The 131,704-nt window shown below is 39.2% G+C and overlaps 5 protein-coding genes across 15 annotated transcripts in view; 2 read left to right on the top strand and 3 right to left on the bottom strand.

The window, feature by feature from the left end:
- Positions 1-10,311: 10,311 nt before the first annotated feature.
- Positions 10,312-28,392, top strand: LOC133648432 (sphingosine-1-phosphate phosphatase 1-like). Its single transcript, XM_062044515.1, has 3 exons — positions 10,312-11,215; positions 21,500-21,589; positions 27,029-28,392. Exons 1-3 carry the CDS (start codon positions 10,595-10,597, stop codon positions 27,578-27,580), a joined length of 1,263 nt encoding a protein of 420 aa, XP_061900499.1. The 5' UTR covers positions 10,312-10,594; the 3' UTR covers positions 27,581-28,392.
- Positions 28,393-28,498: 106 nt separating this feature from the next.
- On the top strand, positions 28,499-48,539 carry abcd4 (ATP-binding cassette, sub-family D (ALD), member 4). 5 transcript variants are annotated; one of them, XM_062043481.1, is made up of 21 exons: positions 28,527-28,586; positions 28,758-28,820; positions 28,908-29,026; positions 30,496-30,556; positions 32,619-32,741; positions 34,153-34,292; positions 36,715-36,831; positions 37,094-37,219; positions 39,648-39,698; positions 40,372-40,466; positions 40,553-40,674; positions 41,389-41,480; positions 41,571-41,660; positions 44,447-44,652; positions 44,729-44,820; positions 44,902-44,938; positions 45,033-45,082; positions 47,217-47,269; positions 47,343-47,419; positions 47,505-47,620; positions 48,152-48,539. In XM_062043481.1, exons 4-21 carry the CDS (start codon positions 30,524-30,526, stop codon positions 48,245-48,247), a joined length of 1,716 nt encoding a protein of 571 aa, XP_061899465.1. In that variant the 5' UTR covers positions 28,527-28,586; positions 28,758-28,820; positions 28,908-29,026; positions 30,496-30,523; the 3' UTR covers positions 48,248-48,539. The 5 variants fall into 5 exon arrangements, with proteins under 5 accessions (XP_061899464.1, XP_061899463.1, XP_061899465.1 ...); XM_062043480.1 differs by lacking the exon at positions 30,496-30,556 and having other exon boundaries at positions 28,499-28,586; positions 28,772-28,820; positions 32,614-32,741; positions 48,152-48,538; XM_062043482.1 differs by lacking the exon at positions 30,496-30,556.
- A 1,986-nt stretch (positions 48,540-50,525) lies between these two features.
- acss1 (acyl-CoA synthetase short chain family member 1) lies at positions 50,526-87,820 on the bottom strand. Of its 2 annotated transcripts, XM_062044509.1 has the most exons (14): positions 87,364-87,820; positions 87,180-87,276; positions 86,906-87,105; positions 73,153-73,328; positions 72,928-73,080; positions 70,955-71,102; positions 70,664-70,801; positions 64,673-64,765; positions 54,072-54,184; positions 53,715-53,841; positions 53,524-53,651; positions 51,599-51,662; positions 51,425-51,540; positions 50,529-51,358 (listed from the first exon to the last, which is right to left on the bottom strand). In XM_062044509.1, exons 1-14 carry the CDS (start codon positions 87,659-87,661, stop codon positions 51,188-51,190), a joined length of 2,022 nt encoding a protein of 673 aa, XP_061900493.1. In that variant the 5' UTR covers positions 87,662-87,820; the 3' UTR covers positions 50,529-51,187. The 2 variants fall into 2 exon arrangements, with proteins under 2 accessions (XP_061900494.1, XP_061900493.1); XM_062044510.1 differs by lacking the exon at positions 64,673-64,765 and having other exon boundaries at positions 50,526-51,358.
- Positions 87,821-87,852: 32 nt separating this feature from the next.
- LOC133648431 (visual system homeobox 2-like) lies at positions 87,853-121,052 on the bottom strand. 4 transcript variants are annotated; one of them, XM_062044513.1, is made up of 8 exons: positions 118,764-121,052; positions 114,774-114,850; positions 113,403-113,558; positions 102,159-107,336; positions 101,704-101,794; positions 100,766-100,889; positions 99,355-99,535; positions 87,853-88,426 (listed from the first exon to the last, which is right to left on the bottom strand). In XM_062044513.1, the coding sequence occupies exons 4-8, from the start codon at positions 102,583-102,585 to the stop codon at positions 88,137-88,139; spliced, it is 1,113 nt and encodes a 370-aa protein (XP_061900497.1). In that variant the 5' UTR covers positions 102,586-107,336; positions 113,403-113,558; positions 114,774-114,850; positions 118,764-121,052; the 3' UTR covers positions 87,853-88,136. The 4 variants fall into 4 exon arrangements, with proteins under 4 accessions (XP_061900497.1, XP_061900498.1, XP_061900495.1 ...); XM_062044514.1 differs by lacking the exon at positions 118,764-121,052 and adding an exon at positions 114,958-115,905; XM_062044511.1 differs by lacking the exon at positions 113,403-113,558.
- A 6,822-nt stretch (positions 121,053-127,874) lies between these two features.
- LOC133648422 (uncharacterized) overlaps positions 127,875-131,704 on the bottom strand; it is a 15,582-nt gene continuing 11,752 nt past the window's right edge. For all 3 annotated transcript variants that reach the window (XM_062044490.1, XM_062044489.1, XM_062044491.1), the window contains one exon: positions 127,875-131,704. This exon is cut by the window's right edge and continues 1,818 nt beyond it. In XM_062044490.1, coding sequence (XP_061900474.1) covers positions 127,979-131,704 — 3,726 coding nt within the window. In that variant the 3' untranslated portion in view covers positions 127,875-127,978.

The raw sequence follows: 131,704 nt of genomic DNA, 5'->3' as shown, positions 1-131,704 counted from the left end.
GAGCAGGCCAGGAAGAGGACAAGGCAGCTCTCTAATGGGCCTCGCTTCATCCACTTCATCAGGGCAGTTGAAAGCGCAGAAGCAGGAGGGAGGAACAAAGGAGTTCTGGCCACGGCAAATGACTGGGAGATGCGGGCCGACCTGAATAAGCAGCTCAAATTCCCAGAGGAGATAGCCCACACTACCCTGAGACCTGATATTGTTCTGTGGTCTAGAGGAACCAAACAGGTGGTGCTTATCGAGCTGACAGTACCCTGGGAAGAGAGGATGGAGGAGGCAAGCACCAGTGTTGGGTTAGTTACTGAAAACCAGTAACTAGTTACAATTACTAGTTACTTAATTTCAAAAGTAACTCAGTTACTAACTCAGTTACTTAAATCAAAAAGTAATGCGTTACTGTGAAAAGTAACTATTTAGTTACTTCTTTTTTTCTTCTTTTTTTTTAATGCTCCCATTAATGCCCTTTAGCCTTCATTACAATACTGTTATTGCACTGGAGAATAATACAATCAGTTGATCAACTTGACATGCATTTTTATTTTCATTTTAACATAGTTAATGAAAAACAGTGCAACATAAAAAGGCATTTCTCCTTTCTTTAAACTTGGACCAATGACCATTAATAAAAAACAACTTAAAGTGCAACATAAGAAGGCACATCATCTTCCTTGAAACATAGATAGTGAAATAAAGCCTGACATTTGGAGTGATGCTGCTGTCTTCCACACTTGGAGCCATGGATTGTGCAATCCTTGTTTTCAGTGGCAGGATCATTGACACAGATGGTGAAGTTTCAGTGCTCAGTAGAGATGTAACACTTTTGAGGGGTTTAAGCACCTGGAGGACCTCCTCTGCCACTCTCACATCATCATCAGCAGGTTGATGATGTCTTTGACAGTTTTCTTCAGGGTGTTGTGGGTCAATGCAGAGTATATAGCTGCCTGGAGTTCCACTTTGTTTGGACATCATGTATGAGCTTTATGAGTAGGCAGTTTTAGCATTTCTTGCTTTGTCTTAAGTACATGAGCAGCTGTTGTGCTAGGAAACCTCCTTCCTGATCCATCCTATTGACTGATATGTGATGCCAAATTCACTACATGTGCAAAGCACCTATCTGTGGTCCCAGTCCTGCCTCATTCACTGCATTTATGTGATTTTTGGCATTATCACTTGTGACTGGGATATCTTTATCTTCCATTCCTCCACTGCTTGTGTCAGTACCTGCGCAAGGTGACTCTCGTAGAGGGGGCGTGTCTGCTCATCTGCCAGTCTGCTGTGATAAAGTGAGCGCTTATCATCACATAGTTTCCCTGGACGTCCACCAGTCTGCCGTGAGCGCAACAGATGATGCTCTGGATAGTTCATCCACAACTTTTTTCTTCTCCTGCTCATAAAGATCTGGCACAATCTTATCGCTGAAGTGGGTGCGCGACGGGATGTCATAACGTGGCTCAAGCACGTTCAGCATGTGTTTAAAACCCTCGTCTTGCACAACTGAGTCTGCTCCTATAAACACACCGATTAAATGGAACCCAGACACACACACACGCCTCTTTTCTTCTCTCCGGCGTGTGACAGAGGAAGATTCAGAAGAAAGACACCGCAGCGCTTCTGTTTCTAGCCGATACTACATAAAAAATAACGTAAAATAACGCAGTAACGCATCATGTAGTAACGGTAACTGAGTTACTGAATATTAAAAAATAATGCGTTAGATTACTAGTTACCGCCGAAACTAACGGCGTTACAGTAACGTGTTACTTTGTAACGCGTTAGTCCCAACACTGGCAAGCACAAGAAGTACCAAACCCTCATCCTCGAGAGCCAGCAAAATGGATGGAAGGCCTGGAACCTACCGGTGGAGGTGGGCTGTAGAGGCTTTGCGGGGCGGTCGCTCTGGAGAGCCCTCGGACTGCTAGGGATTGAGGGGCTGGCTAGGAAGCGGCTGGTAGCCAACACCACTAAAAGGGCAGAGGAAGCATCACAATGGATTTGGATACAAAGAAAGGTACGGTGGCAGAGCCGACCTACTGAAGTACTAGGGACAGAGTTGGGTGGCATTCAGCAGGGGTAGAGCCAGGACGCTGGATCTGCCGTCGAGCCCCTCCGAAGCGTCATGGGCTTAATTTGAGGAAACGTTAATGACAGGCGGTGCCCATTTGAGAACCTACTGGTGCCAACCAACTCATGGCCAGTTGAGGTATGCGGTCAAGCTTAGTATTGGCTCAGGGAGGAGGACGTCCCTGCCATGCAGAGTCCCGCCGGTGCCTTGATGGAAGGAGAGAATCAAAAAACACAGGACGAGATGTTGAACAGTCCCTTGTGCCAAATGTGGAGAGTACTCACTCGAGATGTCCTTGTTGTTGAGAATAGTAGACAGACAACGTGGGGGTGTGGGGGTGGGGTGTTCTTGTGAGTTGTATGGGATATGAGACTTGGTCAGGGTTAAATTCCAGGACAATTGGACAAGCGACACATCTTCAGTAGTGTGCCCTTGCATCATTGGGTGATTCGGCCTTCAAACACTATACACCAGGGGTGTCAAAGTCAAATGGACGGAGGGCCAAATAAAAAATTTAGCTACAAGCCGAGGGCCGGACTGTTCGAATGTTCATTGAAAAATTTTTAAATGACGCATATAGTCTAGTGAACCTAATTGAACCTACTGAAAACCTAACAAATATATTCCAATATGATCAGATAAATAAAGCAATATTTTCTTATGGCTCTGTCAGTAATCTTTAATTTTCAACAGACACAAAAGACAAATTTCCTTTATATAAAAATCCCCATAACATGAACATTAAATGAAAGAAACCGGTATTCAAGGCACCATCAGTAGCCTATATTTTCTATTTTAGCAAAAGTGGGCTAAATTTACTTCAAAGAAAAAAACAATAATAGCAATTTTCTATCATCCACTCAACTGAAATATTTTTAAAATATAATTAAATTGAAATACAATAAAATAAAGTGCAAAAATCTATAAATCAAAAACAACACTTTGTTTAAGGAGAAGTAACATGCAGTGAAAACAAATATTAAACTTTAACTTTTAAACTTGAATTGAGTAAAAACTCTAAATATGTGATTGCACAGTAATGTTCACATTAAACCCCCCTCCTCCCTCCGTGGGAGGGAGGCGAGTTGGGTGCCCGAAACCCCCCGCTGGTTTCGGCCCGCCCCTTGGCGCGCGTGGCACGGCGGGCTCCGCGACCCGACGGCTGGCCCTCGTGGCTTGACGGCGGGCGCGTCCCGACCAGCCGCGCGTAGGGGTCAAACGCAGAAGTCTCAGGGCCTCGTGGTGAGGGGGTGGCCTGCGGGTTTCGGCCCGCTTGACCCCCCCGCTCCGCTTGGCGCGCGCGGCACATGACGGGTTCCGCCACCGACGCTCGGGCTGCAGCCCGACGGTGGTGCGGGCCCGGCGGTGACGCGCGGTTTGGGGAAACAAAGCAGAAGTCTCAGGGCCTAGGGGCCGGGTTTCGGCCCGCCCCCTTGGCGCGCGTGGCACGGCGGGCTCCGCGACTGACGGCCGGGCTGCAGCCCTTCGGCCGGCAGGCGCGTCCCGGCGGGCCGCTCGCCCCCTTTCGGAACCTTGGACCGGCATCCGCTTGGTGCGTGTAAAAGATCTGCGGTCTGCGGGCCGGTTCTAATAATAAATCAAGATCATCCCAAGGGCCGTAAAAAACCTTCTCGCGGGCCGGATATGGCCCGCGGGCCTTGACTCTGACACATGTGCTATACACCCTCCACAAAGGTGGCCCGCCGAAGGATGATCAGTCCTCAGCTTGTGTCCCGTGCTCAACTGTTCCCGAAATTCACCCTGTTACACTGCTGTTTTTGGGGCCCAACCGGGGTCCTTCCGCTTGAGCCAAATCCACTGGCTGCTTCTTTCGGCTGCCTCTGAGACTGCTCTGATAGTCCTCCGCAGAGCCTGACCGTGGCTGCCGAGTTCCCTCAGCAGTCTGATGGTAGACGACGCCACAAATCCTCTGCATCCCACTTCTACTGGATAGACTTTGGTGTTCCAGCCACGCTGCCTCGCTTCTTCTGCTAGCTCTGAGTAGCGCAGCTTCTTACGTTCATAGGCCTCCTCCACAGAGTTCTCCCATGGGACTGTGAGCTCTATGACGTAAGCAGTCTTTACCGAAGGGGACCAGAGCCCCAAGTCTGGCCTGAGGTAGGTAGAGGCAATCTCAGGTGGGAAAACTAGCTGTTTGCCGATGTCTGCCAGCATCTTCCAGTCGCGGGCCCTGTATAGGTGTCCTGCTTCTGGTTTGGTGGAAAGCTGTTTGGGTGTTTTCCCGCCCTCTCGGACAAACATTGTTGTCTTCATGGGATTAGATATTCTTGGTGGCAAGGAGTTGACGGCACCACGCATGCTCTCCAGGGCTGATGCCAAGCTCTTGAGGACCTGGTTGTGCCGCCAGGTGTATCTCCCCTGCGTGAGGCTCGTCTTACATCCTGTCATGATGTGTCTGAGGGTTGCTGGAATTGGGCAGAGGGCACAGATTGGATCCTCGCCATACCACTGATGGAGATTCTTTGGTGATGGGAGCACATCATACGTTGCTCTGATGATAAAGCGGATTTTACTTGCTTCCATCTGCCATAGCTCCTTCCAGCTTATCTTTCTCCTCTCCACTCCTTCCCACTGCATCCATTGCCCCTGTTTGGCGAGAGAGACAGCCTTCGCACTCCTTAAGACCTCCTCCTGGCGACGCACCTCCTCCACCACCGGCGTCCTCCGCTCTGATGTTGTAGCATTTTTCCAGGATGGTTCTCTTGCAGTCAGGCCAAAGCCTCCTCTTCCCTGTTGGACCTTTCCCACGATGTCTCTGTGCCTCAGGGCTGCTGTAGCTTGCTGCACCGCATCAGAGATGAAGAGAGCGAGGCCACAGGCTCACAGATGGTGCAGGGGCGAGTACCTGTAAAGGTGAGCCAGTTGCGATACCCTTATCGTATTTTGCATATATAAGTAGTATGGAGGGCCAAATGAGACAAAAATAAATAAATAAATAAATATCTGAATAGTAACTAAAATCTGTCATTAAATATTTAGTGTAATTAATAATGAAATTAATATCAATGAAGTCGTGAAATAATTAATTAATTAATTAAATAATTTGTTAAATCATGAAATAATGAAATGAGTAATTATATATTAAAATAACTAACTTAAATTTTACATTAAATTAATGACACATTTAATAACACAATTATGAATGTATTCCATCCATCCATCCATTTTCTACCGCTTATTCCCTTCGGGGTCGCGGGGGACGCTGGAGCCTATCTCAGCTACAATCGGGCGGAAGGTGGGGTACACCCTGGACAAGTCGCCACCTCATCGCAGGGCCATGAATGTATTCCAATTATAATTAATTAAAGACACATCTAAATAATTATTTAAAGATGTATTTATTTATTTAGTTAAAGTTGTGCATTTGGCCCTCCATAAAGTAGCACCTGTGTCCTGATCGGGCTTTTTCAAAATAAGAGAATGTTGCATTCATGCGTATCGTTGGAAAAAAGTCAACTATTGTGAGAACACTTTCCAGCCTTTGTTGTGATTGTGTTATTAAAAACAAGATGCCACTCACTGGCCACTACATTAGGTACACGTGCAAAAATAAAAATTTGTAGGAAAACATTTTATTTTAAACTCTTACAATACCGATTTTTTGTGTATCGCTTTATGGGGAGAAATACACGTTTCGTGTGGAGTAAAATTAATTGGAAACAAAAAAGGTAAATAGATGATGTGGTCCTGATGGCTTCATCTGGCCAGGATCTTCAGCTCTCACTGGATCGGTACGCAGCCGAGTGTGAAGCGACTGGGATGAGAATCAGCACCTCCAAGTCCGAGTCCATGGTTCTCGCCCGGAAAAGGGTGGAGTGTCATCTCCGGGTTGGGGAGGAGACCCTGCCCCAAGTGGAGGAGTTCAAGTACCTCGGAGTCTTGTTCATGAGTGAGGGAAGAGTGGATCGTGAGATCAACAGGCGGATCGGTGCGGCGTCTTCAGTAATGCGGATGCTGTATCGATCTGTTGTGGTGAAGAAGGAGCTGAGCCGGAAGGCAAAGCTCTCAATTTACCGGTCGATCTACGTTCCCATCCTCACCTATGGTCATGAGCTTTGGGTTATGACCGAAAGGACAAGATCACGGGTACAAGCGGCCGAAAAGAGTTTCCTCCGCCGGGTGGCGAGGCTCTCCCTTAGAGATAGGGCGAGAAGCTCTCTCATCCGGGAGGAGCTCAAAGTAAACCCGCTGCTCCTCCATATCGAGAGGAGCCAGATAAGGTGGTTCGGGCATGTGGTCAGGATGCCACCCGAACGCCTCCCTAGGGAGGTGTTTTGGGCACGTCCGACCGGTAGGAGGCCACGGGGAAGACCCAGGACACGTGGGGTAGACTATGTCTCCCGGCTGGCCTGGGAACGGCTCTGGATTCCCCGGGAAGAGCTGGACGAAGTGGCTGGGGAGAGGAAAGTCTGGGCTTCCCTGCTTCGGCTGCTGCCCCCGCGACCGACCTCGGATAAGCGGAAGAAGATGGATGGATGGATGGATGAAAGGTAAATAGATTTGATAGTTTAAGTGTGCTTATAATTATGTCTTGCCGTTTGGTATGTTTTCTTTTCAGTCACGTTAACGGTCTTTGATACAAAAGTAGCTACAACACGCAAATTGTTAAGCTAGTCGTAATTTGATTTGATTTGATGCATTTATAACATATTTTAATAGATAGATAGATAGTACTTTATTGATTCCTTTGGGAGAGTTCCCTCAGGAAAATTAAAATTCCAGCAGCAGTGTACAAAATTGAGATCGAATTTAAAAAGTACAAAGTAAATAATGGGGGTATAAATGGAAACAAAATAGAAAAATATTACAATAGAATAAAAATAAAAAGCAACAATGTGAATAAAAATATAACAGTAAAATAAGAATATAACAAGAGAAACTAGGCAGTAGTGACCATGTTATGAAAAAGTATTGCACTGTTATTGTTTTGCATCCCCTGTCATCCTAGTACCCCCCTTCATCCCAAGAGAGGAGTTGTACAGTCTAATGGCGTGTGGGACAAAGAAGTTTTTTAGTCTATTAATGTCTAAAATGCTCCAATACCACAGGTTTTTTGCTTGTCTTAATCGGTTTGGTTAAACCAGGGGTCACCAACGCGGTGCCCGCGGGCACCAGGTCGCCCGTAAGGACCAGATGAGTCGCCCGCGGGCCTGTTCTAAAAAAAAATAAATAAATAAATAAATAAATATTTTTTTTAAATTTAAATCTACATAGAAAAAACACAAGACACACTTTCAATCAGTGCATCAACCCAAACAACCTCCCCCATGCACACTCATCCACACCCACTCACACAAAAGGGGTTATTTCTTTCTGCTACCAATATTCTGGTTCCCACAACATAGACAACACATCTGCAAGGGACACAGTCCCTGAAGCACACATGATTGTATAGGCTGCTGGTCCACTAACATTTTCATTAATTACTATTTTTTATGTAATTATTTTTATATTGTTTTACTTTCTTTTTTTTCCAAGAAAATGTTTTTTATTTATTTATCTTATTTTATTTTATTTTTTAAAAAAAGGGCCTTATCTTCAACAGACCAGGTTGTCAATGAAATTAGATTTGTTTAAAGGGTTTTTTAAACCAGGCCCAGTCCAGATAATGTCCAAGTCGGACTCAGCAACACACACCTTCATTCATGTACACAGAAAAAAATTAGGGAACACAACAGATTGCATATAATTTATAAACAAAATTACATTTTCAAAATAAGCATTTATGTACAGTCCAGATTATGTCCAGGTCACTCAAATTAGGGAACACAACAACAGATATCATATAATCTATAAACATAATTATACTTTCAAAATAAGCCTTTGAGGACTTCTCATCTTTTTTTTAAAATGTTTTTTGGCATCATTATCGTTTTCAACCATGTAACTTTCTAAAATTAGAAAATACTGAATAAATGTTTTAAAGAAAGTAATACTAAGTGAATATCTGTTTTTGGCCTTAAAAATAAACATTTTACCGAGTACTATAATTAAATTGACTAAATCATGATTGTCAATGAACTCTCCTAAAATAACAGAAACCACATTAAGCTTCATAAACAAACCAATCCTTAAACACATTTTTTCAACTTCCACCCAAAACAAAGACACAATATGACAATACCAAAACAAATGCAGGGTGGATTCAGGCTCCTGACAACAAAATCGGCAATCATCTGACTCTGTCATATTCCATAATTTTAACATTTTCCCTGTGGGTAAGAAGTTATAAATAATTTTAATTTGAAAATAACGATTTTGCACATCGATAGTGGTTTTATAGATTAGTTTGAATATGGCATCCCATGGCAACGGGCAGTCAAAAAAGTCCTCCCATTTTCCATTTGTGTTGTATGAGGCAGCCTTCAAAGATTTCTTTATTAAATAAAAATTATATATTTTTCTATTTATTTTAGTTCCTTTTTGCCAACTAGAATTTCTTATTAGAGGTTTACAAACTAATAATTTAGTAGTTCCATAATTAATTATTTGTTTCCATCTTTTCCCAATTACTCCAGTTAGTTGATAAAACGAAAAGCTTGAGCAAGCATCACCATACATAGCTCTAAATTCATCATACTTCATAATTTTACCATTCTCATTGATAATATCATTGACAAAAATGATTCCTCTTTCAAACATATTTTTCCAAAAGAAAGGCTTTCCATCTATTACAATATTAGAGTTCATCCATATTAACTGCTGCAAAATATCGTCTCTTTTTTCTGGCACATAAAATTGAAAACACCACTATGAGTGGATTGTTTCCTTTATGAACCCCGCCATGTTTCCCAGCAGACTCTCTGGGAGGGGATCACTTGTAAAAAAGGATACAATTTCTTTTGATACAGTACATGTTTTTTGTCCAACAGGACATTTGTGTACCACTCAATGTTTAAATACATCTTTGGAACAATTGATGCTTTTAAAGACAGACACACAGCTTCAAGGTTGAGAAGTTTCAGGCCCCCATATTCATACTCTTTGTACAAAACCTTTCTTTTAATCTTTTCTGGTTTGCCGTTCCAGACAAAATCGAAGACCCTCCGCTCATAAATCTTAAAAAAGTTTTGTGATGGAGCTGGTAATGACAAAAACTAATAAATAAATTGAGGAATAATTAACGAGTTGGCAATAGACATTTTACCATACAAGGTTAGGGATTTCCCTTTCCATAATTGCATAATTTTGTCCAGCTTTCTTAGTCGATTATCATAATTTACTGAGCCTAGATCTTCCAGATTTTCTGGGACAACAACACCAAGTATGTTAACTGGTCCATCTGTCCACAAAACAGGCACTTTGCATTCCATTCGAAAGGACGTTCCCTTTAGATTTCCGATCCTTAACATTTTACATTCATCATAATTAAGCTTAAGGCCAGATTGCTGTGAAAATATGTCCAAAAGATCAAGAAGGTTCCGCAAACAATGAGGAAAAATCTTATCTTTGTGAATCAGCCTTTTCTGACATGAACTTCATCAAGAACAAACACAGAACACGCCTCACTGATGCACATCTGCAAGACTCACTCAGAGTTGCAGTGTCAAGTTACACACCAGAGTACAACACACTAGTTAACAGCATGCAATGCCAGGCTTCCCACTAACTGACAAAGAAACAGATAACAGATTTGGTGTCCAGTTCAAAGTGTGACATGATTTAAAAATTGGAGAGTTTACTTTTGTATTTTACATGAGTTATTATTTGTACAAACATGGTGCAAAGTAATTCATGATTTGTTAAAAAATGTTAGTGGCTAGCTAGTTAAAATGGGATATTGTGATTTCACAAGACTGTCTTAGAAGTGATCATTTGAAAATGTTCAATTTGAAAAATGTGCACTTAGAGAAAATATATAAATAAAGTGTTGCATATTGATATTTATCTGTTTCTATATATATTTATTGTGAGAAATCATTAAGATGATCAGTGTTTCCACAAAGATACATATCATTAATTATTAATAATAACAGAGTTAAAGGTAAATTGAGCAAATTGGCTACTTCTGGCAATTTATTTAAGTGTGTATCTAACTGGTAGCCCTTCGCATTAATCAGTACCCAAGAAGTAGCCCTTGGTTTCAAAAAGGTTGGTGACCCCTGGGTTAAACATTCTATCTCGATCACTTCCACTCCTATTACTTGCAATGCTTAGTTTGTCCAGCAGAGAGCGCTCAGCACTCAACACAACCAATGGAGCGCGCAGCGAAGAACCGGTGTGGGCCATCGAAGAAGAAGTGGACTCAAAGCTGGGATCATAACGGCCTGAGAGAGCGGCGACTTGACGCAGTTAGCGGCGGCCTTCGTGAACCTGCCCGCACTCCGTGATGTAATACTTCGCTCCAACGGACTTTGTATGCTGCTCCTCCAAATCTTTCGGTCGACAAGGTCGCTGTTTGTGAGTTCGGCGAGATAGTCTGCAAAACGCCCCGTAATTATTATTATTTTGACTAACGGGGAGATCATGAGCGCGGCGGAGTAATCCCACGTAAAGTATTATTTTGACACAATGGCGACGGACGCCATCAAGACGTTTGTGGAGACGTGTCATTGTCTCCAGGACCCGCGTTTGGTGGCCAAGTTCCAGCACTTGTGTGGCGTCCGGGGGACGTTTCCGGAAAAACCCAACGACGACGGCGCGTCCACGCGGGGCTGCCCCGGGTTGAGGCAGAGGATCCCGCGGGACGACGTCAGCAACGGGGCGAGCGTGCACGCCAACGGGGTGAAAGGTGACTCTAGGCCCGACGAGACCGCTCGGGCTAAGCCCCTCCGCAGGAACTCTCTCACCGGAGACGTGGGCCAGGAGTTTCTGATCCACAACAAGTTCCTCTTCTATCTGTTCACGTTCGGCACGGAGCTGGGCAACGAGATGTTCTTCATCGTCTTCTTCCCCTTCCTCTTCTGGAACGTCGACGCCCTGGTCAGCCGCAGGCTCATCGTGGTGTGGGCCTGGAATCTGTTCGTGGGACAGTCCACCAAGGACATGGTCCGCTGGTCCCGGCCGGCCTCCCCTCCTGTGGTGAAGGTGGAGGTGTTCTACAACTCGGAGTACAGCATGCCGTCCACGCACGCCATGACTGGGACTGCCATACCCTTCTGTCTCTTCATGCTCACCTATGGACGCTGGCAGGTACTCAAATAACACATTTACCATCATCTTCTAAATCAGGGGTGTCAAACTCTGGCCCGCGGGCCAAATTTGGCCCGCCGTGTAATTTCACTTGGCCCTTGAGGCGATATCAAATTAACACAAGAGCTGGCACGCTGATTATATACAGCGGCGGTGCCGCGGTAACACCGCATTCACCGCTAATTATACTACTAATACTTGCCAACCCTCCCGGGAGACTCCCGTTTATCAGTGCCCCTCCCGAAAATCGTTACGTCCCATTTTCGTCCAGTCCGAGTGCTGGCCCAGTCATATAATATGTGCGGCCTTTGCACGCACACACAAGTGAATGCAACGCATACTTGATCTTCATTGATACAGGTTACACCGAGGGTGTCCATATAAAAAAAACTTTAAAGGCCTACTGAAACCCACTACTACCGACCACGCAGTCTGATAGTTTATATATCAATGATGAAATCTTAACATTGCAACACATGCCAATACGGCTGGGTTAGATTAGTAAAGTGCAATTTTAAATTTCCCGCGAAATATTCTGCTGAAAACGTCTCGGTATGATGACGTTTGCGCGTGACGTCACGGATTGTGCGGACATATTGGGTCAGCATTGTGGCCAGCTATTAAGTCGTCTGTTTTCATCACAAAATTGCACAGTATTCTGGACATCTGTGTTGGTGAACCTTTTGCTATTTGTTTAATGAACAATGAAGACAGCAAAGAAGAAAGCTGTAGGTGGGATCGGTGTATTAGCGGCTGGCTACAGCAACACAACCAGGAGGACTCTGAGTTGGATAGCAGACGCGGTACCGTGAGTACAGTTTTGGCTTCCAAACATTTGATCGCTTGCCCGTACGTTTGTGCCGCTATGTGCATGTCACGTACGTAACTTTGGGGAAATATATGTGCTGTATGAACTTTACGGAGGTGAACGGTACTTTGGGCTGTGGGATTGAGTGTGTTGTGCGTAAGGCTGCAGCTAACGATTATTTTTCTATCTAATAATCTATAGGTTATTTTTTCGATTAATCGGTTAATCTATAGATTATTTTTCGATTAATCTATAGATTATTTTTCCTTTTACCGATTATTTTTTTTATTCAAAATGAAGATGAAAAAATAAATGTAGGCCAGTTTTTTCAAAAGGCATGGCTTTTATTTACAAAAAAAAAAGAAGTATGGCCACTCAGTCAACATTGACAACAACATGACTAAATATTCTGTAACAATGTAAACATTTAAAACTTTTAACATTTAACAAAATTAAAAGTAGCTATTTGCTTTTTAATGTGCAAATATAAAAGTCAACATCCAGTGCAAATCTTAATATTCTGCAATAGTATAAGCATTTCAAAAGTAAAAGTATTGCTTATTTTGCTTTAAAATGTGCAAAAATAAAGATAAACATCCAATACAAAAAAGTGCAAAACGAAATATTCTGTAACAACAGTGTAAACATTTCAACAAAAGTGAAAGTATTGCTTATTTGCTAAAATGTGCAAAAATAAAGATAAACATCCAATACAAAAAAGTGCCCATCTAAATATTCTGGAGCACTGTAAACATTAAGTATTGCTTTTAAAATGTGCAAAATAAACATCCAGTCCAACACAGTACACAATAACCAATTCTACTCATTCCAGTGAGTGTCTAACAGTTGTAATGAAGAAAGGTTAGCATGTCTACATGCTCTGGTTCTTTTCTTGTTTACAATATTCCCAGAGCTGAAAATAGGCGCTCAGAAGGGGTCGATGTGGCTGGAACTGAGAGGTAATTAACCTTCACCTCAAGCCAGGACTGCGAGTGAGCTGAGCTCCAGTTTATATTTCTAGAAGGTCAACGGGCTCATAGTGATGTTACTAGTAGTTGACTGGGAGGTGTTTATTATCATTTGGGGAGAGTCCGCTGCCTGATGCTCACCTGCTAAACACCTATCTGCTCGACGCTGAAGCGCTGACTACATGCGCTCTGAATACGCACTACTGATTGGCTGGTAACGCTCTGAATACGCACTGCTGATTGGCTGATAATGCTTTGTGTGTACCAATCAGATGGTTGTGTGGGTGGGACAATGCTGGGTGCTGAGACAGAGGCAGAAGGAGCAAAGCAGCTTGTTAACACTTTAGCTTAGAAACTCGTTCGGTACACCCCCGTACCGAACCGAAAGCCCCGTACCGAAACGGTTCAATACAAAACACGTACCGTTACACCCCTAGCAGATACAAATGACACATTCATGTTTTTGTGTAATGATGACAACATATACTCGCGCGGACGATTGACTAGTTGATGGTTGATGGTTTTCTTTTCAAATGTTCGTTCATAGCCGTTGTGCTGCTATGATAGGCCATTTCCGCTCGACACAGTGTGCATACAACAACATTATTAGGCCGTTTATTGAAATACTCCCACACTTTTGACGAATTTTGGCGTGCTTTTCCCCCCTTGCTCGCACCGCTCGCATCGTCTGCTTTGATCGTCTGCTTTGCGTTTCGCCATGACGGTAGTGTGACGTAAATATGCGACGCGTCGACGCACAAAAACGGCGTCAACGTATTTACGTAACCGATGACATCGACTACGTCGACGCGTCGTTTCAGCCTTAGTTGTGCGGGTGTTTGATTTATAATGGTGGTTATATGGACGGGAGGGGGGAGGTGTTTGTTATGCAAATTTTTGTTGCATATTAAATATAAGCCTGGTTGTGTTGTGGCTAATAGAGTATATATATGTCTTGTGTTTATTTACTGTTTTAGTCATTCCCAGCTGAATATCAGGTTTCACCCGCCTCTCACAGCATCTTCCCTATCTGAATCGCTTCCACTGCCCTCTAATCCTTCACTCTCACTTTCCTCATCCACAAATCTTTGATCCTCGCTCAAATTAATGGGGTAATCGTCGCTTTCTCTGTCCGAATTGCTCTCGCTGCTGCTGGACATGGTTGTAAACAATGTGCAAATGTAAGGCGCTCCACAACCTGTGACGTCACGCTACTTCCGGTACAGGTAAGGCTTTTTTTATCAGCGACCAAAAGTTGGGAACTTTATCGTCGATGTTCTCTACTAAATCCTTTCAGCTAAAATATGGTAATATCGCGAAATGATCAAGTATGACACACAGAAGGGACCTGCTATACCCGTTTAAAGGCCTACTGAAACCCACTACTACCGACCACGCAGTCTGATAGTTTATATATTAATGATGAAATCTTAACATTGCAACACATGCCAATACGGCCGGGTTAACTTATAAAGTGTAATTTTAAACTTCCCAGGAAACTTCCGCTTGAAAACGTCGCTGTATGATGACGTATGCGCGTGACGTCACAAGGTCTAGGGAAGTGTTTGGACCCAATTCAAATACCTCTGTTTTCTTTGACAAAATTCCACAGTATTCTGGACATCTGTGTTGGTGAATCTTTTGCAATTTGTTTAATGGACAATGGAGACTGCAAATAAGAAAGTTGTAGGTGCGATCGGTGGAGCGGCGGACTACAGCAACACCAACACCAGGAGGTTGTGTTGTGTTTTGAGCAGGATAGCAGACGCACTACAGTAAGTAAGCCCGCCGCTGCATCTAAGTTAGCTTCTGTTTTTTTAGCTTCGCCAAGCTGAATATTATTAATCGTGTATTTACATGTTCATGGTTTAATAGTATTTTTGATCTTATTTCTATCCATCCAGTCAGGGTTTTTTTTAATTTAGTTTCTATCTGCATTTGAGACTGCTATGCTATCACATTGGCTACGTAGCTAGGTTAGCTTCTATTTTTTTAGCTTCGAAAAGCTGAATATTATTAATCGTGTATTTACATGTTCATGGTTTAATAGTATTTTTGATCTTCTGTCTATCCATCCAGTCAGGGTTTTTTTTTATTTAGTTTCTATCTGCATTTGAGACTGCTATGCGCACGTTGGCTACGTAGCTAGGTTAGCTTCTATTTTTTTTAGCTTCGAAAAGCTGAATATTATTAATCGTGTATTTACATGTTCATGGTTTAATAGTATTTTTGATCTTCTGTCTATCCATCCAGTCAGGGTTTTTTTTATTTAGTTTCTATCTGCATTTGAGACTGCTATGCTATCACGTTGGCTACGTAGATAGGTTAGCTTCTATTTTTTTAGCTTCGCAAAGCTGAATATTATTAATCGTGTATTTACATGTTCATGGTTTAATAGTATTTTTGATCTTCTGTCTATCCATCCAGTCAGGGTTTTTTTTAATTTAGTTTCTATCTGCATTTGAGACTGCTATGCTATCACGTTGGCTACTTTGCTAGGTTAGCTTCTATTTTTTTAGCTTCGCAAAGCTGAATATTATTAATCGTGTATTTACATGTTCAGTCACTGTGAATGTCCATTTCGCGTTCTCGACTCTCATTTTCAAGAGGATATAGTATCTGAGGTGGTTTAAAATACAAATCTGTGATCTACAATAGAAAAAGAAGAGAGTGTGGAATCCAATGAGCCAGCTTGTACCTAAGTTACGGTCAGAGCGAAAAAAGATACGTCCATCACTGCCTCTCAAGTCCTTCACTGTAACGTTCCTCATATACGAATCTTTCATCCTCGCTCAAATTAATGGGGTAATCGTCACTTTCTCGGTCCGAATCTCTCTCGCTCCATTGTAAACAATGGGGAATTGTGAGGAATACTAGCTCCTGTGACGTCACGCTACTTCCGGTACAGGCAAGGCTTTTTTTATCAGCGAGCAAAAGTTGCGAACTTTATCTTCGATTTTCTCTACTAAATCCTTTCAGCAAAAATATGGCAATATCGCGAAATGATCAAGTATGACACATAGAATTGATCTGCTATTCCCGTTTAAATTAAAAAAATTCATTTCAGTAGGCCTTTAAATAAGAACATTTCATTTCAGTAGGCCTTTAATACTGTTAGAAATATACGCCACACTGTGAACCCACACCAAGCAAGAATGACAAACACATTTCGGGCATTTTGTAGCGTCCTGGAAAGTTAGTGCTGCAAAGGGTTCTGGGTATTTGTTCTGTTGTGTTTATGTTGTGTTACGGTGCGGATGTTCTCCCGAAATGTGTTTGTCATTCTTGTTTGGTGTGGGTTCACAGTGTGGCGTATATTTCTAACAATGTTAAAGTTGCTTATACGGTCACTCTCAGTGTAAACTGTATCGCTGTTGATGAAGTATGCGTTGCATTCACGTGTGTGTGGTACAGAAGCCACTCATATCTTGTGACTGGGCGGGCACGTTGTTAGAAGGGATGAAAAGCGGATGTGACGACGGCTCGTAGAGAACGTTAAAAGCAGTGCCTGTAAGGCACGCCCCCAAGACTGTAGAATACGAGATATAATGAGTGATGAACACCTTCGTTCGATAATGAAGGTTGCCTCAGCTCAAAGCCTGAGCCCCGACATTAATGAACTAGCATCCAAGAAAAGATGCCAGGTATCTGGCTTGGGCACATCAGATTAGATCAGTGTGTTGCAAACTGAGCAGTTTAAAGTCCTGAATGGTTGGTTTATTCATTGTTATTTTATTTTCAAATGTATTAGCCTGTGGAAAAAGTTAATGTTGATATTTACCTCAGAAGGCTGCAAATAGAAAAGAGGCATTACATTTTTATTTAAATTGTATTTGATATGCCATTGATATTTTATTATTATTTGAAACTCCATCTTGCATGTCACTATAAAGTTATATAAGCTTTGCTTGTTCAATATTTAATGCAAAACTTGTTTGGGTCCCTATTAAAAAGGTTAATTTGTTCAACCTTGCCCCGCGGCTTTGTTCAGTTTTAAATTTTGGCCCACTCTGTATTTGAGTTTGACACTCCTGTTCTAAATGTTAGTGAAGTGTATTTCTGGTCTTGACGTCTGAGACACTTTGCTGGGGCGCTATAGCTCGGTTGGTAAGAGTGGCCGTGCCAGCAACTTGAGGGTTCCAGGTTCGATCCCCGCTTCTGCCAACCTAGTCACTGCCGTTGTGTACTCGGGCAAGACACTTTACCCACCTGCTCCCAGTGCCACCCACACTGGTTTAAAAATGTAACTTAGATATTGGGCTACACAATGTAAAGCGCTTTGAGTCACTAGAGAAAAGCGCTATATAAATATAATTGACTTCACTTCACTGAGCCAAAAGTTGCTTTATTACAAGTGAGTGTCATTTACACAGGACTGCAGTTCCTGGGAGGAGGTCAGGTCAAATATGGAGGACTCCTAACTGGAGAAGCCCAACCATCAGTTTATATATTCCTTCTTTGTCTGTCTGGGTGTGCGCTAAGTCTAAACAGCACCACCTGACCATAAAAGGAGATGTTCGTGTGTAAGTGTCTGGAAAACAAGTGCTTTACGTCATAACTTAAAGGTTGGCGTTTGAACTAGACAGGTAGTCTCTTCTCAAGGATAGGGCTTTTGCACTTTTGCATTCCGAAGTCCCAATTAGGGCCTCCTTTCTAAGAGAAGTGATCCAATTCACCTGTGAATATCAAACTAAGGGGCCTTATCTTATCATGTGCTCAAACTGAAATACCACTATTTACTCAAACTTGAAGGTTTGCTTTCTCCAAGGTGAATATTAGGGCTGGGCGATATGGCCTTTTTTTAATATCTCGATATTTTTAGGCCATATCGCGATACACAATATATCTCGATATTTTGCCCTAGCCTTGAATGAACACTTGATACATATAATCACAACAGTATGATGATTCTATGTGTCTACATTAAAACATTCTTGTCCTTACTGCATTAATATATGCTCATTTTAAACTTTCATGCAGAGAGGGAAATCACAACTAAGTCAATTGACCAACACCGTATTTATTAAACAGTTATAAAGCAGTGGCACAAACATTCATGTCATTTCAAAACAGAAAGTGCAAGATTGTCAGAGACATTTTAAAACAAGCTATGAGTGCACTTTTGTGCATGATGTCCTCAAGATCAAATATTAATCAAAACAACACTAAATTAAAGTGCACTTTTTGTACAGAACGCCACTACAACAGTTTAAAACAAATAAAGTGCACTTCTGTGCATGATGTCACACAAGATATTTCAATAACTGTCAAATAAAAATTAGCTGCATAATAGGAAATCAAATTGTGTACGTCCTTCGCTATGTGGTAGGTTCCGGCGGACGTTATCTCCTTATGTCGTGGACTATTTTTTTCATACGGTGTTGATGTGGAAATGTTTGCCTCTGCATTTTGTTGGTGTGGCAACCGAACGGAGATGTTGACGTGCGGAGTAAGCCCTCTTCATTCTCTAGCAGGTGACTTTTCAAATGATGCCACATATTAGCAGTAATGCTACTTTTTGTAGCAACGCTTTCACCCCACACTTGACAAATTACAGTTGTCTGTTCAACATATTCCCACTTGAAGCCAAATCACTGCCAGACGATGGACCCCGTGCTGTTTTTCTTAGGAATTAATTCTTCCTTCATTTGTTACCAGATTCGCACCTTCTTTCTCTCGTATTACCACTCGCACCACAGCTAACTTTAGCCATGCTTCTACCTCTCTGCTCAGCGAGGGCGTATACGTATGTGACGTATGTAAGAAGGTGCGCTTGTTTATGTCTCTGTGAGAAGGAGAGACAAGAAAGAGTGAGAAGAGCCTGTAATGTAATGCCTGCAGCTAAAAGCAACTGCGTGAGAACGTATACTCAAATATCACGATATAGTAATTTTCTATATCGCACAGACACAAACCCGCGATATATCGAGTATATCGATATATCGCCCAGCCCTAGTGAATATGAACATTCGCCATATGTAGAACATAATATGACTTAATTAATACACTTATTCAGCATAGACGGGTCATTAATGAGTTTTAGAGATTTACAGAAGGGTTGAATAGTGCAAATAATGACCACTATATTACACTCAAAGATGACAATATTAATGTCCACTTTGATTGGCACTGCCCGTGTTTTTAAATTCTTACCAAAGTATATACAATGTAATACAACCATGGAATGTAGTGGCAGATTCTGAGCCCCCCATCCCACCCTAAACCCAACGTCACAGCCCCATAGACACACACACACACTTGGTATGTTTAGACTTAGAGTTCCTTTTACTGTCATTCAAATTTGAACTTTACAGTACAGATAAGAACGAAATTTCGTTGTATTAGCTGGCTTCCTCCCACCTCCAAAGACACGCACCTGGGGATAGGTTGTTTGGCAACACTAAATTGGCCGTAGTGTGTGAATGCGAGTGTGAATGTTGTCTGTCTATCTGTGTTGGCCCAGCAATGAGGTGGCGACTTGTCCAGGGTGTACCCCGCCTTCCGCCCGATTGTAGCTGAGATAGGCTCCAGTGCCCCCCGCAACCCCGAAGGGAATAAGCGGTAGAAAATTGATGGATGGATGGATAGCTCGTTGTAGTGCGGGATAAAAGAGCAATAAGGTGCAGATATAAATAGATTTCTGTACAGATAAATATATTGCACTTTTGCATATGCATCCACGTTTATGGATGTATTGTCTTTATATTCCAGCGAGTTAATCCGTTTTGGGGGGAATTGAGTGGATTATTATGACGCGTTAAAGAGTCTTATGGCCTGAGGGAAGAAGTTGTTACAGAACCTGGAGGTTCTGTTACGAAGGCTGCGGAACCTCTTTCCAGAGTCCAGCAGTGAGAACAGTCCTTGGTGAGAGTGGCAGGAGTCTACAGATTTTCTGAGCCCTGGTCAGGTAGCGGCTTTTTGCGATTTCCTGGATAGGAGGAAGAGGAGTCCTGATGATCTTTTCCGCCGTCCTCACCACTCTCTGCAGAGACTTCCAGTCTGAGGCACTGCATATGCACTAAAACAGGCCTGGGCAATTATTTTGACTATGGGTGCCACATTTAGAGAAAAAAATGTGTCTGGGGGGTATATCTGATTTTTAGAAATAAAGTCTCATTGAAAGCTAAAACGTTATGACAGACCGCCTTAAAAAACAGAATGGAATTTCAGAATGGGATGGAATTAGACACCCAGAATGTACATGAAAATAAAGAATTGGGGATTTACGATATTAACTATGACCAATAAAACACTGAATATTGACAACATATGAACATCACACCCCCTCTCGATCGACGTATTTTACAATTAAGCAAAACGCAACAAAAATGCAACAAACACAGTGAAATATGAACGCGAAGGGTAAAAAAAAACAAAAAAAATACAATCTGATATATTACTACGTTTTAGAACTTTGCTGTAAAAATCTCCTGTCTCTGACACCCGTATTTCAGGCTGACACTGGAAACACTCCCCACCCACACTGCTTGGTGCCTCGTCTGAGCGGCTGTGTACCATTGTAACTAGTACATCATGCAAAAGCGCAGATTCCAACCATTGAAATACTTTGTATAGTTCAATACGTGTAGTCATTTGAAAACATCACTGCACATCATAATGGCAGCTACAGTTTTGATCTTAAAGATCTAAAAAAATATTTTGGGAATGTCAGGCGAGCCAGATTGAAAAGCTCAACGAGCCGCATGCGGCCCCCCGGGCCTTAATTTGCATAGGTCTGCACTAAAAAAAAAAATATTATTGTATGGATTTGGTTGAAACCAGCTTTTTAAAACACATGTAAAAAGCTTAGGCTTGTAAACATCCTTTTTTTAATTTCATAGCTGCCAGATGATTTATGGGCTGATTAAAACAAATTCAATTGATGCGTTCTGGTGTCATTTAATTTTTTTTAAATAAAGTTTGTTTTTTCACATGGGAAATATATTATTAACATATGTCCTATGTGATTAAAACTTCTTAAAGCCACATTTATAAGAAAGGAAAACTGCAACATCTGGTGTACTACGATAACATTTCTCCAGTTACACTGTGATAGTTAACTTTTGTCAGTCAACTTGACCCACTTTTAAAGTCCATCAGGTTTTGAATGTGTGACACATGTTCAAGTCATGAACTTGCTCGATAAGGATCTCGACTGTGCAACAATGGCAGGGGCAGAATACAGAAAAGTTGTTTTTGCCTTTATTTCTGACAATAATAATGCACTTCTGAGCTTGCCGATAAGACAAACCTCTCCATTGAGTGTTCAGCAGCTTTTCACAATGTTCATACACACACACACACACAATGGTGCTGCCACTTCCTGTTTTGTAAAACCAGTGCTGCACATTCTAGTTGGGCTGATGAGGATCTTAAAACCTCATTCATAAAGCAAAATAGTCTAATAGTCATCCTCTTTAGGATTTCACCTGTTCTAAATAAAGATAACATGACAAATGACTCCTATGTGTGGTCAGATAATCTTTCTGATGTTCTTCTGTCACCTAGTACCCTTTCCTCTTTGGTTTTGGTGTGGCCCTCTGCTGGAGCATCCTGGTGTGTGTCAGCAGAGTCTACATGGGAATGCATTCTGTTCTGGTAAGTGTCAGCCATCCTAAAGCTAACCCTTACAAAGGTATTTGGAGTCTAAAGAGCAGCACACAGGCTTGCTATTGACATATTTTAAAGATTAGAGTGTCTGGAAAGTTAAACCAGTTGCTCCAGAATGGGCGCAGTAATCACAATTACTTATCTGATGGACAACATTTTAGCGACGACGGATACTGTATATCACATTTAATACCTGGTAGAGGAGCAAAAAAAAAATCTGCCCTACTGCTACTCATAACTGAATATGTAATCTAATCTACCAGGTTGCAGATAAAACTTTGATTGTGTTGCTTGGAAACAAATCAAATCCAAACATGTTAATCAGTGAAACGTGAGAAAGGGTGACACCTACAGGACACAAAGCAGAAGATGCATACTGTTTTACTTTCTATATCACACTTCTGCATAAACGAAAATGTGTTTTTGTTTCTAATCCCAAGAGGAAATGATCTTTTTGTTTCAAACAAAGTGGGAAGTTAGAACAGAAAGGCAGCTGCACCCGAGGCTCAGAGATAAACCTCTTCACACACTTAAAAAAAACATGAAAAACAAAATAAAAATGTTTTGAAATCCAAATGAACGTTTTCTGCTGCTTCTTTTTGTTTTTGTTTTTTGTATCAGAAGCACAACTAAGCCACATGTGAGGGCTTTTAAAGGAGAACTGCACTTTAAAAAAAAAAGTGCCTACTGGGCAGGGCCGGCCCGTGGCGTAGGCCGTATAGGCAAATGCTAAGGGCGCCGTCCACCAGGGGGCGCCATGCCAGTGCCACAAATGTTGGAGAAAAAAAAAAAAAAAAAAGTTGGTACTATTATTTATAAATACAAAAAATAATCCCACGTTAATTAAAATGCAAAGTAAAGCCTATTTAATAGAAATATTATTTGTTACAACATTACGCCCATCCCCCCGCACGGTGCGCCCCCTACCTTCCCGTATCATGACTCTTACCACATCAAAAAATCAACACAAGATGTCAAAACGGCCAAAACTGTCAGGTGCCCGGGGAAGAAAAAATAGAAAAGAAGAGGAGGAGAAACGAGAAAAAGACAGAGGTAGCAGGTAGGTAACGTTAGCCTACATGAAATAATTTGTCTGTTACAGAATGTGATAGTAACCTGGCTTTTTAGCATTAAGCTAATGTTACATGATTCGGCAATTGCTAATCAATAAATAGCTAGTTCTGTTTTAACGTCGGGTTAATATTGTGGAGGGGGCTAAATTGTTATGGAAAATAATAATGTTAACATTAGGTAATTACAGTACTCCCACCTTACATTCCTCAGGGACATTTATGTATTAGATCTTTTAAGCAGGTGTTTTTTGTTTACATTGTTATTGCCTTCTGGTTAGCTAATGTTTGCCCTGCAGGTAATAGTCACTTTTCCACCCCTTTATATAATAGGTATAGTTGTAAGCCTAGTTGTTAAAGTGCACATCTTTAATGTTAATTAAGCAATATCACATGAGAGGGAATGCTGTTTTTTAATTTGAGCACTGCTGTGATTCGGTTAAAGATCATCATAACATAACATTCTCATATAATATGTTAATTTGCTTTCTTTAAGTAAAAAAAAAAGGTCAAAGACAAAGCTATTCGATTTCTTGTGAGTATATACACTTCACTGCTGATGTGGGGGGGGCGCCACCTAAAATCTTGCCTAGGGCGCCAGATTGGTTAGGGCCAGGCCTGCTACTGGGTATTCATTATGAGAGACAAGAAGACAAAGTAATTTTTTTAATGCATTCTAACTCAAAAAGAAATATCTGCTGACAATGTAATCAATTGGAGGTCCTCTATTTCACCCATAAAGCCGTTTAAAGAACCATCCAAAAAACGCCAACAATACTTGATTTACATTTTGTGACCAGAATATTAACCAAGTATTAGTGATATTGTTATTATAAGCGCTAGCGCAGACACACTATTTATGGTGGTGCCACGATCACACAGAGCTAACTACCTTGTGCTGCTATATTGACATCATCGGCTGGTGAGGTGTCTCCTCACCTTGGAGCTTGTGAATGTTTATTATAGATCATAAATAATGCCTCTCACCTTGATAGTAGAAGGATGAGGACATAATCCGACTATTTGGTCAATTTTGCTGCCAATCCAGAAATGGCGAGCCCCCTTTTTTCTTTGTGAGGATTATGATGGTTCTTCATCTAAACGGGAATATATCAACATCCTATCAATCGGCATCCCAGTGACAGCAGACATTGTACAGTAAGTGTTTTTTAATTGTGTTTGTTGGCTCTCATAAAGTCTGCAGTGAGTAATAATCATCGATGTTGTTGAAGCAAAAAGCGAATGTCGTTATGCGTTTGTGAAATTAATGCACCGCAGTATGCTTAAGATTAGCAAAATATTAAATACATTGTTTATACTTACAGACTGTATATAAAACATTGATGAAGGTGTTTGGATGGTTTTTAAGTGCTTTCCCATAGACTCCATCGTAAGCAGACTTTTGCTCACATTTATTTACCAGTTAGAATGCATAAAAAAAGATAAAACGTGTGCTTGTCTTGCATAAGGATTGTAAATGAAAGGCAACTTTTTTTTTTTTAAAGCGCAGTTCGCCTTTAAATGGAATTAGTAGCCCACAGCAGCCCCGTTGAGAAGAGTGCTCTCATGTTAGTTTCTAAAAGTGCCCAATAAGACCAGGAAAAGTTGCTATATTTGTTGTTTGGCGTTTTAAAAAAAAGACTAGTCCCCCAGAGTGGTCTGAATGCCTGCTAAATATAGCGACAAAGTGTGTAAAGTGTGTATAAGAAGTAGAGTTATGCCATCTACTGTGCGGCGTTGTAATGACAGGTTATCACAGACTCATTATAATGTGTTCATGAGCAAGGGCTAACAGGTAGCGCCAAATCTTTCTGTGACAATCCAAATGTATTCATGGCGGGCCGCAACAACTGTGGGGAAAACAGTAATATATCTACAAGTGCAAAGAGGCAGAAAATGTCAGCTAAACTTCTCACGGAAATGTACTAATTTGTTGTTTCGTTATTTGGGCGTTTCCTATTGGAATTGATTCAATTGTTTTCTTTTTTTCCTGTTTATTATGAAAAGTCCTTTTTTAAGGTAGTATTTTTTTCACAGAATAACCTCATGATTCGATTCAGAGCTACGATTCGATTACAAATCGATTATTGATGCATCTTTTATGTACAAAACCCGAAACCAGTGAAGTTGCCACGTTGTGTAATTCGTAAATAAAAACAGAATACAATGATTTGCAAATCCTTTTCAACTCATATTCAATTAATATACTACAAAGACAAGATATTTAATGTTCGAACTAAGAAATTTATTTTTTATTTTGCAAATAATCAACTTAGACAGGCAGCAACACATTGCAAAAAAGTTGTCAGACGCATTTTTACCAATGTATTACATGGCCTTTCCTTTTAACAACACTCCGTAAACGTTTGGGAACTGAGGAGACCAATTTTTTAACCTCTAAATGAGCTTATATTTGCAAAAAATAACATTTTCCCAGTTTGAACATTAAGTATCTTGTCTTTGCAGTCCATTCAATTGAATATAAGTTGAAAAGGATTTGCAAATCATTGTATTCTGTTTTTATTTACCATTTACACAACGTGCCAACTTCACTGGTTTTGAGGTTTGTATATTGATGCAATTTTACATTTCTTTTTTTGTGTCACTAAATAAGCGTTTATCACTTCCAACTTTAAAAAATTGTGCATTTGTCATAAGAAACAGTTAAATTACTTCCCACATTTATTAAATTAATGAAAATGTGTGCAAAACTTGAACATAAATGCCCTATAATAAAGGAGCTGGTCGGATCTCTCAGTGAGATGGCTCGCTGCAGTCAGCCCAATTTTAGAACTGCCTGCTTTACTTTATTTACAATAACTAAATCGATTATTGATGTTTACTAATCAATTGTATAATCGTCCATGTCCGAAATCCGATGCATTTAAAAATCGATTATTTCCCCCACTTCTAGTGTACGTAAAAAAATGTATCAAATGCATAGACAAAATGCAATTGTGTATTAATTACACGAGGGGAATTCTTGTACTTAATATTCACATACTATTCACGGTTACAAGCAGCCCTCTGAGGGCAGTCTCAACTGCTGTGTGGACACCTCCTTTTAGATCAGGTGTGTCAAACTCATTTTCATTGAACGCCAAATCGCAGTTATGGTTGCCCTCAGAGGGCCGTTTATAACAACAAGTAACATATGAATATATATATATGTGTATATATATATATATATATATATATATATATATATATATATATAGTTTTTATTTTTTTATTTTTTTTATTTTTATTTTAAAAAACTTTTTTTTTTTTTACATATGCTGAAGAAAAAAAATATTTAAATTTTACATCAAAAACTGGGAGTTCAGTTACCAGAATGTTACAGTAAAAGCAGTAGGTTTTTTTAACAGCATATAAAAAAAAACTTAATAAATGGAATGGAAAAACAATACCCCTGTTTTTGGCTGTAAAATTCAAGCAACAGAGCTGCCATGTGGTTTTTTTTTTATCGTAAAATCTTGTTTTAATGTTTTGTTTTTTTATGTTTTAGTGTCTTACTCTATATGGAAAAAAAACGGTACCAAAGTTGATTTTACCTCAGTCGGCGGAATTTACCGGTAAAATCTATTGTAAATTTTACAGTCTACAATTTGATTGATAATTTGTTTTGAAATCATAAGTCAAGCAGATATTTAAGTATAGTATTTATCTTTATTTAAACAAAAAATATTTTTGGAATACATGATAATATAATCTTTAGATTTTGATAACATTTAATTTTAAAAGATATGCAATTGAATGCAGTACATGATTTTTAATATCAAAAGGGAAAGAACAAATATATTTAGTAAGAAAATATTAAGCATTTTATTAAATTATATATTATTTCCAGGCTTTCGCGGGCCACATAAAATAATGTGGTGGGCCAGTTTTGGCCCCCGGGCCTTGAGTTTGACACCTGTGTTCTAGATTAATCCTAATTCAGTATGTTCCTGTAAATTATCATATATTGCTGTTTGTATATCACATACTAACATAGGGAACTGTGACCAGTTGTTTCTTTTTGACAGAAGCCAATATGTCATGTAAAGGTGGATTGAGACTTATTGATATGCTACATTTACCACACAGGGCAACCTCAATTCAGTTTTAATTTTAGGCATATACATTATATCATATTTATATTTTGAGTTATCCTTTATCCAAAAACCTTGTAAATTACTTCAACAAACTTGTTTTATGGTAGTCTCTTCTGGCAGAAAACAAGTAGGACCTGAATTAACTGCACCCTCTGCTGGTTGCCACCAAGAGCACAACCTTGATCCTAACTTTGTTTATATGAAGTTTTACATCCTATGAAATGCGTACGGTTTTAAACTGAATACGTGTACCATTGCAGGAGGTGATCACTGGCTTCCTGTACAGCCTCCTCATTCTGGCCTTCTTTCACCAAGTTTTGGACAAGATTGACGACTTCTATATGGACGGCGCATACGCTCCACTAGTTATCATCTTGTCCCACGTGAGCCTTGGACTCGTGGCCTTCTCCCTGGACTCCTGGAGCACCTCCCGTGGAGACACGGCCCAGGCGCTGGGCACCGGGGCCGGCACCGCCCTGGCCACCTACGCCAACTACCAGTTGGGACTGCTGGCAGACCCCCCGCTGTCATCGCTGCCGTTTGCCTTGCCGCCGCTCGGCGTGGGCTTGGTGGCTCGCTCCCTGCTCCGCTTCGCCATCGGTGTGGGCGTCATTCTGATCACAAGGATGGTCATGAAAGCGGTCACTATCCCTTTCCTCTGTCGACTGTTGGGGCTGCCCGCGGAGGACGTGAGACAAGCAAGGCAGCACATGGAGGTGGAGCTGCCGTACCGTTACATCGTCTACAGTGTTGTTGGTTTTACGTGCGTATGTGTGGTGCCTCTCCTCTTCAGGATCGTGAACCTGGCATGAGTGTTGCATGTAAACAGCCATGCACTGCTGAAAACCAGGGTGAATTCTATCACCTCCACAGAAACTAGAGATATTCTATATTTTCCCATGAAGACCAAAAATTAGGTGACCCAAATACAACAGTTTGCATGAATAGTTTAAGCTAGACCGTTTTCCCCTCTTTAAAGTGCATTATATTTTTTCTGGTTGCTAAAATTTCTTGTAACAATGCTGCAGTTTATGAACAAGCTGCTGGAATTTAAAAATGCACTATTAACTTCCTCTTAACAGTTTTTAAAGGCACAAGCACATGATAACACACTGGAGAAGAAGGAAGGAAGCCAGAAAAATGGCAGATTTTTAATCTTTCATGGAGTATTACAATATATAATTTATCACCTGGAATCAATCAAATGTTTAGTTTTTATTTCCATTTTATATTAATTTCTAAGGGATCTTTTGTATTTGAAACGCCATCCTTGTACTCTGAAAAATGAACCAAACAATCGTGTCAGTGTTATATTAGTTCTTGTTTGATGCTATTAATCTGTGCAAAAGTATATTTTAAGTGTTGTGTAATTGTCAGGGCTCCACGTTCACTGCTCAAGTCTATACTTGAGGCACCGCCATTATTTGTCTGCATTACGCCATGTTAATATATCTCTGCTTCCATTTTCTGTATATTACCCTGGTCTTTGACTGTGAAGTCTTTGAAACTGGCGTACAGTATTTTTGATGGACTCTGCCATCTTGATTAAGATGTAAAAAAAAGTTTATAACAGGACATTTTAAGTTTCTTGCACTAAAGTGTATTAAAATCTTACGCTCCTTTACTATTGTCTTGTTTGTTTCCCGATAGATTTGTCAGTAGGTGGAAACATTGTTTTTGACGCTATAGTTTTATTTTGAAATATCAAAACGTCCGGTTAATGCGGAAGTGAAACGTTTTATTGCGCTTTACTATACTAGTAACCAGAAGAGTCGGAGCGGACAGGAGAAAGTCAACCATGCCAGATTAAACTTGAATGTAAAGACGGTTTGATTGAAAATATTTAAAACGTAATCTTGTATGTGTCTTGGGCACAATATCCCGTCACCTTTCTCGCTAAATGCTGTAAATTCCGTCATTTTAGCTTGCTGCAGTGCGACGCCAAAGTTAGCTCGACTAGCTCAAGTTGCTAATTTTAAATGTTTTAAGGTGTGTTGTTCCAGCACAAATGTCTCGCTTAGAAAAGCCAAACGGTAGAAGAACAACGCAAAGGTAAGAAGTGTTGTTGCATTTCTGTATCAGCACAGTAGACATTTTTGAGAGTCACCCGTTCTTTATGTTTGTCTTACATCAATGAAGACCCAAGTTGGACTGGAGGTTCGTGCAGAGGTTCTACAGCATCCAGAAGGTTCTTTTCCTTTCATGGAGCAACCAGAGTGTTCTCATGTTTGGGACATTGCTTGGAGTCACTTTAGCAGGTAAATGGATTATATTCACACACTGCACATCGGGTAGTGCATGACGTCACAAGTTCACTTTTTTGTGCAACATTTTATTACAAGGGCTGTCCGTGGTAGATAAGTAGAATTATAAATTGAATATTTTCATCATTTTTAGGACATTAAAAAACCTGTTTATGACCTTCTGAATACTGAAGACATGAAATAACACCCACATATGATCATTTAGTCCTTTAGTCCAATATGCTTGAGGCTTAGCCAATCAGTGGCCACGACACTGAATAGCGTGCTCTGATTGGTTAGATCAAGTAGCCAATACTACGGTATTATTGATATTATTAGTTAATTTAGCCATTTCTATACAAAAAAACCAGAGAATACGCTTGATAAAATTCCCCCCAAAAATCTGCAATAAAAAGAAGCTCCAAACTTAGAAGCGCGAAGTGGCGAGAGACGATTTCAGTGGTAAAATTATCAGTTTTATTCTTGTAATACAGTGGAAGCAGGTTAAGTCTGTCCTGCGTATGTCTCCAAGACAGTGCATCTTTATTAAGGAATATTTGGACCACATTGAAAAGGGGGGAAAAAAATACAATGCTCAAGTAAAAGATTATGAAAATATATTTAAAATTTTACTAGAAAAAAGTTGCACTATTAGGATAAAAAATGTTCGTATTATCACAAAAAAATAGATACATTGGCACCTCAACTTATGATCGCATTTTGTTCCACGACTGAACTTGTAACTCAAAACACTCCTATCTCAAATCAGCCCCACCCGTTTTAATGAATTTAAATACATTTAATCCGTCCGTGGCCCTCCCAAAACAGCACAATTTTAACATGTAACATGCCTTTTAAATTATGAACGGTGTTTAAAAAACATTACAATAGCATTTACTACCAACAACTACAGTAGTATTATAAGATAATGTAATAATATCGGGGGGCAGACTTTTGTAGGTGTCTCTTACGGGCTGCTTCTCTCTCACGTAACAATAGGAACTAGGAAATCATTGTTTATGTCGCACACTTACGTCTTTGAGTGATGGACCAGAGGTCAGTGTTGATAGCAAGTTTTTTTTGTGTACCAAAGGTAATGCTGACCGTCTAGTTTGATGAGAGTCTGTAAGAGAAAAAACAAACTGAAAAACATCAAACGAAGCACCGGCAGCTTTTAAAAAATATTTTAATGGTTAAATGTCCATCGTTTGGACATTTGCAGCTGCATGCTGTGGTCACTGGCTGCAGCTTGTGTAATTAAGTCAAAGTTAAAGTACCCATGATTGTCACACACACACTAGGTGTGGCAAAATAATTCTCTGCATTTGACCCATCACCCGAGTCATACCAAAGACTATAAAAATGGGGACCCATGTCCTCCCTGCTTGACACTCAGCATCAAGGGTTGGAATTGGGGGTTGAAAACCAAAAATGATTCCCGGGCGCGGCCACCGCTGCTGCTCACTGCTCCCCTCACCTCCCAGGTGGTGATCTGCGGACCGACTCGCCGGTATGACTGCTCACGGATGGGACATGTTTTTAATGGTTTGTTTCTTTCAATGTCAATCAATCAATCAATGTTTATTTATATAGCCCTGAATCACAGGTGTCTCAAAGGGCTGCACAAGCCACAACGACATCCTCGGTTCAGATCCCACATCAGGGCAAGGAAAAACTCAACCCAATGAGACAATTTGTTAGGTTGTCCGCTTCTTGTCCTTCACACTAACTTTTTCAGTTCTGGCATTTGGAGGGCAGAACTGTGTAATCTCAGGCTGTGGACTGTGAACAATTGCTATTCAACCGGCAGCGGATGGGACCTTTTACCCAGATTATGCTCGCAATTTAACGCATAACAAAAAGCAGAGAAGGAGCTCTTATCTTAAATTACTTTAAATTGCGTTTAGGAGTGTAACGATAAATGATAGATGGCGGAGAGACATTAACGTCTTTCTCCATTGAGAAACCGCATAGCCCAATCGAAGCTTATTAAAAACACACTTCCGTGTGAGCAACTAAGATTTTCAATTATGCACATTAAGCCTACAAGCTGTGCTCTCTTAGCACAAAGTGATCAATCTATACTTCAAGGAATAATGATAACAGGAAGTGAACTTGTCACGTCACATAAGCTGGAGCAAACATTAGTTTTTTCTTTATCATTAAGAAAACACTATGACGTTTGTGAATTAAAACTGAAGATAATGACTCTTAGAAGCCAGAAAAATATTTGTTTCTTCCGCTAAAAATATTTGTTTCTTCCAATTGTTTAATAATTTGTTTCTTCCAATTGTTCAATAATTTTTTTAGAACAAAACTCTGTTAAAATATTTCAGTGTGTGTATAAGTACTTCTTGAGCACATTCAACAATACAGTGGTGATAATAATGATAATCGTGATAATTTTGGTCACAAAAACTGTGATATGAAATGTTCACATCTTTACATCCCTAGTTGAGTTACCACTGTATTATATAGTACAGCTATTAAAATAAATACAAAATAAAATTTTATTAGAATTAAGTCGTAATACAAGAAAAAAAACAGGATATGTCTGAATATATATATTACATACGTATTGATTAACCTTCTTAGTTTTCATTGGAAAATACAACTTTATATTTACAATTGTTCTAAACTAAATATAAACAGTGTATATATCAATTATAATAAATGTGTTTGATATTGTTAGACTGTCATAAAATGTTGGGAATAAAGTTTTAGTATAGCGTGAAAGTCCTAATATTACAGCAAATACGCGATGGTACCTACTTGAATGACATTATAATTTACCAACATCCTTTTAAGAGTTTTATTAGTTAATTTATTCTAGACAATTTGTTTTTACAATGCACCAAACACTTCAGACATTATTCTTATTCAAATATTTATATATGTGCTGTCAAATGATATATTTAAATCAGATTAATCAGACTTTTGAATTTGAATCAAAATCACAGGATATTACCCCCTTTGCATGATTTAAATTAACCTTAAGAAATACCCTAATATTTGGACACAAATGTGTAGCTGAGATAGGCTCCAGCGCCCCCCGCAACCCCGAAGGGAATAAGTGGTAGAAAATGGGTGGATGGATGTAATTTTATTGTCAGCATGTCATACAGGAACATTTTAAAATGTTTTACTTGAATGCACTTAATTTGTTTGTGCACGCAAAACCTGAGTTTTACCTGAAATCCAGTCAGGGTTCGTATTTAAGCAAAATTTGCCAGTGAGCACACCGGTTGGAGTCTCCTCACTCATTTTGCACTGATGTATCACTGATTGTATAGCAACCCATGTGCATGTGCAAACAAAATAAATAGTGTGATTAATCTGCGTTGATACATGACTAATGTGATAATTTTTTGTGCGTGATCACACGACTTAACTCATTTAACATAACTTATTTTGAAAGTAATCATAGCATTAATGCTGCAGCGTCTCTGTTGTCATTGTGCAACTTCACTCCCGATAGAAAAGTGCCATGTCTGCATATGACCTTTAGCTCAATCCATTGCCTAATTTTCACGTGATATTTTCTTATTTTTTTACAAGGTGCTGACATCTTTTTTTTTCTGTCCTCCTCCCCCTCTCACCAGAGCAGCTGATCATTTACCAAGTGGGTGTCCTTCCGAGTCGCTTCTACAATGTACTGGCTGACAAGGACAGCAAAGGCTTCAAGAGCCTGCTGCTCACCGCAATGATGGTCATTGTGCTCAACTCCTTTGTAAGTGTGTGTATTAGTAAATACTGTGCATCCGGAAAGTATTCACAGCGCTTCACTTTTTCCATCCATTCATTTTCTACCGCTTGTCCCTTTCGGTGTCACGGGGGGTGCTGGAGCCTATCTCAGCTGCATTCCGGCGGAAGGAGGGATACACCCTGGACACCACCTCATTGCAGTCACTTTTTCCACATATTCTTATTTTACATCTTTATTCCAAAATGGAATAAATTAATTTTTGTCCTTAAAATTCCACATACAATACTCCATTATGACAATGTTAATTTATAATGATAATTTTTTTATTTAGCGAATTTTTAATACAAATGAAAAAAAATATCAAATCACATTTATATAGGTATTCACAGCCTTTGCTCGATACTTTGTTGATGCACTTTTGGGAGCAAAATGACAGCCTCAAGTCCTTTTGAATACGATACGACAAGTTTGGCACACCTATCTTTGGGCAGATTCGTCCAATTCTCTTTGTCCATTCCTCTTTGCAGCACCTTTCAAGCTCCATCAGGTTGGAAAGGAATCGTTTGTTTTCATCCAGGATGACTTTTTACATTGCTGTATTCATCTTTCCCTCTATCTGGACTAGTCTCCCAGTTCCTGCGGCTGAAAACCACCCCCACAGCATGATGCTGCCACCACTATGCTTCACTGTAGGGATGGTATTGGCCTGGTGATGAGCCGTGGTTGGTTTCCTCCAAACATGACGTTTGGCATTCACGCCAAAGAGTTCAATCTTTTAGTCTCATGACACCCAGATAATTTTGTTTCTCATGGTCTGTGAGTCTTTCAGGTGCATTTTGGCAAACCTTTATTTTTGTTTTTTATTTTTTATTTTTTTACAAAGAAATTGCTTTTGTCTGGCCGCTATACCATTCAGGCCTGATTGGTGGATTGCTGCAGTTGGTTGTCCTTCTGGGAGGTTCTCCTCTTTCCAATGAGGAATGCTTTAGCTCTGACAGAGTGACTGTCAGGTTGTTAATCACCTCCCGAACTAGACTAAGGTGAATGCAGCAATGTACAGATACATCCTGGATGAAAACCAACACTTCCAATTCAACCTGATGAAGCTTTAGAGGTGCTGCAAAGAGTTATGGGCGAAACTGCCCAAAGATAGGTGTGCCAAGTTTGTGGCATCGTATTCTAAAAGACTTGAGGCTGTGATTGCTGCCAAAGGTGCATCAAAAATGTATTGAGCAAAGTTGTGAATACCTATGTAATTGTTTTATTTTTTATTTTTAATACATTTGCAAAAAATTAAATGAATTTATTCCATTTTGGAAAAGGACTGTAACATAACAAAATGTGGAAAAAGTAAAGCGCTGTGAATACTTTCCGGATGCACTGTACAGTACACAGTACCATATACACAGTACAATACAATCAACCTCTTTAACAGTTGAAAAGCTTGGACCAGTACATTTCCAACCTGTTGTACGTCAGTTGGAGGAGGACGCTAACAGAGAACCTACACACGGCTTACTTCCAGGGACGAGTCTACTACACCCTTAACGTGCTGCGAGAGGACATAGACAACCCGTAAGCTCATGCTGTTTACATTCCCAATATTAGTAGTAGGGTTGTTCCGATCAGGGATTTATGCTGCCGATTCCGATACCTATCATCCCTGAGTGAGATCCGCTGTTACCAATACAGATCACATGTATTAACTGTACATTTTTTAAATGTGTTTATTGTGAACGTTATTGACAGTTTAACAATATCAGCACAATAGTTTAATTACTTCCTCATTTTCTTTTATTACATACAATTGTTTGAGCAAAACAAAGTCAAAAGTACACAGTAACTAAACCAAAGTAAAAACTACTGTTTACTACTTTATTCAATCATTTAGGTTTTGCCCTGAAAGTCCTCCTGTGTCCATGAATTGATTCTGTCAATTTGTGAACAAAACAACAAAAAATTATTTAAAAATAAATAAATAAAAAGGATATCGTTGTAATCACTCTAGTATTGATCATATTGACATTACCAATTTATGGATTGATCTGATCTTCGTCTTGCGTGTGGTGTAGTGATTCTGACAATGCTGACACACCAATAGTTGTTATATTATCCTCTTTCTACACTCTTATTAATCTACTTGTTAATTTCTTGTTACGAGCGGTTTACTTTCTGCTGCAACATGGTTCTTTATACACTTCTTAAACTTAACTAAGCACTTATGATGTCTAGCTAGCTTAGCAGCTAGCTTAGCTATTAGCATGCCTGCTCCTGCTTGCTCTCCGTGTGTAACATTTTAGCCTCATCCTAATACTTGAAAATCATTGTTAAAATACTTTGAAATGTAGTTTTATTTGTCGTATTATTATTTTAGGGGTGCGGCTCCACACAGTATATAAAGATTAGAACAATTATCTAGGGATGTCCCGATACAACTTTTTCACTTCCGATACGATACCGATATTGTAGTCTTGAGTATTGGCCGATACCGATATCAATACGATACGATATAGGCACGAATCATACATATATTTATTCCTTATTTTGTTGTGTGGAATGTTAGAAAAGGCTTGATAAAGTGATGTTACTGTTACTGATGTTGTAGTGTTAAAACAGAAAACAACAGTCAGCAAGAGTAGGTATAGGAAAAACTGACCCATTTATTATTAACCAATTGGTTACATAAATTTTAACCTTCAACATAAGAGTATTACCTCAATAAATCCAATAAAAACAAAATGTTATATTTAAAGTGCAAAATAACCACTAATACCAACATAATTATACAATTGAATAGAATAAATTAAAAATAAATTAGAAGACCCTGAAAAATAACCTAAATAAATCCAATTTAAAAAAAAAAAAACGTTTTAAAGTGCAAACAATTCAAGTTCACTTCAGTTATTTTTTTACTGTCAGCATATGTTGGAAACAACTGTGGGCAGGGACAAAAACAACACAATATTGTCCACTGTCCAACTGCTCTAAGTTAAGAGTTCACAGCTCCAGTTTCACTGACTGACTGTGCCCAAAACAATGTAGTAATTACTCTTAGTCTTCACTGAAGAATAGTGTAAACACAATAAACATATCACTCTAATAACAAGAGCATAAAACAAATAATAATCAGTCAGTGCTGACTACCCTTACTACTCCTCCACTTTCTGCAGTCCGAGCATAATGTGGAGATTTTTTTTAAAGAAGATAAGCATTTCGGCATGTTGTGCGGCAATACACTTTTTAACCTCTTCGTGCATCTGGGGTATAGTTTTGTCTACAATGTAGTGGCGGCTAGGAATAATGTAGCGAGGTTCGAGGTGCTCCATTAAGCTTTTAAACCCGACATTACTCACCACCGACAGGGGCTGGTCATCAAGCACAATAAACTGGGCTATCTTTTCTGTATATGGCCATTGCCTTTTTGTTGCATTTAGCGGCAACGTCTTTGTCCGAGTTTACGTTAAAATACTTCCACATAGCCGACATCATGCTGCAAGCACACGCGTTGTCGTTGTTGTGATCACGTGGGCTGTGCATGCTGGATCAGAGACGCTCTTCTTCCGCGGCCGGCACCAACGTTAATTAAGGGGCATTGCCGCTCCCTACTGTGTGGGAGTGTGATCAAACCAGAGTCACCTATTATAGACGTGCTGCAGCGGAAAATGGACAGCTTATATCGGAGCGCTTATATCGGAGTTTTTAGATTCAGTCCGATAAAATCCGATATTCACTTTTTTGGCTAATATCGGACTGATTTCCGATATCAATATCGGATCGGGACATCCCTACAATTATCTGCTAGCATGTCAATTGGGGACTAAAAATTAATTTAGTACGAGTCATAGGGCATCCGTGTTTTTGATCGGCATTGAAAGACATTAATGGCGACCACTTACTTTTTCAATGGAAATTAGCCGATACGGATCGTGGCAAGTCGTGCGGCACTTCCTTGATTAGTAATGTTGCTGACTAAGTGATTCGCTTATTTTACACACAGTGACCAGAGGATCAGTCAAGATGCAGAGAGGCTGTGCAAGCAGATGAGCACCATGGCCAGTCGACTGCTGGTGTCACCCTTCACGCTGACTTACTACACCTACCAATGCTTCTACAGGTATTACTTATACACTTTCCTGTTGGCAACAGTATAGGGAAGTGCCACTTTCGTCTGTTCTCTTGGGAAATATGCTTTTACCTTTGGAATGTTTCTATCCGTATGAGTTTATCTTCCTCTTTAGCATTTAAGTCCCACATTGCACTGATGCTAACACTAATTTACAGTAAAAATCATTCATAATGCTCAGCTTTGGTATGACATGGTCACATATAACTTAAGTGCATTAGCGGATGTCATAACTTATAAAATATACTTGCAGCACAGGTTGGATGGGCCCAGTGAGTATCTTCTGCTACTTTGTGTTGGGGACAGTGGCCAACAAGATCCTCATGGGGCCCATTGTGTCCACACTCTGTGAACAAGAAAAACTGGAGGGAGACTTCAGGTATGTACGTGCACATTGCTGTGCTACTGTGTTTTGATTTTGAGGATGTCTAGCGGCTTAGAGGGCCAGTTAATGTTTTGAATTCACTACACGCCCATTAGACAGGATGCATCTGTGCAATTGTGGCCTTTTAGGAAATAACACAGGATATGGAAGTCTTTTACTGGAAGAAAGCTGTACTTCTACTTAGTTACACATTGGAGAAAGGATTTACTTTATTGTCTTTTAAAAGATTAAAAGGTATGCAATGTGTTTGCTTTTCTAATTGGATATTTTCAATCAGTTGTGTCCAAAATAAAAAGATCACGAAAAAAGTTGGCACAGCATGCAATGCTATATTCAATGCTGCACAAATGTATATATTTTTTTATTGAGCGTTGATTGTATACATGCATTCATACATACATATACATGCAGTACAGTGTATACACATACAGTACATAAAAGGATAGACATACTACAAAAACATTGTGAACAAAACTCACAGGCGAAAGGCCTGTCTCAACACAAACCGAAGAAGCCAGAGGAATAAAGAAAATAAATAAGCAAGTAAAAGGAGAACAAATAATAAAGCGCTACTACAGTGTAAGAATTAATACACAATCATAATATTAATAATACAGTAAATAATCCATCCATTCATCCATTGTCTACCGCATATCTCTTTTGGGGTCACGGGGGGTGCTGGAGCCTGTCTCAGCTGCATTCGGGTACTATGCGGGGGTACACCCTGGACAAGTCGCCACCTCATCACAGGGCCAACACAGAAGACAACATTCACACTCACATTCACACACTAAGGCCAATTTAGTGTTGCCAATCAATAATATTGTATGTAAATAACAACTGTATAACGGAGTTGTGTAGCCTGCTGAATTAGCCAAGTAAACATAATTCAATAATACTGACTGCTTGGTAAAATTAATCAGGCATAGCTTTGAGTCCATTCAATCATTTTAGCACAGGGTTAAAGATAAGATGATAATGTATCCCTAGATCGCTTAAATTAGTGTTTTATTTTTTGTAACTGGATAAAGTGCATCAAATCACTCATCAACAAAGACAATTTTCGTGGTGTCTTGGATTTCCAATGGAGTAATGTTAACTAATGTATAAAAAAACGATAAATCAAATAACTCTGTAATCCTTCATTAAGATGGCAAATTATTGTTATTTACTTAAAGTCCTGAGCATAAAAAGCATCTCAAGTTGTTTTTGTATTTTAAAATTACTAATTTGCCAAATAACTAAACACTTTTAGTTTTAAACATGCACTGTAATATACTTTAGGAGTGAACAGATACAACTTTTTCACGTCCGATTTGAGTATTGACCAAACCAATATTGATCTGATACAATATCAGCACAATTGACACTTTTATTACTTTGTAGTTTTAATCAATTTGAAATTACTAACAAAACAAATAGGAATGAAAACACTAACCTTCCATCCATGCATCCATCAACCTATCATAATATTAACCGCCTGGAATAGACTTATCCTGTCTTTAAAATTAAGTTTAGTGGTATTTTTATTTTTTTGCAGCACCTGTTGACCACCATACAATTGAAGAAAAAAAACACTGCAGGACTGCTTGTATCAGAGTTTATAGTTGAGATTTTACATGCAAGCTGCCATAAACTGACACTTTTTTTTGCTGATATTGGACCGATATCAGATATTCATTTTAGTTCAAGACACCCCTAATGTATATGGTCAGTGTTTTTCCCAAAGGACTGCAATCTATCCGTATTTCAGGGTTACTTTTTTCTCAATGATTTTGTGTCAGAATATTCACATTGTATTTTATTCTCTTCTGTTGAATGCTTAGTCTATATCAGTGGTTCTCAAACTTCTTTCACCAAGTGACACCTCAGAAAACCCTTGGCTCTCCAAGTACCACCATGATGACCAACATTAAAATACAGTAGCGCAGTAGGCCTAAGAATTAATTAAAAACAAGGCAGAGGTTTTATTTGACAATTATATTTAGTATTTTGGCCACTGTAACAATAACACAGAGTTTAACCAGTAACACTGTGTTTGAATATTTAATTAAGTTATTCTTTGGCGTACCTCTTAAAGGAGCCCGCGTACTCACTACTGGTAGAGCTGTGTATAGCGAGAGTATGGATAACTTGGTTTTTAGAATTCAGTCAGTAAGTCCCGTGAGGGGCTTTTGACCAATCAGAGAGAGCATGGCCAGACAATCTCTTAAATGATTGGTCAAAAGCCCCTCACGTGACTACAGGGGACCAGTTTTAGGACCAACTCTGACACAGAGCTGTCCATACTCTCTCTATACACTGCTCTGACTAGTGGTACGCGCACCACAATTTGAGACGCACTGGTCTATATTGATAACCTTGCATAAAACATGTTTTTGATGGTACAATGTGATTTCCCATGCAATATTTTGTGATGCAGATTCAAGCACATGCAGATCCGAGTCAACGCGGAGTCGGCTGCTTTTTACAGGTGAGATATTGTACATATATTATTGTACAGTACATAGAAGCACTTGTAGATCAAACCAAGTCAAACAGTCACACAAAATGTTTTTGACGTCATGCTACCTCACTTTGACCTAAAGCAAGTGATTATGTGCTTTTTTTTAAAACTTTTGTTATGTTGCATGGATTAACTTATTTTTATACTTGTGTGATTATAAAGAATGTAAAAAAAGTGAGATCAACAGTATAGGTTAAGTTGGACACGTTTAACTCATCAAGCCTGAGTTCTAAGTTGTAAAAAAGGTGACGAAAACCTATAGGACATGGTCGACTACTTCTGTCGACAAAATAATACACCTAAAAGAGTTGTTTCTATTTAAAGAAAAAAATATGCCATTTTATGTTGAGATGTGTTGTACAATAGTGAACTTTTTCATTATAGTGTGCGTGCGTTTGTGGTCGCAAGTGCCAACAATAACTATTTTCTTTCATTTAACAACTGCTTATGACCACAGGTTCCACTTGTTTGTACATTTGATCAGTTGACTTATTGTTACACTTGTGTGACATATGTCAACAAGCTGCAGATAATTTGTATTACTTATGTGAATGTTTCAAACTAAGTTCCGTTGCGTTAGTTAGTAGTGACCATGTGTACTTTTTGACGCTTCACTCAAGATTCACTGTGTGTTGTGTAGGGCTGGTAAAGTAGAGCACATGAGGACCAACCGACGTCTGCAGTCACTGCTGCAAACTCAGCAAAGTCTAATAAACAAAGAGCTGTGGCTTTACAGTAAGAACACACATTCACACACAATGTCAATCCCACGCCACCCAAGGCTGGTGGTGACGTTCTATTTCTGTTATTTTCCCCCCCAGTTGGGGTGAATACCTTCGATTACCTCGGCGGCTTCCTCAGCTACATCATTATCGCCATTCCCATTTTCGCCGGGAACTATGACAGCCTGACGCCTGGAGAGCTGAGCGCGCTTATCAGCAGGGTAGGACTTCATCCATTTATGCCAGGGGTGTCCAAACTGTGCACAATTGGCCATGACGCATGTGAGAATAGTTGTAACGACAAGCTGTATTCACAGACATTAAAAGTGTTTATGAGGGTGACCAGGTAACACCAATATTGTATTTCAATTATTAAATGTATAGGAAACATAGTTCAGCTATCTGAACTAAGCATCCACAACTTCGCGTTGTGTTATAGCTGACAGCAAAGTTGTGTAATATGTTAAAATTACAATAAACTTAATTTGTTCCCGGGGGGATGCAATTCAAGGCACGTAGAGCAGCAAATTACTTTAAGCATTTCTAAACACGGACTATAAAAACAAACTGTATATCTCATTAATCTTTTTATTTTAGGACTATAAAGATATTGCTGTCTGCCAAAAATAGCCTCTGGTGACACTTTGGACATTCCTGCTTGATGCTATAGAATGTGTTTCTAAACACTACCTTATTACATCTTAAATTGTAACATATTTGTCTAAAATTGATGTTCTGAATATGAATGAGTTGACGGTTACTGCTGTTAGTGTGAATGCATCCACTAGGTGGCAGCACAAGCTTGCGCTAACAAAGCAATGCATGCAAGTAGAAGTAAACCTTACATCTCAGTGCATGTATGAAATACTACTGTTTTTTGTTTTTTTAATTATTCTAACAGCCATGTCTTCTGTGCTGTGCTTGTTTACATGTAGAATGCCTTTGTGTGCATCTACTTGATAAATGGCTTCACGCAGCTAATAGACCTGTCCACCACGCTGTCAGATGTAGCAGGCTACACCCACAGGTAGCACCCTGCATGCTTAAACTCTCCCACCTACGTCCCTTCCTCCCCCTCCTCTTTAACAACATGCTTGCTCGTGTGTGTTTGTCTCAGGATCGGAGAGCTGAGGGAGGTGATGGATGACATCCTGCGCGAGCAGTGCGACTACGACCCGGCGTCGGGGGAAAGCTATGACTTTGACAGGTTGGTGCGTAATGAGCCGATGAAGGCTTGTGGGATCGTAATGACCATGTACAGCTTGCTGATTTAGAAATAAAATGTATTTTATAGATCATTTAAAGTGGAACTACTGTATAAGGATTTAAACTACATTCAAAACACTTCCTTGTAATTCAGATAATATGTATTGGATAAGTTTTGGAGTAAATTTTGTTTAAATGTTACTCCACAGTCACTTTTATAACCTGTGTTTTGAGTCTGTCTGCAAGATGTTAAATTCTGGAGGTGTTTCCAGATGGGAAGTGAATCCACACCCCTACCCTAAATATCAGGGGTGGGCAATTCATTTTTACCGGGGGCCGCATGAGCAACCCGAGCACTGCTGGAGGGCCACATCGACAATATTTAAATTACATTTTGCTCAATATTATTTTTGATATATACCGTAAGATAAATAATAACAATAATAATAATATTAATACTTTCATTTAACCTAACTTTACTTTATACCAAAAGCACTGCTTTGGAAATCATTTGTACCCCTTTCAGATATCACATTTAGTTCCCCTTAACATGCTCATGTTGCACAATGAAATGTAAGCATAGGATGAAGTGTGCATTCCTGTAACTTTCTCTAGTAACAGCATTCCATGATTAATATAAATAAATTAACATTAATAATAAATTACAGTAAAATAAGCACACGTATGACTGAGGAGTCATAGTGTAACTTTGTGTGGTGTTTGAGTTGTCCGACTTTTTGTGTGGCCATAAACGCACCAGTGGTTTAGTGGTATGCGTGTTGGTGACAGATGACAAGTTGGTTTTGGACTGGTTTGTACGGCAGAAAATGACTAGTTTTTCGAGATAGAAGTGTTTTACTCATGTTTTTGGTGTGGTTATGGCCGAATATAAACAGTTTTGCTCAATAAAGTGATCGATATAATTCCTGGCCTCGAAGCATCTCGATAGACGTTACAATAATTGAACGGTGTTAAATTGAACGGTGTTGACGAACACCGTTAGGGCCGCTTGTTGTCACTGTCACTCAAAGTTGCATTGCAAAATTACATAGAATAAATGTGTTTATTTTGTTTAGAATTCAGATGGGATGTGATTTGGTGCGCGGCATATATTTGCTGTGCGCAGAGGACGCTTGAGCAGTGCTCAATTGCGCAGGTGCGCACCTTGGAGGGAACGTTGCTTGGCAGTCCATGTCTTGTTGAAAACACGCCATTCGTCATCAACTTTTCTCTTTTTAGCGTCTCGGGTGTAAACCGTGCATCACTTGTCGCTGTGCACCTTCACTCACAGGTTACACACGGACATACGCCCATAAATAACACTTTTCAAAATAAAAGCAGCACAGTTGTATTGCGCGCACGACATAGATGTTTTTTCAACTTTATTTTGTAATTTGTTATTGCAGCTGTTCACATTCACTCACAATCACGCACACGCATACGTCCACACGGAAGTAATACAAATAACGCTTTTCAAAACAAAAGCAGCACCATTGTATTACACATTTAACATAGATACTTTTTTAAATTAATTTTGTATTTCATGATTGGCCTCTCGCGGGCCGGACAGGGACGCACAAAGGGCCGGATGTGGCCCGCGGGCCGCAGAATGCCCAGGTCTGCTAAATATGTATAATGGGGAACTCTTTCGACATCTGGTTGAGAGCTTTACTTAATGTCCAAATAAGTACTTCCACCTCACTGTGGTGTCACAACGCAGCCAAATTGCAAAATCCTGTGAAAATAAAGCAATTCGGTAGTAGTTGAAGATAAAGACAAATACATATAGAACGACATTGAAAGAGTAAAATAAACCATTTTGGGGTTTAATAATAGATGAAAATGAACTGAAAACCTCAATATAAAAATTACAACATAAAGTGGCAAGAAATATGTACAAATTGAGTAAAGCAAAATATGTTCTGGACCAAAAATCACTCCGTATTTTCTACTGCTCACCAGTGTTACTTATTGTGCAGAAATATGTGGAAATAAGTACAAAAGTACACTTATTCACTTAGTATGTTACAAAAATATACAGTACATAATGAATGATACATAAAGTGATTACAAATACATTGGAGGCAGCCACTACACTTGACAGATGTTGCTTTTTGATGCAGTACCACCTGAGGGATCCAAAGTCCGTAATATCATGGCTTACGTGCAGTGATTTCTCCAGATTCTCTTCACAAAAGTCACAATTTTTCAGTGATTGTTGGTCCAAAGCAAATAAAGATTTTGGCAAAATCAAGGTAATAAGTAATTTTTTATTTGGTCGTTTTGTGTATTTTTTGAATGTTAGATTGCCTGCTGGTCTCGAAACACAGCAGGAATGTAGCAGCAACATGCATCAAATACAACCGCAGAATTATATTTTCACGAAATAAATGTATTATAAGTTTATGAGCTGAAGTATGTTTAGAATTATATATAGACATATTATTTTGGTTTATTTTGTCAGGTAAACTAACATCAAAACAACAGCAGCTGCATGCATCATGGCACACACGTCCTCTGTAGCAGTCATGGCGCTTGTTTTTTAGTTGGCCATACTCTCTCTATACATGACAGCGACTAGTGGTAAACGTACCACAGTTTGAAAATATAAGTGGTTTAAATCATTAACTACTAACTATTAACTACTAATATTAATACCAACATTCATGTGTATGCAGTAGGAATTTACTGTCTATAATTTGGTGTTGACTATTGCTAAAGCTATTGACTGTATGCACTCCTCAGTGTGAGGAATTGATCTCACTTGTGTTTCATGTCACCATGCAGTGACTTCAACGTCCATGGGGGTCCTGTGGACACGGCCTTCATCCTTGACCACCTCTCTTTCAAGTCCCCGTATTCAGACCAGCAGTTAGTGGAGGACCTGAGCCTAACTATTGGCGAGGGAACACACCTGCTGGTGGTGGGTAACACCGGGACCGGCAAGACGTCCCTACTTAGGGTCCTCAACAGACTTTGGGAGGCACAGAGCGGTGAGAAAACACACACACGGATGCTAAATTATGGCTGATCAGGACTGTAAGTAAGTTGTCTGCTTTGACTCATTAGGTTTTGTCCAAATGACGACGTGCTTCGGACCCAGAGGAACCCTCTTCCTGCCCCAGAAACCTTACCTCACTGACGGCACTCTGCGTGAGCAGGTTTCTGCTCGCCATTTCTATTCTAAATCAGGAAATCTACCAAAATAAAAGCCTGAAGGACTGAATTACTGCTCTCAACAGGTCATCTACCCTCTGAAGGATATTTACCCTGCATCAGGTACCAGCACTCGTACATTGTTTCACTATACATTATATAGCCATGCTATACATTTATTACTCATTTAACAATGACAATGTTTTTTTCTTGTCAGGATGTGTGGATGATGACAGAATCAGCAAGTTCCTGGAGCTGGCTGGGGTGGTAAGTTTGGCATACTATTTATTTGTCCATCCTTACAACTTTGTCCCATGGAAACAATAAAAACTAAGAATAGTCTGTTTCAGGGTCAATCATCAAACCTCTGAAAAGATTTTACTTAAAATGTAAAAATATATATTGTTTAGGAAAACCTTAGTTAAATTTGGTAAATATTAAAGGAATTAATAATTTACAATAAATGTACAATATACAATATATATCACCAAAATGATTCCCGGGCGCGGCCACCACTGCTCCCCTCACCTCCCAGGGGGTGAACAAGGGGATGGGTCAAATGCAGAGGACAAATTTCACCACACCTAGTGTGTTTGTGACAATCATTGGTACTTTAACTTTAAATATAGATCATGGATAAAAGTACAAAATTTTTCAGGACTATAAGGCGCACTTTAAATCTCTTTTTCTCAAAACTCGACAGTGCGCCTTATGTACAGAATAATTCTGGTTTTGTTTACCGACCTCGAAGCTAGTTTATTTGGTACATGGTGTAATGATAAGTTTGACCAGTAGATGGCAGTCAAACATAAGAGATAGGTGTAGACTGCAATATAATGGCAGTCACACATAAGAGATTACATGTCGACTGCAATATGACTCAAGTAAACAACACCAACATTTTATATGTTCCATTGAAAATATAGAACATTACACACGGCGCTCAAAAATCTATCAAAATGTTTTAGTACGACTTTGGTAAGCTATGGTGCAGCACGGTGATACAGGGGTTAGTGCGTGTGCCTCACAATAAGAAGGTCCTGGGTTCAATCCTGTGCTCGGGATCTTTCTGTGTGGAGTTTGCATGTTCTCCCCGTGACTGCGTGGGTTCCCTCCGGGTACTCTGGCTTCCTCCCGCCTCCAAAGACATGCACCTGGGGATAGGTTGATTGGCAACACTAAAATTGGCCCGAGTGTGTGAATGTTGTCCGTCATCTGTGTTGGCCCTGCGATGAGGTGGCGACTTGTCCAGGGTGTACCCCGCCTTCCGCCTGAATGCAGCTGAGATAGGCTCCAGCGCCCCCCGCAACCCCGAAAGGGACAAGCGGTAGAAAATGGATGGATGGTAAGCTATAAAGCCGCACCGCTTGTTGGATTGTACTGTGCTTCAACATACGAGTATTATTATGGTGTGTGTATAAGGTAAGTCATATTAACTAGTGTTTTTTTTCCGCAATATTATGCAAAAGCAACTTTTCTTACCTTCTGGTACCTGCTGATCTGTATTTGGGATCTGCATAAATCCTGAAAAATTGCGCATGTCCGTTTTTATAGTTTTAATTTTCTCGATCTTCTTGTTATGGGACATTCATCCTCCGCTGTTGCCATTTCTAATATAAAGTAGTGTAAAGTTCTTACTTATATCTGTCAGTAAATTCGCCATGCAAGTGCTAAAACATACCGGTGTAGTGAGTTTACATTATTCACTCAATGAACTTTAGTTATTAGAGTTCCGGTCGGACGGTTTTTCACAGGACACATTTCTGGATGCTGCTCCGTTATTGATTTAAGTAAAGTCTAAATGTTATTAAAACAGTTAGCTCCATCTTTTGACACTTCTTCCACTCCCGTCCTTGCACGCTACAACAAAGATGACGGACAAAAGACGCTGCCAAAAGTGAGCCACGTAAATCCAGAAGAGACTGTCAGAAAGTGGCTTGAAGATGGTCTGTAAAACATAATCCATGCAACATTTTGACCAAAGAACCACCATTACATGTTATGTAGACCACAAGGAAGTGTTTTACATTTAGAAAAAAATAATAATAATATGACTCCTTTATGGTCTATGGTCCGGAAAATACGGTACCTAAGAGGTAAGTGTCTAGACATCAACACAGCTGAATTTCCCATCTACATTCCTTTTTGTTTTAGAAATTGAGAGTTTGACTATTAGCCATGTTGTACTGAGCAGCCAGAGCAGAGTCATATCTATTTCCAATTCCATTGTTATCATCAGACGTTTCCTCATTGTCATCGCTTCTGTTTTATCAATTTAAAAGGGTAATTATTTGCTTGAACTATAATTGTACTGAAATGTTAAGTTATACCTTCGTGGACGTTGAAGCCGTTTAAATGTTTACTAATTTCACTTTGCTCCCGTTTTTCCTTTTTATTGCAGTCCAGTCTGATGAAGCGAGCAGGTGGGTTGGATGAACCAGTGGACTGGAACTGGTAAGAAACATTAGATTTCTGCGCATCTCACAAAGTCCTGTTGCAAAAATCTGGCAAGAGTGTGTATGCGCAGGTACGATGCCCTGTCTCCAGGTGAGATGCAGCGCCTTTGCTTCGCTCGACTCTTCTACCTGCAACCCAAATACGCAGGTGTGTTGTATTCTACGGTACTAAAACAATCAATATACATTCATCTTGTGCTGTATATGTGACTTTTTGTCTCTAATGGACATAGTGTTGGACGAAGCCACCAGTGCATTGACTGAGGAGGCGGAGTCTCAGCTGTATCGCACCTGCAAGCAGCTGGGCATGACGCTCATTAGCGTGGGACATCGCAGCAGTCTGGAGAAGGTCAGCATCATTGTTTTAGTTTGTCTATACATTTTTTAAATATTACCCTAGATTTGTATTTGATGTCTTTATATATTATACTGTGGGTGTTGTCAGTGTGTTTCAGATTGACCAATAATGTGATTATTACAATATATTGTTGTGCTTTCCTCTATCGTTGCGTGCTTTCCTCTACCGTTGCATGAAAACACTTGATATGAAGCACACTGCACCTTTTGCAAGAAAACACTTCTATGGCAAAGCTGAAAATTGGCTGTTACGATGTTTTTTTCAATTAGTTTACACGAGAGAAGCTCCTGGTGTATTTAGCTAGTTTAACCATTTTGTTTTCCAATGTGAAAGAGCAGTGAATGAATGAATATACATACAATTCATTCTGGACCTCTGATTTTAGTTTGTCGTCGTATTTTTTGTCCGTATGGATGTGTAATGGTCTTAAATTATTTTCAAGATGGTCTTAAGTATTCAATTTGACATGTTGAAACCGGCAGAGACCCTGGATTTACTATATATGTTGTTTGTACTTCGCAGCACCACGACGTCCAGTTAAAACTATGTGGCGATGGCCGTTGGGAGTTGAGCAGAATAAAAAGAGCCAACGGGAGTCTCCGAGAGGACATTTTGTGATCTTGGCATCCGTCGTTGGGTTTTGAGGCGAGGATAAGAAAAAGCAGTCTTCAGTCCTTCATGCTGGATTCATTCATTTTGTTAGCAGCATAACACTGTGCAGGGTGCTACTGCTTGGTTGTTTAACGTTGGTGCAGATCAGGATAAAGGTGTAGATCACAGGTGTCAAACTCTAGCCGCCACATCAAGTTGCGTGGCCCCCGAAAGCGTGGAAATAATATGTGTAAATGAAGTACCTTATCTTTTCTAATAAATGTATTACAAAAATAAAAGTACTGCGTACAATTACATATAGTTATCCTTGATTCATCTCTAATAAATAAAGTAAATATATCATACATTTCAAAACAATGTTGTAGTTCAAATAAAGATAAATACTTAAATATCTGCTTGATTTATGATTTCAAAGCAAGTAATCCAACAAACTGTTCATGTAAATATTTTACAGTAAACATTTTTTACAGTAAAATCCACTTTCAATATAGAGTTATAAAACACAACTGTAAATTTTACAGTACAAAAAAAACTTAAACATTTATGTTAAGAAAAAACAGTGGTACCATTTCTTCATTCCATTTAATTTGATTCTATGTATTTTTTTATTTTATATGCTATAAACAAAAACAAAAAACAACCTGCAAATATTACGGTAAAATTGTGGTGACGGAGCTGCCAGATTTATACAGTACAATCTAAAGATTTGGTTTTGTAATACGTACAAAAGACAGAATTATACACGTTTTATATATACACATTTATATTCATACTGTATATAGGCCTACAGGACTGTCTCAGAAAATTAGAATATTGTGATAAAGTTCTTTATTTTCTGTAATACAATTAAAAAAAACAAAAATGTCATACATTCTGGATTCATTACACATCAACTGAAATATTGCAAGTCTTTTATTATTTTAATACTGCTGATTCTGGCATACAGCTTAAGATAACTAAAAAATCCTATCTCAAAAAATTAGAATATTTCCTCAGACCAAGTAAAAAAAATAATATTTATAACAGCAAAACAAAATCAAACATTTGAAAATGTTAATTAATGCACTCAGTACTTGGTTGGGAATCCTTTTGCACGGATTACTGCATCAATGCGGCGTGGCATGGAGGCAATCAGCCTGTGGCATTGCTGAGGTGTTATGTATGCCCAGGATGCTTCAATAGTGGCCTTTAGCTCATATGCATTATTGGGTCTGGTGTCTTTCAGCTTCTTCTTCACAATACCCCACAAATTCTCTATGGGGTTCAGGTCAGGGGAGTTGGCAGGCCAATCGAGGACAGTAATGCCATGATCAGTACACCAGTTACTGGTGGTTTTGGCACTGTGGGCAGGTGCCAGGTCATGCTGGAAAATGAAATCATCATCTCCATAGAACTTTTCAACAGATGGAAGCATGTAGTGCTCTAAAATCTCTTGGTACACAGCTGCATTGACTCTGGACTTGATGAAACACAGTGGACCAACACCAGCAGCTGACATGGCTCCCCAAACCATTGCTGACTGTGGGAACTTCACACTGGATTTCAAGCAACTTGGATTTTGCTCCTCTCCAGCCTTCCTCCAGACTCTAGCGCCTTGACTTCCAAATGAAATACAAAACTTGCTTTCGTCTGAAAACAGGACTCTGGACCACTCTGCAACTGTCCAGTGCTTCTTTTCCATAGCCCAAGTCAGACGCTTCTAGAGATTTTAGAGCACTACATGCTTCCATCTGTTGAAAAGCTCTATGGAGATGAGGATTTCATTTTCCAGCATGATCTGGCCCCTGCCCACAGTGCCAAACCACCAGTAACTGGTGTACTGACCATGGCATTACTGTCCTCGATTGGCCTGCCAACTCCCCTGACTTGAACCCCATAGAGAATTTGTGGGGTATTGTGAAGAAGAAGCTGAAAGACACCAGACCCAATAATGCAAATGAGCTAAAGGCCGCTATTGAAGCATCCTGGGCATACATAACACCTCAACAATGCCACAGGCTGATTGCCTCCATGCCACGCCGCATTGATGCAGTAATCCGTGCAAAAGGATTCCCAACCAAGTACTGAGTGCATTAATTGACATTTTCAAATGTTTGATTTTGTTTTGCTGTTATATTTTTTTTTTACTTGGTCTGAGGAAATATAATTTTTTGAGATAGTTTTTTTAAGCTATATGCCATAATCAGCAATATTAAAATAAAAGGCTTGCAATATTTCAGTTGATGTGTTATGAATCCAGAATGTATGACATTTTCATGTTTTTAGTTGCATTACAGGAAATAAAGGACTTTATCACAATATTTAAATTTTCTGAGACAGTCACAGGACTGTCTCAGAAAATTAGAATATTGTGATAAAGCACTATTAAAGGGGCGGCATGGCGAAGTTGGTAGAGTGGCCGTGCCAGCAATCGGAGGGTTGCTGGTTACTGGGGTTCAATCCCCACCTTCTACCTTCCTAGTCACGTCCGTTGTGTCCTTGGGCAAGACACTTCACCCTTGCTCCTGATGGCTGCTGGTTAGCACCTTGCATGGCAGCTCCCGCCATCAGTGTGTGAATGTGTGTGTGAATGGGTGAATGTGGAAATACTGTCAAAGCGCTTTGAGTACCTTGAAGGTAGAAAAGCGCTATACAAGTATAACCCATTTATTTATTTATTTATTAAACGCGGCCCTCTGAGGGCAACCATAACTGCGATGTAGCCCTCAATGAAAACCAGTTTGACACTCCTGGTGTAGATTGAGGAAGTTTTACTTTTTTTCTCACTTTAATTATTGTACATTTTTTTACTTGAAGTTTGACCTTGTGGGAGGTCTGTACTAATTTAAATGCGATAGAGCTAAGCAGTGACTTTACCGATTGTGGGATGTACATATAAGACTGATATCTTATCAATTAATTCGGTGTAAGTCCTTTTTAAAAAAATTTTTGATAGTTTGGATGTCATCATGGTTGTTTAGCACGAAGGTCACTGTGACCTTGGATGATCTCCTGAACAACTGCAGGGTCGTCCAGCGTGCTGAGGTCACCAAGCCCGCTGAGGTCACACTCCACCACTTTACGCAGCACACGCCGCATTATCTTTCCCGAACGTGTCTTCGGGAGACGCTGGACAAACTGCAAGCAGAAGAAAAAGCATAAATGTGACTTTTGTTTGTACTTTGTCTTGTCGCACTAACTAACCTGGATATGGTCAGGGCAGGCGTACTTGGCGATCTTGTTCGAGACCGTGTGGTTGATCTTTGACGTCAAGTCCACATCTTGGACGTCTTGCTTTAGGACCACAAATGCGTAGACTCCTGCAGGGAGGGGGAAGTGAGTGTCGCCGTGTATGCAGGTAAGAACTCACTCACTCACCTTGTCCTTTGATGTGATGTGAGCAGCCGATGACCGCTGACTCAGCTACTGCAGGACATTGGTTCTATGACAGCAGACCACAACATTAACATATGTGGAGTGTTTTGAGATAAGAGCTGTCTTTCAGCTGATTGTTATGCTTTAAATTGCAAGAAAAATTAGTGACAAGCCTCCCCGCCATTAGTTGGTGTAGCAAATGTCACAGTGAGCCCTATAAGATCTGACCAAAACATCCAGTATTACTCGCTAACATTAGCTTAAAACTAGAGATGGACATAACTTTGTTTTTCCAGCCATTGGAAAAACAAAAGTGAGTGTGAAGGACAGTGACGTGTTTGATATTCATTAAATTAAAGAAAGAAATCCTCAAAGTCTTGACAGTGCGTGTAGCTAACTAACTTGGTGAAGCAGTTTGAGTGTATTGGAATGAGTAACGCCAGGCAAAGATGTTAAAATAATAATATCTAAATGGTGGACATTGATCCATGAAAATATGGAACAGCTGCTGATGGTGTGTTTGACAGAGAAGCAGCTCTAAAAAGATACCATAGAAGTCCAAGATGAATTATGTACATTATTATTTAATAAAACTTCTGTAGTACATTCTATCCTATTGATTTTATACAATATTTTTATCCAAAATTGTGCTGTTTGCGCGTACAAGCGCCAATTAAATTGATTTTAATTCATTTCAATAAGAGACATTGATTTGAGGTACAAGTGTTTTGATTTAAGAGCTCCGCCACAGCTTTAACTTCATGAGTTGAAGCACAACTGTACATAGAAATCTTAACATATGTTGAAATAGCAGTAGAAATCCTAGCAGCTAATATTTAAACCACCAACTATGTCCTTTATCTCTTCCCTTCACCAAAACCTCCACTGATCTTCAGACCCTAACCACAGCAATAACCAAAACCTTAAGACCTAAGAAAACCCTAAGCCAGGGGTCGGCAACCCAAAATGTTGAAAGAGCCATATTGAACCAAAAATAAAAATCTGTCTGGAGCCGCAAAAAATGTAAAGCCTTATAAGTGTTATAATGAAGGCAACACATGATGTAAGTATCTATATTAGCTATAATAGCCTACTATCAAAATGACTATGTGTTGCAGGCTGACGCAAATCTTAGTTGACAGAAATGTTGAAATGTAATATTTATTCTACACATTAAACCATTACTAAAACGGAGGGTGTGATAACTCCTGGAAATGACTGGCTTAGAATGGCCAAAGGTAAAGATGTGTGTGTTCAAGTTGAAGGAAACGGAAACTACAAATAAAATTAGCTCAAATATACCTCAAATATGAGGCATAATGATGCATTATGTACATGCAGCTAGCATAATTAGCATGTTAGCATCGATGCATGCAGTGCCCGATTACCGTATGTCTGATTAGCACTCCACAAAAGTCAATAACATCAACAAAGCTCGCTTTTGCACAGCATAAAATGTTTGATGGACAAATAGAGACAAAGAAGGATTGGCATAAAACACGTCTTTCTGCGGCAGCATCAAGGAAAGTTGTATATGCAAAACTACGGTGCGTTCAAGGACTTTCCGAAATTAGGACAAAACGGCGCGCGCCAAATACTCTCATCAGTGAAGCATGTTTAACAAACAGTGGGACTTCTAACAAATTAGGAATGCTTATGTCATGTTTGTCCTCCTACAGGAACCATAATAAAACCAAACTTTTTTTTTTTTCCTCATCTCTTTCCATTTTCATACATTTTTGAAAAAGCTCCAGGAAGCCACTAGGGCGGCGCTAAAGAGCTGCTTGTGGCTCGAAAGCCGCGCGTTGCCGACCCCCGCCCTAAGCCCAAAACTATATATCTGACCTTAACCCTGTCATTTTTGCAACAGGTAAACATAAACTACACCTTTCTCCCTGAGTGAAGCCAAGAAAGTACCGTAGATTTACCACAACATCTTCAATTTCGGCCGTGCCAATCCTGTGACCGCTCACGTTGATGACATCGTCGAGGCGACCGGTGATCTGGTAGTAGCCCTGCTTGGAGCGATGGGCGCCATCGCCAGTGAAGAAGTGACCTGCGTGACGAAACGGCTGTGATGCGATCTCCGCACACAAATAGAACTCGCGGACACATTTACCAGGGTAGGTCTTGAAGTAGGTGTCTATGAACCTCTGGTGGTCGTTATAGATGCTTCTGGCCATGCCGGGCCAAGGCTGAGAGATACATAGTGCTCCTGAAGCCTCATTGGAGGTCAGCACTTTGCCCTGGAACAAACAAAACATAAAAGGTTCAAATATTAACAATAATGTGACATGATGATGCAGTGCAACCACCAGCATGCACACACAGATTTGTGGAAATGTGTGTAGAAAGGGTGGATATCAAAAGTGACACAGCTGGTGACTATTTTTTAATCCTCATCTGACCCTCTATTCAGGACGTTCCCAGCCATCTTAAAACACACACACACGCACACACACACACACACACACACCTCACTGTCCATGATCGCTGGTTTAATGCCAAAAAAAGGTCTCATGGCCATTCCTGGGACAATCTCGGCGTCCTGCTCCGACGGTCTTGGCGCGATGCAGATGCCGCCCGTCTCTAAGAGGGAAGAGCAAAAACAAGACTGATGTGTTTTTCATAACATAACTTGGTGCACAATGGAACCTTTGATTGTAGCGCGAGAAATGTATGATTACAAATTAAAGCCGCGCTAAGTAAATCACAAGCAGTTAGGTCGGCCAGCCTGGACGACAAGGATTTAAACGTGATAATCCGCCTGCTGCTTTTTTTTTGTGGGTGGAAACTGTTCCTAAAATCAACAGCAGCAGCGGAGGAGGAGGAGGGGGACCCACTCCAAAAAGTAGGACACGACATAAGCTCACATTTTAAACTCGCATCTCATTTAAAAAAAACAATAAGGAATAATAACTGGACAAGCGGTAGAAAATGGATGAAACTGGATCTCGCTAAACATATATATATATCTATATATTTATATATACTGTATATATATACACACATATATATATATATATATGTATATATACACACACATATATATACATATATATATACACATATATATATATATACATACAGTATATATATATAAACATACATACACACATATATATATATATATACACATACATATATATATATATACACACATATATATAAATACATATATACACATATATATATATATACACAAATAAATATATATACTTTATATATTTATGTATGTATGTATATACATTCGATCAGTTACAAAATATGTGTATATGTTTATGTATATACATATATATGCATTAATATATGTATATATATACATACAAATAAATATTTATATATATATATATGTACATATATATCAATCAGTTACAAAATATGTGTATATGTTTATATATATATAGTGTTGGGTTAGTTACTGAAAACCAGTAACTATTTACAGTTACTAGTTACTTTATTTCAAAAGTAACTCAGTTACTAACTCAGTTACTTACACCAAAAAGTAATGCGTTACTGTGAAAAGTAACTATTTAGTTCTTTTTTTTAAGGCTCCCAATAATGCCCTTTTAGCCTTCATGTCAGTACTGTTATTGCACTGGAGAATAATACAATGTGTTGATCAACTTGACATGCATTTGCATCACTGAACTCTGCTAAGCAATGTGCTCTACATACAACACACAAAGACAAAGATTTGTTTCAAAGGGCCAATTTGTTTCTGGCCAGAACAAATTGACAAAACTATTTTAAATAGCTGCAACATAACATACATAAGTAACAAACAGCACAATAACAGCATAGCTGTAAAGCAAGAAAGGCACACACTACATACACAAAGCCTAACCAGGCATTTTTTCCTCAAGGAATTCTGACACAAAATCATGTCTGAAGCCCAGAACACTCTACACATTTCCCCAGTTTTAATTTAGAGATAAGGAAAGATTGGCCTGGCCCACTAGGATCCCTCTTTATGTTTGTGAACTTTATAGTCTATACCAGGGGTCACCAACCTTTTTGAAACCAAGGGCTACTTCTTGGGTACTGATTACTGCGAAGGGCTACCAGTTAGATACACACTTAAATAAATTGCCAGAAGTAGCCAATTTGCTCAATTTACCTTTAACTCTGTTATTATTAATAATTAATTATATTTATCTTTGTGGAAACACTGATCATCTTAATGATTTCTCACAATAAATATATATAGAAACAGATAAATATCAATATGCAACACTTTATTTTTATATTTTCTCTAAGTGCACATTTTTCAAATTGAACATTTTCAAATGATCACTTCAAAGACAGTCTTGCGAAATCACAATAACCCATTTTAACTAGCTAGCCACTAACATTTTTTTAACAAATCATGAATTACTTTGCACCATGTTTGTACAAATAATAACTCATGTAAAATACAAAAGTAAACTCACAAATTTTTAAATCATGTCACACTTTGAACTGGACACCAAATCTGTTATCTGTTTCTTTGTCAGTTAGTGGGAAGCCTGGCATTGCATGCTGTTAACTAGTGAGTTGTACTCTGGTGTGTAACTTAACACTGCAACTCTGAGTGAGTCTTGCAGATGTGCATCAGTGAGGCGTGTTCTGTGTTTGTTCTTGATGAAGTTCATGTCAGAAAAGGCTGATTCACAAAGATAAGATTTTTCCTCATTGTTTGCGGAACCTTCTTAATCTTTTGGACATATTTTCACAGCAATCTGGCCTTAAGCTTAATTATGATAAATGTAAAATGTTAAGGATCGGAAATCTAAAGGGAACGTCCTTTCGAATGGAATGCAAAGTGCCTGTTTTGTGGACAGATGGACCAGTTAACATACTTGGTGTTGTTGTCCCAGAAAATCTGGAAGATCTAGGCTCAGTAAATTATGATAATCGACTAAGAAAGCTGGACAAAATTATGCAATTATGGAAAGGGAAATCCCTAACCATGTATGGTAAAATGTCTATTGCCAACTCGTTAATTATTCCTCAATTTATTTATTTGTTTTTGTCATTACCAGCTCCATCACAAAACTTTTTGAAGATTTATGAGCGGAGGGTCTTCGATTTTGTCTGGAACAGCAAACCAGAAAAGATTAAAAGAAAGGTTTTGTACAAAGAGTATGAATATGGGGGCCTGAAACTTCTCAACCTTGAAGCTATGTGTCTGTCTTTAAAAGCATCAATTGTTCCAAAGATGTATTTAAACATTGAGTGGTACACAAATGTCCTGTTGGACAAAAAACATGTACTGTATCAAAATAAATTGTATCCTTTTTTCCAAGTGATCCCCTCCCAGAGAGTCTGCTGGGAAACATGGCGGGGTTCATAAAGGAAACAATCCACTCATAGTGGTGTTTTCAATTTTATGGGCCAGAACAAAGAGACGATATTTTGCAGCAGTTAATATGGATGAACTCTAATATTGTAATAGATGGAAAGCCTTTCTTTTGGAAAAATATGTTTGAAAGAGGAATCATTTTTGTCAATGATATTATCAATGAGAATGGTAAAATTATGAAGTATGATGAATTTAGAGCTATGTATGGTGATGCTTGCTCAAGCTTTTCATTTTATCAACTAACTGGAGTAATTGGGAAAAGATGGAAACAAATAATTAATTATGGAACTACTAAATTATTAGTTTGTAAACCTCTAATAAGAAATTCTAGTTGGCAAAAAGGAACTAAAATAAATAGAAAAATATATAATTTTTATTTAATAAAGAAATCTTTGAAGGCTGCCTCATACAACACAAATGGAAAATGGGAGGACTTTTTTGACTGCCCGTTGCCATGGGATGCCATATTCAAACTAATCTATAAAACCACTATCGATGTGCAAAATCGTTATTTTCAAATTAAAATTATTTATAACTTCTTACCCACAGGGAAAATGTTAAAATTATGGAATATGACAGAGTCAGATGATTGCCGATTTTGTTGTCAGGAGCCTGAATCCACCCTGCATTTGTTTTGGTATTGTCATATTGTGTCTTTGTTTTGGGTGGAAGTTGAAAAAATGTGTTTAAGGATTGGTTTGTTTATGAAGCTTAATGTGGTTTCTGTTATTTTAGGAGAGTTCATTGACAATCATGATTTAGTCAATTTAATTATAGTACTCGGTAAAATGTTTATTTTTAAGGCCAAAAACAGATATTCACTTAGTATTACTTTCTTTAAAACATTTATTCAGTATTTTCTAACTTTAGAAAGTTACATGGTTGAAAACGATAATGATGCCAAAAAACATTTTAAAAAAAGATGAGAAGTCCTCAAAGGCTTATTTTGAAAGTATAATTATGTTTATAGATTATATGATATCTGTTGTTGTGTTCCCTAATTTGAGTGACCTGGACATAATCTGGACTGTACAGAAATGCTTATTTTGAAAATGTAATTTTGTTTATAAATTATATGCAATCTGTTGTGTTCCCTAATTTTTTTCTGTGTACATGAATGAAGGTGTGTGTTGCTGAGTCCGACTTGGACATTATCTGGACTGGGCCTGGTTTAAAAAACCCTTTAAACAAATCTAATTTCATTGACAAACTGGTCTGTTGAAGATAAGGCCCTTTTTTAAAAAATAAAATAAAATAAGATAAATAAATAAAAAACATTTTCTTGGATAAAAAAGAAAGTAAAACAATATAAAAATAATTACATAAAAAATAGTAATTAATGAAAATGTTAGTGGACCAGCAGCCTATACAATCATGTGTGCTTCAGGGACTGTGTCCCTTGCAGATGTGTTGTCTATGTTGTGGGAACCAGAATATTGGTAGCAGAAAGAAATAACCCCTTTTGTGTGAGTGGGTGTGGATGAGTGTGCATGGGGGAGGTTGTTTGGGTTGATGCACTGATTGAAAGTGTATATTGTGTTTTTTCTATGTAGATTTAATTATTTTTTTTTATTTTTAATTTATTTATTTTTATTTTATTTTTATTTTTTTAGAACAGGCCCGCGGGCGACTCATCTGGTCCTTACGGGCGACCTGACCCCTGGTCTATACATTTAGAGTGATGTGATAATCAAACACTCTAGAAGTCTAGAATGAAAGAGTATGTAAGAGAATTGACAGCAACGTTCCCTCCAAGGTACGCGCCTGTGCAATTGCGCACTGCTCAAACGTCCTCTGCGCACGGCAAATATATGCCACGCACAAAATCTAATAAAAAAATAAGCGCATAACAATTTTCGACACGTTACAGACACGACAGAGAAAACAGTTTTCGTCATCATTGTTCAAATATTGTAACGTCTGTCGAGGCGCTTTGAGGACATGAATTCCATCCATCACTTTACTGAGTAAAACTCTTTATTGTCGGCCATAATCACATCACCAAAACATTAGTAAAGAAAATTATATCCAGCAAAACTGGTCATTTTCTGCAGTACAAACCAGACCATTAGCAACTTTGTTATATCAACAGCACCCGCTCGCTCTTTCTCACTTGCGCCAACACGTGCACATATAGCACTTAGCCAGTGATGCGTTTACAGCCACACAAAAAGTCGGACAACTCCAACACCACACATAAAGTGTCATTCCAGGTCGTTACACAATGACTTACCAATGAAATGTGTGCTTATTCTAGTGTCATTTATTAGGAATCTTAATTTATAAATATTAAGGGAATAAGCGGTAGAAAAATGGATGGATGGATGGAATCATGAAATGCTGTTAGTATATTGAATAAATACTAATACAAATATATTTTTTACAAACATGAAGTTGCAGGAATGTACACATGATCCCCTGCTTACATCTCATTGTGCAACATGTGAATGTTTTAATTGGAACTAAATGCAATGTCTGAAAGGGGTACAATTTATTTCCAAAGCAGGACCTCCACCCAGACAAACAACACAAGTACACAGTTCATGAAAAACAATATTTTTTGTAATTGTCATTGTAAGTGGGCCTAAACACTTATATTAGAAAATAACCTCATGGAAATGACTGCTGTCATTTGATTATAATAATAAGAGAATGTTGTCTGTCTATCTGTGTTGGCCCTGCGATGAGGTGGGGACTTGTCCAGGGTGTACCCCGCCTTCCGCCCGAATGCAGCTGAGATAGGCTCCAGCACCCCCCGCGACCCCGAAAGGGACAAGCGGTAGAAAATGGATGGGAGGATGGAGATTGAACTTATTTAGTCAGGTTTGGGACAGGTGTGCTGCTGGTGTAGCCACAGTGTGCACGTCTGATGTTGCTCACATGGGCTCCACTGAATGCTCAGGGAGTTTTTGCCTTTGCTCACACATGAACAATTAGAGGGAACATTGATTGACAGAGTGTGTACCTTCAGTGCTGAATGATGAGCGAAGGCAGAGTTAATCCTTAAGTGGTGGTGGTGGAGGTGAAGTGGCATTGAAGTCTCTGTCTCTCTTTACTAGCTACGTCGAAGCATGTTGCTTATGTAGCTTGTTTCAGCAGATTTGAATTGCTGTTTTGGGCAGTAGATGGGATCTTTGATCCAAAGAACAATTTACATTTAACTAAAATGTTATTTTCTTTGTGCTCGACAAAAGAAAAGTAGTGAAAATATCTCCATGTTAACAAACTCGACTTCTGGCTCCGCCATGATCAGACACGCCCCCGCCCCCCCTTCTCCTCCCCCCCACACCCAGACACACACAGAGCGGACGTCTCTCTTCTCCGGTTTGTGACACAAGAATCAGAACGATGACACTGCAGCGCTCCGATAAAACACACTTTATACTACATAAAAAGTAACGTAAAATAACGCAGTATGTAGTAACGGTAACTGAGTTACTGAATATAAAAAATAACGTGTTAGATTACTAGTTACGGCCGAAACTAACGGCGTTACAGTAACGCGTTACTTTGTGTCCCAACACTGTATATGAACATATATGCATAAATATATGTATATATATATATACAAATAAATATATTTATATATATATATATATATATATATATATATATATATATATATATATACACACAAATAAATATATATATATATTTATATATATATGTATGTGTACATATATATCGATCAGTTACAAAATATGTGTATATGTTTATATATATATATACATATATATATGCATAAATATATGTATATTTATATATATGTGTGTATATATATATACACACAAATAAATAATATATATATATATATATATCGATCAGTTACAAAATATTTGTATACACACAAATATATATTTATATACATACACATAAATACATATACTGTATGTGTATATATGGATATGCATATGTGCATGTATATATATATACATATAATGATATATATATATATATATATATAGGGAGGTGTTTAGGGCACGTCCAACCAGTAGGAGGCCACGGGGAAGACCCAGGACACATTGGGAAGACTATGTCTCCCGGCTGGCCTGGGAACACCTCGGGATCCCCCGGGAAGAGCTGGACGAAGTGGCTGGGGAGAGGGAAGTCTGGACTTCCCTGCTTAGGCTGCTGCCCCCGCGACCCGACCTCGGATAAGCGGAAGAAGATGAATGGCTATATACACATACAAAAATGTATATGTATATATATAAATATTTATTTAGATATATATCTATATACACATATATCTATACATCTATATAAACACACATATATATATATATATATATATATATCTATATATACATATATATATATACATATGCACATATATATACATATATATATATACATATGAGATATATATATATATACATATATATATGCACATATACATATATATATATACATATAATGATTTATATATATACACATAATGATATATATAAATATTTATTTAGATATATATATATATATACACACACACACATATATGTATATACATATGTATATACATATATGTGTGTGTGTGTGTATATATATATATACACACACACACACATGTATATGTATATACATATGTATGTACATATATGTGTGTGTGTGTGTATATATATATATATATATATATATATATATATATATATAAATATATAAATAATATCGATCAGTTACAAAATGCTGTGATAGGTTCCAGCTCATTTGAACAGGTTAATTGTAAGAAAAAAAGTGAAGGGAAAATTAAAATAGACAATGGTACAATAAAGAACATGGCAAATTTATAAAATATAAAATGTATCTGTGTTAATGGGAAATTAGGGTTAAAAAAAATTATAATAAATATAAATATATATATATATATATATATATATATATATATATATATATATATATATATATATGCACATATACGTATACAAATAAATGGACAATAAAACTAAAAAATATTAAAATAATAGATCTGATTTTTTTTCATTTAAAAACGTAAAAAAAACTAAATTATATACAATAAAGTACACATACAGTGTACACACAAATACATACGGTAGTTAGAATTTACTGTACATGGATAAATGGAACCATAAAATATGAAAATATAGAAAAAATTTTTTTTTTCAAATCCTCAATCTGCCATGTATGATCCCTCCCGGAGTCCGTATGCCAGCAAGGGATCAACATCAAACGCACCATCTGAACAGGCTAACTTGCTCCCACATGTACCAAATGTCAATTTATGAATAAAGCCACTTAGTACTAATTGGAAACATTAGTCTGGGAAAACAATAACAACATTAACAGAGTAGTTTAGTTTAGCTTCTATCTGTGTCTGGAATTCCTAAGCACCTCATGTTCTGCCGTTGTTGATCATTAATTAGAGATATTGGCCATTTGGTGACTACTCTGTCTAATTTATGCGGATCAAACACAGAGTAGGGTCAGGCAGGTCCAATTGCCATCTGTTGATTTTATTAGCATAATCAGATTATTTCACATCACGTTTTAGTATTATATACAATTTGCATTGTATGCAAATTGGTTAAAGGGGACAAAAAAATTAAATATGATCTTGTGTAAACGGCAGTGGTATTTTAAGGTCACACTATTGATACAGAGATGTGATAATGGCGACAGCATATTTATCAGCATCTAAATGAACTGTTAAGATACAGTTCTGCAAAATAACCAAAAAAAAAAAGTCACTTTAGTTGTTATTTTACAGAACCCAAAACCAGTGAAGTTGGCACCTTGTGTAAATCGGAAATAAAAACAGAATACAATGATTTGCAAATTATTTTCAACTTATATTCAATTGAATAGACTGCAAAGACAAGATATTTCATGTTCGAACTGAGAAATTAAAACAAATGTTTTGCAAATAATCGTTAACTTAGAATTTAATGGCAGCAACACATTGCAAAAAAAGTTGGCACAGGGGCAATTTGTATACAGGTATATTGGTAACAACACTCAGTAAACGTTTGGAAACTGATGAGACCAATTTTTTAAGCTTTTCAGGTGGGATTACTCCCATTCTTGCTTGATGTACAGCTTAAGTTGTTCAACAGTCCGGGGTCTCCGTTGTGCTATTTTAGGCTTCATATTGCGCCACACATTATTAATGGGAGACAGGTCTGGACTACAGGCAGGCCAGTCTAGTATCCGCACTCTTTTACTATGAAGCCACGTTGATGTAACACGTGGCTTGGCATTGTCTTGCTGAAATAAGCAGGGGCGTCCATGAAAAAGACGTTCCTTGGATGGCAACATATGTTGCTCCAAAACCTGAATGTACCTTTAAGCATTAATGGTGCCTTCACAGATGTGTAAGTTACCCATGCCTTGGGCACTAATACACCCCCATACCATCACAGATGCTGGCTTTTCAACTTTGCGCCTATAACAGTCCGGATGGTTCTTTTCCTCTTTGGTCCGGAGGACATGATGTCCAGTTTCCAAAAACAATTTGAAATGTGGACACTTCAGACCACAGAACTCTTTTCCACTTTGCATCAGTCCATCTTAGATGAGCTCGGGCCCAGCGAAGCCGGCAGCGTTTCTGGGTGTTGTTGATAAATGGCTTTGGCTTTGCATAGTAGGGTTTTAACTTGCACTTACAGATGTAGCGACAAACTGTAGTTACTGACAGTGGTTTTCTGAACTGTTCCTGAGCCCATGTGGAGATATCCTTTACACACTGATGTCGCTTTTTAATGCAGTACCGCCTGAGGGATCGAAGGTCACGGGCATTTAATGTTGGTTTTCAGCCTTGCCGCTTATGTGCAGTGATTTCTCCAGATTCTCTGAACCTTTTGATGATATTACAGACCATAGATGGTGAATTTCCTAAATTCATTGCAATAGCTTGTTGAGAAAAGTTGTTCTTAAACTGTTGGACAATTAGCTCACGCATTTATTCACAAAGTGGTGACCCTCGCCCCATCCTTGTTTGTGAATGACTGAGCAAATGCTTTTATACCCAATTAGCCTGTTCGCCTGTGGGATGCTCCAAATAAGTGTTTGATGAGCATTCCTCAACTTTCTCAGTCTTTTTTGCCACTTGTGCCAGCTTTTTTTTAAAACATCAAATTCCTAATGAGCTAATATTAGCAAAAAATAACAAAGTCTTCCAGTTCGAACATTAAGTATCTTGTCTTTGCAGTTTATTCAATTGAATATAAGTTGAAAAGGATTTGGAAATCATTGTATTCTGCTTTTATTTACCATTTACACAACGTGCCAACTTCACTGGTTTTGGGTTTTGTAGTAAAAAGAACAAAATCTGGAGCTCCAGAACTTGCTCACGTGTGTGCAAGAGGAGGAACATTGGCATGCATGTGCATATTGTGCATGTACGTGCACACACATTCCTGAGCTTATGTAACACTGCTCTTGCCGGAAAGTATACTTCTGGCTTAAACACCACACTTAAATAACTTTGTGCTGACGACTTGCGTGTAGAGGATGCTGTGCGCTTTATAGCCAAGAAAGTTTTTACTCTCTTTCAAAAAAGTGTGCTAAAACTTGTGACTCATATTGTACACACTGAAGTGTCCGCAGGGGGTAGATTTGTTAAAGCATGCAGTGCTACAGTGTAGTGTGTACTATTAGTTGTCTGACAAATAGTCCTTGACCATGTGTTTGATGACAATACCAATATGAGGATATTTGAACGTACGCCAACAGATGTAACGTAACAATTCAACCTCATGCAACCACGTTCCCTCGCTTACCTGTTTGCCACCAGGTGTCCACTACAGGACAGCGTCCCTCTCCCACCACAGTGTGGTACCACTCCCACGCCTCAGTGTTGATGGGTTCGCCCACTGCACAAAAGAGCACAAAGTCACCATATTGTTCCAGCCCACTCTAGTGAGAAGTGAACCACCCCCTGCTGAGACTAGAATTATGGGTGTGTGTTTGGGTATGTGTGACATTACTAGGGCGAGTTAGCCACCCTGGCTCGACATTCCATGCTGCTTTAAGGAGGGACTGCGTGTGTGTATATATGCGTGTGTGTTGGAGAAAATTCCTCTGGCGACTTTCCTTTGCAGCAGGAGCAAGAAATGGTACACAAAGAATCCTAATGACCTTTTAGTGAATGAGTGTCTCGTAAATATGAATCATAATATAAATTAATATTATTTAATCATATATGTGTTGTTATAAAATAAATATAAAAAATGTTAGAATAAATCAAACAAATATAAAAAAAATATTAGAATAAATCCTCCAATCTGTATCAACAACACCCATGGAGCCTGAAAATAAAATAATGTATTTCCTCCAGTAGTTTTTATTTATTCAAATTTAGAGTTTATTAGACTAATGAAAAAAAGTAATATATATTTAGAAATATATGTATTTATTTCAAAATGTTCTGCCATAAAAAGGATAGAGATACAGCTGCAATTCTCTTAGAGCTCTTCGGCATGTTTACAGATGCCATGTATGCATGTGCAGGTACATGGTGGTACAGTGTCATCCATCTCATGGCATCGCTTGTTTTTATAAAAGGAAAATAAGCTGAATATTTTTTTTAATTGATGGTGTCAATTGGTGTTAGGCAATGTAGACAATATACAATATACTGTATATGCTTAAGTGTAGGTATAAATGCTTAAGTATAGCTTTTAATACTATCGTTGTGTCATGGAAATGCACATTGATGATGACACATTCTAGCTGTGTGCCGCAAATTTAACAGCAACAAACAAACGAACGCATCCTCAACGCAACGTAGCATTCTTCCTAGCGGCTAACGTCCCTCTACATTGTAAAGCCACTTCTGAGTCGCCAAATAAACTACGATTCTTATCAGAATCAGCTTTAATGAGTTTTGAGTTTATTTCAAACATGCAAGCATACAACATGATGCATCACTATTTCCAGTTTCTCTATTCAACATGTTTGAAAAGGAGTAGGAAGAAGCAGAGCTTTTCTTTACATTGCAGTTGCTAACACTTTTGTTCACTTCCTCTTCTCAATTTATTTAAAATATACTCCGTACGTAATAACATTAAAAATAAATAATAATCAGTGAAGTAAGTTATATTTCATATGGTGAAATAAGTAAGATTATCTAGAAAATGAATGGATGGATGAGATAAATTCAGAATGTTTAAAATGGTTCTACTTCTTTGTACTTTGTAAACACTAAGTTTGAAGAGTTTCTTGAAGTGGATCATATTAGTACATTGTTTGATTTCTTTACTTAATCCATTCCATAATTTAATTCCACATACTGATATACTGAAGGTCTTGAGTGTTGTACGTGCATACAAATGTTTTAAATGGCATTTTTCTCTAACATTATATTTCTCCTATTGGCCAATAATGTCAAGGAATTTGACATGGTAGAATGTTGCTCTCCAAAGTATCAGAAGGAAAGAGAATAGCACAAAATGCTACACTACACTGTAGGAAGATATGCTAACCCCAACCTAGAGCTCTCAAATGTAAAACAAGGTGGACTGGGCAAAAATATCAACAGCAGCATTAACAAGCATAGAATCGTATATGGCCGATACTACAGTGATTAAATCGATATATCTTTTTTTGCAGAAAAATCTGTTGTCGTTTTTTGTTTTTTTTATTGTTCACAAACTATTGTTTACAAACTCAGCAAATGTGACCCAAGTCACAGGAAGACTTTAAGGGCAAAAACCAAATGATTTAAATCAGAGCCAATAATAAAAAAAAATAATGTAAATATTGAATCCTCTGTTTTTGTCTGATTGTAATTGTGATCAAAAATGATCTTGAAAATGAGTACAATACTGCCCCTGTAACTACTTTTATATTTGTAGTATCACCCAAAACTGCTGTAAAGTATTGAAACAACAGGAGAAAGTACGTATTACATTTGAACACAAGTGTAGGTATAGCCATGTCACAACTACGGCTGCAACAACTAATCCATTAAATCGATTATAAAAATAGTTGCCGATTAATTTAGTCATCGTTTCGTTGGATCTATGCTATCTATGCGCATGCGCAGAGACTACTTAAAAAAAAAAAAAAAAGTTTTATTTTTTTTAATAAACCTTTATTTATAAACTGCAACATTTACAAACAGCTGAGAAACAATAATCAAAATAAGTATGGTGCCAGTATGCTGTTTTTTTTTCAATAAAATACTGGAAAGAATAGAAATGTAGTTTGTCTCTTTTATCCGATTATTAATCGATTAATCGAAGTAATAATCGACAGATCAATTGATTATCAAATTAGTTGCAGCCCTAGTTACAACAGCAAGTAACCCGCTACTAACAATTATAAAGTACAAAACCCAAAACAGGCGAAGTTGGCACGTTATGTAAATGGTGAATAAAAACAGAATATCAAATCCTTTTCAACTTATATTCAATTGAATAGACTGCAAAGACAACATATTTAACGTTCCAACTGGTAAACTTTGTTATCTTTTGCAAATATTAGCTCATTTGGAATTTGATGCCTGCAACATGTTTCAAAAAAGCTGGCACAAGTGGCAAAAAAAGACTGAGAAAGTTGAGGAATGCTCATCAAACACTTATTTGGAACATCCCAGAGGTGAACAGGCTAATTGGGAACAGGTGGGTGCCATGATTGGGTATAAAAGCAGCTTCCATGAAATGCTCAGTCATTCATAAACAAGGATGGGGCGAGGGTCACCACTTTGTGAACAAGTGACCAAATTGTCCAACAGTTTAAGAACAACATTTATCAACCAGCTATTGCAAGGAATTTAGGGATTTCACCATCTACGGTCTGTAATATCATCAAAAGGTTTAGAGAATCTGGAGGAATCACTGCACGTAAGCGGCAAGGCCAAAAACCAACATTGAATGCCTGTGACCTTTGATCCCTCAGGCGGTACTGCATCAAAAAGTGACATCAGTGTGTAAAGGATATCACCACATGGGCTCAGGAACACTTCAGAAAACCACTGTCAGTAACTACAGTTCGTCGCTACATCTGTAAGTGCAAGTTAAAACTCCTATGCAAAGCGAAAACCATTTATCAACAACACCCAGAAACGCCGCCGGCTTCGCTGTGCCTGAGCTCATCTAAGATGGACTGATGCAAAGTGGAAAAGTGTTCTGTGGTCTGACGAGTCCACATTTCAAATTGTTTTTGGAAACTGTTGACGTCGTGTACTCCTTGCCAAAGAGGAAAAGAACCATCCGGACTGTTCGAGGCGCAAAGTTCAAAAGCCAGCATTTGGGATGGTATGCGGTAAGGCTGCAGCTAACGATTATTTTTCTATCGATTAATCTATAGATTATTTTTTTCGATTAATCGGTTAATCTATAGATTATTTTTTCGATTCATCTATAGATTATTTTTCCTTTTACCGATTATTTTTTATTTTATTTTATTTAAAATGAAGATGAAAAAATAAAAGTAGGCCAGTTTTTTCAAAAGGCATGGCTTTTATTTACAAAAAAAAAAAAGTATGGCCACTCAGTCAACATTGACAACAACGTGACAAAATATTCTGTAACAATGTAAACATTTAAAACTTTTAACATTTAACAAAATTAAAAGTAGCTTATTTGCTTTTTAATGTGCAAATATAAAAGTAAACATCCAGTGCAAATCTTAATATTCTGCAATAGTATAAGCATTTCAAAAGTAAAAGTATTGCTTATTTTGCTTTAAAATGTGCAAAAATAAAGATAAACATCCAATACAAAAAAGTGCAAAACGAAATATTCTGTAACAACAGTGTAAACATTTCAACAAAAGTGAAAGTATTGCTTATTTGCTAAAATGTGCAAAAATAAAGATAAACCTCCAATACAAAAAAGTGCCAATCTAAATATTCTGGAGCACTGTAAACATTAAGTATTGCTTTTAAAATGTGCAAAATAAACATCCAGTCCAACACAGTACACAATAACCAATTCTACTCATTCCAGTGAGTGTCTAACAGTTGTAATGAAGAAAGGTTAGCATGTCTACATGGTCTGGTTCTTTTCTTGTTTACAATATTCCCAGCAGCTGAAAATAGGCGCTCAGAAGGGGTCGATGTGGCTGGAACTGAGAGCTAATTAGCCTTCACCTCAAACCAGGACTGCGAGTGAGCTGAGCTGCAGTTTAAGTTTCTAGAAGGTCAACGGGCTCATAGTGATGTTACTAGTAGTTGACTGGGAGGTGTTTATTATCATTTGGGGAGAGTCCGCTGCCTGATGCTCACCTGCTAAACACCTATCTGCTCCACGCTGAAGCGCTGACTACATGCGCTCTGAATACGCACTGCTGATTGGCTGATAATGCTTAGTGTGTACCAATCAGATGGTTGTGTGGGTGGAACAATGCTGCGTGTGTACCAATCAGATGGTTGTGTGGGTGGGACAATGCTGCGTGTGTACCAATCAGATGGTTGTGTGGGTGGGACAATGCTGCGTGCTGAGACAGAGGCAGACGGAGCAAAGCAGCTTGTTAAAACTTTAGCTTAGAAACTCGTTCGGTACACCCCCGTACCGAACCGAAAGCCCCGTACCGAAACGGTTCAATACAAAACACGTACCGTTACACCCCTAGCAGATACAAATGACACATTCATGTTTTTGTGTAATGATGACAACGTATGCTAACGCGGACGATTGACTAGTTGATGGTTGATGGTTTTCTTTTCAAATGTTCGTTCATAGCCGTTGTGCTGCTATGATAGGCCATTTACGCTCGACACAGTGTGCATACAACAACATTATTAGGCTGTGTATTGAAATACTCCCACACTTTTGACAACTTTTGGCGTGCGTTTTTCCCCCTCGCTCGCACAGTCTGCTTTGCGCGCCGCCATGACGGTAGTGTGACGTAAATATGCGACGCGCCGACGCACAAAAACGGCGCCGACGTATTTATGTAACCGATGACGTCGACTATGTCGACGCGTCGTTTCAGCCTTAGTATGGGGGTGTATTAGTGCCCAAGACATGGGTAACTTGAATGCTGAAAGGTACATACAGGTTTTGGAGCAACATATGTTGCCATCCAAGGAACGTCTTTTTCATGGACGCCCCTGCTTATTTCAGCAAGACAATGCCAAGCCACGTGTTACAACAGTGTGGCTTCATACTAAAAGAGTGCGGGTACTAGACTGGCCTGCCTGTAGTCCAAGACCTGTCTCCCATTAATAATGTGTGGCGCAATATGAAGCCTAGAATACCACAACGGAGACCCCGGACTGTTGAACAACTTAAGCTGTACAGCAAGCAAGAATGGGAAAGAATTCCACCTGAAAAGCTTCAAAAATTGGTCTCCCCAGTTCTCAAACGTTTACTGAGTGTTGTTAAAAGGAAAGGCCATGTAACACAGTGGTGAACATGCCTCTGTGCCAACTTTTTGTTGCTGCCATTAAATTCTAAGTTAATGATTATTTGCGCAAAAAAAAATAGTTTCTCAGTTTGAACATTAAGTATCTTGTCTTTGCAGTCTATTCACTTGAATATAAACTGAAAATGATTTGCAAATCATTGTATGCTGTTTTTATTTACGAATTACACAATGTGCCAACTTCACTAACTTGAAATGCTTCTATTATCATAAATAATGTGTTAATGTGGCGGTAGAAAATGGATATATGAATAATATATTGTGACATATACAGATTTTAGGCCATACCGCCCATCCCTAGTGAATGGAGGCCACTATTGAAGGAAAAACAGTAAAACATACATAAAAATATATATATATATATATATATAATATAAATATGAAACTGCTTTTCATACCGGATCCGAGTGTTCTGAGGCTGGAGCGGTCGTACTTGTGCACCCACTGGTCGCCATACTTGAGTAGCAGGCGAATGGCTGTCGGGGCGCCGTAGAACTGGTTGATTTTAAGCCTCTCCACCATCTCCCAGTACCTTCCTGCCAACACAAGCCAGCATCATGAGCACAGATCTGGACCGCGTGCAGCTGTGTGCCACAGATTATGACCGAGGTACTGACTGGGATGCTAATTTTAGCTCACGTTGTGATGGCCACGTCAGGCTTAAGCGCAGTAATCCGCAGCTGTTATACCTGGGTCGGGGTAAACTGGCGTGCTCTCAAACAGCACGGTGGTCCCACCGTTGGCCAGGGGTCCGTACACGCTGTAACTGTGACCTGTGATCCAACCAATGTCGGCGACACAGCCAAATACGTCGCCATCATTGTAGTCAAAGACATACTGTAGCGGAGAGAACGCACAAGAACCATTTTTAGTTAGCTATTGCTAACAATACAACAACACATGTCAGCATAAACACACTCATTGTTGGTAGAAATGATCCTGGTCGTGATTCGCACCCTCTTATCAATTCGTCGTAGTGAAGACGGAGCTGAGACAGAACACAACGCCCTCAATTTACCGGTCGGTCTACATTCCTATGAGCTTTGCTCTCCCTTAGAGATAGGGTAAGAAACTCTGGGAGTAGCTCAGAGTAACACTTTTCCACTTTGTATCAGTCCATTTTAGATGAGCTCGGGCCCAGCGAAGCCGGCGGCGTTTCTGGGTGTTGTTGATAAATAGCTTTCGCTTAGCATAGCAGAGTTTTAACTTGCACTTACAGATGTAGAGACGAACTGTAGTTACTGAATGGTTTTCTGAAGTGTTCCTGAGCCCATGTGGTGATATCCTTTACACACTGATGTCGCTTTTTGATGCAGTACCGCCTGAGGGATCGAAGGTCCGTGATATCATCGCTTACGCGCAGTGATTTCTCCAGATTATCTGAACCTTTTGATGGTGAAATGCGCCACACATTTTCAATGGGAGACAGGTCTGGACTACAGGCAGGCCAGTCTAGTACCTGCACTCTTTTACTATGAAGCCACGCTGTTGTAACACATGGCTTGGCATTGTCTTGCTGAAATAAGCAGGGGCGTCCATGATAACGTTGCTTGGATGGCAACATATGTTGCTCCAAAACCTGTATGTACCTTTTAGCATTAATGGTGCCTTCACAGATGTGTAAGTTACTCATGCCTTGGGCACTAATACACCCCCATACCATCACAGATGCTGGCTTTTCAACTTTGCGCCTATAACAGTCCGGATGGTTCTTTTCCTCTTTGGTCCGGAGGACATGATGTCCACAGTTTCCAAACAATTTGAAATGTGGCCTCGTCAGACCACAGAACTCTTTTCCTTTTTGCATATCTTAGATGAGCTCTGGCCCAGCGAAGCCGGCAGCGTTTCTGGGTGTTGTTGATAAATGGCTTTGGCTTTGCATAGTAGAGTTTTAACTTGCACTTACAGATGTAGCGACCAACTGTAGTTACTGACAGTGGTTTTATGAAGTGTTCCTGAGCCCATGTGGCGATATCCTTTACACACTGATGTCGCTTTTCGATGCAGTACCGCCTGAGGGATCAAAGGTCACAGGCATTCAATGTTGGTTTTCAGCCTTGCCGCTTACATGCAGTGATTTCTCCAGATTCTCTGAACCTTTTGATGATATTACGGACCGTAGATGATGAAATCCCTAAATTCCTTGCAATAGCTCGTTGAGAAATGTTGTTCTTAAACTGTTCGAAAATTTGCTCACGCATTTGTTGACAAAGTGGTGACCCTCGCCCCATCCTTGTTTGTGAATGACTGAGCATTTCATGGAAGCTGCTTTTATACCCAATCATGGCACCCACCTGTTCCCAATTAGCCTGTTCACCTGTGGGATGTTCCAAATAAGTGTTTGATGAGCATTCCACAACTTTCTCAGTCTTTTTTGCCACTTGTGCCAGCTTTTTTGAAACATGTTGCAGGCATCAAATTCCAAATGAGCTAATATTTGCAAAAAATAAAAATGTTCCAGTTCGAACGTGAAGTATCTGGTCTTTGCAGTCTATTCAATTGAATATAAGTTGAAAAGGATTTGCAAATCATTGTATTCGGTTTTTATTTACCATTTACACAACGTGCCAACTTCACTGCTTTTGGGGTTTTGTAGTAATAAGAAGACGGTGGGTTTGAGTTGTCAACCTAAGCGTGTTCCACTGCACACTGTGATGATCACCTTGTGTGTAAGTGAGGTGTACAGCAGGTATCCGGCCTGAGTGTGCACGAGTCCTTTGGGCTTCCCCGTGCTGCCAGACGTGTAAAGCAAGAACAGCACGTCCTCGCTGTCCATGGCCTCCGGCTCACACACGCCGTCCTCCATCTTCATCTCCTGTGAAGATGCGCTGGGGTTACAACAAATACACGGGCCGTCGTCTCCTTAATTGGCTCGGTGCCCTCTCACCTCCTCCATGGCGACATCCTTCGTCGTCATGGCGACCGGCGTGTCCGTCCTCATGGCGACAAGCACCTGCCGCACGGTCGGGCAGCTCTGCACCGCCGCGTCCACCGTCTTCTTCAGATGGGTGATCTTGCCGCCTCGGACACCCTCGTTGACGGTGATGACGGTGCTGGACCGGGCTGCGGGTGAACACACCATGTCGTTGCTGGCTTCTTACGCTAAGTCACAGGTGTCAAACTCAAGGCCCGGGGGCCAGATCTGGCCCGCCACATCCCGCGAAGTGTGTGTTAATAAAATACTTAATTTTTTTGTTCAATGCAAATACCGTATTTTCCGCACTATAAGGCACACCTAAAAACCTCCAATTTTCTCAAAAGCTGACAGTGTGCCTTATAATCCGGTGCGCCTTATATATGGACCAATATTGAGCCACAACAGGTCTCGCAACTATGGGATGCATAACGTAACCCCAGCCTCTACTGTAGCGTCTATTCTATGCGCCTTATAATGCGGTGCGCCTTATATATGAACAAAGTTTTAAAATAGGCCATTTATTGAAGGTGCGCCTTATAATCCGGTGCGCCTTATAGTGCGGAAAATACTGTAATTATTTTGATTTTGACAGGAAAAATGCTAATCTTTTAAACGTTATTATCTAATCATGCAAAATATTAGAGTATTATATAGTGTATTAAAAAAATATGTTTGTAAAGATAAAAAATATTTGCTTGTCACTTTTAAGTAGGATTTATCCATTCATTTGTACATGAAAAAATCTAATAAATGCATAGGCAATAATGTAATAATATGATGGGATTATTGGTGCACATTTATATCAGTGCTGTCAAATGATGTATTTAAAAAAAAAATCAGATACATTAGAATTTTGATTAATCACAGGTTATTGCCTGCATGCTTAATTTTAATTAATTGTAATTAATTTCTAAAAATTGTCCCTCTGAAGGCAGCCATTACTGCGATGAGGCCCTCAATGAGAACGAGTTTGACACCCCTGCGCTAAGTGAATAAAGAGCTAATAGCTAGCATGTTTGGATAGAAATAAGCATGTTTGTCGTGTCATGGAGTTGTGGCTTGTGCAGCCCTTTGAGACACTCGTGATTTAGGGCTATATAAGTAAACTTTGATTGAGTGCAGCAGCAGCAGAAAACTAGAGCTGCATGGTTGTTTACGATGTACCTCTTGTGTATTTTATCATGTATTCCGACGCATGAGCGTCCTTGCTCCACCTAGTGGTGATGCTAATGAACTACAGTTGTATTAAAGTGATGGGCTCTCACGCTTTCTTGTGGCGTCTCTGTAAAAGCTGCGTGGCCCTAAAACAGGGGGTGTCAAACTCATTTTCATTGAGGGCCACATCGCAGAAATGGCTGCTTTCAGAGGGACACTTTTTTCAAATGAATTTACATTATGTATGCAGGTAATAACCTGTGATTAATCATGATTAATCTAAATGCATATGCATTTGATTATTACATTTTTTTATGTATAACTTGCTTTAAAATCATGAATAAAGGTGACAAACCGATACTTAACTTTTTTGTTTTTATCTCACAAAAGTTTAAAATATGCATTTTTTTCCGTCAAAATTGAAAGAACAAATGCATTTAGTAAAGAAAGAAAAAAAAGTATTTTATTGAAACCCATTTTTTCCAGGCTTTCGCGGGCCACATAAAATAATGTGTTGGGCCAGAAGTGGCCCCCGGGCCTTCAGTTTGACACATGTGCCCTAAAAGGTTGCGCAATTATCATTTTTTTCCGCCAAGAGGATACGTTTCTGAAGTCAAGCGCTACACTGCGAAACAAAGCTGTCAAAATACGAGATACAAAGACTAGATTTTAAAGACAAATATATAGTAAAATTAACTTTGCTGCATGGACAGATCATTTGACTTGATAAGACATCCTAAATTAAAGTTTGTATGTATAGAAATTAGCAGGACTTTTAGGAGAGAAATAAGTATTTTATTCTAGAAACAAACATTATTCAACGTCCTCGAGATGTTGCAGATTCTTTAAACAAGATTTTCTTAATACCTTAATTGAATAGTTATTTTCTCAAGTTTAACATTTTTAAAATAGAATAGAAAAAATATAAATATTCATGCCGGAATTAAGATTAGTCAATGATTAAAATAAGTGAATAACTCCTAAAACTAGGGAAATTCCGAGAAATAACACTTTAAATCTTGGCAAGTGGCTAATCATTTGCAGTGTAAGTACTGATCTGCTAAGTGTGGTTTGCCTTTTCTGTGGCTTTTAGATCAAGATAAAGACAACAGTTTCTTGTTTTCACCTTTTCTTTTTCAAAAGGAGCCAAGTTATTTTGATTGTAGGCCATTTAAAAATGTTAAACGCAGTTGATACAGTCAGATCGTATGTTTCTAGCAAGTTTAGCAATAAATGCGCATGAATAACTTCCTGATGAGACAGTCAGCGTTCCAAATGGGCCTTTTAGCTCACTTTGTCACCGTGACGATGAGCAGATAAGAGTCCATAAAGCTTTACTAGAGAGATGTGGGATTAAAGGGAAACTACACCCGGTTACCCTTGATAAGAAACTCTAGACCTGGATCAACCTCTGGACCCACAAGAGGGAGAGTACATGTGCTAAGCCCTCATCTTCCTTATTGCCAACACATTGTCCCACATGCAGAACTGTCTTGGTTTCTTCCTTTTACTTTGTTGCTTATGGAATTCTATGCATGCTCAAGTACAGTACAGTATGGTGTGCTTTTCATTACTTTGCCATACCTTTCACTTCACCTGAACTCCCTCCTCTGTGGCTACAATAATGGATTATCTTATTTTATCTTATCTTAGATCAAGAGAAGAAAATGGTCAGCAATTTAGTGCCTGAGGTGCCATTTGTAAAACATTTTCAGCTGGAAACAATGTTTTGGCCGTTTGCTTACATGACAACATACAGTATTTTGCATTGATATTGTTTCTATAGAGCAGTGGTCCCCAACCTTTTTGTAGCTGCGGACCGGTCAACGCTTGAAAATTTGTCCCACGGACCGGTGGGGGTGGGGGGGTATTTAAATTAATTTTTTTTTTACATAAATAAATACAATCATGTGTGCTTACAGACTGTATCCCTGCAGACTGTATTGATCTATATTGATATATAATGTATATATTGTGTTTTTTATGTTGATTTCATGAAATAAAACATTTTTTTTTTTTTTTTTTTTTTTTAAATTGCTTGTGCGGCCCGGTACCGGGCCGCGGTCCAGTGGTTGGGGACCACTGCTATAGAGGATAAAAATGGAAATGGTAAAAAGTGGTGATAACGCAAGTCAAATTTCAAACTGGCATTTATCCACTGAAAGCTAAAGGGAAACTGCAATTTTGGGGGAATTTTGTCATTCACAATCTTTATATAAGATGAGAACACGTATGTTTTTCTTATATGCATTCTAATTTGTAATATACTTCTCGACCACAGGTGTCACACTCAAGGCCCGGGGGCCAGATCTGGCCCGCCACATCATTGTATGTGGCCCGCAAAAGCTTGGGAAAAGTGTGTGTTGATAAAATACTTCATTTCTTTACTAAAGGAAAATGATTATTTCGATTTTGACAGGAAAAAAATACTAATCTTTTAAACTTTATTATCTGATCATGCCAAATATTACATTATTATAGTGCAGGGGTCACCAACCTTTTTGAAACCAAGGGCTACTTCTTGGGTACTGATTACTGCGAAGGGCTACCAGTTAGATACACACTTAAATAAATTGCCAGAAGTAGCCAATTTGCTCAATTTACCTTTAACTCTGTTATTATTAATAATTAATTATATTTATCTTTGTGGAAACACTGATCATCTTAATGATTTCTCACAATAAATATATATAGAAACCAGAGGTGGGACCAAGTCATTGCTTTGCAAGTCACAAGTAAGTCTCAAGTCATTGCCCTCAAGTCTCGAGTCAAGTCCCGAGTCAAGACAGGCAAGTCCCGAGTCAAGTCCAAAGTCAAGACTGGAAAGTCTCAAGTCAAGTCACAAGTCATGCATTTTGAGTTTCGAGTCCTTTCAAGTCCTTTTAACCACAGACTAATATTTTTACACAGATTGTGTATGCTTTTAAAACGTTGTATTTATTTATTAAAACACGTGCATTTGAAATAGCAGGAAAAAAAATAGTACTGACATTGCAATTCATAATAGCACTATTAACCAGTCATTTTAATAGTGCAAACAAATTTAAACATTTAACTCATTCCTTTACAGAATAAACACATTTGCAAAAACAAGTGCAACTGTACTTATTTGTACAAAAGTGTTAACATTGTATGTCCATGGCATATTGCATTGTAACTAGTTCCACAGCAGTTTCTATTCTGTTCTTACCTTATCTCATTGATCTCATCTCATACTGTATGTGTGTTGATGTGTGCGTACACATGAAAAACATAACAAATACATGAACATAACAATGAACAGAGTTGTACTTTTTAGATGTCAGGGCCCTATGCAATATGTACACATATTCTTAATATAGTACACATTTTAACTGACCCTTATTTGACTACGTTTGTCTTTTTGTAGGTGGCTAAAATACGCGGTGCTGCTGACCGCCATCTAACGTTACGTTATTGTGTGTGATACATTGACTAACGTAACGTTATTTGTAGGTACCTCATGCAGCCCTGCTTAAAAAAATCACTTGACAAAAAGTATCAATAAGGTAGCGAACTGCAGTGGACGCAACAGATTGCCGTGTTTGCAATGACGTTATAACCACAGACATCTTATAAGTAGACGCAGTATTGGTTGCTGTGACGCAAGCAATTTGCATCTTGAAGTGGTGATGAGGAGCCGGCAAGTAGCCTAAACTGACAGTTGACAGGTAGAAAACAAAGATGCCGGGCTGGTGTCCAGCGTTTTCCTGCTCAAATGAGCGGACTGTTGAAAATAGGAATCGGGGGATTACTTTTCACAAGTAAGATTTAACATTAATGTACTATTGGTTGTATTTTATGAAAATAACATTACCACAGAGTTGAGAAGGAGCAAAGATCTTCAATATTTGTATGTGAAAATCACAAAGAAATCTTCTGGGGGAGGATGACGCCCCTACAGGGGTTTGGTTTACAAACTTTCAGCCCCACCTAAAACAAAATTCACCAGCCGCCACTGATTATGATGCATTCTCATTTTAGGTCAAATATAAGACAATACTTTCTTAACAGTATAATTGTAACCAGGAATAAGTCTTCAAGTAACAATATTCAAATACTAACATTGTTGGGTAAGACAGCATTTGGTTTTATTCTGAATCCAGTGAAACAGATTGGTGGTTTTAGCTGATAAAAAGACTTTCAGGTGTTTATATATGTTTAAGTATTTGGCAGACGCTTTTATCCAAAGCGACATACATAAAAAATACATATATAACAATCACTGTAAACATGATCATTTAAGGGAAGAATGTAATACAAAATATCAATACAAAGTGTAAAGACAGAATAAACTCTCTGCTGCTGCAGCAACAGAGATACAGTCTATAAGATATATAGATATCTAATGTATTCATACATTGTTTATGTAGGATATACACATGTATATATAACCTAATCATATTGTTTCTTCAATTTAAAAATAGCTGACCGTTTTTTCCCCCTTTCCCCGGGGATTATATTCCCAGTTTTGATCTCGGACGTCTGGTCACTTATAGCGTATAAGAATATTATATTACTGTTAAGCAAACTATGAATAATAAAACACGCCAAAACATGTTTCCTTTATCATAGCTACACGTATGACAACAAAGCGCGTGAAAATGAGTGGTATTCAGTGAGGTAAGATGAATTAAATGCGCTGACAGTTCATTGCTCCTGCCAAATGAATTGCACTAGTGGAGCGGATCACCACTCCAAGATGGCGGCCCCGCGTCTCGTCTGCGCCTGTAGGCAGTAGCGCTCCATGCTGCGTACCCTTATAAGATGTCTATGGTTATAACGTTAGCAGTGAGTTTACAGCCTCACTGATTTAACTACACAGCAAATAAAAGTCACGTTACTTAGCCAATAAACGTTAGCTTACATTCAAAACGTACCCTTCTTTGTGCAACTTCAAATGTCGAACGAAGTTGGAAGTTGTTACGTATTCGAACTGCATGATTTGCATAGGGCTATTCGTTTTTTGATGACCGAGTCGTAGTTTTAATACCCGAACGAAATTAACTTTGGCATAATTGTTTCTCACTGCCGCATTGTTTGACAATTCTTCTTCATTGGTTGTCCTGCAATTTGATTGGATGAGAGCTGTGTGATGAAAACAGCGTAGATCTAATTTGATTGGCTGTTGTACTGAGAGCATACCAGCTGACAGGAACAACACGCTGATAGACACAGACGAAGAAAAGGAAAAATACGGAGCGGCGCGCTCCCAAATAACTTTTTAATCTTTGGGTTTTGGGGAAAGTAGCAAGTCATGTCAAGTCAAAAGGCTCAAGTCCAAGTGAAGTCAGAAGTCATTGATGTTAAAGTCTAAGTCGAGTTGCAAGTCTCTTTACAATTTGTCAAGTCGAGTCCAAAGTCATCAAATTCATGACTCGAGTCTGACTCGAGTCCAAGTCATGTGACTCAAGTCCACACCTCTGATAGAAACAGATAAATATCAATATGCAACACTTTATTTTTATATTTTCTCTAAGTGCACATTTTTCAAATTGAACATTTTCAAATGATCACTTCTAAGACAGTCTTGTGAAATCACAATATCCCATTTTAACTAGCTAGCCACTAACATTTTTTTAACAAATCATGAATTACTTTGCACCACGTTTGTACAAATAATAACTCATGTAAAATACAAAAGTAAACTCTCAAATTTTTAAATCATGTCACACTTTGAACTGGACACCAAATCTGTTATCTGTTTCTTTGTCAGTTAGTGGGAAGCCTGGCATTGCATGCTGTTAACTAGTGAGTTGTACTCTGGTGTGTAACTTGACACTGCAACTCTGAGTGAGTCTTGCAGATGTGCATCAGTGAGGCGTGTTCTGTGTTTGTTCTTGATGAAGTTCATGTCAGAAAAGGCTGATTCACAAAGATAAGATTTTTCCTCATTGTTTGCGGAACCTTCTTAATCTTTTGGACATATTTTCACAGCAATCTGGCCTTAAGCTTAATTATGATAAATGTAAAATGTTAAGGATCGGAAATCTAAAGGGAACGTCCTTTCGAATGGAATGCAAAGTGCCTGTTTTGTGGACAGATGGACCAGTTAACATACTTGGTGTTGTTGTCCCAGAAAATCTGGAAGATCTAGGCTCAGTAAATTATGATAATCGACTAAGAAAGCTGGACAAAATTATGCAATTATGGAAAGGGAAATCCCTAACCTTGTATGGTAAAATGTCTATTGCCAACTCGTTAATTATTCCTCAATTTATTTATTTGTTTTTGTCATTACCAGCTCCATCACAAAACTTTTTTAAGATTTATGAGCGGAGGGTCTTCGATTTTGTCTGGAACGGCAAACCAGAAAAGATTAAAAGAAAGGTTTTGTACAAAGAGTATGAATATGGGGGCCTGAAACTTCTCAACCTTGAAGCTGTGTGTCTGTCTTTAAAAGCATCAATTGTTCCAAAGATGTATTTAAACATTGAGTGGTACACAAATGTCCTGTTGGACAAAAAACATGTACTGTATCAAAAGAAATTGTATCCTTTTTTACAAGTGATCCCCTCCCAGAGAGTCTGCTGGGAAACATGGCGGGGTTCATAAAGGCAACAATCCACTCATAGTGGTGTTTTCAATTTTATGTGCCAGAAAAAAGAGACGATATTTTGCAGCAGTTAATATGGATGAACTCTAATATTGTAATAGATGGAAAGCCTTTCTTTTGGAAAAATATGTTTGAAAGAGGAATCATTTTTGTCAATGATATTATCAATGAGAATGGTAAAATTATGAAGTATGATGAATTTAGAGCTATGTATGGTGATGCTTGCTCAAGCTTTTCATTTTATCAACTAACTGGAGTAATTGGGAAAAGATGGAAACAAATAATTAATTATGGAACTACTACATTATTAGTTTGTAAACCTCTAATAAGAAATTCTAGTTGGCAAAAAGGAACTAAAATAAATAGAAAAATATATACTTTTTATTTAATAAAGAAATCTTTGAAGGCTGCCTCATACAACACAAATGGAAAATGGGAGGACTTTTTTGACTGCCCGTTGCCATGGGATGCCATATTCAAACTAATCTATAAAACCACTATCGATGTGCAAAATCGTTATTTTCAAATTAAAATTATTTATAACTTCTTACCCACAGGGAAAATGTTAAAATTATGGAATATGACAGAGTCAGATGATTGCTGATTTTGTTGTCAGGAGCCTGAATCCACCCTGCATTTGTTTTGGTATTGTCATATTGTGTCTTTGTTTTGGGTGAAAGTTGAAAAAATGTGTTTAAGGATTGGTTTGGTTATGAAGCTTAATGTGGTTTCTGTTATTTTAGGAGAGTTCATTGACAATCATGATTTAGTCAATTTAATTATAGTACTCGGTAAAATGTTTATTTTTAAGGCCAAAAACAGATATTCACTTAGTATTACTTTCTTTAAAACATTTATTCAGTATTTTCTAACTTTAGAAAGTTACATGGTTGAAAACGATAATGATGCCAAAAAACATTTAAAAAAAAGATGAGAAGTCCTCAAAGGCTTATTTTGAAAGTATAATTATGTTTATAGATTATATGATATCTGTTGTTGTGTTCCCTAATTTGAGTGACCTGGACATAATCTGGACTGTACATAAATGCTTATTTTGAAAATGTAATTTTGTTTATAAATTATATGCAATCTGTTGTGTTCCCTAATTTTTTTCTGTGTACATGAATGAAGGTGTGTGTTGCTGAGTCCTACTTGGACATTATCTGGACTGGGCCTGGTTTAAAAAACCCTTTAAACAAATCTAATTTCATTGACAAACTGGTCTGTTGAAGATAAGGCCCTTTTTTTAAAAATAAAATAAAATAAGATAAATAAATAAAAAACATTTTCTTGGATAAAAAAGAAAGTAAAACAATATAAAAATAATTACATAAAAAATAGTAATTAATGAAAATGTTAGTGGACCAGCAGCCTATACAATCATGTGTGCTTCAGGGACTGTGTCCCTTGCAGATGTGTTGTCTATGTTGTGGGAACCAGAATATTGGTAGCAGAAAGAAATAACCCCTTTTGTGTGAGTGGGTGTGGATGAGTGTGCATGGGGGAGGTTGTTTGGGTTGATGCACTGATTGAAAGTGTATCTTGTGTTTTTTCTATGTAGATTTAATTTAAAAAAAAATAATAATAATTGTTTTTTTTTTATTGTTTTTTTTTTTTTTTTTTAGAACAGGCCCGCGGGCGACTCATCTGGTCCTTACGGGCGACCTGGTGTCCGCGGGCACCGCGTTGGTGACCCCTGTTATAGTGTATTAAAACAAATGTTAGTAAATATAAAAAATATTTGCTTGTCACTTTTAAGTATGATTTATCCATTAATTTGAACATGAAAAAACCTAATAAGTGTGTAGGCAATAATGTAATAATATGAGAGGATTACTGGTTCAAATTTATATTAGTGCTGTCAAATTATGTATTTTTAAAAAATCAGATACATTTGAATTTTGATTGATCACAGGTTATTGCCTGCATGCATAATTTTAATACATTTTAAAAAGTGTCCCTTTAAAGACAGACATTACTGCGATGTGGCCCTCAATGAAAACTAGTTTGACACCCCTGTACTAGACGTCCTCAAATGCACCCAAAAAGCCCTCTAAAAACACCCAAAAACTGCATTAACGTGCCGTGATCTGAATATTAACTACTGGAAGTATTAGCAACATTGTTGTTTTAAGTATTAACGTCGAGGAACTACTTTTAGTAACACAGCACCTCGGTCACTGAGCGGTAACAAGCTACTGCAGCTGTTGACATACTGTGCTGGTGAGCTGCTGCATCGCCTCTTAATTGGCAAAAGTTAATTGTGAATAAATCATCCCTCTCACTTGAATAGTAGAAGGTTGTAACTAGGGATGTCCGATAATGGCTTTTTGCCGATATCCGATATTCCGATATTGTCCAACTCTTTAATTACCGATACCGATATCAACCGATACCGATATCAACCGATATATGCAGTCGTGGAATTAACACATTATTATGCCTAATTTGGACAACCATGTATGGTGAAGATAAGGTAGTTTTTAAAAAAAAAAAAAAAATAAGATAACTAAATTAAAAACATTTTCTTGAATAAAAAAGAAAGTAAAACAATATAAAAACAGTTACATAGAAACTAGTAATTAATGAAAATGAGTAAAATTAACTGTTAAAGGTTAGTACTATTAGTGGACCAGCAGCATGCACAATCATGTGTGCTTACAGACTGTATCCCTTGCAGACTATATTGATATATATTGATATATAATGTAGGAACCAGAATATTGATAACAGAAAGAAATGGGGGGAGGGAGGTTTTTTGGGTTGGTGCACTAATTGTAAGTGTATCTTGTGTTTTTTATGTTGATTTAATAAAAAAACCAAAAAAAAACCGATACAGATAATAAAAAAAACGATACCGATAATTTCCGATATTACATTTTAACGCATTAAATTAATCAATCCAACAAAACAATACACAGCAATACCATAACAATGCAATCCAATTCCAAAACCAAACCAGCAACATTTAGAACTGCAATAAACAGAGCAATTGAGAGGAGACACAAACACGACACAGAACAAACCAAAAGTAGTGAAACAAAAATGAATATTATCAACAACAGTATCAATATTAGTTACAATTTCAACATAGCAGTGATTAAAAATCCCTCATTGACATTATCATTAGACATTTATAAAAAATTTAAAAAAAAGAACAATAGTGTCACAGTGGCTTACACTTGCATCGCATCTCATAAGCTTGACAACACACTGTGTCCAATATTTTCACAAAGATAAAATAAGTCATATTTCTGGTTCTTTTAATAGTTAAAACAAATTCACATTATTGCAATCAGTTGATAAAACATTGTCCTTTACAATTATAAAAGCTTTTTACAAAAATCTACTACTCTGCTTGCATGTCAGCAGACTGGGGTAGATCCTGCTGAAATCCTATGTATTGAATGAATAGAGAATTGTTTTGAATCGGGAAAAAAAACGTTTTTGAATCGAGAATCGCGTTGAATCGGAAAAAAAAAAAAGATTTTGAATCGAATCGTGACCCCAAGAATCGATATTGAATCGAATCGTGGGACACCCAAAGATTTGCAGCCCTAATACTTATAGCGCGTACATTAAACGTTAGAGGGTTTTTTTTAACAGCGCATTAAAGGCAAATAAAATCGAATCCCTGTTACCTGCATTGTTGGCCACCTTTTGCTAGCTTTTATTTACAAGTTAGAATGCATACAAAAAGAAACTGTGAATTGAAATGGAAAGGATTGTGAATGATAGACAAGGTTCCAAAAAAGTGCAGTTCCCCTTTAAGCAGGCAGGTAGTGTTTCTTCAGGAACATTATTAACTGGTCTGACATCCATGTTCCTTTATGTGTTGTTCAGGTGCCAACAAAGTTCTTTTGACAGTGTTACAAGGTGTAAACGTGGACTAAATGTCGAGCAAATCTACTTCCATCGTCTTCATCGAGTCACTTGACAGGAAAACGGTGTACGACAGTGGGGTCTCACAAGTCAATCAACAACTTGGGAGTTCAAACCATAATCCTGTGTGACATCAGCAAATCTCATGAGAGTTCTGATTGGAGAACGTCTAAAGAATGAACTTTTTTTGCTTTTGCAAGCTCAATAATCAAAGGATGCAAGGGCCACTGAAAATAAACAAAGACAAAGCTTTATATTCTTATTAGTTATTAGTATCCGCATTTTAGCTTTTTCTCTTTAAATGTGCTTTTTTTCCTTTTGTTTTAACTTTATTTCTACAATGTGCAGTGGTGGGCAAATACAAAAAAAACTGCAGGCTGCACTTTGGACACACTTGCCATGGAGGAAAGGGTGATAATAACCATAAAACCAGAAATGTGACAAAAAGAAAAGGTTACGGAGTACAATATCAGGTAAAACCTACTCAGTGCCCTAGCGGTTAGAGTGTCCGCCCTGAGATCGGTAGGTTGTGAGTTCAAACCCCGGCCGAGTCATACCAAAGACTATAAAAATGGGACCCATTACCTCCCTGCTTGGCACTCAGCATCAAGGGTTGGAATTGGGGGTTAAATCACCAAAATTGATTCCCGGGCGCGGCCACCGCTGCTGCTCACTGCTCCCCTCACCTCCCAGGGGGTGAACAAGGGGATGGGTCAAATGCAGAGGAAAAATTTCACCACACCTAGTGTGTGTGACAATCATTGGTACTTTAACTTTAATTAATACAATACAGACACAAGTTAACTGTTATAATACAATAATAACTATAGAACAGGCCTGTGCAATTGTTTTGCCTCGGGGGGCCAAATTTAGACAAAAAAATGTGTCTGGGGGCCGGTATATCTGATTTTTAGGAACACTAACAGAAAACCTCACAATGTCTGATTGAATGCTAAAAATGTTATGACAGAACGCCTTAAAAAACGGAATGGAATTAAAACACATTTTTACTGAATGAGACACCCAGAATGTACATGAAAATAAAGAATGTGGGATTTACAATATTAACTATGAACGATAAAACACTGAATATTGACAACATATGAACGTCACACCCCCTCTCCATCCACATATCGGCAATCAAGCAAAACGCAAAAAAAGTGCAACAAAAACCGCGAAATACAACGGTGCGGCGCTGTTGGGACAGTGGCCGTGCCAGCAACCTGAGCGTTCCGGGTTCGATCCCCAGCTTCAAACCGCTTTGAGTACCTTGAAGGTAGAAAAGCACTATACAAGTATAACCCATTTACCATAACCCACAAATATGAACACAAAGGTAAAAAAAAAAAACCCACCTACAATCTGATACATCACTAAGTTTTAGAACTTTGTTGTAAAAATCTCCTTCCGCGTCTGTCCCTGACACCCGCATATCAGGCTGGCCGCTCTGGAAACACTCTGTGGAAACGCTCCCCACCCACACTGCTTGGTGCCTCGTCTGAGCTGCTATGACTTAGATTAAAATAGTTAATGTTAAAGTACCAATGATTGTCACACACACACACACACACACACACACACTAGATGTGGTGAAATTAACCTCTGCATTTGCTCTTGTTCACCCCCTGGGAGGTGAGGGGAGCAGTGAGCAGCAGCGGTGGCCGCGCCCGGGAATCATTTAGGTGATTTAACCGCCAATTCCAACCCTTGATGCTGAGTGTCAAGCAGGGTCCCATTTTTATAGTCTTTGGTATGACTCGGCCTGGGTTTGAACTCACGACCCACCGATCTCAGGGCGGACACGCTAACCACAAGGCCACTGAGCTGGTTACCATAGTAACTAGTATATCATGCAAAAGCGCAGATTCCAACCATGGAAATACTTCGTATAGTTCAAGACTTAGTTATTTAATAACATCACTGCACATCATAATGGCAGCTACAGTTTCCATCTTAAAGATCTAAAACAATGATTTGGGAATATTTATCGGGCCCCATGTGGGCCCCGAGCCTTAACTTGCCCAGGTCTGGTCTAGAATATTATATAACGTCCATTGAAATGAGCATGAATTAAAACGGCGTGGTTGGAATTAGTGTGCGTCTGCCACTCACCGTCTCTGATCCGCTCCGCCAGCGCCTGGGCACTGAAGCCCGCAAACACCACGTTGTGCACGGCGCCTATTCTGGCGCAGGCCAACATGGACGCCACGGCCAGCGGGCAGGGGGGCATGTAGATGGTGACCGCATCGCCCTTTTTCACGCCACGCCGCCTCAACAGGTTGCCGGCGCGGCAGGTCATCTCCAGTAACTGCCTGTGGAAACAACAATAACACTTGGTCACGGGGAAGGAGGGCGGGGGGGGGGGGGCTAAATCTGTCTGACAGACCTGTAGGTGACCTTGACCTCTGACCCTGGTTCATCACGCTCCCAAATGAGGGCGACCTTCTGCGGGCAAGTCTGCGCGTGGCGGTCCAGGCAGTTGACTGCATCATGATAAAACAGTTCATACTGTACAGTAAGCGTGGTGCGTTCAATGTCACAGGAACTTTACTTTCCCCCCACAAACTCACCGGACACGTTGAGCTTCCCGCCCTCGAACCACCTCACTTTCCCGCGCTCCAGGTCGCAGTCCAGCACGGTGTGGAAGGGGCTCATCCACTCCAGCCGGTGACGCGCCACGCGGGACCAGAAGCTCTCCGCGTGAGCCACGGAGAAGTGCTGCAGCCCCGCGCGGTCCCGCACGCCCTCGAAGCCCGCCGCCTCTGGCATGAACGCCGCGGCGTGGCTCTTCCTCCTCCGGCCCTGCACCGCGCGCAACAACCGGTGGCTGAGTGACGACACCTGAACGCGTCCGTGGGAGAGCCACATTTTGAAAGCGGAGATCAATCCGGCTAGGAAGAAATATGCGCGCTCGGCGTCGCCCTGTACTTGTTTTTTTTCTTTTTACGGCACTCAAGAAGTTCCATAAGAGGGAGGGGGGCTGGGCTTGTGTGGTGCGTTCAAGGGCGGCGCAATTGTCTCCTTTTTCCAACCAAAATATTTCTTTTTTAAATATCCCATTTTAATCAGACAGCAATGACATATATATATATACATAGACACACACATACAATTGAAGTATTATACATTTGATCAAGTATATGTACACACACTGAAAGAGGCTGGGGGGGTGGGGGGGGGGTCCTACTGTGCTTGATGATCACAAGTCACGTGGAGGTCAAAGGTCACGACTAGCTCTGCTTTATGTCCCTGTGGCAGATTCTTTGTTGCAGCTATAAAGCTACAACTGCAGGATTGAGAAATAACATTAAAGATGTCACGTCCTGCTTGCGGAGAAGTGTTCTCAGGCGTCTACGTCCGCCGCCTCGTCCTCCGTCGACCCGTCCTCCGCCTCCGCCTTTGGCCTGCTGGTGCCGAGCATCTTGGCACTGTGCTCCTGCGCCTTGGCTCTCAGCGCGGCGATACTGTTCACCCGCAGTTCATCCCTCGTGATGGGAGACGTATCGCCGTTTGTCCTCTCCTTTTCCTCGGGCCCCGCGTCCGCCGCCGCCAACGCCGCCTTCTCCTGTGTCGGCGGCGCTGTGTTTTTGTCCGGGGGACTGTGTGACGTTTCCACAGACTTTTTGTGCATACCTGAATGGAAATACAGTCGTGGTCAAAAGTTTACATACATTTTACATACAGTCGCGATCAAAAGTTTACATACACTTGTAAAGAACATAATGTCATGGCTGTCTTGAGTTTCCAATCATTTCTACAACTCTTATTTTCTTGTGATAGAGTGATTGGAGCACATTCTTGTTGGTCACAAAAAACATTCATGAAGTTTGGTTCTTTTATGAATTTATTATGGGTCTACTGAAAATGTGACCAAAGTGCTGGGTCAAAAGTATACATACAGCAATGTTAATATTTGGTTACATGTCCCTTGGCAAGTTTCACTGCAATAAGGCGCTTTTGGTAGCCATCCACAAGCTTCTGGTTGAATTTTTGACCACTCCTCTTGACAAAATTGGTGCAGTTCAGCTAAATTTGTTGGTTTTCTGACATGGACTTGTTTCTTCAGCATTGTCCACACGTTTAAGTCAGGACTTTGGGAAGGCCATTCTAAAACCTTAATTCTAGCCTGATTTAGCCATTCCTTTACCACTTTTGACGTGTGTTTGGGGTCATTGTCCTGTTGGAACACCCAACTACGCCCAAGACCCAACCTCCGGGCTGATGATTTTAGGCAATCCTCCTTTTTCATTGTCCCATTTAAAGCACCAGTTCCATTGGCAGCAAAACAGGCCCAGAGCATTACCACCACCATGCTTGATGATAGGTGTGGTGTTCCTGGGATTAAAGGCCTCACCTTTTCTCCTCCAAACATAATGCTGGGTATTGTGGCCAAACAGCTCAATTTTTGTTTCATTTGACATCACATGGACAAAGATAAGACCTTCTGGAGGAAAGTTCTGTGGTCGGATGAAACAAAAATTGAGCTGTTTGGCCACAATACCCAGCAATATGTTTGGAGGAGAAAAGGTGAGGCCTTTAATCCTAGGAACACCATCCATACCGTCAAGCATGGTGGTGATAATATTATGCTCTGGGCCTGTTTTGCTGCCAATGGAACTGGTGCTTTACAGAGAGTAAATGGGACAATGAAAAAGGAGGATTACCTCCAAATTCTTCAAGACAACCTAAAATAATCAGCCCGGAGGTTGAGTCATGGGCCCAGTTGGGTGTTCCAACAGGACAATGATCCCAAACACACGTCAAAAGTGGTAAAGGAATGGCTAAATCAGGCTAGAATTAAGGTTTTAGAATGGCCTTCCCAAAGTCCTGACTTAAACGTGTGGACAATCCTGAAGAAACAAGTCCATGTCAGAAAACCAACAAATTTAGCTGAACTGCACCAATTTTGTCAAGAGGAGTGGTCAAAAATTCAACCAGAAGCTTGCCAGAAGCTTGTGGATGGCTACCAAAAGCGCCTTATTGCAGTGAAACTTGCCAAGGGACATGTAACCAAATATCAACATTGCTGTATGTATACTTTTGACCCAACACATTTGGTCACATTTTCAGTAGACCCACAATAAATTCATAAAAGAACCAAACTCCATGAATATTTTTTGTGACTAACAAGTATGTGCTCCAATCACTCTACCACAAAAAAATAAGAGTTGTAAAGAAATTAATGTCATGGCTGTCTTGAGTTTCCAATAATTTCTACAAGTGTATGTAAACTTTTGACCACGACTGTAGGTTGTTTTTTGGTCATTAGAACATCCTCACAGTTGACATTGAAATGCAAGGCTGAAGTGGAAGACTGCACAAGTGGATGGATAATGACTTCTTCTTAATCAATTAGAGAGCGCCTTATAGATTTCACCTAATCAATTGACACAAGAAACGCTTGGAGATCTGGTCTAATCTGTCGTAATGAAGTGGGATTATCACGGTATTGACGACTGGCTTTTATCGACCGTGTCAACACTCGGTGGACTCGACCGTGTTTCTTGTGAGAATGAGCAGTTGACCTGCATGATAACCAAAAAGGTGACAGTTCAGTGTATTTGGAACATGCATACGATACAATGTAATGCATCACACAATTCCAGCTGTTTCATTACAGCACGTTTGAAAAGGAGTAGGAAGAAGCAGATCTTATTTAATCCTACCCCTTTTCATGCCATAGCAATGTTATCCCATTTCCTTGTTCTCTGTAAAAAGAACAGTGAAGAAATAAATAATAAATAAATAATATACCATAGTAAGCAAACAAATATTAAAAATACATAAATAATCTTTGTCTCAATTAAAAAAAAAAAAAAAAGGGTTCAAGATGTTCGTCATAATTCTCGTTCTGTGTACTTTGGGACTGAATCATATTGGTGCTTTGTTTGATTTCTTTGGTTAATCCATTCCATAATTTAATTCCACATACGGATATGCTAAAGGTTTTAAGTGTTGTAGGTGCATACAAATGTTTTAAATTAGATTTTCCTCTAAGGTTATATTTCTCCTCTTTTGTTGAGAAGAATTGTTGTACATTCTTGGGTAGCAGGTTATAGTTTGCTTTGTACATCATTTTAGCTGTTTGCAATTGCACCAAATTGTTGAATTTCAATAATTGTGATTTAATAAATAAAGGGTTTGTATGTTCTCTATATCCAACATTATGTATTATTCTAATTGATCTTTTTTTTTTTAACAAAGCGCACATTTGTAGTTGTTTCCCCATATTTCTGCACAATAACTCAGATATGGTAACACTAGTGAGCAGTAAAGAATATGAAGTGATTTTTGGTCTACAACATGTTTTGCTTTATTTATTTTTGACGTGTTTCTTGCTACTTTTGTGTTTGTCTATGATCCAAAGATAGGAGCAGTCTGTTGTTTTTAAAGACATATTGTAAACATCCTCTATAGCAGGCGTTCCTAACCAGTCCGAGGCCCACTCAAATATAAACACTGAATTAGTAATCTTACTCTTGATTTTAATTATATTCAATAGTTGTGTGAATACTGCAAAACATTCACACAATTATGGTTTTCTACACCAAAATTTCTTTTTTTTTTAAAAAAATTTCTTTCGATTTAAACCGTTCCAACTTCAAACTGTTCAGGCTATTCGGGAATCACAGGCTTTCCCTTGACAAATTCAAAAAATTCCCAGATTTCCCAGAATTTCATATTTTCCGGGACATTTTTCCCATTCAAAATGAATTGACCATTTTTCAAACTTGCACCATTTCCACATTTTTCAACTGATTCAAATAATTCTTTTCAAAATATTCCACTCATTCTGGACATTCAGACTATAATTTTTCTAAGTCCACAAAAATTCCAGGAACTCCCAGAATTCCCGTTTTTTCAAACCCTTTTTTCTATCGTTTACTCCTTCCACATTTTTCAACCCACTTCAACCTTTTCCCCATCAAAACATTCGTCTTAATCAGGACAAAAAACCTAAGTTATTTTTTTAACTGGTTTTCATGAAATTCATGGAATTCCATAATACCACTTCTCAATTAAAAATGTTAATACTTCAACATTTCTTGACCGTTTTGAAAAATTCCAACACAAGCCATTCATTCAGAACATTCATACTATTAATCTTTTTTTTTTAAATCCCGCTTTTTCCAAAATTCCCAAATTTCCCAGATGTTACCATTGAAATGAATGGGACATTTATCCAAGTTGCACAATTCCCACATTTTTCAACCTATTCAAACCATTCCGATATTAACACAGTCCACTCATCCTGGACATTCAAACTAACACTTTCCCAAGTTCCAAATCAAATTCCGGTTCTCCTGGAAATTCAAACTCTTCAACATTCAAACCATTCCAACATCCAAACTATTCTTACATTCACACTACATTCTGTCAGCATTTCAGTTCAACTTCAGCATTGGAGCATTCACAAGCAATTCCTTCAGTAATTGCCTCATCTACTTATATCCAACCTTCTTACAACTTACAACTTGTCAAATGATATGAAACTAGGGCTGGGCGATATGGCCTTTTTTTAATATCTCGATATTTTTGGCCATATCGCGATACACAATATATATCTCAATATTTTGCCTTAGCCTTGAATGAACACTTGATGCATATAATCACAGCAGTATGATGATTCTATGTGTCTACATTAAAACATTCTTGTTCATACTGCATTAATATGTGCTCATTTTAAACTTTCATGCAGAGAGGGAAATCACAACTAAGTCAATTTAGCAAAACTGTATTTATTAAACAGTTATTAAGCAGTGGCACAAACATTCATGTCATTTCCAAAACAGAAAGTGCAAGATTGTCAGAGACATTTTAAAACAAGCTATAAGTGCACTTTTGTGCATGATGTCACTAAGATGACATTTCAAAACAACACTAAACTAAAGTGCACTTTTTGTACAGAACGCCACTACAATAGTTTAAAACAAATAGAGCGCACTTTTGTGCATGATGTCACACAAGATATTTCGATAAGTGTCACATAAAAATGAGCTGCATATCAAATAGTATATGTCCTACAGTGTTGATGTGGAAATAGTTGCTTTGGCATTTAGTTGGTGTGGCATTGAACGGAGATGTTGACATGTAAAGACATATTCCCGCTTGAAGCCAAACCACTAGGGCTGCGAATCTTTGGGTGTCCCTCGATTCGATTCAATATCGATTCTTGGTGTCACGATTCGATTATAAATAGATTTGTTTTGATTCAACGCGATTCTCGATTCAAAAACGATATTTTTCCGATTCGCAGAGTAGTAGATTTTTGTAAAAAGCTTTTATAATTGTAAAGGACAATGTTTTATCAACTGTTTGCAATAATGTAAATTTGTTTTAACTATTAAATGAACCATAAATATGACTTATTTTATCTTTGTGAAAATATTGGACACAGTGTGTTGTCAAGCTTATGAGATGGGATGCAAGTGTAAGCCACTGTGACACTATTGTTCTTTTTTTTTATATATATATATATTTTTATAAATGTCTAATGATAATGTCAATGAGGGATTTTTAATCGCTGCTTTGTTGAAAATTTCTGAAATTGTAACTAATATTGATACTGTTGTTGATAATATTCATTTTTGTTTCACTACTTTTGGATTGTTCTGTGTCGTGTTTGTGTCTCCTCTCAATTGCTCTGTTAAGTTAAGTTAAAGTATCAATGACACACTAGGTGTGGCGAAATTATTCTCTGCATTTGACCCATCACCCTTGATCACCCCCTGGGAGGTGAGGGGAGCAGTGAGCAGCAGTGAGCAGCAGCGGTGGCCGCGCCCGGGAATCATTTTGGTGATTTAACCCCCAATTCCAACCCTTGATGCTGAGTGCCAAGCAGGGAGGTAATGGGTCCCTTTTTTTATAGTCTTTGGTATGACTCGGCTGGGGTTTGAACTCACAACCTACCGATCTCAGGGCGTACACTCTAACCACTAGGTTTATTGCTGTTCTGAGTGTTGCTGGGTTGGGTTTTGTTTTGGAATTGGATTGCATTGTTATGGTATTGCTTTGTATTATTTTGTTAGATTGATTAATTAAAAAAATTAAAAAAAATAAAATAAAATTAAAATAAAAATTGATTTTTGAAAAATGAGAATCAATACTGAATCGTACAACGTGAGAATCGTGATTTGAATTCGAATCAATTTTTCCCCACACCCCTACAGACCACCGTCAGACGATGGACCCCGTGCTGTTTTTCTTGGGAATTAATTATTCCTCCATTTGTTACCAGATTCGCACCTTCTTTCTCTCGTATTACCACTCAAATTACACTGTTAGGTGTTATCATCACAGATAACGTTACGATGTCGCTACCTGTCTTCTCCGCGGGAGCATGTGACGTTGCTCACGTGACAGTATGTGACGTATGTAAGAAGGTGCGCTTGTTTTAAGTCTCTGTGAGAAGGAGAGACAGGAAAGAGTGAGAAACGCATGCAGTTTAATGCCCCACAGCTAAAAGCAACTGCCTGAGAATGTATACTCGAATATCACGATATAGTCATTTTCTATATCGCACAGAGACAAATCCGCGATATATCGAGTATATCGATATATCGCCCAGCCCTATATGAAGCCATGTGTTAATCACAAATATTATCAATTACTTAACACAAACATTAGGCTTAGGTCTGGCTGATTAGAAAAATAAAGACTATCCAAATATACTGCATAAAAAGAAACATACATTTACATACACTTATGTTGTGCTAAAATAAATAAACAAAATTAAATAAAGAATATGTTGTTTAACTAAACTGTCAATAGAACTAAAGTGCAAAAGAAAATACAGCTTTGCCACTTTAGTCATATTTTTTTGCACTTAAGACACTTCTCTGTGAGCTTGTCATTACTGCCACAAGTGGTGGGAACGTGTATTACAACTGAATATTGCTGCTGTCCATACGGACCACAGCTGAGAATCAGATATTGTTTGGCGGGCGAAACACTGCTCTACAGTCTATGATAAGAGCTATTCGGGCCTACTTGTGGTGCTTAATCTAAACCTGCTTTAAGTGTACACACCCATTTGTGCAGGGAGTGTTAATCAACCACCTCAAGCTAAGATGAGCTTTATATTACCTGAAGTTACCTCTCTGTAAACTACACTGTTACTATAAGTACAAACCCCGTTTCCATATGAGTTGGGAAATTGTGTTAGATGTAAATATAAACGGAATACAATGATTTGCAAATCATTTTCAACCCGTATTCAATTGAATGCACTACAAAGACTAAATATTTGATGTTCAAAATCATAAACTTTATTTTTTTTTGCAAATAATAATTAACTTAGAATTTCATGGCTGCAACACATGCCAAAGTAGTTGGGAAAGGGCATGTTCACCACTGTGTTACATGGCCTTTCCTTTTAACAACACTCAGTAAACGTTTGAGAACTGAGGAGACACATTTTTTAAGCTTCTCAGGTGGAATTCTTTCCCATTCTTGCTTGATGTACAGCTTAAGTTGTTCAACAGTCCGGGGGTCTCCGTTGTGGTATTTTAGGCTTCATAATGCGCCACACATTTTCAATGGGAGACAGGTCTGGACTACAGGCAGGTCAGTCTAGTACCCGCACTCTTTTACTATGAAGTCACGTTGATGTAACACGTGGCTTGGCATTGTCTTGCTGAAATAAGCAGGGGCGTCCATGGTAACGTTGCTTGGATGGCAACATAAAACCTGTATGTACCTTTCAGCATTAATGGCGCCTTCAAAGATGTGTAAGTTACCCATGTCTTGGGCACTAATACACCCCCATACCATCACAGATGCTGGCTTTTCAACTTTGCGCCTATAACAATCCGGATGGTTCTTTTCCACTTTGGTCCGGAGGACACGACGTCCACAGTTTCCAAAAACAATTTGAAATGTGGACTCGTCAGACCACAGAACACTTTTCCACTTTGTATTAGTCCATCTTAGATGAGCTCAGGCCCAGCGAAGCCGACAGCGTTTCTGGGTGTTGTTGATAAACGGTTTTCGCCTTGCATAGGAGAGTTTTAACTTGCACTTACAGATGTAGCGACCAACTGTAGTTACTGACAGTGGGTTCCTGAAGTGTTCCTGAGCCCATGTGGTGATATCCTTTACACACTGATGTAGCTTGTTGATGCAGTACAGCCAGAGGTATCGAAGTTCACGGGCTTAGCTGCTTACGTGCAGTGATTTCTCCAGATTCTCTGAACCCTTTGATGATATTACGGACCGTAGATGGTGAAATCCCTAAATTCCTTGCAATAGCTGGTTGAGAAAGTTTTTTTTTAAACTGTTCAACAATTTGCTAATGCATTTGTTGACAAAGTGGTGACCCTCGCCCCATCCTTGTTTGTGAATGACTGAGCATTTCATGGAATCTACTTTTATACCCAATCATGGCACCCACCTGTTCCCAATTTGCCTGTTCACCTGTGGGATGTTCCAAATAAGTGTTTGATGAGCATTCCTCAACTTTATCAGTATTTATTGCCACCTTTCCCAACTTCTTTGTCACATGTTGCTGGCATCAAATTCTAAAGTTAATGATTATTTGCAAAAAAATATATGTTTATCAGTTTGAACATCAAATATGTTGTCTTTGTAGCATACTCAACTGAATATGGGTTGAAAATGATTTGCAAATCATTGTATTCTGTTCATATTTACATCTAACCCAATTTCCCAACTCATATGGAAACAGGGTTTGTAGTGTTAGTGCTCTTGATCAATCCAAAACGTTAATAACAACCCCTTAATGGAAAAAAAAAGTGGTGTTTTGGCATTATTAGGTGTTTTGTGCGTATGCACATTTGTCTGGCAACTATTATTGTGAAGAATTATTATGCAAATGCAGAAAAAAAAAGGTTTTCCCACTGTTAAAGTGAGAACAACAAGTACCGTAAACGAGAAACGTAGTGGGGGTTTTTTTGGCCTGAAAGAAAATAATTCTGCACGTATTTTACGTAAACACACATCCCCGGATGCTTGAATCCAAATCGCAACCCAGTTTATAGAGCGTGGAGTTAAGAATACGCGTACAAATCATGATCTTGTCAAAATGCCTAATGATTGTGGCACATGGGTGGAGGTTGATTGTAGACGATTATAAATGTTGGGTCTCGTATAGCATCTGTGTCAAACTCAAGTCCCGGGGGCCAGATCCAGCCCGACACGTTATTTCTTGTGGCCCGCGAAAGCCTGGAAATAATGTGCATACTTCAACGTTCCTACTAATTGTTTTCATTGTTTCCATTTTGACATAAAAACATGTATCAGGAAATTCCATATGTTTGAAACTTTGATATTATCTGCTCATGCAACGAATATTCAATTGTTATTGGTGTGAATCTTTGGGCATCTCGCCATTCGATTCCAATTCCTGGAGTGAGGATTTGATTCATAATTGATATTCGATTCACGATTCTCGATTCAAACTGATTTTTGCAATGTATTATTTGGTATAATAATAACACCTTAACAAAACAGCTCACAGGTTACAAAACCTTCTTTTGGTTGCTGATGTATGACATATAAGTAAGTAAAATGTTTTTTTTAGATAATTTGTAAAAATAAATTAAAAAATAAAAAATTAGATTTTTGAAATGTAGCTGAGATAGGCTCCAGCGCCCCCCGCGACCCCGAAGGGAATAAGCGGTAGAAAATGGACGGATGGGAAAATTATTAATCCATTTACGAGATAAATAAAATTTGGGATTCTGGTGTGATAAAAAACATTTGTTAGCACCCCTAATTATATACCATATTATAGTTTGTAAAAATAACAATAAATACTTAAATATCTGCTTGTCACCTTGACTTACGATTTCAAAGCAAGTTATCCATCAATTTGTACGTGCAATAATATAATGAGGCGATTATACTTTGATATTCTTACATTCACTGTTACAAGCGGCCCTCTGAGGGCAGCCATGACTGCGATGTGGCCCTCGATACCTTATAACAGTGGTCCCCAACCACCGGTCCGCGGACCGGTACGTGACGCATTTGCTACCGGGCCACACAGAAACGTTAATTTAATCATTAATTTATGAACTACCGCATTTTCTCCAACTTAACTTTCGCCTGTCCCACTAAACACCAATAAGCTTGTTAATAGATGTGTATTACAACTCCTTTGTTATATGTACATGGGACAATGCACATTAATGCAGTGGTCCCCAACCACCGGGCCACGGCCCGGTACCGGTCCGCGGCCGCGCAAGAAATTTAAAAAAAAAAAAAATTTTTTTAATTTAAATTAAATCAACATAAAAAACACAATATATACATTATATATCAATATAGATCAATAAAGTCTGCAGGGATACAGTCCATAAGCACACATGATTGTATTTCTTTAGGGGGAAAAAAAAAAAGAATTTTTTTTTTTTTTTTTATACATTTCACCCGCCCCCCCCAACCCGGTCCGTGGGACAAATTTTCAAGCGTTGACCGGTCCGCAGCTACAAAAAGGTTGGGGACCACTGCATTAATGGACATATAAAATGTTAACGTGCCAGATTGTAGCCAAAGGATAATTTTTTTGCTGTTTTTATCTGCCACATGTAGAAAGCTGGTCCGTGAAAGTAATGCATACATTAAACCGGTCCCTGGTGGAAAAAGTGTTGGGGAACCCTGCCTTATAGCATGAACAATCTGCATAAAATGATGGATAATTGATGAATGGTGTGTTTGTTTACCTGACAAGAGTGTTTAGGAGCCTAAAATGAGGCTTAAAAAATGTATGACGGTTAAAGCAACAATTGCGAAACACATCTCTGTGTTCACGATGGCATAGTGGTTAGCATGTAGGCCACAGTCAGGACATTGAGGTTCGAATCTCCATTTGGACATCTTTGTGTGGAGTTTGCATGTAGAAATGTATTTAATTGAAGACTCAAAATCAGGGGTAGGGAACCTATGGCTCTAGAGCCAGATGTGGCTCTTTTCATGACTGCATCTGGCTCTCAGATAAATCTTAGCTGACATTACTTAACAGGATTAGTACTGAATCATTCCGCTGGTAATCAGTGTTAAACATAACGTTCAAAAAATAAAACATTCTCATGCATTTTAATCCATCCATCCGTTTTCTATCGCACCTGTTCAAGAAGTCGCATTAATGGTAAAAAGTATTTTATTTATTATTGGTTAGCTTCAGAATAACAATGTTATTAAAAAAAATGAGAGACTTATTATACTCTAAAAATGTTGGTCTTACTTAAAAATGCACGCATTTAGTTGTATTCAGTGTTAAAAAAAATATTATATGGCTCTCACTGAAATACATTTTTAAATATTTGGCTTTCATGGCTCTCCCAGCCAAAAAGGTTCCCGACCCCTGCTCTAAATTGTCAATAGGTAAGAAAGTGAGTGTGTATGGTTTGTATATGTGCGCCTGAAGTCAGCTGGGATATATAGGCTGAGAGGATAGAAAATGGATGGCTGCAGCTCTGGGGTCATTTGTGTTGTGCTTGTAATGCATCTCAGCAAAGTGCTATTGGCAACCACATTACGGTACACTTTTTATCATCCTCGTCCTTTCTCATCCACATCAACAACGACAACGCGCTCACCTAACAACCACGGGGCGTACGACTCCGTCACGCCCTCCTTGGCGGACTTGAGGATGGACTCGGGCAGCGGGATGGAGTGTCGGACCATGGCGCCGTATAGGCCGTACTCCGCCATCACGCTGCTGCGGCCCCAGCACTTCTCCCGCTTCCGCCACTTGGCCCTGCGGTTCTGGAACCACACCTGACGAAAGAAACGAGCGGGAGTTAGCAATAGTACGAATTAGCAAAAAGAGTAAGGACACCTATAGAAAACCGAGGATGTGGACTAATAAGAGTAATGTTGCAAGGGATTTTTATAATGCTATCACTGAAACCTATAATGGGGGCAATTGAGTAGAAGGTGATAACAACCAAAGAAACCGGAATTAGCGCCAAAAATATGGTACACGTGTCCTGTCTCCTCAGTATAATAAGTTGACATCAAAACATAACAACAAGCCAGCTGGGTTAGTCTTTATGTGAAGAGAATCGCTGAAGTTTGCTTATTTTTACACTGTTATCGATGTTAAAAGATACTTGATAACACCTTACACCGATGGGGATAGTTTGACCCTGGAACTGATTATTTGCATGAGACAAAATGGATTCTAAATACAAAACATGAAACAACATGGGTTCCATCTGTAGCAACATGTGTGACACATGTACAGTCTTCTTCTTCTTCTTCTTCTTCTGCCTCCAGTGCGGAGATTGATTTATTTATTTTTCTTTAAACTGAGCCAGACTTCGTAATAGCTTCAGCAAGCTTGTGAATATGGATGAGGCGAAACGAGCATCATAAAATGGCCCGAGAGGTGGAATGAGATTGTCTGGATGCTCGTGTGTGTGTGCGTGTGTGTGTGTGTGTGCGTGTGTGTGTGTGTGTGTGTGTGTGTGTGGTGCAGAAACGGGATTAAAAACGATCAAAGCGGAGAAGCGGGGAAGCTATTCAGGTAGATCCGATGATAACCTCCATCTCATAAAAAGATGGGCCTCAGATGAGCAATCATGCTTTTGACAGCAGTGTGAGCTCTCCTGTGTGTGTGTGTGTGTGTGTGTGTGTGTGTGTGTGTGTGTGTGTGTGTGTGTGTGTGTGTGTGTGTGTGTGTGTGTGTGTGTGTGTGTGAGTGAGTGAGAGAGAGAGGTGACCCCAAGGGCAGGGAGGCTGATTGAAAAATAAGTTAATTTCCACAGGCCCGATGATAGAAGACAGGCGGCGAAATATCCCGGGAAATTAAAAAAAAGAAGGGGTGGCAGCCATGCACCTGCTGACCTACATGCTAATTAATTTCTGTGTAGTTATGCTTTCATTTTTGGGGTCAGAGAAGTTGGCCATCATCAACTAATTCCACCGATGAGACGGATGCTGAGATTGCATTTACTACCTTTTGTCACTTGGTGCAAAATAAAGCGACTGATTTAAAAGGCTCACCTGTATCCTGTCCTCTGGTAACTCTGTTTTCATGGAGAGCATCTCTCTGGCGTACACGTCCGGGTAGTGGGCCTCGTTGAAGGCTTTCTCCAGCTCCTCCAGCTGGTAAGAGGTGAAAATAGTCCTGTGCATGGGCGCACAAACAGAAACATTTTCAGAAATCTAAAAATAATATAGGCAAAAAATAACTCAATAACACGCCTTCTATTATAGGAAAATTGGAGAGTAAATAGTTTTTTTTCCCCCATCATGCACACTAAATTTAGATTTAGAAAAGGATTTAGCAAAAACACATTTCTGAACATGTTTATTTGTACTGTCAAACAATAACAAATTAGATCAACACAGGGTTGCTGTGGATTATTTAAATTCATCACGATTAAATAACACATTAATTTTTACTCTACATATTTGTTTTGCTTGAGCAAAGAGATGCAAGAAAAAAGGGACTATTTATTGTGTTAACAAATTTTTTCCATAAACATTTATCCAAATGAAAACCTGTTACTCTTTTTGCTTTATTAATTATCAAAATAATGTGTTTTTAATGTGGTATTTTTACTTCAATCACCTTTTTGCACTTATAGGCTGTTTATTCAAACATTTGTTACTCATCATCCATCATTTGGTTGTTTTGATTTTTGTTTGGATTTTTTGTTTTCATCTTGAACGAATGAAATAAAAACAAAAATAAAATGGAAATTGGAAATGGTGTACACTCTTGTCACTACCGCAACGAAATGCTTTGCCAACGTTCTGAGCCATTTCGCACTGCATTGGTTAATTGCGTCATTTTTTTAAATCCGATTAATATTGATGATGGCTTAATCCGTATTAATGCCCTATATATTTATTAATAGGAACAAATTATAAATCAATCAAATACAGGGAAAAGGTGAAACATGCATTTATACAAAAAATAAATATCGAATTTTTACCTGTGTCGTCTTTTCTTTCTTTTTTTGCTCTGGCTCAAAGAGGATTTTGAGAACTTATTATCTCCAGGGGACAGACTCATGTCATCGGACTCTATGGAAGAATAAAAATGTCAGAAAAGGAATTGAAAACTGTGCTTTTATTTTTTTAAATTACATTCTGTTGGAATAACAAACAAATACAATACATGCATATCATAAAATGTACACGCGAAGGAACACCATTTATAGAAATTATACCAAAAAAAAAATGACAAATTAATTAATTCATACAAAAACTATCTACAAATTAAAAGGGAAACGAAACAGCTTGCACAGTGTATCGAATTGACCTTAATACTTTTAATTCAGGTCATGTGACAAAGATCGTGTCTTATTTCACATAAGAATAAACATCCAGACTTTGAAAAGGCAGACAAATAAAAGATCGTAAAAGAAAGAGGATTTGGAACACTCACCCGAGCTGGCCGAGTTGTGCGCGTCCAGGTGCGAGGCGCGGTGCAGCGGCTGCAGGTGCACATTCTGCGCCTCGGACAGCACGTCCAGGAAGGCGGGCTGGCTGTAGAAGGAGTGGATGCCTTCGGGCCCCAGCAGGCCCACGCCCAGAGCGCCGTGCCCGAGCGCCGACCTGGCTGCCAGGAGGTGGGCCCGGTGGGGCAAGGCCTCCAGCGGCCGCCTCGGTGCGGCGGCGGCCGGCAGCGTCGTCATCGGCGGCGGCGGCGGTTCCTTGTTGAGGCCGAGCAGCTCCTGGATGCCGAAGCCGGTGCGCCGGTGCACGGTGGGGGCCATCTTCCAAACTGGGGGCGGCTGCTGGGGTCCTCCGTGAGCGGTGGGTGTTTGTTTGTTCTCGGTGTCGGAAAGCACAGCTCCGTCCTTCCCGGTCATGATGCTGAGATTTCACTTTTAGTTTGCTGTCTGCTGCGGGCGGGATGCTCCTCTTTATCCCACCCCTCCTCGCTTACTCTCCCCTCGGCCTCCTTTTAATCCGGCAGGCAACAGGCAGCCAATCATCACACTCCACTATGTCCACTGTGATGGACATGCATAGAACTTCATAACTTCTCGCATCCCGGATAACGTTTTTTAATGTTGCCATAATGATGATTTTAGAAAAAATAAATCAGGGCAAAGAGGAGCTTATAGACTTTCCCTCATTTCATTGAGCTCATCTGATGGATCCAAGTCGGAACAATCTCTTCAATTATGAGAAAAAAATCATTTTAAAATTGCAGGAAGCCCTAAATCAGTGTTTTTCAACCTTCTCTGAGCCGAGGCACATTTTTTTTCCATTGAAAAAATTCTGAGGCACGCCACCAGCAGAAAACATTACAAAATTAAACTCAGCAGCCGATATTGACAATAAAAAGTTGTTCTCGCAATTGTTTGATATTAATTCAAACCATTACCAAGCATGTACTGTCACATCACGTCGTGACTTATTTTGAGTTTTTTGGTGTTTTCCTGTGTGTAGTGTTTTAGTTCTGGTCTTACGCTGCTATTTTGTTGTTGATTGTCATGTCATTTACGGATGTACTTTGTGGACGCCGTCTGCTGCTCCACACGCTGTAAGTCTTTGGTGTCGTCCAGCATTCTGTTTTTGTTTACTTTGCAGCCAGTTCAGTTTTAGTTTTGCATAGCCTTCCCTAAGCTTCAATGCCTTTTCTTAGCGGCACTCGCCTTTTGTTTATTTTTGGCTTAAGCATTAATACTTTTTTACCTGCAAACCATTGTCACTGTTCCCGACATCTACAAAGCAATTAGCTACCTGCTGCTATACCTACTGATATGGAAGAATTTTACAAGGTTACTCTGCCGAGCTTTAGACAGCACAGACACTCAACAATGTCACATTTATGGATTATAATTACTGGTTTGCAAAAAAATATTTTGAACCCAATTAGGTAAAATTACATAATCTCCCACGGCACACCAGACAATATCTCACGGTACACTAGTGTGCCGCGGCACAGTGGTTGAAAAACACTGCTCTAAATTTAGCAGCAACACTAACAATTCTAATCCAAAACAGCATAAATAAAATACATTGAAATGAATTCATTTCAAATTATGTTCATTGCATGATGAAAATATCGGTTTACATTTGGCAACCTATACGCACAACATAGGTGTTTAACTGTTGCACGAAGCAGATTCATTCTCGTTAAATTCATTCATCAATTCAAGGCGTGATTGATCCGAGACTCGACCTTAACGCCATGCGGTTGTGCATATTCTAATTAGGTTTAGGCAATAAAACCTTTTGTCTTTCTAGACCGTGCATCTGTTGATATGTCATTAAGCTCCCCTCTCTCTTTTAGCCCCCCACGCCCTCGTTTGGGGTATTTAGGACACACCGGGGGGACAATTAGACAGTGCAGTGGACTGGTGAAAATGTGTATTTTATTCTTTAAAAATAATATTCGTGACTTAGATTTCGTTGAACAAGTGCAGGAAAAGCTTAACTAATTTTGTGCAATTTTAATTGAGTTGAAATGTCACTAATCAGCTATGTTGCTGCAATATATGGCACACTTGTGGACATCTGGGACACATAGGTCTGAATAAAAGAATGAATGCATACACAAGCGGATGATTCCTAAGGGACTGACAAGGGGCCCTCAGCACATTTGGAGATGATGATGATATGGAGATGGTGGCAGGGATGACGCCTCACTTTCATTTCCATACAGACAACAATCTTATTTGTTAATGCACTATTTTTTTTTAACAAATCGATACAGTGTCAATAACTATATGCAAATTAGATGTCACATTATGAAACAGTGGACATGGTCATAATATAGTCCTTCAAATTCCTGTGAAAATCCACAGGAACATTTTAGTTGTTTTTTTTAATCATTATGGCATTTTTAGGATAATTTGCAATTAATGTGTAGTCTTATCTGTAATTCTGCATGCTTTTCAATGCTAAAAAAAACAACATTTTATGGCGATAAAATGATCTGAGCCAAGGATGTCGTTGTGGCTTGTGCAGCCCTTTGAGACACTCATGATTTAGGGCTATATAAATAAACTTTGATTGATTGATATAAAAATGGAAGAATAGAATAATACACACAGAGATGGGAAATAAGCACATTAATCTTGAATTCAACTAAAATACATGCCGGATGATGAGGTTAAAATTTTTGTAATGCTTTGTAGTATAAAAAATTGCATTCTGTACTTTGGTTTGTGAGTGCACCACCGTACATTTTTTGAGATATACAAGCCATTTCTGGGGTTCAGTTACCTCACAAACTTCAAACTCATGGCCTGTCGCCACATCATTTAACGTGACCTATATAGGGCTGGCAATAAGTTCTTTCAAATTTGCCATAACATGTACAGCGTTTAATTGCTTATGTCCTACACCTGACCTGGGCAAATTAAGGCCCGTTAAGTTTTTCAATCTGGCCCGCCGGACATTCCCATATAATTTTTTTAAATCTTTAAGATGGAAAGTGTAGCTGCCATTATGATGTGCAGTGATGTTTTCAAATGACCGTAAGTCTTGAACTATACAAAGTATTTCAATGGTTGGAATCTGCGCTTTTGCATGATATACTAGTTACTATGGTAATCTAATTATTTACTATGGTAATCTACGTCACAGCAGCTCAGACGAGGCACCAAGCAGTGTAGTGTGGGTGGGAGCGTTTCCACGGAGTGTTTCCAGAGCGGCCAGCCTGAAATGCGGGTGTCAGGGACAGACGCAGAAGGAGATTTTTACAACAAAGTTCTAAAGCTTAGTGCTATATCACATATATCAGATTGTAGGTGGGGTTTTTTTTTTTACCCTTCGCGTTCATCTTTTGCGGTGTTTGTTACATTTTTGTTGCATTTCGCATGATTGTAAAATATATCGATCAAGAGGGGGTGTGATGTTCAAATGTTGTCAATATTCAGTGTTTTATCGTTCATAGTTAATATTGTAAATCCCACATTCTTTATTTTCATGTACATTCCGGGTGTCTCATTCAGTATAAAAATGTAAAATTCCATTCCGTTTTTTAACGCGATCTGTCATAACGTTTTTAGCATTCAAACAGACATTATTGTGAGGTTCTGTATTAGTGTTCCTAAAAATCAGATATACCGGCCCCCATGCAGACACATTTTTTTCTCTAAATGTGGCCCCCGGAGGCAAAATAATTGCCCAGGCACTTTGATAATATCTGATCATGCAACAAGATGTTTCATGCATTTTTTCTTTGTTATCAAAAATAAATACTTATTATATTACACATTTTTTATATGAATATTATTAATAATGATACGAGTAGTTTGAGTTACGAGCTGCGGCACAGAATTAATTAAACTCGTACAGTATGTCAAGGCACTGCTGTAAAAATAAAAGTATCTTTGGGTACCACTGCTGGATTTTAAGACTTGGATTAAAATAGTATATCCAGGTGCACGTCCTTAGGCAAGACCCTTTGTGATACAGGCCGATATCTCAGATGACAAATGCAATAGATGATGAGAGTCATACCGACTCAGACGTTGCCTGGGTCAAAAGGGTCAGAGTACAGAGGACACTGGCAAGAAATTGGCTATATTGAAACTATAGCAACATAAAAATTAACAAAGAATGGACCATTTTGTTGAAAGCTTCTTTTTACACTGGCAATCTGTCTTGATATATAAGTATATAAAAGCACAGTGTACTTGTGCTTTTGTTTAAAAAGTTCCCCAATGACAATGTTGCAGAAATAGCAAACATTTGAAAGAGTAAATGTCAATGTGTTTATGTAGGACAGTTCCATCTTTATATTCTCAAAACCACATTTGTGTGTGCAAATATGCATCTAGCTAATAAAAAGGCAGTACTGATGTAAACCCAGTAAACGTCTGCACAACTGTAAGAAGTGAAGAGGCGCACTGAAACTGTTTAAAATCCAAAACACACGAGCAGGTCAGTGTTGAAGCACTTCGCAGCTCCTTCTGATCGCCTTTGTTTTTCAGGGGCCCCAGAAATGGTTCCTCTAATCTAGCTAATTGCCGTTTCCCAGCGTCAGCCATTCAGGAGGAGTAGGCGGGTCAGCAAACAGCCGTTGATCAAAACACCCCATTAAGGTGGAGGACACAAAAGGTTCCCACAAAAGTGCCACAGGCAATTCCATGGTCTGATTTTGCGGGCGCCACGCGTTAATTAGGTCAATAACTTGTTTCTGTCTCTACAACCCGGTTCTTCGCTACCCTGTTGCATGGGCAGATGTGTTATTGGCATAACGAAGGGGATACTTTCCTGCAGAGAGGCCCCCAAAAAACAGAACTTTCCCCAAACCGGTTGTCATGGTGGCTGGGCATAATCAGAAGTGACATAATTACTCGGGCTCATTTCTTGTCTAATTAGCACACTCTCACAGTGGACAGGGACTGGCGGTTCGAGGGGAGAAGGGAATCGGACAGGCATGGCTGTGGCAACACAAAAAGGGGGCCCCTGGTTTCTGCGTAATTAGGTGAGACAATGCCCCTGACTGTTTTGAGCGATGGCAGAGGCTCTGCGCCGGGCCCGAACTGGCGAGTGGACACCCCTCGAGGTACACCCTAATAAGCCCCTAATTGTCTTCCCTGGATTCACATGGGCCGCCGAGTCCCGGACCCCTGCTGGGAGCCTTGTCCTTGTCGCTCTGAAAAAGAGAAATTAGAGTTGACTCGTTCGGGACCTTTAATGTTTGGCCCCCACATCTCAGACAACTTGTTTTAACGTCCTGTGACAGCGGGACCTGACATCCTGTTGAAAGCAGGCGCAGACACAACACTGAACTTCAGCTGTTGCTGCCTCATTAGGCCTGGTTTTTATACATCAAATTGGGAATCTTTGGGCAAGACTTGTATATTCGGACTCATTTGTCATGTTCACTTTCAGTTTCCTTGCCCCTGATTAAGCAGATGGCTCAACAGGTTGCATTTCAACACTGCAAAATGAAGCCCCGGGCTAAAAGACGCACAAAGGCTTAATGTACCACAACACGTTCTCGCCGTCTAGAGGGCCTTCTGGCCTCAGGATGGAACGTCACTCCGATGTGCCCTCACTTCTTTAATTAGCTGTCAGTTGGTGCAAATGAATCAAGTGTTCGCCTAATTAAGCAATGCCACCAGGCAGCTCCAATATGCGGGCCATTGTGCGAGCGCCATGAGAAAACTGCAAAGTAGACTTGTTTTGGATCAACTTAGTTTAATAACTTATAAACAGGCTCTTACCTAAGCTAAAACTAATTACTACTCCAATCTCATCCGCCTCAATAAAAACTCTCCTAAATATTTGTTCAGTACAGTAGCATCACTAACCGAACAAGGGACTCCCCCCAGTAGCTTCACCCACTCGGCTGATGCTTTTATGAATTTCTTTCATTAAAAAATTTAACTCATTAGAAAGGAGATTAAAGATAACCCAGCTATAACTGGGTTCTATTAACACAGATACAAATGTTTGTACGATGGATATTGCCCTCCAAAATAATCTCGCTCTTTTTGAAGAAATACCACTAGAAGAACTCCTGCAACTTGTAAATGGGACAAAACAGACAACATGTTTACTTGACCCACTTCCTGATAAACTTATCAAGGAGCTGTTTGTAATATTAGGACCATCAGTGCTAAATATTATTAACTTAATCACTTTCCTCTGGTATTGTTTCCATAGCATTCAAAAAAGCGGTTTATTCATCCTCTGCTCAAAAGACCTAACCTCGATCCTGTCCCACCTTCCCTTTATCTCGGAAATCCTTGAAAAATTGTTGCAGAGCAGCTAGATCAGGGGTGCCCATTACGTCAATCGCGAGCTACACATCGATCGCGGAGGATGTGTCAGTGCTCGCCAGCCAGGGATAAAAAAACAAAAAGACCTAAAAATGAGCGCTCATCAATCTTCACCAATACCTCACTTTGACATTCACGGCACTCGAGGGTCTTGAGAGATTAAGAAAAAATTAGTTGAGAAACACTTTTTATTTCAACAGACTCTCACGCCGTACCTGCCGTCAAAACTCTAAAGACCGACTGCACAGTTCCTATCTTCACAATAAAAGCGCTGCTTCATCCTGCCTGCGCTAACAAAAAAAGAGTCTCAGAAAGCTGGCGTGCACAAATTTCTTGTAAAGTGTGTAAAAACGAGTATGGAAGCTGGACAAATAAGATGCCAAAAACCAACCACTTTCATGTGGTATTTTTTTCTTTCCATTTGAAAATGTGGACGTTATCATCACCACTGTCTGATTCCAATCAATGCAAGTCATCAGAATCAGGTAATACACCAACTTATTTTCTTGTCTTCATGAAATAAAGGAATCTATATGTGTTAAACATGCTTGTATTATCATTAAACACCTTTAACTTGTTAACAAAAACGTCTCTTTCATAAATAAATAAATATAAATGATATATATGAATGAGGTAGATCCCCTCGACTTGGTCAATTGAAAAGTAGCTCACCTGCAGAAAAAGTGAGGGCACCCCTGAGCTAGATGAACACTTAGCGTCTAACAATCTCTGTGAACCCTTTCAGTCCAGTTTCAGGGCAAATCACTCTACGGAGACAGCCCTCGCAAAAATTACAAATTATCTATTGCTAACGATGTATGCTGATGAGTCATCCATGTTGCTGCTACTTGATCTTAGCGCTGCTTTGGATACCGTCGATCATAACATTTTATTAGAAGGTATCAAAACACGTAGTGGTATGTCAGACTTAGCCTTTTCTTGATTCAACTCCTATCTTACTGACAGGATGCAGTGCGTCTCCCATAACAATGTAACCTCGTAGTATGTTAAGGTAACGTGCAGAGTTCCACAGGGTTCGGTTTTTGGCCCTGCACTCTTCAGCATCTACATGCTGCCGCTAGGTGACATCATACGCAAATACGGTGTTAGCTTTCACTGTTATGCTGATGACACCAAACTCTACATGCCCCTAAAGCTGACCAACACGCCGGATTGTAGGCGGACCTGGAGGCGTGTCTAAATGAAATTAAACAATGGACGTTCAGCAACTTTTTGCAACTTAACGCTAAGAAAACGGAAATGCTGATTATCAGTCGTGCTAGACACCGACACCCATTTAATAATACCACCTTAACATTTGACAAGAAAACAATTACACTAAGCGACTCGGTAAAGAATCTCGGTATTATCCACAACCCAACTCTCTCGTTTGAGTCACACATTAAAAGTGTGACTCTGTAATATTGATACAATTCTTCCCATTTTGTCCACCACCAACGCTGAGATCATTACTCATGTGTTCGTTACATCTCGTCTCGATTACTGTATGTATTATTTTCGGGTTTCCCCATGTCTATCGATTTGGTTTTTCGTGGTTCCCATTGGGTTGAGTTTTTTTCTTGCCCTGATGTGGGATCTGAGCCGAGGATGTCTGTGTGGCTTGTGCAGCCCTTTGAGACACTTGTGATTAAGAATAAGTAAACTTTGATTGATTGATTGATTAGTGTCAAGGTAATGGTTAACTTGCTCGGCATACCATTTTCACGTGTTCTACAGCATTATTATGGCTTTGGACATGTTGTACTTAGTAGACTGGACAGAGAGGGTGTTGCTATTAATATTTTATTATGTCAAGTAACGCACATTGACTGGATTAGATATGATTTATTTAGTAATTGAGTAAAATACCAAATATATTGGGTTAATCTTCATAAATGAATCACAAGTGCCTCCTTAAAGGTTCTTAAAACACCAAGTCCAGTGTTTTATGGTTCCACAAAAGACAGAAAGGCTCTCCCCCACCATTCAAAACTTTGACAACTTTTTGAAATTGTATGTGGCCTTTTGTGCAGCATCTTTCTGTGTCTTGAAAATGTATAAAATAAAGTATATTATTATTATGAAAACAAACACAAATAAAACAAAAGAAAAGTGTACAGGGTAGCAAACTAGCAATGTGACAAAAACCTAGTGCTCCTCTGCCTGCTCACTCAAGTCAAGTAAATAAAATATCGTTGTTGCGTTCTGGAGTTGCCGCATTCTTTGGTTGCGAATGAGCTGAGAAGTGAACGCATTAAAGCTCAGACATTAGTCATATTGTTTTCTCATGAGAAATCAACGTACATAAAATTGAACAATCTCATTTCCTTTCAGCGTGACTTTAAAAGAGGTGAAAGATGACGAGAGGGCAACGCAGAGGTCCTCAGGAGGAGAACTGCTTTGTACCGTGGTTTGCATACGCAAACAACACAGTCAAACAAAAAGTAAACATCTTTGTACAAAAATTATGTTTACAAAAAGTAAACATAATTTATAAAAAAAAAAAATGTTGGTACATTTTTGCAAGGTTGATTTGCTCTATTCACAGTTAATACAGGTTGCTCAGTAAAATGATATGGGAGAAATTAACTTTCATAAAAATTTATTAAAACACCATTTATTTGCTTTTATACAATTAAAAAAACATTTGGAGTATTTCTTATCTTCTATTAGTAGTTTGATCTTGATACATATAATCCTCCATATTGACAGCCACATGTATCCATTCAGTGGCACATCAAAACACGCTTCATGCATCTGAAAAAATACACAAAAACGCTGGCTTGCTGATAAAACATGGTAGCAACATGCGTCTGCTAGCTCACGATCGCACAGAGGCACCGCAGTAAAGCGCCTCTTTTCTCTATTCATAGTCCGATTATCAAGAATAATGATGCAACATTTTAAAACTTTAAAAACAGGCTACAGTGTAAGTGGAAAATCATGTCTCCGCAATCGTTATTTTGGCGACATTGTGCCAAGCAGACCAGCCAGTAAGCCACGCCCCCTGTCTCTTCTGCTTTCTAAACACAGGCAAGAATGAGAAGCGGCACAAGACCCAGGAACCTCATGTTAGGATTAGGTCCAAATTTAGTGATTTTTTACTGAAGTAAACAGTTGTAATCATACAGAAAATACATTTATAACACAGTTTAACGGGGTCATAATATGATTTTTTTCCTACATTTAAAACACTTCCTTGTGGTCTACATCAGTGGTCCCCAACCACCGGGCCACGGCCCGGTACCGGTCCGTGGATCGATTGGTACCGGGCCGCACAAGAAATAAAAATAAAATAAAAAATATTTTATTTTTATTTTTATTAAATCAACATAACACTTAAAATTAGTGCACCAACCCAAAAAACCTCCCTCCCCCATTTACACTCATTCACACAAAAGGGTTGTTTCTTTCTGTTATTAATATTTCAGGTTCCTACATAATATATCAATAGAGATCAATACAGTCTGCAGGAGTCCGTAAGCACACATGATTGTATTTTCTTATGACGAAAAAAACACAAAAACAAACAAACAAAAAATACCATAACCACCCCCCCACCCCCGGTCCGTGGGACAAATTTTCAAGCGTTGACCGGTCCGCAGTTACAAAAAGGTTGGGGACCACTGGTCTACATGACACAAAATCGTGGTTCTTTGGTCACAATTATGCATAGGTTATGTTTTACAGACAGTTTTCTAACCGCTTTCTGACCGTCTCTCTTCAGTATGCGCCTTATTTACATGCCTCGAATTGGTCTTCTACATATTGTAGTTTTTAGCGCTTACATATAGTCTACAGACAGATATAACTTAGAACTATACACTACTTTGCATTAGAAATGGCAACAGCGGAGGACGCATGTGCATGTACGAGTCAGTTTGCCCCACAACAAGAGGGCAGAGAAAAAGAAGGAACTCACTAACTACAACTTCAAACTACGAAGCTAAAGCACTTCGGGTAAATCTCTACCACATATGGAGATATCTGCTGACATCACCAATTGGAAAAACGTCATAAATTGGACAAGATTGTTTCATAAATATCTCCGCCATGCCTCCATGGTTTGACTTAACATTTTCGGGACCTACAGTACAGGCCAAAAGTTTGGACACATCTTCTCATTCAATGCGTTTTCTTTATTTTCATGACTATTTACATTGTAGATTGTCACTGAAGGCATCAAAACTATGAATGAACACATGTGGAGTTATGTACTTAACAAAAAAGGTGAAATAACTGAAAACATGTTATCTAGTTTCTTCAAAATAGCCACCCTTTGCTCTGATTACTGCTTTGCACACTCTTGGCATTCTCTCGATGAACTTCAAGATGTAGTCTCCTGAAATGGTTTTTCACTTCACAGGTGTGCCTTATAAGGGTTGATTAGTGGAATTTCTTGCTTTATCAATGGGGTTGGGACCATCAGTTGTGTGTCCAAACTTTTGGCCAGTACTGTATGCAGATCTCAAAATACCCACAGGTAAGAAAATGTTTTATTAAATAGGTACCGTTTAATGGAAAAATAAATAATTATCTTATGGTTTTATTATTATTATTATTTTTATCATGACAAGTAAGGCTCTGCGTCACCTGACCTCACGTCCCTAATAGGTGTAGTTGTAAATAATTCTAGAATCACATGAACGAGAGCTAAAACTGCCATGCATGCGTGTGGGACTGTTTGTGTGTTTGTCAAACAATTTTAGATTTTAGAAGAGCACTTCCCCTCCTTTCCTTCTTTTACCAAACAAGCTACTGTGCAGCACCATCACAGACGGTAATTGTTATTTAATGGATTACACATTCCAGGCCCCCAGAGGGCTTGACGGCAGCCTCCATGTGTTCACACAACTATACACCCCCCCTCTCTCTCAGACACACACGTGTGCTCATTTGATGGCAGTGTTTGTGCTTAAAATTCAATTACCCACTTATTGATAGTTCTCCCGGGTGCTAAAAGAAGTGGACACGGTGCCGATGATTTCCCAGGAGGCTTTGCTGCGCCGAGCACATCTCCAGCTGGATCTATTTCATGGCTTTACTCATCGGCGCCACACGCAGATGGAACATAAGCGGGCGTCGTACACCTACACACACCAGCGCACGCAGACGGACAAGTGATGCATGAGGACACACAATACACAATAATAACCAGGCAGGCACAGGACATTAAACAACGTTGAGAACTTGTTGAATTAGGTCCTGACGTTGAGCAACTCAAACCTAACGTAACAACATGCTTTATTTACTTATTCAATGTTGGGTTCTTACGTGGATTCGACTATTGAATTTTGATCATTTTCCAACCAATTTTCTATAAGATAAAAACATGCTTTTTGACAACATGTATTCAATGTCAGGTTGTGACGTTGATTTGACCATTGAAATTTGGACATTTACCAACTAACAATGTGGATCCAATATTGGACACCAACGTTATCTCAATTTATAAATACAACTATTTTGTAACATTGTTTCAACGTCAGTTTTAAAGGACATGTATGTATAATCAAAATTATATTAATGTCTTGCTTCTGCTGGGATAAGCCTGATTACAATTACACTTCAGAAAATAGAGTAATACTGTCAAATTTCTATATTAATGTACAGTACAGGCCAAAAGTTTGGACAAACCTTCCCATTTCAATGTGTTTTCTTTATTTTCATGACTATTTACATTGTAGATTGTCACTGAAGGCATCACAACTATGACACCTGTGAAGTGAAAACCCTTTCAGGTGACTACCTCTTGAAGCTCATCGAGAGAATGCCAACAGTGTGCAAAACAGTAATCAGAGCAAAGGGTGGCTATTTTGAAGAAGCTATAATATAAAACATTTTTTTCAGTTATTTCATTTTTTTTTTTGTTAAGTACATAACTCCACGTGTTCATTCATAGTTTTGATGCCTTCAGTGACAATCTACAATAAAGAAAACGCATTGAATGAGAAGGTATGTCCAAACTTTATGACTGTACTGTATGTAATTATTGAATACATTGTGGCACAACTCAAATAGACAGTGTTTTCCCCTCTCTGTAAAGCAAGCAGAGTAGATATGACATCTATAAAGCTTAAGTTATTTTTAAAAATAATATTTTTGTCAAAATGAGAAACATAATAATAAATTAATTTGCTCACACAAAGTAAACACCTTAGATGCCTGTTACTCTCTGCAGATGATAAATGCCACTAAATTGTTTAATGCGGCAAACAACTTTTCTGAAATTTGGAAGAAAATCCTTTTATACTTAATTTCAGCGTCGATGAACTACAACAGTCTAATTAAAAGCACAAACATACCTCATTCATACATGAATTTGGATTTCTTTCACCGCTGGAGTCCAGATTTCATTGAATCGCTCTCCTTTAAGGTTTGCCTGTAATGAGAATAATTTGAATTGAATTCATTAAAAAGCATTAGGTTACTGCTTGGATTTTCATTACTGTAATAATCATTGTTATTCTCCACTAATGTAGTACTGACATGGAAGATGTCCAATTTAATGCGGGCCACACTTGGTCAAACCCAGAAGCTGTTCAACGTTAACACAAAGTCAGTCCAACAGGTATCTTCCCTGCAGATTCGCCACGCGTCTCAAGGTCCCCGGAGACCCAGCAGGAGGCGGGAGAGTGGGGGTTCCTCCCAAAGGACCACTTGGCTTGCCTCTGGCCTCATTCCCCGCTAATTACACCGCTCATCTCCTCTCTTCCATGAGGATGCTAGCAGGCTGATGACAACCTGCTGCAGTGTGCGTCACCACCAGGCAACAGCTGGGGCCGCCGGCTGCACGCCAATACCCATTGGGTAAAAAAGAAAGGGGCGGGGGTGATGGCGTGGTGTTTGGGGTGGGATGAAAGCGTTCATTCACACCAGGCAGGAAGGGCTTTTGTTGCCTGTTTGCACACATGCGACATGAGAACTTAAAAATATAATACACCACGATGATGAATGCCCTCTGATGTGAAAGGGTCAGAATACAATTTTACACCTCCTCAAGGCTGACACTGGATCGATGGGCTCCCTCGCATGCCGTAGGCCCGCCCCCCTGTCTCCCAACCTCCGTGATTGCAACGGCTGTTCATTAGCGGCGGCCCTTGGCTTTAATGGCCCACACAATTTGTCAGCTGTAAATCTCCAAACTCCACCCACGTTTGCTCCTGTGTCTCATCAAAAAGGGGCTGTGAAGAATGAAGTCGGGGTGATGAAAAACAGAATTAGATTTATCTGTTCCTTCCTCCTCCTCCTCCTCCTCTAAGAAAGAGCTGGTACAAACGACGAGCAGGACCTCGCACAGACCCTCCCATAAAGAAGTGATGAAGCCACTGGATGTGTTTGAGCAGCAGGCTAAAGACTAGATGATAGTGGTGACTGGCGAGTGTATAAAAACACAACATGTGAAGAATATTGTGCGACATCTGCCTCGGGTTCGTACCCGACAATGCTGGAAAATACAATATAATAGGTAGGCCTACACCTGCACAATCTACCCGACAATGCTGGAAAATACAATATATTAGGTAGACCTACACCTGCACAATCTAATCACATCATGTACAAGCAGAATACGATTCAACATGTCCGTAGGAAGAAGAATCCCTTGGTTTAATGCTATGGTTCCTACCCTTTATCTGCATCACAGCAATCGGTAATGCATTTGTTACACTCAAAGGTTGATATAGTGCGCTCTAGTGTTGTCCCGATACCAATATTTTGGTACCGGTATTTTCTAAATAAAAGGGGACCACACAAATTGCATTACTGGCTTTATTTTAACAACAAATCTTATGGTACATTAAACATATGTTTCTTTGCAAGTTTGTCCTTAAATAAAATAGTGAACAAACAAGCCAACTTGTCTTTCAGTAGTAAGTAAGCAAACAAAAGTTCCTAATTTAGCTGCTGACATATGCAGTAACATATTGTGTAATTTCTCATTCTATTATTTTGTCAAAATTATTAAGGACAAGTGGTAGAAAATGAATTATTAATCTACTTGTTCATCTACTGTAAAATCTGCTTACTTTCTCTTTTAACATGTTCTGTCTACACTTCTGTTAAAATGTAATAATCACTTATTCTTCTGTTGTTTGGATGCTTTACATTAGTTTTGGATGATACCACAAATTAGGGTATTAATCCGATACCAAGTCGTTACAGGATCATACATTGGTCATATTCAAAGCCCTCATGTCCAAGGACATATTTCTTGAGTTTATAAACAAAATATATATATATTTTTTAAACGAAATAAGATGTTGTGATGCCAAAAAATAATGATTTGATCATAGTGGTATTAACTAGATACACTACTGTACTTGGTATCATTACAGTGGATGTTAGGTGTAGATCCACCAATGGCGTTTGTTTACATTTTGATGCCGGTGAGCTACGGTGTGTAGTGAAGCATGTTTAGCTATTCCTCGTCCTGTAGGGATGATATTTGTAAGAAATTTACTTTGTCGCGTTGGAGGCGAGGATTAGTGATTTAGAAGTAGTTAAAACCCCGCTTTAGCCGCTAGCTAGCTAGCCATGTCTTAAAGCACCTCTTCCTGAGGGTGTTTCAATGTTATAACTTTACCTTTATCTTTAGTTTTTAAGCCAAAATGCATCCGTTCTCCCTTTTCTGTCTACACACCTTGTCTGCTTGTAAGTACTCGGTGATTGTGTGCTGCCAAACATGCTCGTCTGCTTGTAAACCAGCAATGACACAACGTGGTTGACCGGTACTTTTTAGAGGCGGTATAGTACCGAATATGATTAAATAGTACCGCGGCACTATACGAATACCAGTATACCGTACAACCCTAGTTCCTACTCTTTTTCTGCATCACAGCAATCAGGAATACATTTAGTGCACTCAAAGTTTGATATAGTGCGGTCCCATATAACGAGACATTCTAGGACCCCAAATTTATGGCTTATTTACAAACTTACACGGTAAATCTTTATTAAATTCTCCAAAAAAGGGAATTAAAAAAAATATACAATAAAATAAAATATTGACCCAATGATGTCCATATTTACTGGTGGATAGTGCCCACCCCATTCTGTGATGTGGAAGCACAATCCACCCGTTCACGTCACATGGGGGAACTAACCACCAAGCAGGTTTAAGAAGCCGAACCACAGCGCATAACTTTTTCAAAACAAAAAAGGGTGAAAAGAATTGATTTATATATAACACAGTCTTGGGAATAACGCAATCAGCATTTTATGAATCCCAACGATCGCGATATATCGAACTTTGAGTGTAATTTCCCGTATTCAGTTTTCTCACAGAAGACAGCGACGTCAAACCCCAGGATGAAAGCAAAACACACCGCTGCCTCCACAGGTGAACCCATCCCTTTACAAACGCACCCACCCAAACACCCTTGGCTGTGAATCTTTGGGCACCGCACGATTCTATTCGATTCTTGGGGGTATTGATTCGATTCAGAATTGATTCTCGATTCAAAACGACTCTTGATTTCAAATCAATACTTTTTTTTAATAACATTGGGTGTCAGTTTCTACATAAAATAGATAAACGGCTCTAATAAATTTCTATATTACATAAAAGAAAACTGGTTTTGTTTCCATTTTTTTCCAATTGCTTACACACTAAATTTTAAATGTTCACAGTCACACAGTTAAAGTCTACACACAGTAAGCAAAACCACTGCGCAGATTTGCCTAATATTAGGCATAGACTCTGCTTCACAGTTTTTGTGAAATATTACACACAATGCTTCACACACACCTTCCCGGCTTGCTAATAAAAATATTGCATGTGATGTGGATGAGATACTATGGCCTGATCCAGCTAGACGGGCAGGTGATGATTAAAATCAGTAACTGAGGCTTTTGAGTATGTTCTTTCATAGAGTTGCTGTTGCCTAACTCTGCACATGTAGCCTATACTCTATGCTGTATTTTTTATTTATCTCCAGATTTTTTTTCAAACCTTTTTATTTGTCTCAGACTTTAATTTGTACTTTGATATGTTACTTTACCTGACTGTGGTAAAAATGTATATTTTCAGTTTGCAGCATCATTGGTGAGCACTTCTTGAAAAGATTACAGGATATTGTTACTTTCTCTTTAGGTCCTTTTGTATAGGCCCACTTCAAAGTAAACAATGACGATTGCTATGGATTTGACGATATATTTTGTCAAGTTACAGTAATCATTCATCACATATGCTAAAAAGGTCGGGCAAAATGCCCCAAACATGTCATTTCTTATAGTGAAATAGTTTTTTTTTTTACAAATGTGTTTTGTATTTATTACTGTTCTGGGTAACTCACGCCAATAGTGTCTTTTATTTGAAGTCTGTGTGATCCATCCCTCCATCCATTTTCTATCGCTTGTCCCGTTCGGGGTCGCGGGGGTGCTGGAGCCCATCTCAGCTGCATTCGGGCGGAAGGCGCGGTACACCCTGGACAAGTCTCCACCTCGTCGCAGGGCAAACACAGATAGACAGACAACATTGAGTGAGATGAAAATAAAACTGCATTTTTAAGAATTCTTGCTTTTATTCTGATCAATGGGCATATGTTTTGACCAAAGTGTGTCATTTTGCAAAAAATCTAGGAATAAAGAAAATTAAATATGGTTTTTGGAAAAGTGTGTATATCTTTTGAAAAAAGACACACAGTTAGTAAAATTATGTGTAAGCAAATGGAAAAAACTGTAAAAAAAAAAAAATCTACCCAAACATTTAATAAAGTAAAATACAAATAAGGCAACGAGAGAAGTATTCCACACTTCTCTTTTGTAAAGTAAGTCTGCACAGCAGATTTGGACATCTACATCAACAATATGATTTACCTGAGTGGCTGGAAAAAAAAAAGATTTTAGATTTTTTTAAATCAATTCAAAATCGTTAAAAATAAGAATCGCGATTAGTTCGAAAATCAATTACTGTGTTTGACACCCCAACTATATATGCCTCAGCGCCCCTCGCATTACCTGCTGTCCTACAAAAAAGAGCCAGACAGAAAAAAAAAGAAGAAAAAAAAGAATGACCTCTGTCACTATAAAACTAAAACAGCACAATCAATTTCGACAGCACAAACCCAACACAAATGCATATAACTCTTAGAGTTTTACGCGGGACGGGGGGAAAAACGTCACGCTAGTACCAAAAAAGATGCTCCCCGAGAATCCAATCCACTCTATTTATATAGCACATTTAAACAACAAAAATGTTTCCAAAGTGCTGCACAAAAATATTAAAAACAAGATTCAAATACTATCCTTAGCTCCACCAATGACTGAATAAAAACAAAATAAATAAATATAAAAACAATATAAAACTAAATATGGTTAAAAACGATTTTAAAAGGGTAAAGCTAATTAAAACATCCATCCATCCATCTTTTTCCGCTTATCCGAGGTCTGGTCGCGGGGGCAGCAGCCTAAGCAGGGAAGCTCAGACTTCCCTCTCCCCAGCCACTTCATCCAGCTTCTCCCGGGGGATCCCGAGGCTTTCCCAGGCCAGCCGGGAGACATAGTCTTCCCAACATGTCCTGGGTCTTCCCCGTGTCCTCCTACCGGTCGGACGTGCCCGAAACACCTCCCTAGGGAGGCGTTCGGGTGGCATTCTGACCAGATGCCCGAACCACCTCATCTGGCTCCTCTCGATGTGGAGGAGCAGCGGCTTTACTTTGAGCTTCTCCCCCATCTCTAAGGGAGAGCCCCGCCACCCGGCAGAGGAAACTCATTTCGGCCGCTTGTACCCGTGATCTTGTCCTTTCGATCACGACCCAAAGCTCATGACCATAGGTGAGGATGGGAACGTATATCGACCGGTAAATTGAGAGCTTTGCCTTCCGGCTCAGCTCCTTCTTCACCACAACGGATCGATACAGCGTCCGCATTACTGAAGACGCCGCACCGATCCTATTTAAAACAATAAATAGAAATAACATTTTTAAAACACAGAGGACCACACAACTCACGTAGTGTAAAAGCCAGAGAATAAAAGTGGGTCTTAAGACGAGACTTAAAACACTCCACTGTGGGAGCAGTTGGAACATGGAGGGGCAGAGTGTTCCAAAGCTTAGGGCCGACCACAGAGAAGGCCCCGTCTCCCCTGGTTTTAAGTCTCGTCTTGGGCACCACAAGCTGGAGCTGGCTCTCGGACCTCAGAGTGTGCGCAGGAGTGTAAATTTGGCTTAGGTCCAATATATAATGAGGTGCCAGTCCATGCAAAGCCTTAAAACCATACAGCAAAATTTTTAAATTAATTTCTAAAATGAGAGATGTGCAGAGTCTCAAGAATTGGGGTTATATGCTCACGTTTCCTGGCCCCTGTTAAAAGCCGTGCAGCCGCGTTCTGGACTAACTGCAACCGGGAGAGAGCTTTTAACTGCAACTGGGAGAAAAGTGCCTAAGAAGCACCGAAATACCAAAAGCCCAATGAAGGCGCGTGCCTCGTCCATCACGAAACCCACTCAAAAGCCCAACATTAGTTGATGTGTTACACAAAATATGAATAAGAGTGAAGAGAGAGGTCCACCTCCCCGGCTGTTTACTTTGTAAAAATGTGGCCCCCAGAACAAATGACTTGACAATAGCCCAAGTGTAACATATACATGTACTTATCTTTGACAAATACTAGCCTTGGGATGACTGATTGACTGGTAGGACAGGACCTAAGGTGGCACAAAATAGATGGCAGTGATGATATCGATATTACTGAAATAAACAGACATTAAAAAGGAAATGTTTTGTTTCCAAGACTAGTTCACCATAAAACAAAAACATTATAAGTTTTATATGTATCTATGGACACAAATAATCTACAGTACATTGGAGGAAAGCTAGCTAAAATGAAGAGCACTTCACTGTCCTCGACATTAGGTTAATTCAAAAATCTAACAATATTTTACATGCTCTTACGCAGCCTTAATAATTAAAACCGCTAAACTTAAACATTTTCCTGATTTAAAAGACAAGGCTAGTAGCCGGCTAGCACTACTGTTATCATTAGCGTCTTGGTCTCCCAACATTCATCCAAACAAGCAGATAGAAAGATGGTTTTACATCAGCACACCTCCTCCATTGTTGACAGTCCAGCATGGTGCTAAATATTTGCTTTAAAAGTCAATATACCAACTGTTCACAAGCTTTAAAGCGCTTGTTCATCGTTAGCAACTGTGGGTTGTGACCCAGAATTGAATGGCGACAGGTTGGCGGTGTTGCCATCTCCTGTGTAAGGACAGCAGCTATTGGCTGTCCTAAAAGTCGCTGGAAGTCGCTCAATGACGTCATCGCCTCGTTTGCATAATTGATTGCAATGGGTGCAGTAAGAGAGAGGTTGTGGAAGAGAGAAAAAAAAGTTGAAAAACAATGCAAATTATGATTAGAACTGCAAGTTAAACTTTCTCATGTTGATTACATGTTTGTTTTCTTTCAATTTAAATCAATTAAAAATGTTTTAGAGCAGGGGGCCCCAATCTAAGGCCCGCGGGCCAGATACGGCCCGCCATGTCCAAAATCCGGGCTGAGAGTAAAAAAAAAAAAAAATGTTGTTTTTGTTTTTTGTTTTGAATTATAATTATTTTAATCTGTCCTTTCTAGCCCATCCATCAATCCATTTTCTACCGCTTGTTACTTTCGGGGTCTCCGAGCTGCTCAGGCAAATCACATATTGTCTAAAAATGCATTTTCCCATCAATAACGTGACATCATCAGGCTTGTGTCGAGCGAGCGTTTGGCAAGTGTGCACTCTTTCAGTCAATTAGTGCACGAGGAAAAAAAAAATGGCAAAACCGTTGGGAAAATGTAAAATAGTATACATACATATATACATATACATATATATATATATATATATATATATATATATATATATATATATACATATATACATATATATATATACATATATACATATATATATATATATATATATATATATATATATATATATATATATATATATATATATATATATATATATATGCACACACACACAAAAGATTGGAGGGTTGTGAAATTATTCTCATCCATTGACTGGCTCATTAACATGAACAATGTGATTGGGACATTGCATGACAGTGCAGAATTGTTTACATTTACATCTTGCTCTGGAAAACATCGGCAGTTTTGCACATGAGAATTTCATTTGCAGTCTGGATTCACATCTTGCATTGTAATGGTGCATTCCATTTACCTCGGAAATTGGAAACCGGAGTGGGTAATGACGTCACAGCCGATTTGTGAGCGTTCCAGTTGCGAGGTCAGAAATCAAGATGTCCACATCCACGTAAGCTATTATTGTGCTTGCCTTGTCTGAATATAAACAACTTATGAGAAAATATGCACTCTTTCTGCAACCTTCAAACACAGCATATGAAGAGGAAATGCAGACGCTATTGCTAGTGATGTAAAACATGAAATAATTGTAGTTTACACTACGATAACGTTACCATATATAAATTCAACAATACATCGTACAGTATATGGCTGATTTAGTACTACAAAAACCAATTAAAAGTGCTAATAACAGGTAGGGAGAAAAAAAATTCAGTCTAAACCTGGGCCCCTGGAGAGGGGGTCCAGACTGAGGCCAAGTGAAAAAACAACTCATAGCCATAGCACATGACCCTCTTACATGTGTGTAAGAGGGAAACATCAAAATGCCTGGTAGTGATGTGGCGTTTGCAAACGCGCAAAAGTTATTTGATTTCAGGAGTTCCATTAGGACAAAAACCAATTGAAAGCTCATGAAGCTTTTGCAGTTATTTTTCTTTACTATATTTTTTTCCAATTTTACAAGATAATGATTTTTTTTTTTTTAGCTGTACACTTTAACGAGCAAAATGATTATGAAATTTAGGAAAACATTCTTAAAATATTTCTGTATACAGTAGTGAGAACTTGCCATTGAGAGGCGATGATGGATTCAAACATCCTGACTTTCTGCCCGCGTGGGGTGTGGTCGCTCACTGGCTTGGAGGCTGGTTGTCTCCCGCTTCTCCCGTGCCTTGTCCTCGGCTGTGAGCTTCTGTCTATGGCCAGCCCGGTGGCGCGGTTGGCTCAATCCTGAGGGTCCTGTTGCTGGCCGGCCTGCCTGCCTGCTTGGGGCCGGTGATTCCTTGTTTCCCGGGCGCCACACCTGCTATTTTGAGTGGAGCTTTGTGGGTGGCTGGGGCCGCACTTTGGCTCCCGCACTCACTGGGAGACAAATATACTATACAACATAGATACACATGCTCATATATACATACGCACATACAAACGTACATACATACAGATGGGCGGCGTGGCTCAGTTGGTAGCAGCTATGCCAGCAACTTGAGGGTTCAGGTTCCATCCCTGCTTTTGCCATCCTTGCCATTGCCGGTGTGTCCTTCGGCAAGACACTCTACCCACCTGCTCCCAGTGTCAAATGTTTAAATGTAGATAACGGGTTTCACTTTGTAAAAAGCGCTCTATGAGTCTCAAGAGAAAAGCGCTATAGAAATATAATTCACTTATTCACAAATGTATATTTATACATACATATGCATATACATAGATACATGTGCATGCACATTCACTATACAAACATACATACTGTACATACACATGCACATATACATGCATACACTCACACCTCTTTAACCATATATTAACATTGCTCCCCCCATCCCTTACCATAACAATGTAAAAGTTTAATATAGTCCGCTTCGCTTCGCCCCGCCCCCTTCCATTATCTGCTCTCTTTTGTGTTTCAAGTATTTATTACATACTGTATATGAATTGTTGCATTTAAAACAATTCTAATGTTGATAATAGAGGTAATTATTATTTTTCATTATCAATATTGTTATTTCTATTGGTATTTGTATTACTCCATTTGCAGTGTAATAATAGTCATTTCGGTGTTCTTACTATCTATTTCATTAATTGGTCTTTTTTTATAATTTTTGGTATCATATTTGTAAATATTGTATTTTCTGATGTAGTTGTTGTTGTCGCTCTGTCTTATTCCCCCTCTTGTCCCCGCTACTTTCCCCATCTGTCCTTTTTTTTCTTTTTTTATCCCCTCCTGGTGCAGTCCAGCTGCGCCTAACACTAAATATATCCATTTAATAAAGTCAAATACAAATAGGGAAACAAGATAAATATCCCACACTTCTCTTTTGCAGAGTAAATCTGTACAGCAAAAGGGTATCTACATCAACAATATGATTTGCCTGAGTGGCTGTACAGGACACATTTAAGCGGGAACTGCAATTTATTTGGAATTTTGCCTATAGTTCAAAATCATTATGAAAGACATGACAGATGGAATTAAAAAAAAAAAAAAAAGCATTCTAACTTGTAAATAAACGGAAATAAAAGTCTGCTTACACCGGAGCCAATTATTACTGCAGTGAGTAATAATCTGTGATGAACATTGTGATCCATTTTTGTATGGATCAAAATACATAAATATTAATGTTATTATAAATGTGCGCGTTACTACATTACATATATACTTACACTACCGTTCAAAAGTTTGGGGTCACCCAAACAATTTTGTGGAATAGCCTTCATTTCTAAGAACAAGAATAGACTGTCGAGTTTCAGATGAAAGTTCTCTTTTTCTGGCCATTTTGAGCGTTTAATTGACCCCACAAATGTGATGCTCCAGAAACTCAATCTGCTCAAAGGAAGGTCAGTTTTGTATCTTCTGTAACGAGCTAAACTGTTTTCAGATGTGTGAACATGATTGCACAAGGGTTTTCTAATCATCAATTAGCCTTCTGAGCCAATGAGCAAACACATTGTACCATTAGAACACTGGAGTGATAGTTGCTGGAAATGGGCCTCTATACACCTATGTAGATATTGCACCAAAAACCAGACATTTGCAGCTAGAATAGTCATTTACCACATTAGCAATGTATAGAGTGTATTTCTTTAAAGTTAAGACTAGTTTAAAGTTATCTTCATTGAAAAGTACAGTGCTTTTTCTTCAAAAATAAGGACATTTTAATGTGACCCCAATCTTTTGAACGGTAGTGTACATCACGTATATAAAACCTCAATTGAGGTGTTTAGATGTGTTTAAGTACTTTATATGCAAAATTGCGCCACTCTCTATAGGCTCCATTGTAAGCAGACTTTTGATCACATTTATTTTATATATATAATGCAAAAATAATAATGATATCCATCATCATCATCTCTCATGATTGTGAACAATAGGCAAAATAAAAAAGTGCAGTTAAAAAAACACTGGTCCCTCAGAGCAGTGGTCCCCAACATTTTTTGCACCACGGACCGGTTTAATGTAGGCATTATTTTCAGGGACCGGCTTTTCACTTGTGCCAGATAAATACAGCAAAAATAAGTGCATGAAAAATACAACTCACTATAATGCTGAATTAGTGGGAGCCCTGGGCTTGTTTCTTTGTATTGAGATGCTGATGGAAATTAACCTTTGGCTACAATCTGTCACATTTATATTTGATATGTCCATTAATGTGCATTGTATCATGTCACAAAGTTATAACAAATATAACAAATGGCAACATCCTATGAGTTTTATTGTACATCTATAAGCAAGCTTATTGGTGTGTCTAATGGGACAGGTGAAAGTTAAAGGCCTACTGAAATGAATTTTTTTTATTCAAACGGGTATAGCAGATCCATTGTATGTGTCATACTTGATCATTTCGCGATATTGCCATATTTTTGCTGAAAGGATTTAGTAGAGAAAATCGACGATAAAGTTCGCAACTTTTGCTCGCTGATAAAAAAAGCCTTGCCTGTACCGGAAGTAGCGTGACGTCACAGGAGCTAGTATTCCTCACAATTCCCCGTTGTTTACAATGGAGCGAGAGATTCGGAGCGACAAAGCGACGATTACCCCATTAATTTGAGCGAGGATGAAAGATTCGTAGATGAAGAACGTTACAGTGAAGCACTAGAGAGGCAGTGATGGACGTATCTTTTTTCGCTCTGACCGTAACTTAGGTACAAGCTGGCTCATTGGATTCCACACTCTCTCCTTTTTCTATTGTGGATCACGAATTTGTATTTTAAACCACCTCGGATACTATATCCTCTTGAAAATGAGAGTCGAGCACGCGAAATGGACATTTAAAGTGACTTTTATCTCCAAGACAATACATCGGTGACACACTTAGCTACTGAGCTAACGTGATAGCATCGTTCTCAAATGAAGATAGAAACAAAAGAAATAAACCCCTGACTGGAAGGATAGACAGAAGATCAACAATACTATTAAACCATGTACATGTAACTACACGGTTAAAAATTCTCAGCCGGGTAAGGCTTAACAATGCTGTTGCTAACGACGCTAAGGCTAATTTAACAACTTAGCAACCGGACCTCACAGAACTATGATAAAAACATTAGCGCTCCACCTACGCCAGCCAGCCCTCATCTTCCCATCAACAGCCGTGCTCACCTGCGTTCCAGCGATCGACGGCGCGACGAAGGACTTCATCCGCGGGTTTGGCGGCAAGCATCGGCTAGGCGTAGTAAGTAGTCCTTGTTGTGTTGCTGTAAGTATTGTACTTAGCCGCTAATACACCGATCGATCCCACCTACAACGTTCTTCTTTGCAGCCTCCATTGTTCATTAAACAAATTGCAAAAGATTCACCAACACAGATGTCCCGAATACTGTGGAATTTTGTCGAAGAAAACAAGAGGTTTTTGTATCGGGTCGATGGGGTACAAACACTTCCGTGGATTTTGTGACGTCACGCGCATAAATCATATCCAAAGGAGTTTTTCAACCGGAAGTGTGTCGGGAATTTTAAAATTGCACTTTATAAGTTAACCCGGCCGTATTGGCATGTGTTTCAATGTTAAGATTTTATCATTGATATATAAACTATCAGACTGCGTGGTCGGTAGTAGTGGGTTTCAGTAGGCCTTTAAGTCAGAGAAAAGGCAGTCGTTTATAAATTATTTAATGTTTCTCTGCAGCCCGGTAGAAAATGCGCCACGGGCCGGTACGGTGGTTGGGGACCACTGCCTTAGAGCACAAAACGCAATGCGGTGACTCCTAATGAGTTTCATGTTTAAGACTAGTAAATTTACAATGTAACTGTTAGCATCCCCGTCTTTTGATCCTCAGATGAGCTAATTGTGCGAAAATATTGTTTGACAGCTGAATGATGTCATGGTCTGACCACGGACTGAGATGCAGTGGAGAGTGAAGACATGTTGCATGGGGTCCCATTCAAGCTGACCTTTTTGCTACAATTGCAGGTCAGGAAATTTGGGTCAGAGAACAATGCACTCTTGTCAGATAGTTGGTAGCAGGGTGCCGGGACCCCTGCGACACGCTCCCCACCCAGCATTCATCCCAAGCCTTCACATTTAATCACTCATCGCGTTAAGCCTTCCCACAAGCATCTGATCTCAGACACTTAACTACAGAGAGTACCAGAGCAACTGACAACATGTTTAAGATTTTTTTATTTTCATTTTGGTTCCAATAAATATATTATACGGCTCACTAAAGTAGAGAAAAACAAGTGAATGGGTAATTTGCTTCGTTGTCCCTAGAGCGACACAAGGGACAGGAGGAGGTTTTCTATTTCCACTTTCTCCTGCTCAAGTAGCTGCTCCAACTGCTCTCCTTTTAGGAGCAACTTCTTGATGGCTTTATTGAATTCATTCATGCCGTCGTCCTCTTCCTGAGATTCAGCGTGTGTCTCGTTCAGCGACGAGGATGACGACGGGTGCTCACCGTCCTGAGGTTCCACAGCTGTCTCATTGTGTGACGCTGATGAAGGAGGCGCATCTTCCTGAGGTTCAACATCTGTCTTGTGTGTTTCTGATAAAGGACACTCATCATCCTCAGGGTCAACAGCTGTCTTCTTCTGCAATGCTGATGGACAGTCATCGTCCTCAGGTTCAACATGTGTCTCATTTTGCGACGCTGACAAAGGAAGCTCATCATTCTGGGGTTCAGCAGTGATGGAATCTTCCTGATACGCAGCAAAAGCCTCAACGTTTCTCTCATTCAACAAAGCTGATGAAGTCGTCTCATCTTCTTGAGATCCAGGCAACATCATATTTACTTGAGGTTCCACATTTGTCTCATACTGCAGAACTGATATTTTTACTTCCTGAGGTGCAGAAAAGGTTTCCCTATTCTGGGGTTCAAATATTATTTCTTCCTGAGGTGCAGAAAAGGTCTCCCTATCCTCGGGTTCAAATATTTTTTCTTCCTGAGGTGCAGAAAATGTCTCCCTATCCTGGGGTTCAACATGTGTCTCAGTCTGCAAAGCTGGTGTGGGAGTCTCATCTTCCCGAGGTTCAAAAATTGTCTCATTCCGAAAAACTGATTTGTGAGTTACATCGTCCTGAGGTCCAACAGAGGTCACATCTTGCTGACATGCAGCAAATGTGTCAGCTGACTGGGCTTCAACATTTGTCTCATTCTTCAAAGCTGGTGTAGGAATCTCATCTTCCTGAGGTACAGCCAGGATCATATCTACTTGTAGTTCAACATTTGTCTCATTCTTCAAAGCTGGTGTAGGAATCTCATCTTCCTGAGGTACAGCCAGGATCATATCTACTTGTAGTTCAACATTTGTCTCATTCTTCAAAGCAGGTGTAAGAGTCTCATCTTCCTGAGGTACAGCCAGGATCATATCTACTTGTAGTTCAACATTTGTCAAATTCTTCAAAGCTGGTGTAGGAGTCTCATCTTCCTGAGGTACAGCCAGGGTCATATCTACTTGTAGTTCTACATGTGTCTCATTCTTCAAAGCTGGTGTAGGAGTCTCATCTTCCTGAGGTACAGCCAGGATCATATCTACGTGTGGTTCAACATTTGTCTCATTCTGCCAAGCTGATGGAGCAGTCTCATCCTCTTGACATGCAGCAGTGGTGGTCTCATCTTCCTGAGGTTTAGTCAGCATTATATCCACTTGAGGTACCACATTTGTTTCGTTATGCAGAGGTGATGCACCATCCTCCTGAGGAACTGCAAAGATCTCACCCTGCTGGAATTGAGCATTTGTCTCATTCTGCAAATCTGGAGATAATGTCTCATCTTCCTGAGGTGCAGCAAAGATGTAACCCTCCTTAGATTCAAAATGTGTCTCATTCTGCAAAGCTGATGTAGCAGTCTCAAAACCTAGACACACAGCAGGGATCTCATATTCCTGAGGTGTAGCCAGCATTGTATCTACTTTAGGTTCCAAATTTGTCTTATTCTGTAGAGCTGATGTATCATCCTCCAAAGGTGACGCAAAGATATCGCCCTCCTGAGGTTCAACATTTGTCTCATTCTGCAGAGCTGGTGTAGAACTCTCTTTTTCTTGAGATTCAGACATGGTACCCTCCTGCTCGGGTATAGTACTATTCTCTGGTTCAACATCATTCAGAACAGCTGGTATAGCAGTCTCATGTTCCTGAGGTTCAGTAGCGGTCTGATCCTCCTGAGGTTTAATATGTGTCTCATCATTCTGAGCTGAAACAGCTGTTTCAATCTCACAAAGTTTAGTTTTTTTCTCATTTGGCAAAGCTGGTGTAGTGGACTCAATTTCCGGAAGTTCTGTAACTATCTCATCCACCTGAGCTTCTATATTGGCCTCATTGTTCAAAATCGGCACAGGTTCAGCCTCTGCCTGAGTTTCAGCAGTCATGTTGTCCTCATGAGGTTCAACATTTGTCTCATTCTGCAATGCTGGTGTAGCAGTCTCATCCCACTTGGATAAAACAGCTGTCTCTTCATGTGTATCCTCTTGATGTGTTTCGGTTTGCAGAACATTGTGATAGTCTTGAGGTTCAACCATTTTGTCCTCCCCCTGAAAAGTCTCATCCTCTTGAACAAATGCAAACATCTCCTGTCTTTGGTGAGCAGGAGTGGTATGGTGAGGTGCAGGATGTGTCTCAACAGTAGTTAGCTCATCTGTAACCATGAGCGTCTCATCCTCCTGAATAACTATATTGGTCTCAAACGTGCTATGTTCCCAAATGTGCTCCTGAAGCAAACCATTCTCTTCCGTCTGAGGTGCATCAGTTTTGGGCTTGTTAGCCGATGGGTCAGGGTCCTGGTGGACGGTTTCATTCTCTTGTGACACCATGGTTGTCTCCTCAAGGATTGCACCGTTGGTAACTTCCAAGATTTGCAGAGGTGTCTCGTCCTCTTGAATGACCACATATGTCTTAGATTGTGAAGTTCTCTCTTCCTCTAACGGAGCTTCAGTTGTGTTATCCTCTTGTGTTGCAACACTCGTTTTCTCCGCAGATGTTGCGTCCACCACATCTGATGTTGAAGTCTCATCCCCCTCTGGTGCTATGTTTGCCAGTTTCTCCGGATGTGCAGCAGTGGTCTCATTCCCCTGAGGTGCAACATTTATCTCAACTTCCTGATTTTCTGATGTTTTTCTATTCTTTAGGGATGTACTTATTTGATCGACTTGGGTTGCAGGACTTGTGTCCTCCTCTTGAAGTTCTAGAGTTGTTGCATCCTGCTGACTTTCTTCTTCCTGACATACTAAAGCTTGTTCTGTCTGCTGATCTTCAGCAGCTGCACCATCTACCGGAGAAGCTTGGGACGTCCAGTCCCCTTGAGCTGCAGCCGTTATGTCTTCCTTCAGGCTCTCATTCTCCAAAGGTGATGTAGCAGCTTCGTCTTCTGTTGACAAGTGGGTCTCATCATCAAAAGGTGCTTTATTTGTTTCATCTTCGGAATGGGCTACCGGTATATCATGTTCTTGAGGTGTAGCAGTAGTGTGATCCTTCTGAGCTGCCTCGCCACCTTCAAATTGCTCCTGAGGAGTTGAAGTAGTTTCCTCTGCCCCATTTGTGGCTTCTTGTCGAGAGGCTGCATTAGTTTCATCCTTGAACGGTGCTGGACTTTCCTGGACTTCATGAGATCCTGAATCTGTGTCGTCCTTTTGCTGTCCAGCAAACATCACATCGTCTTGGGCATTTGCCTCTATGATCGCAAGTGCTGCAGATGTTGCTTCTTTCAGAACTGAGGCTACTATCTCTTCCACCTCAATTGTAATTGTGTTCTCATCCTCTTGAAGAAACACCTCAGTGTTTTCCGTATTTTCCTCCTGCTGAAGTTCATCAGTTTTATCCTCCAACTGCAGATCTGTATCAGTGCCATCCACCGTGAGGTCTCCAGGTGTTCCTCCCATCTGAGGTGTCATCTTGCTGGCTTGAGGTCGCAGCCTCATCCTTCCAAGGTGAAGCCATGCTTTCATCATGAGCTTTTTCATGTTGAAGGAGACTAATCTTGCATGTTTTACATCCAATGGAGG

This window comes from Entelurus aequoreus, linkage group LG04, assembly GCF_033978785.1.
Source record: "Entelurus aequoreus isolate RoL-2023_Sb linkage group LG04, RoL_Eaeq_v1.1, whole genome shotgun sequence".
NCBI lineage: Eukaryota > Metazoa > Chordata > Actinopteri > Syngnathiformes > Syngnathidae > Entelurus > Entelurus aequoreus.
The sequence above is the reverse complement of the archived record's forward strand: the minus strand, read 5'-3'. Positions and strand labels throughout refer to the sequence as shown.

Bases quoted from the DNA above. Each gene is read 5' to 3' on its own strand.
- LOC133648432 (XM_062044515.1), top strand. From the start codon at position 10,595: ATGGCGACGGACGCCATCAAGACGTTTGTGGAGACGTGTCATTGTCTC. The intron at 11,216-21,499 runs GTACTCAAATAA...TCTGTCACCTAG, and splicing joins TCACCTATGGACGCTGGCAG to TACCCTTTCCTCTTTGGTTT. The intron at 21,590-27,028 runs GTAAGTGTCAGC...GTACCATTGCAG, and splicing joins TGGGAATGCATTCTGTTCTG to GAGGTGATCACTGGCTTCCT.
- abcd4 (XM_062043478.1), top strand. The intron at 29,027-32,613 runs GTAAATGGATTA...CCCTCTCACCAG, and splicing joins GCTTGGAGTCACTTTAGCAG to AGCAGCTGATCATTTACCAA. The intron at 44,821-44,901 runs GTTTCTGCTCGC...TGCTCTCAACAG, and splicing joins ACGGCACTCTGCGTGAGCAG to GTCATCTACCCTCTGAAGGA.
- acss1 (XM_062044509.1), bottom strand. From the start codon at position 87,661: ATGTGGCTCTCCCACGGACGCGTTCAGGTGTCGTCACTCAGCCACCGG. The intron at 70,802-70,954 runs GTATAACAGCTG...TTGTGTTGGCAG, and splicing joins GCCAGTTTACCCCGACCCAG to GAAGGTACTGGGAGATGGTG. The intron at 53,842-54,071 runs GTGTGTGTGTGT...TGTTTGTTCCAG, and splicing joins CAGCGATCATGGACAGTGAG to GGCAAAGTGCTGACCTCCAA.
- LOC133648431 (XM_062044513.1), bottom strand. From the start codon at position 102,585: ATGACCGGGAAGGACGGAGCTGTGCTTTCCGACACCGAGAACAAACAA. The intron at 101,795-102,158 runs GTGAGTGTTCCA...ATTCTTCCATAG, and splicing joins GCACAACTCGGCCAGCTCGG to AGTCCGATGACATGAGTCTG. The intron at 100,890-101,703 runs GTAAAAATTCGA...GCCCATGCACAG, and splicing joins AGAAAGAAAAGACGACACAG to GACTATTTTCACCTCTTACC.